General features: G+C 58.0%; 4 protein-coding genes and 1 long non-coding RNA gene across 6 annotated transcripts; 1 reads left to right on the top strand and 4 right to left on the bottom strand.

The window, feature by feature from the left end:
* Window positions 1-324: 324 nt before the first annotated feature.
* Window positions 325-2,692, bottom strand: LOC133055676 (uncharacterized). The gene is made up of 3 exons (XR_009692684.1): window positions 1,551-2,692; window positions 1,168-1,313; window positions 325-958 (listed from the first exon to the last, which is right to left on the bottom strand). It is a non-coding gene; the product is annotated as an uncharacterized LOC133055676 (long non-coding RNA).
* A 108-nt stretch (window positions 2,693-2,800) lies between these two features.
* RAB36 (RAB36, member RAS oncogene family) lies at window positions 2,801-14,297 on the bottom strand. Of its 2 annotated transcripts, XM_061140807.1 has the most exons (11): window positions 14,124-14,297; window positions 13,373-13,454; window positions 9,424-9,515; window positions 8,860-8,925; window positions 8,330-8,431; window positions 7,665-7,729; window positions 6,288-6,343; window positions 5,631-5,708; window positions 5,308-5,398; window positions 3,727-3,846; window positions 3,309-3,491 (listed from the first exon to the last, which is right to left on the bottom strand). In XM_061140807.1, exons 2-11 carry the CDS (start codon window positions 13,439-13,441, stop codon window positions 3,427-3,429), a joined length of 804 nt encoding a protein of 267 aa, XP_060996790.1. In that variant the 5' UTR covers window positions 13,442-13,454; window positions 14,124-14,297; the 3' UTR covers window positions 3,309-3,426. The 2 variants fall into 2 exon arrangements, with proteins under 2 accessions (XP_060996789.1, XP_060996790.1); XM_061140806.1 differs by lacking the exon at window positions 14,124-14,297 and having other exon boundaries at window positions 2,801-3,491; window positions 3,727-3,886; window positions 9,424-10,155; window positions 13,373-13,457.
* Window positions 14,298-19,016: 4,719 nt separating this feature from the next.
* Window positions 19,017-66,113, top strand: RSPH14 (radial spoke head 14 homolog). The gene is made up of 6 exons (XM_061141402.1): window positions 19,017-19,215; window positions 20,469-20,571; window positions 23,071-23,189; window positions 64,104-64,329; window positions 64,558-64,694; window positions 65,834-66,113. The coding sequence occupies exons 1-6, from the start codon at window positions 19,017-19,019 to the stop codon at window positions 66,070-66,072; spliced, it is 1,023 nt and encodes a 340-aa protein (XP_060997385.1). The 3' UTR covers window positions 66,073-66,113.
* GNAZ (G protein subunit alpha z) lies at window positions 28,336-44,360 on the bottom strand. The gene is made up of 2 exons (XM_061141401.1): window positions 43,546-44,360; window positions 28,336-29,926 (listed from the first exon to the last, which is right to left on the bottom strand). The coding sequence occupies exons 1-2, from the start codon at window positions 44,266-44,268 to the stop codon at window positions 29,582-29,584; spliced, it is 1,068 nt and encodes a 355-aa protein (XP_060997384.1). The 5' UTR covers window positions 44,269-44,360; the 3' UTR covers window positions 28,336-29,581.
* Window positions 66,114-70,483: 4,370 nt separating the features above from the next.
* LOC133057976 (sodium/glucose cotransporter 1-like) lies at window positions 70,484-117,264 on the bottom strand. The gene is made up of 17 exons (XM_061145081.1): window positions 117,148-117,264; window positions 112,632-112,703; window positions 109,545-109,649; window positions 107,608-107,667; window positions 102,110-102,214; window positions 100,514-100,619; window positions 99,383-99,463; window positions 93,824-94,044; window positions 88,011-88,146; window positions 85,505-85,612; window positions 84,197-84,347; window positions 77,364-77,532; window positions 74,894-75,109; window positions 72,570-72,863; window positions 71,510-71,624; window positions 71,286-71,444; window positions 70,484-71,037 (listed from the first exon to the last, which is right to left on the bottom strand). Exons 1-17 carry the CDS (start codon window positions 117,262-117,264, stop codon window positions 70,484-70,486), a joined length of 2,769 nt encoding a protein of 922 aa, XP_061001064.1.
* Between the last annotated feature and the right edge of the window lie 4,632 nt (window positions 117,265-121,896).

The raw sequence follows: 121,896 nt of genomic DNA, 5'->3' as shown, positions 1-121,896 counted from the left end.
GCCGTCCCTGGGATTTTCCAGGCAAGAGTACTGGAGTGGGTTGCCATTGCCTTCTCCCCGCAAAGGCTACCTGATCCCTTTGCAACAGTGAACCACTGGGACCCAACAGCCCCCTCTGCTGGACAGAACGCAGAACTTCCGATGCCTCAGACCCCGATGATGGAAACCATCCCATCAGTCAAGGGAATATGACGCTGGAATATTATTTGACCATCAAAGAAAATGCAGTACCAGTGCATGCTGAATATCCACGAACCTTGAAAGCATTATGTCAAGTGAAAGAAACCAGGCAAAACAGACCACATATTGTATGACTCCGTTTACGTGAAATGTCCAGAACAGACCAAATCTATGGAAACAGAAAGTAGGCTGGTGGCCGCCTGGGGACGGGGGCTGGGCGGCGTGGGGAGTGACTGCTGATGGCCTCACACAGCAGTGAGGGGCTGTGTTTTGCTGCTTCTCTGCTCTGTGCGCGCCCGCATCCCCCCAGCTTTGGGGGCCAGAGGAGGGCTCCCTTCAGGCGGGGATGTGGCCACATGACCCCCCAGCTGTCATCCATCATCTTTCAGCCCAGGGAGCTGCAGGCAAGATTGGAAAGCGGGGGCGATCGATACAACCGTCCTGTAGCCCTGCCCGTGGTGCTGTGCTGGGGGGCGCCTGGCGGGGCGCCTCCTGCAGGCCCCCAGCCCTGGCCCACAGTGGGGGGGGGGCGGTCTCTGCAGGGTTTCGCTGGCCCGGGCTCCGCCTGAGTGAGCCGTGGATCTTTCCTTCCCTCTTGGCTGGAACTCCCCTGCCTTCTGCAGAATCAATTATTGATGAGGCCCTGCAGTGGGGGTGGGAGTGCAGATCCCTCTGAGCGCCTCAGCTGCGTTTCCAGCCTCACAGAGAGTGCAGGGGCCCGGACAAGACGGGCTGGTTCCTGAGGCCCGGCCGGCGACACGGTGCGGGCGATGGCTTCCTGTGGTCAGAGACCCAGGGCACCCTCAGGCGCGGGTGGAGGGGTGCCACCCTTCTGCTGGGGACCAGAGGGCGGCGGGAGGGGCCTGTGAACAGCAGCCTGTGGACGGGAGGCCCCGCCTTGCTCCCTCCTGGGGGTGCAGGCTCAGACAGGTGGCCGGGGGGTCCCAGAATGCCTGAGAGGGAGTGTCTGGATGAGGGGATAGAGACCTGGAAGGAGGCCGCGGGACCACACGCTACTCCCCGTCGCCCTGACGCCCGAGGAGTGATGGGGAGGCCACGGCAGATGTCAGAGGAGCGCGGGGCTGCTGGGCAGGTGACGTGTCATCTCGGGGCCCCCAGCTCCCCTGCCCTGTCTCCGGGAAAACAGAAGACTCAGAGGATGAGGGTCCTCTCTGACCTGCGGCTGCTTCTGAAAGCTCCCGCGCCCCACACCCGCTCGTGTCTCTGCCCCGGGCCTCCTGGGTCCCGAGCACCCTCTGCAGCTCACAGGCCAGGAACGCCTGTTCCCCCGCCTCCCCCGGCCCTGCTCAGGTTCTATATGTGTGGCTGTGAGCAGAGCGGGCCCCCCGCCCATCACCACGTCCCCTTACCTCCATCTCAGGCGACCTCAGGCATCCAGCTCACGTGGCCAAGGCCCTCAGGAGCGTGCGATTCTTCAGGAGGGGCCCATGTCCCATCGCCAGGCTGAAGGGGGCTCTGGAGGCGTCAGAGGCCCGTTTCCTCAAGATGCCTCTGAAGTGCTCGCACGCACACGGGGGCCACAGGAAGGGAGTTTCCCAGTGGGCCGCTTAGAGGGCTGGGCACACACGAGATGGTGGTCCTGGCTCAGGGGCCAGTGACAGCCGGACACGGTCCCCAGAGGCGGGGGAGGGAGCCGGGAGGGCGCCAGCCCACCTGAGCACACTCACCCATCCTGACACTGTCTCTCATGTGCCCCAAACCCGGGCCTGGCACAGCCCCAAGGTTGGGTCTGGTGGGCCAGCCCGCGGGAGGCCCAGCGAGGTCCCTGTGGGGAATCCCGAGCGGGGAATCCCGAGCGTGGAAAGCTGCCGCTGTGAGGGCCAACACCTCAGTGAAAAGAAGCGAAAAGCCGACTGTCCCAGGGCCAGGCGGCATGAACAGACTCATGGCTGACTTCTGCAGCCCTGAAGGGACACAGGCTCGCCCAGCCTGGGAGGAAGAAGGCCACCTGGTGGGTGGGCCAGGGAGAGGGCGCGCTGGTTTCACAGCAGACGAGGAGCAGGAGGCCTGCGCTGCTTACGTCGGGCCTCGGGGGCGCCTCCCTGGAGGCTGAGCCCTGTACTGCCCCATCTCACAATGGCACGTTTGCGGTTCCTGCCGAGTGCTTTATGCAAAGGAGGACCCTCCATCTACTAAAAGGAGAGCTGAAGACATGGAGAAGGCGGAGCGGACAGGAGACGCGGTGTCCCGGGGCCACTGACCATTGGCTGCCCAGGAAACGCTCACAGTCCACGAGGACGGCGGCCACACGTGCCACCTGCCTGTGGCCGTGAGGTGGGGGGCTCAGTAGGCCCTGTGGAGGAGCCCCACGAGGGCCTGGAGCGGGCCGGGCACTCTGGGCGGGAGCTGGGGAGGGGAGGCCGGGGGCGCCCGCCTGTTCTGGGGATCAGGAGGGCCGTGGAGATGGGGAGCCTGCCTGCAGGGGCTGGAGCGCCTCCGCTGTGCTGCCGACACCTGCAGCCATCACCAGGGTCCTCGGGGACCTGCACGCGGCACCGTCTCGTCCCCAGGCAAGTGGGAGAGAGGGGCTGGGGGTGGGCGGGGGTGGGCACCGGCCCAGCAGAGTCTGGGTGACAGCTGCCAGTGTGTGTGTGGGGTGGGGGGGCAGTGCCATGAGCAGCGGATGCCGCGGCGAGTCACGGGGTGGGGGCGGGGCACAGCCGGGCCGGGAGTGTGCGTGGCCCATCCTGCCCATCTTGGCCCCTGACCCGGGGCGCAGGAGGCCATGGGTCACGGCAGAGCCAGAGGGGGCCCCTCGGCGGCCAGAGAGGGGACCCGCAAGTCCGTGGCGGAGGGACAGTGGACCGCAGGGCCGGGGCTCCGAGGCCCAGCCCTGCTGACAGAAGAGTCAGGGCCAGGAGAGAAAGTCCCACTCGCCGGGGCCCCTGAGATGAGGGCGACTCCGGGGCCGACCAGGAAGGCTGGGGAGGGGCCCGGGGAGCCCCGACTGTGCCCGGGGTCTGGGACCCCGGCTGTGCCTGCGGTCCTGAGCCTCTGCGGCCGGGGCTGACGGGCAAAACAGTAGGTGTGACTGGCCTTCCAGCCGGGGGTCCCGGGCGGCAGTGGGGGCCTCCCCTGGCTCCCGCCTCGCTACGGAGAGGAGGCAGCTGGGGGAGGGGGGTCCCTGGGGCTCAGCGTGGTGGGCACCCCGCATCCCCCTCCATGTCGCGGACACACCACCGGCACGCCTCGTGGAGGGCGGGGAGGCCTCTGCTGCAGGCCTGGCTAACAGCAACTCGGGCTGGAGGGCCTCCTGCTGTCCGGGGTCTCGGGTGGACGTCCCTCCATCCCTGCAGCAAGGGGAGAAGTCACCTGGCATCCAGCGGGCACCTGAGCTCACGGGGGAGGGTGTCTGAGCTGGCCAGCAGGTGGCCGGTTGGTGGGGGGGGGGGGGCATTGCAGCCGGAGGTCAGCAGGATGGGAGAGGGGCCCAGACAAGCTGGGCGGACAGTCGAGTCCCGGCAGAGGGTGGTGGACGCAGATGTCGGGCGCGAGCCCCTCCCCGGCCCAGGGCCCTGCACGTACGGATGAGGTCCCCGCCGCCGACCTGCAGCGGGGCGCTGCTCCTCCGCTCCAAGTCCTGCAGTACTGAGCGCTCGAAGGCCAGGGCGGCCACACGGCTGAAAAACGCCTTCACGTTCTCCCCTGCGGGCACGGACAGTCATGACCCCCGCCTGCAGGCGCCCTGTCGGGGGCAGGGGAGTCGGCGGGGCAGGAGGCAGGATGCTCCCCTCTCTGGGCAGGGGACAGACTCCCGGCCCGGCCATTAGCCCTGGCCACTCCTGACAACCTCTGAGCCTTGGTTTCCACGTGGCGCTAGTGGTAAAGGACACGCCTGCCAGTGCAGAGACTTGAGCCACAGGTTCAATCCCTGGGTCGGGAAGATCCCCTGGAGGAGGGGCATGGCAACATACTCTAGTATTCTTGTCTGGAGAATCCCATGGACAGAGGAGCCTGGCGGGCTGCAGTCCATGGGGTCGCAAAGCGTCAGCCATGCCTGAAGCGACTTAGCATGCACTGTTTCAATCAATCGCAGCTGAGCGCCTGCAGGCCAGGCCTGCTGTCTTGTCACCGTTTTGCATCTGCCCAGTGGGCAGCCAAGAGGATTAGAGCCCCTGGCCCCCACGTGGAGCCTTTTGTGCCCCCCTCCTCCAGGAGGACAAGGCCACCCATTGGAGCAGAGGGCCAGGTGCAGCCCCCGACACGCACACTGCATTTGTGCAGTTAACAACCTATACAACCGCACAAGGTGGTCCTGCTTGCTCCATAAGGGGCTCTCTGGGAATGGGCTGTTACTCCAATAAGAGGGTGGGTTCTCACAGGCTTGGGGGTGCCCTCAGGAAGGGGCAGAGAGAACTGGGCACGACCACCACTTTGTGCCGGGCCGGAGGAGGTGGTGCTTCCACCTGCACCCCGGGCAGCGTCCACAGTGGCCCCTCTCCTGGGGTAAGGACTCCGAGGTATAATCCCTGAGTCCCCACAGCCTTGGCACCTGCGGTGTTGTTTCATTCCATCCCAACAACCTGTTTGCAAAGTCTGTTCTTTGCTTCTGTGCGTTCGCTCGTTTTTCCTCAGTGCATCCTATGTCTTTTATCATAAAAAGCGTGTTTTGCATTAAAAATACAAGACTGACGGCATCACCCCACTTCCCGGGTGAGGATGCTGAGGCTCAGAGATGTTGAAGGCTGCGGTAAGCGGTGCCGTGGGTGGGATCAGCTCCTTCCGGGGAACCAGTGAGGCCCGGGCAGAAACCGGGAGGGGTGTGGGTGAGAGCTGGGGGTGGGGGGTGGGGGCGTGGCCCAATCATCTGTCCCTCGGCAGCGCCGGGCCTGCAGGCGCTCAGCGGCAATTGGTTGAGACAGTGCGTGCTACGCCTTCGGGCGGGGCCTCCCGCAAGCATCGGGTAGGGGCGGGACAACGCTGTGGTTCCAGGTGAGGCTGCCCCTGCTTCCCTGAGATGCCGGGCCGGGACCCCGCAGGGACCTGCCCCCACGAGCAGGAGTAGGGGTCTCACTGGAGAACACGGGTGTGCCACTCCGCCCATCCACCGGCCGGGACCCCCACCCCTGATCGCCACGCCTCCGCGGCAGCCCCGCGCCCACTCACCAGTCTTGGCTGACACGGACCAGTACTCAGCCTGCATCTCGTTGGCTAGGCGCACGGCCTCCGCCTCCGCCTGCTCGCACGCGGCCCCTGACTGGGGGAAGCGGCCCTGCTGATCCAGCCCCGCCCCACCACCCCCACCCCGGCCTCCCGCGGTGACGCCCAGGCTGGGCACCTGCCTGGATGTGAGCCCCGTGGTTCCGGGCAGGTCTGAGCTCTAGCGTCCCTCCCCTACTGGACGGGGACTGGGGACCCGAGAGCTGCCGCCTAGGCCCTGGGGGTCACCCTCTGCTCCGAGTCCCCCGAGGCTGCCTGGCTCCGCTCACCAGCAGGTCCTTCTTGGTCCCCACGAGGAACAGGAAGCAGGCGCCCGGCTCGTTCTCCCTCAGTGCGTCCTCCAGCCACTGCCTGGAAGGCGGGCGACAGGCTGGGATGGACCCACCCCACGCTGAGCAGACGAGGGAGCCCGGGGCCCCCCAGGGCCGGGGGGGAGGGGAGGTGCCAGGAGGGGACGTGGACTGCGCCACCCGAGGGTGGGGAGGCAGGAGCAGCGGGGTGTCAGGGAGCCCCGCGGCGTCCCGCACCCTGGGTCCGTCCCGCGCTGCCACCCACAGGAGTGACCAGCCGGCTCCCCTCACAGGGCTGCAGACGCAGCTGTGAACGCCCCAAAGTCAGGGGCTGGGGGCTCTGGCCCTTCAGCCAACGACCCTTGGCTCTCGCCCAGATCTCTGCCCAGGTGTGTCCCCCGCCTGGGGCCCAGAAGCGGTGAGGACGCCAGGCCCTTCCCCCCCAAACTGGGAAGGCTCTCAAGCTGAGCCCTGCAGTCAACGCGGGCCGCTCTGTGCTGGCCAAGGGGCTGGCCGGCCCTGCCTTCTGCAGTGACTGCGTATCTTGAGGGATAGAACAGCAGCCACACCATCGCTGGCCCATGGGCAGCTCGTGGCCCAGGTTTGGGGAGCCCACAGGGGCTACCGAGCCCGGACTTGCCTGGCGTGCTCCAGGGTCTGCACGTCGGTGAGGTCAAAGGCCGTGATGATCACTGCGCACACGGGGGAAGCCAGGGGAAGCCGGTGAGTGACGGGGAGGCAAAGACGGCGTGACAAGGGGGCTCCCTCCCACAGAACTGTCTCAGGGGGCCCCTCGGGCACGCAGCCCTGGACCCGTGCCATGGGGACCAGCAGCCCGGCCACAGTGGGGTCCAGGGAGGCAAGGTGAGCCCCCTGCCCCAGATTTTCTCTGCCTCTGATGGGTGTGCGGCGCGCGGGGGAAGCCTGGACCGCGGAGAGGTCAAGCCGCCTCTGCGGCCGTGACCCAGTGGGGACCGGCCACTGCCACCTCCGGCGCTCAGGGTGGCCCAGGGGATTAAGCTGGAGCAGCGGTGGGAAAGCTCTTGGACCAACCTCCCACCATTGGCAGCTGGGGCCGAACGGCCGATGAGCAACAAGCAGCATCAGGGGCCTGTTGCGGAGAGGCAGGCTCGGGGCCGGGGAGACACCTGGTGATGAGCTCCCCGCCCCTCGGCTCCTCTGTCACCGCCCTGCCTGCTCCCACGTGCCCTGGGTGGCCGCACACGGAGATCGTTCCAGAAGGGCAGGACGCGGGCCGTGGTGGTAGTGACCGAGGCCGGGCGGCTGCCTGCCGGGCTTCTTCCCAGGGGGCGGGGGGTGCACACCAGCCCCCGACCCCGAGAAGAGGCCACAGTGGACGTGGCAGGGCTGTTATTCCAACGCACGGTTCCCTGGTTTCGCTCTTCTCAGCCTCAGTGAAAACGTGACTTCCAACAGCAGCACTGCGTGGACGCAGCTGTGCCTCATCGCCTGAGCCTGGACGGGACGCCTGCGACCCCGGGCCCACCTCCCACGGGAACCCCTCTCCCTCGTCTTCCTGGTCTCGGGACGGGGCTATGCTGCCACCGCCTGCTGCCCGGGAGGCCTGTCCATGCTGGGGTGCCCTCAGCGTGGAGGCAGCGGACAAGGAGCCCCGCTAGCCTCCACAGGGTGTGGGGGAGTGCGGCACCTCCTCTTCTCCCCTCCGGCCAAGCCTCGGCCCCTGCTCTTGAGCCGACTCCACTCTTGTGGGGTTCAGACTCTCTGTGGGGTCTCTGCCCAAACACTCCTCACCCTGAGCATCTTTCTGAGCTGAAACTGGGGCTGAGACCTTCAGGGAGCACGCGCCACCCCAGGGTCCCCTAGAGCGTATGGCGGGTGAGGCCCGCCCAGGCCCGGCTGGAAGGCCAGGACCACCCCCGCCCCGTGCTTCCTCAGCGGCTCTCGGAGGACCTGGCTTCTCACAGCGAGCCCGGCGGGGAATTCACGGGGATCCCCCAGCTGGACGTGGTTGAGGCCCTGCTGGCCACTCACCCTGGGCACCCCGGTAGTAGGCAGATGCGATGCACTTGAACTTCTCCTGCCCTGCTGTGTCCCAGCTGTGCCATGGCCAAAAGAGGCAGGGAGACCGAGAGGCGGCAGGTTTAGCTATGCTCGTGGGGTCTCAGCCAGCAGGCTCGTGCGGACCCCCGGTGGGAGACACAGAGCCCTTCCCAGCGGCACGGGCATTGGGAAGTGCCTGTTGCCAGCCCCCACCTCCTCTTGATCCCTTCCTAGGGTGCGCCTCCCGTGGGGCAGGGAGAAGACAGACAGACAGACAGAGGCAGGGGGAGGCAAGCAAGGGCAGGGGTGTGGGGATGTCCAGCCCCAGGAAGGCCTGGGGGCTACATGACCTCCGCTAGAGCCTCGCAGGCAGGGACCAGTTTTGGCCCCGTTTTCCAGGCATGAACAGCGGCTCAGAGGCCTGAAGTTACTTGCCAGAAGCCATGCCTGGCCTGGTGCGCGGGATCACAGAGGGACACAGGGTGCGTGGGGTAGGGTGTATGGGTGTGCCTGGGGCCTGGTTCTGTAGAAGCAGGGAACCCAGCCTCACACAGCTGGCCAAGGCCTCCCGCTCCCTTGCTGGGGCCTTCCCTGGGGTCTCCACGAAGCCCACCCACAACCATCGGGAGACGCGCAGGCGGCCGCCAGTGACTTACATCTGGAGGCTGAAGGGGGTCCCAGCGACCTCAAAGCGCTCGATCTCGAAGTCCACCCCAATGGTGGCCTTGTAGTCATGGTTGAAGACATTCTTGCAGAACCTGTGGGACCCAGGAAGCTGTCAGAGGCCACGTGTGGAGGCGGCAGGCCACGGGAAGTCCGCCCGCACGGGGAGACCAGGTGGCGATGGCCACAGAAACGGGCCATGGGGACAGGCCACAGGCAGATGGAGCCGCCAGCGAGAGCTCCATGGGCAGAGGCTGCCACAGGTGGAGGCCACAATTGGGGTCGGGATGGGGAGAGGCCCCGTGCCCGCCGGCAGGGAGGGCGGTGGGGTTGTGGCGCACGGGGCCCCGAGGGCCGCCTGACCATCGCCAGGCTCCCGGGAGGCCGCGCTCTCTGCACGCCTGCCATCTCCCCAGTTTCCTGCATCCCCTCCCAGCGGCCACGTGGTCTCCGCTGTGACCTGGGACTGGGCCTCCCAGGCAGGCCCAACAGCGGTGCTGAGGGGGGGTGGCCGGCCGCGCACCTGTGGATGAGGCAGGTCTTGCCCACGTAGAGATCGCCGACCACCACCACCTTGGAGAGTCTGAGCCTGAGGGGCATGGCGTGGTCTCACAGGCGTGGTAACGAGGGCATCCTCACACACACGGGCCCCTCCTCCCCTGCGGTCCTCACTCGAGACAGGGACAGGCCACCCGTGAGACACTCTGCGGCGTGTGCCCCCCTCGCTGGCCCAGGGGAGGGGCGGAGGGCCTGCCTTTGTTCTGGGGCCTCCCTACCCCTGATCCCACCGGGCCCACGTCCCTGTTGTGAGAATCAGAAATGTGCACCACGGGAGGCTGAGGGGCAGGCGTGGTGGGGACTCAGAGGTGGCCCCGGGGCCCCGACACTAAGGCTGAAGCCCGAGGCACCGGCCTCCCCAAGGGCAGAGATGTTCCTGCAGCAGGTGAGGCGGGATGACCGGCCCGATGGTCCCCGGGCTGGACAGGGTCGCACCCATGCGGTCTGCTGTCCGAGGCCCGCGTCTGCCTCCACACACTCAGGCGTGCGCTGGGCCCTCCCCTGCCTCCCCCGCGGAGACAGCGCTCACCCTACGGTCCCCGTGTTCCCGCGCTGGCAGGCGGCGCTGACCTGCCCGTGGAAGTGCTCCCGGAGCTGCAGGCAGGCGGCGGGCGTGTACCACTGCAGACAGACAGATGGACAGGCGGGCATGTCCCCCCGCGGAGCTCCCGGGCAGGAGCTGGTGGCTTACTTCCCAGGGTCCCCTCTGTCCCCTTCCAAGCCTCCGTCACGCCGTCCTTGTCAGCACCTCACGAGGCTCCAGGGCTCTGACATGCCAGGGAGCCCAGGCCGGGACCCAGAGAGCTGGATCTTGCCAGGGGAGGGGAGCTGTGCCATTGCTGTGGGCATGTCACACCTCTGTCCCCTCCGGTGAGACGAGGGGTGGGCTGTAAGGATCCTTTTAGCACCAAGACCCTCCTACACTTTCTACTACGAATCTCTGATGCTGTTTTCGTTTTTTAAAAAAAATGCATATTCGTGCATGGAACATATCCTTAAAAGCACTTGGGTCATCCACGTTTTTCAGAAGGCAAGACCAAATAGTGGCCCAGGAGCACGGACCCTCAGGTGCTGTGTGACCCTGGGCAGTTGGCTCACGTCTCTGAACTTCAATTTCTGCATCTGGAAACCCTCCGAGACTTGGGGGCGTGAATGAGGTCGTGTTTGTAAAGCCGCCAGCGCAGAGCTGGCCTGGCACATGCATACTGGGTGCTCAGCAAAGACGCCCTGACACTCGGGGAATGCACGTTTGTTCTATAGGCTGAAAAAAAAAAAATCATATTAAACAAACGGAAAGTGAAACAAAGTGAAAGTCGCTCAGTCGTCTCGGACCCTTTGCTAACCCCATGGACTGTTGAGTCCCCCAGGCGCCTCTGTCCGTGGAATTCTCCAAGCAAGAATAGCCATTCCCTTCCTCCAGGAGATCTTCCCGACCCAGGAGTCGAAGCCGGGTCTCCCGCATTGCAGGCGGATTGTTTACCCGCTGAGCCCCAAGCGAAGCCCAAACGTGACCATTCGGTTTTGCGGTCAGATTGGCCGAGGCTGAGTGTGAGGCGTGACCGGGGCCTGGGCGGAGCCTCGCTGCAGACGGCGGCTGTGCTTTGCGGTCCGATTGGCCGAGGCTGCGTGTGGGGCGTGGCCGGGACGTGGGCGGAGTCTCGACGCGCTCCGCAGCTGTGCTCCGCTGCGTCCCTAGCCACCTCCGTGGGCCGTGGCCCTCGGCTCTCTGCCCTGGCCCACCTGCCCTCTCGGCCCCGCGTGGCCGCACCAGGGCAGCGGGGAGAGTGAAGGAGCTTTGCAGAGGTTGGATGCGGGGCTTCATGGAGCCCATGTCCTCACCTGTGAGGTGGGGGCACTCTCTCACAGCGCGTCTTGGTCTGCGGGCTGCAGAGCAAGAGAGCAGCTCAGGCAAGCGCTCAGCCCAGGGCCACGGCCACGCGGAGGTGGGTGGGCCCTCTTCTCCTTAAGGCTGGCTGCTTTTCTGTCCGCTTCTCTCCGTGTCGGCATCAAGTCGCGGGGGGAGCGGGGGGAGCGGGGTGGGGAGCTGGTGCAGCGCGACCAAGACACGGCGGTCAGGGGAGGGGGCCCGCCACTAATCCAAAAGCAATAAGGAATCTGGCCGTGCTGTGCGGCAGCAAGAAAGGCAGCCAAAACCCGACACAAAAAGTGTAGTTCAGCCGGTGATGGTAATAAGCCAATGGAAGGACACAGCCTGGTGCCGGCCAAGAAAAGGAAAATGGTAGAAATGTTGGGGACAGAAAGAAGAGGGGGAAAGAACAAAATAAGAACGATGCAGTGGATCCCAGATTCCTCCTAAGAGAAAAACTTTTTCAAATGTACTTTTCATGTTGTCCTGAGTAAAAGCTAGGAATTTCTTCTTTTCAAGAAAACGTACAGCTGAAAAATCACTTTCAGGTTTTTTTTTTTTAACAGTGGTAAAACTTTCTGATAGGCAATATTAATTCTATATCCCATTGATATATAGTAGGTTAATGCATAATATGGGCTTCCTAGATGGCTCAGTGCTAAAAAATACACCTGCCCAGGCAGGAGATGAAGGTTTGATCCCTGGATCGGAAAGATCCTCTGGAATAGGAAATGGCAACCCACTCCAGTATTCTTGCCTGGAAAATCACATGGATGGAGGAGCCTGGCAGACTACAGTCCATGGGCCCGCATAAAGTTAGACACGACTGAGCGACTGAGCACACACTTGGGATACAGATTAAAGAAGTGTGCTAAAGGCGGCTGGTGGGGCCTGCACGCAGGGAGACGGGACATGTGGGATGAAGGAAGGACTGGCCCGCCTGACTGCACACTGCTCAGGCCTGAAGTGCTGTGGCCCCTGGGGTGCAGGATAAACCCGGCCACAAGCAGATGGCAGAGAATCTCACCTTCTGTGGGAACAGGGGTGCCCCAGGCTGCCTCCCAGGGCGGGGGACAGTCGGAGCTTGGAGTCAGCCACGGTCAGGTACAGTCTGGGCTCCCCCACGCACAGCCGTGTGACCTCAGGCAGGCGGCCCTCCCTACCTCTCAGCCTTGCTGTCACGCTCCGTAACTGAGGTCCTGCATCCCATGAGACCTGTGCCAGTCACCCCTCCCTTCCTTCAGCTCTTCAGCCCCTTCATCCCCAGTCCCGACTGACAAGGGAAGCAGCTGCTGGGCCTCTGATGAGATGGAAAAGTCCTGCGGGGACCGTCCACCAGTCAGAGGCACCGAGGCTTTCTCTGTGCGAGCTGGAGAGAGCTCGGAAGGGAGGAGGCAGGAGAGGGGGAGGCAGACACTGCAGACCCCCAACACCCAGTCTACCCTCCTTCCCCCACTGGCCTGAGCACAGATTTCAAGACTCAAAAGGGAGGATTTCTCCCACACACAGGGCGGTGACCTGCAGGATCTCAAGCATGCTTCCAGGTACTCTGCATGTAGAAGCAAACACGAGCGTCTCTTCTCTTCCCTGCCTTTTCTCAAATCTGGTGCTCAAGCACTTACTTTGGCCCTCATCATCACACATCAGCCAGAGAGGTGCTCGTTTCTCCTGCGCCTGTGTCAGGAAGCAGCTAAGTGGCCCCCTCTCGAGGACATCATGTTGTGTCTGACCTTCTGTGTTACAAATTGCTGCAGAACCTGGCCCTGAGCGGCGGGCGAGCAGAGGGCAGGTGGAGCCTCTGCAGGGCTGGGAGACACTGGTCCTCCCACCCACTTCAGGTTGTATGGATTTGTGTCCCCTGCTGTGATTAAGGGTGGATTTTAAGATAGCTGTGAGTTTTCAGTAGGGACAGAAGGCAGAAGGGTAAGGGGTGAGAACCTTCGATTTAATCTCAGGAAACTGGAGGTACTGTTCAATAATGTAATAATAATTTTAAAATATTGATTGATCTTTGGCTGGGTTGGGTCTCAGTGGCAGGCAGGATCATTGTGGCTCCACTGGGCTTAGTTGCCCCAAGGCATGTGGGATCTTAGTTCCTGGAGCAGGGATCAAACCTGTGTCCCCTGCATTGGAAGGTGAATTCTTAACTACTGGACCACCTGGGAAGCCCTGATAATGTAATAACTATACTGAGAAAAGCAGCAACCACAACCTGGGCGAGGGCGCTCCCGTTGACCATGAACCAGGCATCCAACGTGAGCAGACCTGTCCTCGTGGACCAGCAGGTCTGAGAGGTTGAGTAAATTGCCCAGGGTCACACAGCTTAATGACACGCAGGGCTCACACCACTGTCTGACTGCAAAGTCTGTGCCCTTTACCTCCACGCCACACTGCCTTCTAGGGTCACCCTTCATCTGCCGGCCCAGCTTGGGCAAGTCAATGCCAAGCTTCTCAAGAAGTCTGCTGCGTCCCTGGGGTCTATCAGCGAGGGACTGACCTCCCCGATTGACCTGCCTTGTTTCTGGCGGTGAGCGAGGTGGGGAAAGTTGGGTGCGGGCATGCTGTCCCTGGAGCAGTGCACACATCAAGGGCTGGCCTAAGGCCTCCCTACCTTAGGGAAGCTGGTGATGACGCGGTCCCGGCTCACAGAGGGCCCCAAAGGTGTCAGGGAGGACCTCATCCTTCCAGGAATCCTGTGCCCCCAACAGGGGGAAAAGAGGGTTAGGGAGTCCCTGGGGATTCCCCAGAGTTGATGCTGAACATGGCTATAGCTTTGAAAACAGTCCAAGCCTCCTTCTCTGTTAGGAACGTCAGGGGCCATCTCCCCAATCTGCAGGCAGTGTGTGCTGGGGGCAGGGGATACAGGCCTGCGGCCCGGCGTGGGAGAGCTGGAGACCTGGGTGTCGCGCCAGGTGTCCCGCCAGGAGTGGCCCCTCCCTGAGCTCAGCGCGGGGCTCTGAGTGACGGCGGCAGAGCAGGGACCCACAGTCCTGGCAGAGGAGGTACAGTGGGGAGGGGGCCCCCGCTCCTGGCCTCTAAGGGATGAAGGCTCTGGGTGCACCGAGCCGTAGCATTCAGCCCACAACCCTCTCCCAGGAGCACCCAACCCGGCGCTGGGCCCCTCCCGCCGATATCCACGGCCCGGGTCTCCTCCTCCCGGTCCGCGCCCTCCCAACTGAGTGTCCTCGACCGAGGCCTGCAGCCCTCCGCATCGGAACTTCCGTCTCCAGACCAGCTCTTGGGGTCCGGGGTGGGCGGTCAGGAAATGAGGAGGCCCGGGGGCCCTGGCCGAGTTCAGATCGTGCGGTGGGAGGGTATCACGCGGGCTGGCGAGGGTGACACCCAAGGGGAGTCTGACTGACCTGCGGCCGCTGACACAGCTCCCGGCGCTGCCGAGTCCCGGAGGGTCGGGAGGCCGCGATCACCATGGCAACGAGCACCACGCCGGACCCGCCCGCTTCTGACGAATCCCGGACGCTGGGGGCGGGGCTCACAGCCAAAAGAGTCCCGCCAGCGCCCTGCGCCGCGATCTCCATAGCAACCAAAGCCTCGCGGGAGACTCCGGGACGCCGATCCAGAGCGGCGCTCATCAAGGCAACGAGGGCGGGGCGGGGGGGGGGGGGTGCTGATGGGAGGGGTCAGGGCGGCCAGGGGTGGGCCTGGGCGGGGCTGACCGTGGAGAGACTTGCGCACCTGACTTCCTGACGTCACTGTGGTAGGGGAGGAGATCAAGTGTTTATTTTCTTAATATGTCAAATATGACTTTATTCTGGTTATCTAAATATTTGTGTGTTTTGCTTTATATCTGGTATGAGATCCCTCGACTCCTTCCCGTTACATCTCATGTTTGATCTATCAGTAAATCCTGTAGGTTCTATCCTGAAAAATTGACCAGTATCTTCTCTCTCCGTCTCACTTTCACTGAGGTCACGATGGTCCCAACCATCATCGTCTTCCTCCCCTTAACTGACCTCCCCACCTTCCATCCTTGTTCCTACCCTCTTCCCAGTTCAGCAGTCCCCAGGGACCCCTCGTTAAGACTCAGATCAGATCATGTCAGTCCTCGGCTGCAAACCCTCCAATGCCTCCTCGTCGTCCTCCGAATAATAAAGTCTTTCCAGTAGCCCAAGAGGCCCCACGTGATTTGCCCCATTTCTTCTCTTAGCTCGCCCCCTACTGCTTCCCGCCTCCCCACCCCCACCCCCCACACACCCCATTGGCCTCCTTGCTGTTCCTCCAACACGCCAGGCACCGGGGATGCTTGCTCTGCCTGTCTCCTAGGCCTGGAATGCCCTGTCCCCAGACAGCCACGTTGCTCAGATGTCACCTCTAGATGAGACACCCTATTTACAAAAGCTACATCCTTCCAGCCCCTTCTTCTGCTCTATTTCTCCCAGGCACTTCCTGTTTTCTAACAGATGACGTAACGTGCGGTGCGTGCGGACTGTCTGTCTCCCTCCACTGACCGCAGTGAGAGCAGGGGTTCAGCCCCTCAGCTGACTGCTTCGGCAAAATGCCTGCACGTAAGCAGCGTGGAGTGAATGTTACGTCAGTGAACTAAATATTGCACTTTAGAAAGGAACGTGGAGAACACTGTTTGAAGTGTGCTGCCATTACATCAAAAGGCAGATAAACTGTATTTCCTTCTATCAGTTTAGTGGGTCGCTGGAAAGACTCCAGTGGGTCGTACAAATGGGGACAATCCATTGGCTGGGGACCAAGGAGGGAAGGAGACGTACTCTCATACTTCTGGGATTTTACTTTATGTGCACATATAATCTATTTGGTAAATAACTCAGATGAAGAGAAACATTTGGAACTCAGAGAGTACAATAGCAGCCTCCATCTGGGCCCTTCTGGGTCAGCCCTGGATTTCAGGGTGCCTCGTGCCTTTCCCAGACACCTCCTCCTCGCTGTAATCACGGCTAAGACAGGACTCTCGCTGTAGGACTGCATCTGATTGCCCTGCAGTGGCGAGGGATGGACGCCACCTCCCACTTCCTGACCTTCATCTGCATAGTTCTGAACCTAATGACGCCTGAATATCATAGGCCGGCTTCTAGGGCTCATGCTACAAAGTTAATTTCCATAATTAATGGCTGTGTAAAGGCTGACCTGAGTCACGGAGCTTCTGTGAGCTAGTTTCTGTTTGCAGAGAGGCAGGCGGGGCTCGATGGCCTCCAGAGGCATTTGTGAGATGCTAATCACAGAAATGAGAAGGTAGCTTCAGAGGGAAGGACAAAGAAGGGAATGAGGGCACTGATGATGTTCTCATGGTGAATTCACAGGCACTTATTATATTTTTTGTCTCACAAGTGAACATATATGATACATAGAATGTCATGTGTATGTTTACAAAGATAAGAAAAAGGAGATTGAAAGACAGAAAATGGAAGGATGGTTTTTACAAAAAGCCTCTGTAACCAAGCCCTGAGAGATGTAGAGTTCCCAGCTTTGAGAACCTACTTGATTCAGCTCCCTGATTTCACAGGGAGACAAAGGCTCACATGTTCCAAAGATTTGCCTAGAGAGTCAGAATTAGACCTGGAACCCAGATCTCCCAACTCCCAGCCTAGGGCTCTCCACATCACCTTCATAAAGAAGCTTGGATGCTCTGGGTTAGAGACCTTCACGACTTGGTCCTTGGAAAGACAGCAGTAGGGGTGGGTCTCCACGGCACACAGATCGAGGCCAATTACCTTCATTTCAGAGCTAAATGCGCTGGAGGTGGACGCTTGCTGCCTTTGTCAGTGGGTTTCACTGCTAAGGGCCCAGGCCTTGGGTGAACTTCCCTGAGTTGCTTAGCTTTCCCCTGCATCTCGGTTTACCCCACTGTAAAATGGACTATAATACTTCAAGGGTTTTTTGTGAGGATCACACAAGATGGTGGAAGTACTCTGATTATGAAGCTTGACTCAAACCCATTAGCCATGCCCTTCTACACTTATTGAAACCTCCTGATATATTCCTGGAACTGGCGAGGCTGGGGGCCGGATGGGGGTTGTGCTGTGGAGCAGGGGGATGGAACCTGGCCCGATGTGGGCTCCAGCCTCAGGGAAGTCTGCTGGGGGAAACAAGTAAGCAGAGAATCAGAAGAGGGAAGCACGCACTGGGGTAACTGAACTCTAGGATCACTTGCTAATTTGGAGTTGGGCAGACGCTGGGCTTCCTAGAGGAAGAGTACGCTAAGCTGTGCCCTGAAGGACCAAGAGGTGGCTGGTGTCACAAGCAGCCCAGCTGCAGGAAAGATTTAGCATTTGGGGGAGTAAGACTCCAGCATGGTTGGAGGAGGCCATCACCCAGGGCCTCCAGTGGCAGGCTAGGAGTCTGGACTCTGTCCTGAGACCAGCGGGGAGCCCTGGGAGGGCTTGGTGGAGGTGACGGCTCAGTCTGGCTTGCTTTCAAGAATAACTGCTCCGGCCAGCAGTGCGTTGAGCCCACTGCAGGGTCCGACCTGCGTCCTCAGGAGCCAGTCAGCTTGCCGAGGAAGGAGCCGAGGCTAGGGCTAAGCAGTCCTGGGATCAGGACTTTGTGATTCGGGGAAAGCTACTGAACCTCTTTGAGATGCTTGTCTGTAAAATAAGAGAATGCAACACCTCCCAGGCTTACGCTGAGAATTAAAGGCGTGCCAAGTGCCCAGTACAGAGAAAGGCGCACACAATCTCTTGCCTTCCCTTCTGCACTACGAGCAAAGCTGAGCCCGCCACTGCTCCCTGCCCAGTAACCCCTGAAAACAACACCAACCCGACTGAACAGCCGGCCCTGGCCTGGGGCTGTTCGCGCCTGCGCGGTGGGCGCCCGGCTGTGCGGAAAGCTGCCTGGCGGACGCCGCCCTGGGTCGCCTGGCAACCGGGTTGCCTGGCAACGGGCGAGTGCTACAGAAACTCACGCGCTGAGGCAGGTGAGCCGGCGGCCGCAGATTGGGGGCCCCGGGGACAGGGGCTCCCCCAGACTCACTCCCCCAGGCCCGATCAACAGGGCCCGTGCCCCTTAGAAGGCGGCAGGCGCCCAGCGTTTCCTGCCCGGGGAGCCCCGATCCCAAATGGCCCGGTCCCACCTCCTCTTCCATCCCCACCTCCTCGCCTCCTTCCCTAATTACCTGCTGCCCGGAATCGAGAGTCCAGTTCACGACCTCTCTTAGTGGAGTGGATTCGCACAGGGTTAGGGTTAGGCTGGGGCTTATCACTGCCAACAAACGCAGTCACCACCGCCATCAGCATAATAGTAAGGGCAGCCAGAGTATCCCGCGCCCTGGTGAGCTGTGCTGCATTCTCGGGGAGTGTGCCAGCTCTGGCCGGGGGGGTGGTGGTGGGGTTGGGATGGGGGACATTATCGTCTCCCTTTCGAGCTGCTTGTTAAGGGCCATCCATTGGCTTGGGTCTGGAGCCCATTTTTAACTACTCAGCCACACTGCTTACAGTTGTTCCAAGTGTGCGTGTAATAAAAAATAAATCACACTTTAACCTTGATTCCTTCTCTGTGGATGTGCTGGAGGCATCCGACTGTGGGTCCCTGATGGGTGAATGTCCCAGACCTGGATTAGAACACTGGCTCCTAGCCTAACTCATGACCTCCAAGGCTCCTTGTCCTGAAACCTCAATTTCCTCCCAGGTCATAGAACTCCCCGCCTCCTCCTGAGGTAGATGAGTTGCATATTAGGTATTGCTAGCACAAGATAAGCTCTAAATGGAGCTGTTCTATCAGTGTTTGCTTGTTTGGCTTAGTTTGTCTTTTTCTTTTTTTAAATTCATTTTCATTGGAGTATACTCAATTTACAACACTGTACTCATTTCTGCAAAGTGAATCGGTTATACATGTATCCACTTTTTTTAGATTCTTTTCTAATATAGGTCATTACAGAGTATTGAGTAAACTTCCCTGTGCTACACAGTGCGTCCTCATTAGTTATGTTTTATATATAGTGGTGCATATACATCAGTCCCAATCTCCCAATTTATCCACTGCCCCCCCCCCCCATCAGTTTGCTTTTTTCAATGCCTTTGTCCTGCGGCCCAGTCTATACAGTAATCGGGAGAACTCTGGCGTTGGTGGTCTGGGCTGCCAGTCACCTTCGCTGTGACCTTGAACCAACTCCTTCACTGCTCCTGGTCTCAGTTTGCTCATCTGTAAAATCGAAGTAAAAAAAATGCCAGGCCACGGTAGCAATGATGACGACGTCTGGGTTCTTTTAACCAGCGGTCCCCTCCGAGCTTCGCTCTGAAAGCTCCCGAGTCGCCCCGAGCAGGTGTGGGACGATGGCGGACGCCAGGATCTCCACGTACCCGCCCCCCAACGTCAACCCCACCCAGGCGGCCATCGCCTACGGCTGCCGCGCGCTGCCCAAGCTGAACGAGGAGCTGCAGGCGGACGACCTGCTGACGAGGCAGAAAGCCCTCATGGCCCTCTGTGACCTCATGCACGACCCCGAGCACGTCTACACGGCCATCAGGATCGGTGAGCAGGTTGCAGCCCAAGGGACCACGACTGGGGTCTGGGTGGAGACGCAGAGCAGCCGGAGGTGGGGGGTGGGGAGGGGAGCTGACCTGGCCCCTCACAGCAGCCCTCCCGACCGGTCAGTCGGTCCTCAGCTGGACGCCACCGGTGGTCAGCCCCTCTTGCCAGGACTCAGCCCAGTGGCCACACATTTTCCAACGAGGCCTGTTTATCTCTCATTCACAAGGCTGTCAGAGAAGCTAGGCGCTAGCCCTACAGAAACCACACGGAGGTGAGGACCTCTGTCCGTTTTCTCCTACGTTCCTAATTACCCATATATAGGGGGCTTCCCTGGAGGCTCAGTGGTAAAGAATCCGCCTGCCAATGCAGGAGATGTGGGTTTGATCCCTGGAGAAGGAAATAGCAACCCACTCAGTGTTCTTGCCTGGGAAATCCCATGTACAGAGGAGCCTGGTGGGCTGCAGTCCATGGGGTTGCAAAGAGCTGGACCCCACTTAGTGATGAAACAATAATTACCCACGTAAGAGCTGAGTTGACATGAGTGGCCTAGTCGCACCTACCCCAGATCAGGTCCACAGTGAGTGATCTGCTGCTTCTCCCACTGGCCTTACTTATCCGAAGGGCTAGTTTAATCCCAGAGGTGTCAGCAGTGGTCCCGACCTGGCCTCAGAGGCTGGGTGGAGCTTCGCTAATAAAGATTGCTATTTAATGAGCCCGACTCTGGGCCGGAACCACGATGAGCGCATGCATGCCTGTGTTTATCTCTGTCCTCGTGGCACTGGTCCAACGAAGGAAGGAACCTCCTCCACCCAACAGAGAAGAAACAAAGTCTCAGCAAGAAGGACTGTGAGGCCAGCGGGGCCCCACAAAAAGGCAGGATTTCTAGCTGCTCGATCTGGCGTGTCACGGTGTAAGGGTACACAACAGCTGGTGACAAGGTTGGAATTTGACTTCCGGTCTCTCCAAATAAAAGGGGTATTTTTGAACCCCGTGGAGGACCGGGAGGGGTGGTACCAGCAGGAGGCATGCACAGAAATCAGTGGGGGGGTGTGGAGACAAGGTCCCTGGGGTGAGCCTTTCTGGCACCCAGAGGCCCCAACAGTGACCCTGAAGCATCCGCCACACACGGCGTCCCCACACCCACAAACAGCGGAGCCCTGGTGCTCTTGACCCTGACATCGGCACATCTGTCGACTTCCGGGTCAGCTAGTTTCTGAGCCTGGAGGACACTCATCGGTCCCTCTGCCCCGCAGGCTGCCTGGAGAGCCTGAAAGCCTTGCTAAGGGACACCAACGACCTGGTGCGCATCAAGACCACCGAGGTGCTGTACATCATGGCCACCCACAACGTGGGCAGGTGAGCCCTCGAGCCCCGGGTCCCTGCGCAAGCTGAACCTGCCGCCCTCTCGGATCCACATGAGGCGAGCAGATGAGTGTGGGGTCCCTGGCCTCCGGTCGCCGTGGGGAGTTACAGCTTACGGAGCTGACTTACCATCAGGGAGACTTGGGGTGGGCGCCCAGGTGCTGAGAGAAGAGGCCTGGACACCTCACTCGGGGCTCAGGGAAGGGCCCGCCACGTGGGGGGCCCCCCGTGACCTCCTTCTCCCAGAACGAGGCTGACCTCAAGCAGGGCACAGCTGGGCACTTCCTGTGTGCCAGCCCCGGGCCAGGCCTCACACCGAGTTCTCTCTTGGGCCCGACCGAAGCCTGGAAGCCCTCACCAGACGTGATCGGGCCCAGCAGTTAGGCGGTTAATCAGATGGAATGGTTAAAAAGCCAGAAGGGGGAAAAAGCCAGGAAAGAGGGACTTCTTGGTGGTCCAGCGTTTCAGCCTTCACCTTCCAATGCAGTGGGCGCGGGTTTGATCCCTGGTCGGGCGGCTAAGACCCCTCATGCCTGGTGTCCAAAACACCGAGACATAAAGCATAAGTCATATCGTAACAAATCCAACCAAGATTTTAAAAATGGTCCACATCAAAAAAAGAAAGCCAGGAAAGAAACTGCATTCCCTTTAGACACTTCCTCTTCACTTCTGCCACCGTGCGACTTGTGGGGTCTCCGTTCCCTGCAGCAGTGCGTGTGAGCTCCACTGTGTCCGACTCTTTGCGACCCCATGGACGGTAGCCCACCAGGCTCCTCTGCCCCTGAGATTTCCCAGGCAAGAACACTGGGCTGGGTTGCCATTTCCTACTCCAAGGGGTCTTCCCAACCCAGGGATCGAACCTGCGTCTCCTGCGTCTCCTGGCAGGCGGGTTCTTTACTACTGAGCCATCTGGGAAGCCCAACCACCACGGATCAAACCTGTGCCCTCGGCAGTGAAAGCTCGGGGTCCCGACCACTGAACCATCAGGGAATTTCCAGACAGTTCATCTTAAGCCCAAACCCCTAAACGATTAGGCAGTTGCCAACCCCTGTGCCCACCAGACCCTGTTTCCTGTCATCTTTTCTGCTTAAACCATGCCTGGAACATCATGAATCAGTAGCTTTGCTTCTTTAAAGTTGAGCAAGAACTCAGACGTTAATGAGGTAATCTGCAGGCCAGACCCTTCTAGAATCTTTACAGTTATCTCTCTACTGTTTCAGATGCTCATTTTTAAGTCTTTCCAAAGCACTCAACTTTGTTTTCATAAGGAAATTAAAAAAAAAAAAAAACAACCACCCAGAAACTAACAACTCTTCTCTCATCGAATTGGCTTATTGCTTCAGTCGTGTCTGACTCTTTGCGACCCCATGGACTGTAGCCCACAGGCTCCTCTGTTCATGGGGATTCTCCAGGCAAGACTCCTGGAGTGGGGTGCCATGCCCTCCTCCAGGGGAATCTCCCCGTCTTCCCCACCCAGGGATCGAACCTGCGCCTCCTGTGACTCCTGCATTGCAGGTGGGTTCTGTGCCACTGAGCTGCCGGGGAAGCTCTTAAATGGGCTTACCTGATAGTTAATGAACGTGTGTCATTATAACGACAAGCACAACAGGCTTACCTGGGTTTGGAGGGACGGGCCTGCCCAGGACGGAGCACAGGTGTGTGTCCGGCAGGTGGAGAGAGGCTTGGTCAGCCCAGCCCGGTGCTCAGGGAGGTCGGCCTCTGGCTTCTGTCGCGCGGAGTCGTCCACCGCCACTCAGGCACAACCGATTCCAGGGCTCCCGCAGGCTCTGCCTCCTCCCCAGAGGCTGCACGGATGCAGTCTGTCCCAGCCGCCGGGGCTCAGGCTCCAGGGGGGTGGGGGGCGGGGCAGACCCCCTGCCTCTAGGTTCTTATTGGATCCTCTCCTGGCACAGCCTTCAGCTCAGTTCAGTTCAGTTCAGTCACTCAGTCGTGTCCGACTCAGCACGCCAGGCCTCCCCGTCCATCACCAACTCACAGAGTCCACCCAAACCCATGTCCATCGAGTCGGTGATGCCATCCAACCGCCTCATCCTCTGTCATCCCCTTCTCCTCCTGCCCTCAATCTTTCCCAGCATCAGGGTCTTTTCAAATGAGTCAGCTGTTTGCATCAGGTGGTCAAAGTACTGGAGTTTCAGCTTCATCATCAGTCCTTCCAATGAACACCCAGGGCTGATCTCCTTTAGGATGAACTGGTTGGATATCCTGCAGTCCAAGGGACTCTCAAGAGTCTTTTCCAACACCACAGTTCAAAAGCATCAATTCTTCGGTGCTCAGCTTTCTTCACAGTCCAACTCTCACATCCATACATGATCACTGGAAAAGCCATAGCCTTGACTAGCGGACCTTTGTTGGCAAAGTAATGTCTCTGTTTTTTAATAAGCTGTCTAAGTTGGTCATAACTTTTCTTCCAAGGAGCAAGCAGCTGTTAATTTCATGCCATGGTCGTGTCTAAATCTGACTTCTCTTCCCCAGAGAGGGCTTTCTGGAGCACAATGTCATCCAAGCCCTGTCCTTCCTGCTGAGCGACCCCCACTCGGCCTGCCGGGAGAACCTCTACACGGCTTTCAAGCACCTGGCCCAGGTGCCGGCAGGTAGGCTCGGCATGGGCACGCGGGCGGCCCGGGCGCCCTTCTCCCCGACGGGCACCTGCTGTGCCGACCATAGTTTAGAGCACGTCATGCTTTTATTGAGACACAACATACCCATTAAATGGAACTTCCCTGGTGGCTCAGATGGTAAAGCGTCTGCCTGCAATGTGGGAGACCCAGGTTCGATCCCTGGGTCGGGAAGATCTCCGGAGGAGGGAATGGCTGCCCACGCCAGTATCCTGGCCTGGAGTAAGTGGGCACACAGTCTGCAATATCTTGTCTCCGGCTTCTTTGTCTCTGTCGTGTGGTTGTGTATGACTGTTTTTTGCCAATTTGCACCGCCGTGTAGTAAGTACACTATACAAGGAGACTACCGTTTATTCATCCCTTCTGTTGCCCGCGTGGATTTTCATTGAGAATGTATGAATTGTTTCTGGTGTGTGGCAGCCGAGAATGCAGCGGCCGCTAACAGTCCTAGCTGTCTTTCGATGGACACGCGTATGCATTTCTTTGGGGATACACCTTGCAGAGAACTGCTGAGTACAGGACAACTGTACATCCAGCTTTAAAGGTCCTCGGAATGATTTCCAAAAAGAGCTTCGCCAATACGCGCTCCCACAGTCGTGTGAGACCCCAGGCGTTCTGCGTCGCACACACGCGGGACCTTTCAGCTGTGCTGGTGGGTGCCTGGTTGGGTCTCACTTTGGTTTTCACTTGTATCTCCCTGGTGACGAGAGCCCCGTAAACACCCTCTTCTGGGAAGCACCAGAGCACGTTTTTAAGGACGGAAGACCCCACCCCCTGGATGACCATCCCTCCAGCTGACCACTTCTGCTAATCCGATGAGAGTCCAGGGTCTCCACCACCCGCTGGCTGACCACGACTAGAGGGTGGGGATTCGTGTCAGAGTGACACTCGTCCTGTCACATGACACAGTGAGCATTTGTAAGTGAGGGGCTCGTTCCAAGAGGCAGGAGACCAGGCCTTGAAGGGAGGGGAGGGCCCTAAGCCTGACCGAGGCCTTAAGATGTCAGGCACCAGGAGTCGGACAGGCTGGGTCCATCTGCTCTCCCCTGGGGCCCCGCGCCCCGCGACAGGCTGTCTCCTCGACAGGAAGGGAGGCTGATGGGACCCGTCCCCACCTCGGATGCCTGCAGTGAGGACCGGGTGGGGCACTCCCTGAATCCGGGCCCAGAGACAAACGGCCAAGGGAACCAGTCAGTACCGAGGGGCCGGCAGAATGGAGCAGAGCCCCGGGGCTGTGGCAGGCGGGGACCACGCCCTCCCACAGCTGGGCCAGGCTGGCTGCGCCAGGCCAGATGGCACAACCCTGGGGGGTCTTTTTAAAAAGTCCGCTCTGGGATGGCCCTGGGGGTCCAGTGGTTAAGAACCCGCCGTGCAATGCAGGGGACTTTTGTTTCCGTGCCTGGCCGGGGAGCAGTGAAGCCCACGCGTGTAACTAGAGTCTGCGCGCCACAACTACCACCCAACACAGCCGAATAAACACACAAATCAAAGACCACCCTGCCCCCGACCCTGTCCCACGTCTCCCAGGGTGGGCCCTGCCTACGTCTTCCTGAAACGCCCCTTGGCTAGCTTCTCCTGGGTGGCCGTGTTCGAGGGCCTCTGGGAGATCGGGGTGTCTCCACAAGGGACCGGCTGTGGGGCTGAGCGTCACCTTTGTTCACCGTGCCGGAGCACCCCTGCTTGGGGTGTGCAGACAGGGGACTTGCCATTCTCACCCGGGACTCTTAAAATTACTGTGACCTCGGTGAGCATTTGGGGGAACAGAGAGGCGATGATAACGAACATCAGGAACCACTACCAGCTTTGCTGAATCTTAGCATTCAACCACCCTTCACATTTGCTTGAGATTTCTGCTGAAAAAAAAAAATAGTCCCCTGTGAACCACAATACCCCCCCTGCCCACCAGCCTCCTCCCTTCTGCCCTCCCTGGAACCACCAAGAGTGGGTTACTATACCTGCAACACGCGTCTCTGCATATTACCACGGGCGTAATTATATATATTGGGCTTCCTTTGTGGCTCAGCTGGTAAAGACTGTCTGCAGTGCGGGAGACATGGTTTTGATCCCTGGGTTTGGAAGATCCACTGTAGAAGGGAAAGGCTACCCACTCCAGTATTCTTGGCCTTCCCTTGTGGCTCAGCTGGTAAAGAATCCACCTGCAATGTGGGAGACCTGGCTTCAATCCCTGGGTCGGGGAAGGAAACGGCTACCCACTCCAGCATCCTGGCCTGGAGAATTCCATTAACCTTTCATGGGTTGCAAAGAGTCGGACACGACTGAGCGACTTTCACTATTATGAATTATATATAGATCTTGCCTCGCCTGTTTTAAAAGCTGTATATAGGTGGATCTACTTTAAACACCAAATGCCATGACTAAGGATGTATCTATGTGTGTCACGGGCTCTATTTCCTGATTATAACCTCCGCCTGCCCATCCCGTGTTGGAATGTACAGTTACATTCAGCAAACTCACCCCAGCCCGGCTGACCTTGCGTGTGCTGGTTTTCCCTGGGGATGGTGTTGTGGGGCTGCAGATACAATCGCTTCTCAGCGTTCCTGTCCCAGCCGGGAGGGCTGGGCGTATTGCGGGGTGCTGGCTGCGTAGCCTTAGCTGTCGCTGTCTGTGGCTCTCCCGTCCCGAGGCTGGCAGAGGGGCATCTCCTCTCCACCCAGAGCCTCTCGGGAGCCTGAGTCCATTCTGTCGAGTTGTTTGCTCCATGTCTCATCGATTCCAGGGAGTGTTTCATTTATCCCAGGTTCTACCCTTAGCTGGTCACACGCAATGCAAACACCATGTTCCAGGCGGTCTGGTAGCTTTTCACCGTTTGTTCATTTGAATAAACAGTTACTTTTTATTTAATAAAACGTCAGTTTTTCATTTCAGTGGTAGTGAGCGCCCATCAATCTTTTTCTTCGTGGCTTTTGCTGGAGGGTGCCATTTAAGACTTTGGTGCTAAGAGCTCATGGAGGCACTCTGTCACATTTTCTTCTAAAAGTTGAAAGAGTTTTGCTTTTCACACTCAGCTCGAGAAGGGACCCAGGGTGGATTTCTGTTTGTTCCGAAGCCTTCCTGTTTGGCCCTTACCAGCCCAACACTGTCTTCAATAGGCAAGCGCTCTATGGCCTCCTGCAAATTTTTCTGAAATTCCCAAGCACTAGGCCCACCCGGGGAGCAGGGAGGCCAGAGCTTCACCCTTTATCTCAGGATTTCCTGGGCGCTGCTCATCCTCTGTGACCCGCCCAGAGGAAGGCCTGGGACACTCTGGGGAGGGGTTGGCGGCAGGCAGTGGGCAGCTTGATGGAGAGAGGGAGGAGGGACATGGCACGTGGCGGGCGCCCCGGGAGGACCACCTGAGGTGCCCTGAGCGCAGAGGCTCCTGCGCCGGCCCGGGGGACCGTGTCCCGGGGTGGGTGTCCTCGCTGGGGCCAGTGGGTGGAAAGGGATCTGAGCGGCGAGAGCTGCTGTTTCTGGTACCCCCCTCCCCGCAGTGGCCGGTAGGGGGCGCCGCAGGACCGGCCGCCGCCGCGCGGGGCGGCTCCGCTTCGCCGGCCCGAGAGACCGGCCGGCCGCCCCCCTTGCGGACACAGCCCCGGAAGCGCTCCCGCCCCTCGGGCCCTCTCCTCTGATGGGGGGCCCCAAGCGCTGGGCGCCGCGGGGCTGCAGGCAGGCGCCCTCCGGGCCCAGGGGGTCGGGGCGTGGTGGCGGGCTTTCCTGGAGTCCCTCCTTGGGGCCGGACAGCGATGAGGCGCAGTGTCCAGGGGAGCGCGGGGGTGGGGTGGGCGGGCGTCCTGGGCGCGACAGCTCGGGGGCTGCACACGCCCCCCGTCCCCGGACTCAGCTGCCGCCCCAGGGGCACAGGGGACCCTCTCCCCGCTCAGGGCGGCCCTCCTTCAGCCCCAGTCCCCACACTGCTAAGTGTGGGCCTCTCGGCCCGCAGCTCAGCACGTGCCTTCCCGGAAGGAGGCGGCTCCATCCTCGCAAGCGCCCCGGCCAGCAGCCCCGGCTCCATCTGCCCCGCAGAGGGGAATTCCGAGGCCCCGGGAGGTGGTGGTGGGGGGTGGATGTTCGGCCCCTGAAGGACGGTGGGTCATGGGCCCCCTCAGCAGAGGGCTCAGCTGGTCAGAGGAGGAACTGAGCAGATAAAAGGTGGGGGGGGGGGGGGGGCCAGGGGACTGTCGCAGGGAATCCTCTCCCCTCCTTGAAGCATCAGGGCAGGAGGCAGACGCCTTCTGTTTGCCTCCAGTTGTGTGCTCTTGGTTAAAGACACTCACAGTGAGGTGGGTTACGCCTCTTATCCCAGCTGGCATGAAAGCACAGAATAAGCCTCAAAGAGTTTAACTCACAGGTTCTTCTCACGCAAAAGCCCTCCCCCAGCGGTTTCTGCTGCTGGGGGATGCGCAGGGGACCACGTGGGCAGAGCTGGGGCTGAGTGCCACGCGGCTACCTACACGCGCTGTGTCTGCGTCCCTCCCTCCGGGCTTTGGCCTGGTCCTGGCTTTGAGATGGCGCTTGGGTGGCTCCGTGCCCCCCACCCCTGGGCTCCTGCCGCGGCCGTTCGGGTGCAGAGCTGAGCGAAGACCCAGGCCTCGGGAGGCACTGGCCCCCGGTCCCCTCTCTGCTCCTCCTGGAGAGGATGGCTCCGCCGTCCCCGCCCCGACCTTGGGCACGTTCCCGTCCTCTGTCAAATGGGTCACCACTGACCCCGGAGGACCCCGCGCAGTGAGGACGAACTTCCCCGAGGAGCGTTTCCGCCCTCGGCGATGCCACGCCCCACCCTGGCGAGTCGGCAGGCGCTGGGCTGGGGACCCTGCTCCCACCACCGGCCGGCCCTGCAGGGATGACTCTGACCCCGGCCGCACTGTCTTCAGGGCACAGGGGGCCCAGGTGACTGAGCAACTTGGGCTGGAGCCCCCGTTGTCCCCAACTGCAACCACCCGGGACATGCGGGCGGGAGGGCGGCCTCCGTCTCTGTGGGCTTGTTGGTTCTTGACGTTCACCTCCAGACCGTTTTTCTAAAGGCATGCAGGAAGCGGGCAGAGAAAAGGGACCTGGGCACAGCCGCCATCCCCCCTGACCCCCCGGCCCCGCGCCGCATACAGAGCACTCGGGACGAAGCCTGGCTCATTCAGGGTGTTTTATTTTCGTAAAGGAGACGATCTCGGACTTTCACGCCATCCCCCGGCTCCTCACTCCCCTCTCAACGACGTCCCTCGGGAGTCCTCAGCTGTGACTCTGGGCACTGACCTCTGACTCAGGGTCCCGGATGACGGCCCAGAGGCGGTCTGCCCGGCGAGGGCTCTGCGGGCAGGAAGGGACCCCCTCAGGCGGCCGAGCCTTCACAGGAGGCGCGGCTGCCCCTCTGGCCTCCCGTCCCTTCACGTGCGGAGAAGCCACAGGTCGTGTACTGTTTTAAACACCGAGACGCCAAGCTACTGTTCATCCGCTCCCGCGGTGAAGGGCCTTCTGTGAACACGGCACATTTATTTTCTGAAAGAAAAATGAAGCGGAGGCCGCACCAGGGACAAGGGGACGCTGCACGGGCCTATGTACAACGCGGCCCCCAGGCTACCGCCGGGCAGACGGACAGACGCATCCGGTGACAACTCTGACACTCAGCAAGCCAAGACACGAGAAGGGCCACCCGGGAGGTGGGGGCAAGAAAAAATAGGTTTTGAAAATCTGCGTTTAAAAAAGAAGACTCAACCGCATTGGAAATTTTCTGTATCTCTGCGAAACACCACGAGATTTGGCCCAAAAAAAAAAAAAAAAAAGGATATCAGAGGAGAAAAACCAGGGTTTGGTTTTATAAAACGTCCGACTCGTGGGAGAACAGCTGGAGCCCAGCGGGGCCAGGTCCAGACAAGCCGAGCACGCGGGTCACGGTGCGGCTCTGCCGTGTGTTTCCCCAGGCGCGTTAAAAAGGGCGGCGAGTGGCCGGGGGGCTGGTCAGTGCTGTGGCTGGCCTGGTGCCCGTGGGTGCCCGGCACGGCCCTGGCTCCAGGTCTCCTCCCGGGGAGCTGGCCACCCAGCCCCGTGGCCCCCCAAGCGGAGCAGGGCCGCGTCGGGAAGGCAGAGTGACGTGGCGGGAGGGTCTGGGGGTTGGGGGGCGGACTTGGTGACAGCTCCTCAAGCCTTCACGGGGCCTCAGCCAGGCGGGGAGCCTGCCTGTCTGCAGAGAGAGAATGTGTGTGTGTGTGTGTGCACACGCAGAAGTGTCTACCTACCTAGCAACCTATCCGTATACAGTCGTGTTTGCAGAGACGAGGGGGCCGACGGGGTGGGCTGGGGACACGCTCCGGCCCCCAACCCCGTCTTCTGCCCCCCGGGCTGGGGCCCCCCGTCTCACCGCAGCCCCACTGGCCCCCTCAGCAGAGGCCGATGTACTTGAGGTTGTTCTGGATGATGACGTCGGTCACGGCGTCGAACACGAACTGGATGTTACTGGTGTCGGTCGCGCAGGTGAAGTGTGAGTAGATCTCCTTGGTCTCCTTGTTGCGGTTCAGGTCCTCAAACTGCCGCTGGATGTAGACGGCGGCCTCCTCGTAGGTGTTCTGGCCGCTGTACTCAGGGAAGCACACGGTGAGGGGGATGCGGCGGATCTTCTGAGCCAGCAGGTCCTTCTTGTTGAGGAAGAGGATGAGCGACGTGCTCACGAACCAGTTGTTGTTACAGATGGAGTCGAAGAGGCGCAGGCTCTCGGCCATCCGGCTCTGGGGGTGGAGGGGGGCAGGGGGGCGGTCAGCACAGCCGGGCCCCGGCAGGCCCCATGCCCCGCACAGCACCCCCAGGGGTCACTGACCACACGTGCCTTCAGGGCTGCCGGCCAGGGATCCCCCCCTCCCCCTGCTGCAGGCCAGCCCCCAGCTCCCACGGAGGACCGTCCTTGCCCCACCCCTCTGCAGCCAGCACGTGGTCAGCCCCGCCTGCTGGGGGTGGGCCGGCCGGGAGCTTCCATCCCGCCAGGCATCAGGCCTCACGGGAGTCCGTGACTTGCGGGGAGGCCTGTGTTCCCAAAAGCAAGGCTCCAGGGCAAAGCTGGGCCAGCCCGGCCCCTGCTGGCCAAGTGCTCACCTGGGGCCACACACAGGACCCCCCCCCCCGCTGCCCCCCAGGAGTTGAGGACGGCCCCCAGGAGGCCCCGTGACTGCAGAATGGCCCCGGTGGCCCCTTCCACCTCCCCAAGGGGACCAAGGATACACCGTGCAGCCTGCGGGCTCTCGAGGAGCCCAGGGCCCTCACCTGCTCCCCCCCGCCCCCCATGACTGGACTGATCACCTTGCTTCTAAGGGACGCCTGTGGGTGGTGAGCTGCCCTGTGTTTTAAGATGAACGAGATGAGTGTCCCAAGGGCGGGGCCAGTCTAGAGCTGAGATGTCAGATGAAGGACTGTCCTGAGCATGCAGCAATAAACAGGGAAGCTGCAGCTGCTGCTGACAGTGGGCACCCGCTCCGCCCTCGACCTTATTGTCCCCATTCTGCAGACGAAGAAACCGAGGCCCGGAGGGCCCGGAAATGTGCTCCAAGCCCCCAGGCCAGGAGCATGAGGCTCGCAGACCCTCTGGGGCAGACGCGCAGCGCTGCTGGCCCCAGGGTGGGGAGCCCGGGGGCGCCTGCGAAGCCCGCATCTCCCAGAGGCCTGGCCCTCTCAGAAGTACAGGGTTTGACGGCTTTGGGGCTGAGAAGATCCCCCCACCACCGCTGAGACACGGCCTCCAGGCCCTGGTTTCCACCTAGGAGGGCTGGTCTCCCAAACCCTTCCTGTGCCTTCGTTAGATACAGCCTGGTCTCAGGTCTTGGCAGGGGTGTGTGTTGGGGGGATGATCATGTGTGTGTATTTGGGGGGTGATTATGTGTGTTGGGGGGTGATTGTGTGTGTGTGTGTGTGTTGGGTTGATCATGTGTGTGTCTGTATGTGTGTATTGGGGGGGGTGATCATGTGTGTGTATGTGTTGGCGGGGGTAATCCTTCTGCAGACAGAAGCAGGATGCTGGCCCCCAGCCATGTCTGAGAGCAGGATGAAGTCCCACTTGCCGTAACTGGTGGTCCAGGAACACCACCTGCCGCTGGGTGGTAACGAGTGCCAATGGGTTCCTGGAAGCCGCGTGGAAAGGACCAGCGGCGGAGCTGTCATTTCACGGGAGTGATGTCTTAATCAGGGTGCTCCCGACCCCAGATTTCACACGTAAGATGAGTGACAAGACGCAGCCGTGAGCACATATTCACTAATTGTGGAGCAGGTCTCCGGTTTCAGGCAGGTGCCGGAGCCCAGAGACCAGAGACCAAGTCAAGTGGCCGGGCCGGGGCGGGGGGGGGGCGGGTCCTGCATGTGGCGGGGTTCCGGGGTTGGTGGGCCAGCGCGGGGCGGGGGACGGCAGGTGTTAGGATATCCGGGCATCTGGGCCCTGCTGGATCACTGGGCGGGGAGCCAGGCAGCTCCTGCGTCCAGCCCGGCGGCCCGTCGAAACGGCACTCGCCTGCCGAGTGGTCACGCGGGGCTCTGCCGGTCTGCCCTGCAGCGGTGGCGGGGTGGAACCCACTGGCACGAGTGCGGTCTGACCGGCCCCTGGGCAGGAGGGAAAGGGGCCCGCCCACCCCCACAGGGAGGGTACCTCCCTTATCAGCTCGCGTCGTCTCTGGCCTCTGGTGGGGTAGATAGGGGGCGACCTGGAGGAGGGCCAGGGCGTGGGGGCCCCCAGCACCTACTCCCACCCCGACAGCCCCTCCAGGGGCCCCCGGAAACCCCAGCCTGTCAGCATCTCAGCACCCTCTGCCACTTGAGCCTCACACCTCCCCTGCCTCCCCGGGCAGCCGGCACCCCACTCTGCCAGCCTCCAGCTGTGTGTCGGGCCTGCTGGCCCCCCACCGGGGAAAGGGGGCTCTGTCAGCCGTCCTCCTCCAGGGGCTGGGGGTGGAACAGGCCCCCCGTGGGAAGCTGAGAGGCCCCACGCCGGGCACCAAGGCCCATAGCAGCCAACATGTGCTGACTTAGAGACGCAAGGCCAGGTGTCCTGGGGCGGGGGGGGGGCCCTGCGAGGCCAGGACGGGGCGGCGGGCAGCCCGAGGGGACGCTGTGGCAGGGTGAGGCCCGGACGCTCACTCGGCTCCGTGGGGCCCAGAGCGCAGCCCAGCACGAGGCCTTGGTCCAGGAAGGCCCCGGTCTGCCTGCTGCAGGACCAGCCTGGGGTGTTTGTTCTCGGGAGCTGTGAATCCTGCCTCTCAGGCAGGGAGACTGGGCTGCGGGCGTGAATGAGCTCCGTTCACCACAGTGCCAGGCTCTGCGGGCGCCGAGGGTGGGGGCTGGGTGGCGGGGACGCCTGGCGGCACCTGGCTCACTGGGCCGAGTGGGGAGGGTCCATCGGGGCTGGACGCCAAGGCAGTGCCGCATAAACAAGATCCGTGGAGCCTGTGCCTGGCCGTGGGGGGCGGCCTGTGGGGTGTGAGGGCGCTGCAGGCCCGTCGGGGGGGCCAGCCTCAGTGTGGCACTGACCGCCCCCTCCTCCACAGCCGGGAAGGCAGCTGACACCCAGCCCTGTGCCCCAAGCGGGAGGAGCCCCCAGGACCTCCCTGGCCCACCCTGAGCCCAGCTGGGCGGGCCTCCTCCGCTGAGGACAGGGCGAGTGGACCCCAGCCTCACACCCCATCTGTCCCGAGGTCCCAGCAGCTGCGCAGACACGCTTGCCGCCCGAGTGGGGGCTGCGGCCTGTGGCTGAGAGAGGGCGGTGTCGTCTTCGTGCAAAGCTGCGGAAAAGTCTAGTACAGCCTGGGGATGCCAGGGGGCCCTGCTGGGAGGCTGCGGGGGGTGGGCGGCAGGCAGAGGCTGCACTTGGGGCGCCCCTGGCCCTGGGCTCCACGGGAAAGGGACCAGGCCCGGATCGCAGGCTGCCCGGGGGTATGAAGCCCCAGGGTCCGCCCTACCCATCCCCGCCCCCAGCATCCACTAAAGGTCCTCATCCTCCACCGTGCCTTTCCCTTTGGGCTCCAGCTTGTCGTGAGTCAGGGGTGGGGTGCAGGGCCGGCTTGTGGCTACAGCCCTCGGGCTGAGGGGCACAGGCAGGAGGTCCCCCTGGGGACAGGGAGGAGGTGGCTAGAGGCAGAGGCTGGAGGCCTGGGGCGGCAACTCAGACTTCTGCTCCCAGGCGGATGGTGGGGGTGGACATGGACGAGTCCCTGGGAGGGCAGGGCCCGTGAGCCTGGCTCACCCCAGCCAGCGTGCAGTCACCACCGCCTGTGCAGACACGGGGGCAGGCATGGTCCCGGCTGGACTGCCCACAGGGGGCCTGGGAACGCCCACGGCCCCTCGGGCCCTTCCCACCTCCAAGTCTCTGAACGCAGTCCTGCCGTTTCCACGGCAACTGGGGAGGCAGCCCCCGCCCACAGCGTCGCAGACCCAGACCCTCAGGCTGGGCCAGGCGGCACCACCCACTGCCAGCTACGTGCTGCAGCGGGGGAGGGCCCCTGGGGGTTCGGCAGACCTCGCGGCCCCGGCGGGGGGCATGGGGCAGGGAAGGGGGTGGTCCTTCTGGGGACCTGCTGCTGGTGGGTGGGCCTCCTGGGGGCGGGGGCGGGGCGGTGACCGCAGGGTGCCCTGTGGCCATGTCTGCCTGGATGGCCGCCCCACAGGCTCTGGGCCTCACTCCTTCCCGAGTCCCCCGTGTATACCACGTGGGCTGAGGACCCCTCGGCCCCAGGGAGAGCCTCTGATGGCCGGAGCCACCCGCGGTCCCCACCGGCCCCCACCCTAAACCCTGCTCCCAGCGGCCTTGGGAAGAGGGCAGACGGCCGGGGAAAAGAGCTGGGTGACTGGGGTCACATCCAGACCAATTGAGTCAATGATGCCCACTTCCTCCTCTCATGGGGCCGGGCGCCGGCTGCCCTGGACCCAGGACTGGGTTAGTGAGGCCGATGGGCGCGGGAGCCCCGTGCTGCCAGGGGCTGCTCTGCGGGGATGGCCTGGAGCCGCGGTCAGCACGGGGGCAGCGGGGCCGCCTGCTGCTTCTCCTGCCCTGGCCCTCGACCCCTTGCCCCCCCGGGCCGAGACGGACGGGCGCGGTCCTGCCCAGGGTCAGTGCTGTGGCCCCAGGACCCGACTCCACGACTCCATGTGCCCCCCGTCGGGGCCCTGACCTTCCCCCAGCGCCTGCCGCCCCCTGCAGACAGGCAGCCCCGGTTCGGGTCAGGGGTCAGGGGTCAGAGTGGGGATCAGTGAGCAGCACTGGGATTAACACTCAGGGGTGGGGGCTGCGTCTCACCCTCACCTCCCGTGTACTCACGGCACTCGGACCCCAGCCCCAGGGACCAGAAGGGGGCTCAGCAAAAGGCCCAGCCTCACCCCACCCCAGGGGGTGGCTCCCTGCATCCCAGGCAGGCGGGGGGGGGGGCGGGGCTGGGCCCCACAGCCCTGGGGCCATCGACAGATGGGGCTTCGTGGGGGGCGGGGGTGTTGTGTTCTGGAGGCCCGTCCCCTGCCCGCCCTGCAGGGACAATTGTGAGGCTCGTGGTAACCGCGTGGCCAGGCCTACCCCTTCAAACAGCAGCGCTGTTTAAACAAGATAACAGGCTGCAGGGAAGCTGTGCTCAGGCCCTAATGGCCTGAAAGCCACCCCAAACGTGCCAGGAGCAGTGGAAGCTCGGCCTGGGGCAGCTCGCTGGACGCCCCCGCCGCCCCGCCCAGCGCCCCCTCCCCAGGAGGTCCCCGGTCCCTCATGGGGAGGCTCGGCGAGCCATCTGCGTCAGGGCACTTAGAGGTCTGCACAAAGGCGCCCTGGTCCTCCCAGGGACCGCGGCCCGGGTCCCAGGGGCGCCTCAGGTCAGGTGTGCTCAACCCCCCATGGCCACACTGGCCTGGGGGCGCCCCGCGTCCTCAGGGGCCGGGCAAGGACAGCCGCAGCTACACGGGCAGGCTGCCACCCCGCTCTCAGGACGAATGCGGGGACCTGGCTGGGGCCCTGCCCGCCTGGCCCAGCTGTGCGCCAGGAGTTGGCATGACCAGCCGGCCCCCACGCCCCAGACACATGCATCAGTGCCCTGCTCTCACTGAACCTCAGAGACCGACGGGATCTCAGCCAGAAACGCGGCTCCTGAGCTCATGGGTGGCCGGCAGAGCCCCGGGCAGGGGGCACGGGGACAGGGGGTGGCCTGTAACTTCAGGGGCGCAGGCGGGGACTGAGTTAGGATCGACTCCCAGAGTCCCAAGGCCACGCGTGGAGCACTTGCTCTGATGGACACAGAGCCCCCGTACCCTGATCCCCGCCACACCGAGAGTCAGGCCCAGAGAGGGAGGGTGCCGGCCTCGATGGGGCCCAGGCTCTGGGCCCCCACGGGCTCCCGGCTGTCCAGCAGAGCGCCCAGCCTGCTAGGCCTGGGCGTCAGGGGAGTGCCCGGCAGCCACGCAGCCCAGCACTGCCTCCATCCCCGCCGGGGTGGCCCCTGGCCTTGGCGCCGCCATACCGAGGGGCACTTGCAGCCTGACCCTGGCAGGTCTGAGCCGGACTGCAGGGGTCGGGGGGCAGGATGGCCACCAGCAGGCTCCCTGGGTCAGCTCGGTCACGCTGGGATGGGCTGGCCTTGGCCTTGGGGGCGCTTCGTGCTACGTGGGGGCCCAGCCCACCCAAGCGTCCAGTGTGAGAGAGGAAAGGAGGCGTCCTGAGGTTCCCACAGCCTTCGCAGCCAGCAGGCCGGGCCGGGGGAGGCCGCGGCAGCCACGCAGGGTCTACACTGCACTGCCTGGCGTTGCCCTCCGTCTGAGCGCCAGCCCCAGAGCCCCGGGCCCCGCGGACACCGGGAACAGCTGACGTCAAAACTGGGTCCTGTCCCTGGAAGGCTGGACCCGCGTGTGGCCGAGGCCTGCCCTCCTGCCTCCCAGGGCCCTGTCCTCCGGCGGGTGAGCTGGAGGGGGCGGCCGCGCACGAAGCGCGGGCTGCCTGGGTCACTGTGCCCGTCTCTTCCATCCTCAGCAGCTGGTCGCTGGCCACAGGCCAGGTTTCCTGGAGCCTGAGACACAGGCCTGGAGGTCATGGCTTCTGGGGAACGCAGGGCTGGCCATGGGAGGCCTGGGCCGCCTCGGTCAGGACCGCCGCCGGGGTCCCTGGAGGGCAGCAGAGATGTGTGGGGCCACGGCCTGGGCGAGCCTCAGCGGGAACCTTGGGGCGCGAGCCCGGGACCGCTGGGTGACTGGTTTTTGTTCGTGACGTCAGAGCCAGTGCCCGAGACAAGAGGCCCCAACGGGGGAGGCGGCGGGGGGCGGGGAGGGCTGTGCTGCAGCCCAGGCCCCCGGGGCCCGCTGAGCTGAGCTCGTCTCTGGATCAGAGGACCCAAGTCCAGTGGGGAGCCAGGTGTGGGCAACGGGGCGGGGCACCTGCTCCATCAGGGGGCTCCTTCCCTGTTGCTGACCGTATTCAGATCTTAACCCAAACACTGGGCTGTCAGAGCTGGCGGGGCCTGGGGGTGTTCTGTCAGCACCAAGGCCCCCGAGCAGCCCCAGAGCTCTCAGCCTGCTCCCTGGAGCCCATTTTTGGTAAGCAGAGGAGCTGTCTTGCACGTCTCTGGTTACAGAAACCCCTTAAAACAATAATAACCTGCGTCTTAAGATCTGGGGCCGCTCTGATGAGTGTGTGTGAGAAGCAGGGCTAACGCGCTCGGGAGATTAATTACCCCGGGGCCTGGTGGCTGCAGGCTGGGAGGACCCTCTGCCCTGGGGTCCCGCTGAGCACAGATGTGCTGGGGGCGCGTATGGACAGAGCTGGGGGCTGCAGAGGCCAGGTGGCTGGACTCACCCGGGGGGGGTCCCCAAACCCCTCAGTCCTGCCTCAAGGGGCTGTCCCCAGCCACCCCGTGACCCCAGCGAGCTTGGCAAGGTGGAGCCCAGGCCAGCACCCCCAGCTTCGCCCCGAGGCCTACCCCCAGTGTCGGGGCCCTTCTGCCCGCACACTGGTCTCTGGGGCAGGACGGCCCCCAGGCTGCTGCTTGGGGCTGCCTCCCGGCCAGGCCCTGACAAAACCAGTCTCAGCCTCCAGGGGCTGCGCCATGGAGAAGGAAGGGGGTCTTGTCCTGGGGAGATCCCAGGGCCGGCCGCTAGCACGCTGATGGAAGCAGCAGCGCCCATGGCTCACGGCGGCCCCTCTGCACAGAGCATCGACTCCCCTGCCCGCGGAGAGCGTGAACCGTTCCGGCAAAGGCCCGTCCCCCAGCGGGGCAAACGTGGGCAGAAATGATGTGCGTGGCCGCAGGCCCAGAACAGGGGGGCGCCAAGGGGTTGGGGGGCGGCTCTACAAGGAGGCCAGTGGCGAGTGCCGTTGTTCACTCAAGAGTAAGCCTGCCAGGCAGGGACACGGGGTCAGCACCGCCTAGAGGCAGCTGGGGGCCCTTTAACGTCCACCTGGGGGGGGGGTGGCCGTAGCATCTGCCGATGTCCGCCGTGTCACCGCTCTCACCTGGCTGATCTCAGGCTGCTAATGTGATGTCCACCAGCCGCCGCGGGCCTCACGGGGATGGGGGTGCAGTGTGGGGGGGGGGCGGTGGCAGCCCTGCCTACAGAGCCCAAGACCTGGCAAGAGGCTGACCCTGATCTGTCTTTGAGGCGGAGGACCCCAGCCTCAGATCCGGGAACATGTGGACACCCCCCAGCAGAGTCCACCGGGTCACGCAGTGAAGGCAGAGCGACGGGGGTGGGGGGTGGGGGTGGGGTGTCCCGGCTGCCCCGCTGTGTCCACTGATGGCCTGGGAGGGCCTCCAGGGTCATGGCAGGAGGCGGCCACCACAGAGGGGCGCACCCACAAGGACCCACAGTGAGGAGTGGGGCTGTGGGAAGGTCCGTCCTTCCCTCCGGCTGACCGCTGGCGGAGGACCAACTCTGGCCAAGGGAGAAGAAGGCAGGAGCCCTGGGAGCGGCCGGTGTGACGGGGCAGGGGGCGCAGGGCCTTGTGCTCAGCGTCTGGAGGGGCAGGGCAGGGTGGGCCGCTCCAGGACTGAAATGTCAGCGGGCACGTGCCCATCGAGGGCTGCCCGCAGGCGCCAGGGAGGCTGACCTGCCAGGGGAGGGTTGCCGCGGGTGCTGCCTCTCCACCTGCCCTCCCCCGCCCCCATGCGAAGCCCAGGGCCCGCGAGGGGAGGACCGGATGACCCCCGCCGCTGAGGGGGGCTGGGACGAGGGCTGGGTGGAGGAGCAGGGGCCCCAGGCGGTGCCAGGGCCGGAGGTGCCCGGGTGGAGGCAGCCAGTGTCCACGAGCGGCGGCAGCGGCTTCGGGCCACGAGCACGCATCCGGCCCCATGGGCCTCCTTGGGAGGGGTGACGGGCCACAGAGAGACAGGGCCAGGCGGAGCGTGCCAGGGACGTCTGCAGGGAGGGACAGCGTGGCCAGCTGAGCCCTGTGCCTACTGCAGCTGGGGCGGGAGGTGCCGTCACGGCCCCACCAGGCACCCAGCCCCCTGGGGCTGCCTTCACCTCAGGCTCCCGTCCAGGGGGTCTCTGCAGTCCTCAGGTCAACGTGGTGTGCAGAGGTCAAGACTGCGTGTGGCCCCGGCACCCCGTGAAACCGGAAGGAGCTGCAGGGAGACTGCAGCTGGGAGGGAGGCGGGTGGCCTCCGAATGTGACTGCAGCTGGGTAGGGGGCAGGAGGCAGGGGGGGGCGGTGCGTGCTCTGCTGGGGCTCCCTGGGGGTCCTGCTTCTGAGCGGCGTGCTACTGGGGCAGCGCCAACCCCAGTGGCCGCTCAAGCCCCCCCAGGCCCGCGCACTGTCCACACCCTGGCTCCCAGCCCTGGGCCCACGATGGTGACCTCGGCCTTGGCCTCCCCATCCACGGAGCTGCCTGGGAAGGGCCCTGGAGGCTGTGTCAAGCCCCTTCCAATCTAAGCTGGGTGTCACCCACGCCTGCGTCTCCCCCTTCCAACCGCGCCCTCCGGCTCTGTCACCAGCAGGTGATGGCTGGTTTGCGACACTCGTGGACAGCGCCGTTTTGTGACGATGATCCTCTCACAGCACTGAAACGTGCGCCTTTTGTGGCTGAAGGACAAAGCATGGCATTCGGGCGGGGGGTCACAGGACCTGCGGGGGCTCCCTCTCAGCTGCGTCCTAGAAGCCAGGGCCCCAGCCATTGGCTCTTCCCGACCCTGGCCACGTCTGCGGCGTGCCACTGTGTGCCAGGCCCTGCCGACCGTCTGGGGATAGGGAGGGGCTCCCCAGGACCAGGAGGGGCCGCTGGGCAGGGCTGGGCACACACTGACCCCTAAAAAGCATGTCCCCGTGTCCCCACCCGAGACCTCAACACAGACGACACGGCTGACCAGCGACTGCTGGGGAGTGGCGGGAACACCAGGCTTCCTGCAACTAGCCCTGTGAGGAAGTGCAATCACCCCTGGGAGATGTGCCTGCCAGGTCCCAGAGAAGGGGCAGAGTCCCTAGGCAGCAAGAGGGTCTGCAGACATGACATTCAGCTGTGCTGGGGTGAGTGCCCCCACCTCAGCTCCTGAACCCTGGATATTCAGGCGCACCATGGCCTCTGGCCCCACCTGGGCCTCATACCCACAGAAGGTGCACAGCAGGTATACAGCAGGCACACAGCAGGCGCACAGCAGGTATACAGCAGGTGAACAGCGGGTATACAGCAGGCGCACAGCAGGTATACAGCAGGCGCATAGCAGGTATACAGCAGGTGAACAGCAGGTATACAGCAGGTATATAGCAGGCATACAGCAGGCACACGGCAGGTATACAGCAGGCGCACAGCAGGTATACAGCAGGCGCACAGCAGGTATACAGCAGGCACACAGCAGGCGCACAGCAGGTATACAGCAGGTGCACAGCAGGTATACAGCAGGCGCACAGCAGGCGCACAGCAGGTATACAGCAGGCGCACAGCAGGTATACAGCAGGTGCACAGCAGGCGCACAGCAGGCGCACAGCAGGCATACAGCAGGCGCACAGCAGGTATACAGCAGGCGCACAGCAGGTATACAGCAGGCGCACGGCAGGTATACAGCAGGCGCACAGCAGGTATACAGCAGGTATACAGCAGGCGCACAGCAGGTATACAGCAGGTATACAGCAGGCGCACAGCAGGTATACAGCAGGTATACAGCAGGCGCACAGCAGGTATACAGCAGATATACAGCAGGCGCACAGCAGGTATACAGCAGGTATACAGCAGGCGCACAGCAGGTATACAGCAGGTATACAGCAGGCGCACAGCAGGTATCAGCAGGTATACAGCAGGCGCACAGCAGGCATACAGCAGGCGCACAGCAGGCATACAGCAGGCACACAGCAGGCGCACAGCAGGTATACAGCAGGCATACAGCAGGTGCACAGCAGGCATACAGCAGGTATACAGCAGGTGCACAGCAGGCATACAGCAGGTGCACAGCAGGCGCACAGCAGGCATACAGCAGGCGCACAGCAGGCATACAGCAGGCGCACAGCAGGTATACAGCAGGCGCACAGCAGGCGCACAGCAGGCATACAGCAGGCACACAGCAGGCCTCCTGAGCGCTCCACAGTCCACAGCACGGCCAGCCACCGAGGGTGCTCCCGTGAGAACAGACACCTCGCGGCCACCTCGGCCGCCCCTTCTGGGGGCCCCGCCGTGCAGAGGCCCCAAGTCCATCAGTGGGTCCACGGGCCAAGGCCGGAGCAGGCTGACCGCAGGGTGCTGGGGTCCCGCCCGCAGGGCGCTCAAGGGGGCACCCTGGGGGCTGTCCGGGCAGGTGGGCACCCACGGGGGCCACAGCTGAGCTCATCTTTTCCACCCAGGCAGGGGCCGGCAGCCAGGCTGCGGGGGCTCCACAGAGGGCGGGTGGGGGGGGGCGGCCAGGCTGGGCCAGTGGGCTCGGCCTCGCAGCTGTCCTCATGCCGAGACAGGGACCCAGGCACCAGCGCCAGCCCATGGCGTCCACGGGCGACCCCTGGGCTGAGCTCTGGCAGTCCCACACAGGGACAGGGAAGGCCCCCGGTGCCTGCAGGACCTCACGGGGGACAGGGACGGCCGCCTGGTGCTGCAGGACCTCACAGGGGACAGGGAAGGCCCCCAGTGCCTGCAGCCCTGCACGGGGACAGGGACGGCCGCCTGGTGCTGCAGGACCTCACAGGGGACGGGGCCCAGGCCGACTCAGGACCCGTGAAATCCTTCTGGGACGAGGGCCCGGCATCGTGACCGAGGCTGGGCACGACTTCTGCGCTCCGCGGGCTGCCATGGTCCACGGACACCCCGGAATCCACTCCTGCCCAGGGGCTGCCCTGCACACGCCCCGAGCCCAGCAGTCTTGACGTCACCCTTGGCAACACGCTGACGCAAAAGCCGGCGGGCGGGAGCGGGTCCTGGCGGGGGGAGACGAGGCTGCAGACGCCAAGCGGGGGGCGGGAGGAGCTCTGCGGGGCCACGTCTGGAGCCTGGCACTGGGTCCCGGGCCCCTCTGGTTTCTCAGGGCCACCCAGCCTCCACCAGGGCCCTTGGAGACGAAGGCGGCCAGCCCCCCTTGTGGCCAGCGGTGGCGGGACTCACAGGCGGCATTGTCTCCACCCGGCAGTGTTTGTTTTCCAGAGATACTGCTGGTGGAGCATGAAAGGTCAGAACCACTTGGAATCCAGTGAATTTCCAGCCCTGCGTGAGTTTCTCATTGAGAATCTCCTTTTCTGGCGAACAGTCACCTCCCCAGGCCTGCCGCGCCCAGGCGGGGGCAGGCTGGGGGGGCTCTCACTCCAGGAAACACTGCAATGGCCCCAGAGCCTCTGGGATGACCCACGGGCCTCAGAGAAGCCGCCTGTCCACCTGACTGTCCACTGGGCTCAGCCTGGCTGCCACCTGTCCACACGTGACGGGGCCCTGGTGTACGGAGTGGCAACGTGTGGGCGCCTGCCGGGCGGGGGTGACGCTGGAGCTGAGACCTGCTGGACAGGGTGGTGTGCAGGGGACAGGGCGGCCGCGTTCCTCTGTGGAACACAGGACGCCCCGGGGCCCGGACCCCCACGCCCCTCTTGACCCAGCACTCCTGCGGGCGCAAGCTCCATGGCAGGACATGCCGGCCGACAGCCTGGGCACCCCGCCCGGCACCGAGGGAATTCACCCCGCCTGGCCTCCCGTCCTGGAGACGACACAGGAGGCGGCCCGGAGATCGGGCCTCCAGAAGGCCTTAGGGCCCAGGGCCACCACCAGCCAGCCCGGGGGGAGCAGAAACAAGCCGGTGCCAGAGAGCCGGGGGGCGGAGCCCGGGTGGGCACACACCCGTCCGGGCAGCCCCACACCCTCAGCCGTGCTCGGCAAGGCCCCACCCCGCCGCTGCCCAGGATCACACGCAGGACCCAGCAGCGGGGGCGGGCAGAGGCGGGCACAGCTTTGGGAGGGAGATGGGCTGGCCCCGGGGGCTGCGGGCTGGCCGGGCCCCCCACGCTAAAATCGGAAACCTCTTCAGGGCCGACTCCAGGTCTCTGCTCAGGGCTCCTGCCTGACTCAGACCCTCCAGGGGTCCTGCCTGTTTCAGATCCGATGCTGGGGGGCAGCCCAGCCACACCACCCTTGCAGCTGAGCGGCCTCCAGCACTGTGGCTCCCGGCGCCGGGGCCGCCTGCCTAGCTGGGCCTGTTGGCCACTGCCCAGCCTCCTTGCCGGAGGCCTGCCTCCCAGCCTGCCTAGCAGCTACCGTCAAGCCCCAGAGTCAAGTGTCAAGCCTCCCGAGCCCAGCTGTCCCTCGGCAACCTCCAATACTGGCCCACATGGCTCAAGGCTGAGCCCCCAGCCCACAGGGTGGTCCTCAGCCTGACAGGAGGGCCTGAAAGAATTCCCAGCCCGTCCCCGACCCCGGGGACGAAACCTCAGAGGAGGTTCTTCACCCCGCGGCTGACGGATGCTCAGGAGGTCAGGTCGTGGGGCCCAGGTTCCCAGGGCCAAGCCCGGTGCTCGGCTGGGGGGAGCCGCTGTGCTCACAGAACCGCCGCACGGACCCGCGACTGGCCGCCCGCGCCCCCGGTCCTGCCGAGCAGCCAGTCTCCGCCCCGCCGCCAGGTCCCCTCCCCACACACCTGCAGCGAAGCCTCTCGGGGTGTCAGCCCCCCTTCCTCCCCGCCCCGGGAGGTCCACGGGCTCTGAGGGTGCCGTGGCCTGGGGCGGTCTCCCTGCCTGGGGCTGCGGGTACGGTGGTTACTTCGTCAGAGTGGGCCGGCGGTCCTGGACTGGAGCGGCGACCAAGAGCTGCGCTCTGGGCGTACGTCCTGGCGGCAGGCGCGACCCTGAGGTCCTCGCTGGGGCCAGCAGCCGCCCAGGCTCCCCTGAATGACGGCGGCGGCTGCCACCTCGCCCCAGGGGCCTCACCGTCCCGGGGGCCGGAGGAGCCCGCCACACACTCACCGTCTGGTTGTCCTCGTAGAGCTTCAGGTCGTAGCCGCTGAGCTCCACGCAGAAGATGATGGCGGTGACGCCCTCGAAGCAGTGGATCCACTTTTTGCGCTCCGACCGCTGGCCGCCCACGTCCACCATCTTGAAGGTGAGCTCCTTGAAAGTGAACTTGTTCTCCACGATGCCCGTGGTCATGTCCCGGGAGCGCAGGATGTCCTCCACGGTGGGCACGTAGTCGGGGGCGGCGATGCGCTCCAGGTCGTTCAGGTAGTAGGCTGCGTTGTCCTCCAGGTGGTACTCGCTGGAGCGGCCGAAGCAGGCTTGCGCGCCGGGGTCGGCCCACAGCCGCCGCATGACGCCCAGCAGCTCGGGCGTGATCTCGCCCTTGCTCTCGGCCGGGCCCGTGAGCGCGAACAGCTGCACGGCGTCGTAGGCGCGGTCGGGGTTGTGGAAGTCGATCTTGAGCGCGGCCAGGGCGCGCACGATGCGCGTGAGCGAGTCGATGGCGTTGTAGACGATGAGCGGCTTGTACTCGCGGCAGGCCTCCAGGTTGAAGCCGCCGCTGTGCAGGATCTTCATCTGCTTCACCACGGTGCTTTTGCCCGAGTTGCTGGTGCCCAGCAGGAGCAGCTTGATCTCGCGCCGCTGCCGCTGGCTCTCCGAGCGCAGGTGGCGGTCGATGCGCCGCGACCGCCGGGCCGCCTCTTTCTCCTCTGAGCTTTGCCGGCATCCCATGGTCCGGCCGGGCAGCACCAGGGGCCCACCAGCCGCGGGGGGAGCTCGGATGACGACGACGAACGACGACGCCGAGACTAGAGGCTCGGGCCGGGCGCACGCACGCGTGCGCGCGCCCCGGCGGAAGGAGCCGGTGCCCGCGCGCCCCGGCGGAGGGAGCCGGTGCCGGGCGGCGGCGCTCAGCGTGCCTGGGGGCGCGAGGCCGTGGCCCGCTGCAGCCCCTGCCCTGGCGCCCCCGCTCCAGCTGGCATGGCGCTTCCGCCGCGGGAGGCGGCCCAGCCCCTCCTCAGGGACACTCCGCCGCCCCCCCGGCCCACGGGGCCACCACGGTCATTCCCTGTCCTCCGGGTGGCGGGAGGCCGGCGCGGCTGCTGCTGGCTGGGGCGCGGCTCCCAGGTGCGCGACCGCAGGGCGGCGTGGGCTCCCAGGTGCGCTGACGTCCAGGGCTCTCCCTGCAGCGCCGGAGGCCTCGGTCATCCGCCCTTCACCTGCCAACGAGAGAACAGCGTGAGCCTCCTCCCACCACAGGTCAGCGGGGCGGGGAGCCCTGGACGGGCCTGGGAGGGGGGGATGAGGAACCAGAGCCCTCCCCTCCCTGGAGCTCACCCCGCAGACCGCGGCGCACCCGGAGACGCCCCAGAGACGCCTCTGCTGAGGGCAGTGGACTGAACCACGGGCCAGTCAGCGCCGTGGCCCCAGCGAGGCTGGCCATTTGGCTTAGAACAGAGACTCCAGATTGATCCCCGCCAGGCACGCAGCGGGCCGCGCAGGGCGAGTGCTGAGGTCAATGTGTACACGATGCGGGCAGCAACCACATGCGTGTGCCCGCAGCACACACATGTGCATGCACATGTGAGCAAGGGGTCTGTGAAGTCACTCTGAGCAGCAGTGAGCTCTAGGTTGTGACAGTTCAAGGGACTTGTGCCTTTCACCAGGCTTCCTCCACTCCCGTCCACAAGCTGAGTCCTAAGAAAGGTCTACAGACTAGAGTCCCGGCCTGGAACTTGGCGGGGGCCGGGTGGGTGTGTGGGGCGGGGGCCCAGTGCCTGACCCCGCCAGGCCTTTGGCCAGCAGCTCTGCATGTCTGGCTCCAGCCAAGCAGCCGCCCAGGGCTCACGGGGGCCCAGCCTCCTGAAGGTAATGCCAGCCACACTCGGGGTGCCTGGTGTTGCCAGTTCTGATTGTCTCAATTTTGGGCCATAAAGTCTCACATGCAGGCCCAAGTGACCAACTCCCTCAGCTGGTCGGCGACAGGGACAAAGGTTACCCAGGAGAGCAGGTCCCTCCCGCTGTCCGGGGCCACCAGAGGCAAGCAGACCCCCGAGGTGAACCGCACACCCCTTGGGACACAGGCCAGCCCAGGCAGGGGACGCGGCCCAGGGTCCAGCGGGCCGTGCCCTCTCTGCGTGCAGGGCGGCGTCCGGATAGACGGCACCGATGCTGAGTCCGCACGGTGATGCGCACAGCGCCTCCCCGGGGGGCCCACCTGCAACCCACCTGCTCCCTCATGGGCCCCCTCAGGCCCCCGTGCGCCCGCAGTGGGCTCCCCCCACCACCACGCCCGCCCCTTCTCAGGTCTCTCCTTCCAGGTTGAGACCCCTACCAAACCCCACATACAAAAATTAACTTAAAAAAGACCAAAGACCTAAAACTATAGAACTCTCAGCAAAAAGCACAGCAAAAGCTGCCTGACACTGGGCCTGGCATCCATTTCTGGGACATAACACCAAACGTACAGGCAACAGAAGAACAAACTGGATTTCATCAAAATTTAAAGTTTGTGCATCAAAAGACGGCATCAGCAGGTCAAGAAGCAAGCCACAGAATGGCAGAAAACATCCACAAACTTCGTACCTACTAAGGACTCAGCATTGAGAACATACACAGAACTCCTAAAATTCGACGACAGAACACAAGCCGATTCAAAACTGGGCAAAGGACTCGCGTGGACATTTATCTAAAGATATGTGAATGGCCGAAAGCGCGTGAAAAGATGCTCAGAATCGCTAATTATCAGAGAAACATAAGCCAAAACCACACTAAGATACCCCCTCACAAGCTGTAAGCAGAGTTACTACGTGAACAAAGTGAAATCCTTGTGGACTGCTGCTGGGAAAGTCAACTGGTGCGGCTGCCGTGGGAAACAGCCCGGAGGGGCCTTGAGAGACTAAAAACAGATCTACTCCACGAGCTGGTGAGTCCACTTCTGGGTGTAGACCCAAAAGGACGGGTCTCAGCGAGATACTTGTTCACCCGTGTTCACAACAGTGTTATCCATCAACAGCCAAGAGGCGGAAGCAGCCCAGCGGCCACTGACAGGACGGAGGGGCACACGGGCCGGGGAATGTGATTCAGCCTCAGAAGAGCAGACGCCCGTGACGCGGCCACGACACGGGTGAGCCGTGGGGACACGACGCCCGTGACGCAGCCATGACATGGATGGACCGTGGGGACACGACGCCCGTGATGCGGCCACGACACGGACGGACCGCGGGGATACGAAGCCCATGACGCGGCCACGACACGGACGGACCGCGGGGACACAGCCGTGAGAGGGACGCTTCCCCTCGGAGCCTCCCTGTCCGGACCTCCAGCCCCTGCCCTGGCCCCTTCCCAAGACACGGCCCTCCCAGGCCCCAAGTCACAGAGCACGGTGCCAGCCTGGGGCCAGGGCGGGGGTCTCGGGCTCAGTGGGGCCCTGCACGTCTGCTGCGCTGCACCCTGGACGCTCCCCGGGGCCTGGCCCGGGCCTCCAGCCCCGAGACTCCCGGGTCTGCTGCCGCCCTCCCCGCGGCCGCGTCAAGAGCTGGAGCACAGCTTGGGACCGCAGCCCCCAACTGCGTGCCCAGCTGCCCCCCGCAGTCGCCACCCCTGGCGCCGGCAGGGAGCCCAGGGCCAAGGTCATCCAGGGTGTCGTGCCCAAGCCGGCCTAAGCCAGAGGGTCTCTGGGACAGAAGATGGCTTATCGGCTTAGGGGCCGAGGAGCCCTGGACCCAGCGGGCGGGGCAGCCTCGTCCAGCCCCTGCTTCCTCGGAGGGAGGCAGAGATGAGACAGGGCAGGCCCTCCCCCAGGAAAGCCCGCTCCACGCTGAGCCCTGGGATCCCAGGCAGGGCTGAGCTAGAGGCGGAGTGTGGGGTCCGAGCAGAGGTCGCTCGTGTTGGCCAGCCGTGCGGGGCGTCAGGGGAGGACCCCAGGGTGGAGGGCAGCCCAAACCCCAGGGCCGGCGTGGTCAGGCAAGACCACCCCAGCGCCGGGCCGCCAGCCTGACGCCCTAGCCGGCGTGCACCTGGCCCCCAGGGTCAGGACCCCTGGGGGAGCGTGGTGGGGGCTGCTCCCCCCAGCCCCCTGCAGCTGCGCCTGGGCCAGCAGCCTGAGCCCCAGCGCCCGGGGCCTGGCCACACACCTCTGCCACTTGCCTCTGGGCCGGATCGTCTCTCAGACGGGGGCCCCCGGCCCCAACCTCCTTGGACATCGTCCCTGCTCACCCCCCCCCCCACCCCAGGAAGGACGGTCTCCGCCCGCCCGTGCAGGCAGTCAGCTGCGGTCCCGCATCCCGCACCAGGCGGACACTTGTGCCTGAGCACCGGGTCCCCGTGCGTCCTTGCTGGGTCTGTCGGAGCTTGGCCTGGACCCGTCCACGGCCCCCAACAGGCCTGTGCCCTCTGCCTGTGGTTCTGACCGCCCCCCCTCCCACCACCGGGGGCCCCACCTCCACCCGCTGAGCGCAAGCTGTGGCCCCAGGACGGGGCTTTGGCCTCAGGGCTCACGGCCCCGCCTGGCCGGCCCAGGCCCGCAGACACGTGGGGTGGTCTGCTCGCGTCCTCCAACTCAGGGCAGCTGTGGGATGGGCCTCGGGGACGCTGTGTCCCCGGGAAGCCAGCACGCTGGGGTCCGAGGGAGGGCCTGGCTGCACCCTCGGTGTCTGGGGCCCGCAGGGCACGGCCTTCACCGCCGTCCCGCAAGCACGGCTCCCGTGTCAGCCTCATGGGGTGCCCGGAGCTGGGCACGGCACCCCAGGTGTAGGACTCAGGTCTGGGGAACGGGCAACACCCCTGGGGCTGCCTGTGGGGTGGGGGCCCTCAGACCCCCCAGAAGCCCGGGCGCTGGCACAGCTGGTGGTCACCTGTTCTCATTGTATGCAACCCCGTTTTCTCTAAGCTGACTGCCTTCTCACTGAGACATTTCTGCTGTAAAACTGGCCTCTTGTTGTTCCTGCTTCTAACAGAAAGCCTACATCGCAGCTCCGGCAGAAGGAATGAGACCAGTGGGGTTGTAGCTGCCAGCCTGGGACTGCCGGGAGGCCACGGGCCCACTCCCGCTGGACAGTGGAGTCAGCAAGGCCGGGGAGGGAGCGACGGGCTCCAAATGGGGGCTTCCCCTCAAAGGAAAGGACAGAGGAGGGAGGCAGCCGACCCGGGTGGAGGGTACTGCTCGCAGCCTGGGGTCTCAGGCCCCCTCCGTGGTCCAGCGGCCACCCAGCCCCCAGCATGCAGAAGGGTACACCCAGGCTGAGCCCCTCCCTGCTGGGACGAGGAGGGGGCGGCGGTCAGTGCTGCTCCCTTGGCCTTGTTCAGCACGGACGCTGTCTCAAGAGAACTGCTCCGCCCTGACCCCCTCAGCCCGCTTCATCAGACCACAGCCTGAGGCCCTCCCGATGGGCGACCATCCCCACCCGGGCTTGTCTGACCATTGTGGTGCCATCGGGGGCTTGAGCTGGGTGTCAGGCTCGGCTCTGGGCTCGGGGACATGGGGGTGAGTCTGTGAACCTGGGGGCTTGTGTTCTGGTGGGGGAACCAAGGAAGAGCACTGGGAGCTTGTGTTCTGGTGGGGGAACCAGGGAAGAGCACCCAGGGGCTTGTATTCTGGTAGGGGAGCTGGGGAAGAGCACCCGGTGGCTTGTGTTCTGGTGGGGGTACCAGGGAAGAGCAACCAGGGGCTTGTATTCTGGTAGGGGAACTGGGGAAGAGCACCTGGGAGCTTGTGTTCTGGTGGGAGTACCAGGGAAGAGCACCTGGGGGCTTGTGTTCTGGCGAGGGAACCAGGGAAGAGCACCTGGGGGCTCGTATTCTGGTGAGGGTACCGGGGAAGAGCACCCGGCGGCTTGTATTCTGGTAGGGAAACCGGGGAGGAGCACCTGGGGGTTTGTGTCCTGGTGGGGGTACCAGGGGAGGGCAGCGCTGCAGAGATGGGAGTAGGGTGTGTGTCGGGGAGCTGCCCCAGGGGTGTGGTGGGGTGGGCCAGGGAGCTGACCCTGGAGGAGACAGGCCACCTCACAGGGGTGGGGGAGGCCGGGTGGGGACACCCCGGCTGACACTGCCCAAGAGACGGCTCGGCGGGGTAGCGGGGACCTGCTGGGCCCGGTTAAGGGCAGGCCCACCCCAGCAGCGTCCCTCCCACGGTTCCCCAGGGGGTGGCTCAGCGTGGGCTCCCTGGCAGGGACCCCCAGGGGCCAGAGGGCAGAGAGTGCACGCCTCCCCCCCGGAGACACCCACCCTCCCAGGGAGGGGCCGCTTGTGCCGAAGGCAGGGACGTGCTGGCCACGGGGCTTCCCTGGAAGGGCCCTCAGGGTGAGGGCAGGCCTCGGCTCCCTCCTGCCCCGGCTCCAGCTGGGGGTGGGAGCCTGGCAGACATCACTGCAGCAGAACCAGACTCTCTGCTGCTTCCAGACACGACAGCACCTTCTGAGATGACCCCTGCGTGCCCAGACGCCAGGAACCCTGGACAGGACGGGGACAGGCCACCCTCCCGGCACGTGCCCCCGGGCAAAGCCAGCCTCCCTCAGCGTCCCCCCAACTGCCCACAGCACCCTGCCCACGCCCCCCACCCTGCCCACACCCCCCCACCCTGCCCACACACCCCCTACTGCCCACACCACACCCCCCACCCTGCCCACAGCACCCTGCCCGTGCCCCACCAGGGCCAGGAGACTCTGCCCCCGAGCGCACAGCCGCAGCAGTGCCTTTGAGACCTAACACCTTTCCCGGGGACTCTGAGCCAAGGCCTCCCCCAGGACGGCCCTTCCTCGGCCCTGCCCGACCCCGCGCCCCCACCCCGGGCACCAGCTCCACGTCCCTCTGAGCAGACGGAGCTCCGGGCACCCAGTTCGGGGCCGACCCTCAGGTGACCTCGCCCAGGGGCCCAGGGCGGGGGGTCCCCTGCACTGACCAGTCCCAACACCCCACACCCCAGGCTTCTGGGACCTCTGCCCTCCCTGAAGGCCCAGGGCACCCCCCAAACAGCAGGTGGAGCCCCCAGGCCGCCAGGCTCAGCGAGGACTCTCGGGGGGCCCTGTCACCCCCAGCGCCCCGCTCTGGAGGAAAGGGTACTCTCGAGCCCCCCTCCTGCCTGCCTCGCCCTCTCCCAGCCAGCTTCTGTGTGCCCGCCGTCACGACCACTTCACCTCCCGCTGAAAGCGAGACGGAGCCTGGGGGCGGGCAGTGTGGGCCCCACACCCCCAGTCCCCCGAGGGCCCGGTCGGCCCCCTGTCCCCCGCACGCTGCAACTCTCCCCAGACGGCCCGAGAAGGGGCTTCTTCCCACCCCTCCTTGACCTAAGGCTGAAAACCCAACCCCGCGGCTTACGTACTTGGGATCCGCCCGGGACCCAGGGTGGCCATCCACCACGGGCCCTCCAGCCGGGGGGCGGGGGGGGGGGGTTGGAAGTGACCTAGAGCAGCGAGTCATTAGGAAACACCCGCCAAAAACGCGCTCTCTCGCCAAGGCTGGGGCACCTGGCCTCCCGGGAGCGGGCGCTGTCCCTGCCGGCGCCGTGTGCGGCCCTGGGCCCGGGTCCCTGGCCCGCGTGGTCCTGCCCCTGCTGACCGCAGCTTCCCCAGGCTTTCCAGGGCGTGGACTCCCCACGGCAGCCCCTGCCATCCGGCCCCGTCCACGTTCCTGACGCTCGAGGCCGCCCTCACAGAGACCAGGCCAGTGGGCGTGCCCTCGGCCCTGGGACAGGGCGGGCACTGGCGGCCCGCGGTCCAGGGCGCTCGACCTGCGGGGGACGGGGTGTGGGGGGGATACTGAGGTCAGGAAAGATGTGTAAATGACCCTCACTTCCTTATTCACAACAGCGTTCGCGAACTGGGGGAGAAGGGGGACTCGTGTGCGGGAGACTCCACCGGCTCAGGGCCTGGGGACCCCCGACTCTCATGCGTCTCCGCAGCTAACCCCCCAGCCCACCACAGCCTGGGCCCCGTGCCCCAGCCTGCCCACTGGATCCTCCGCGAGTGCCCCCCTCGGAAGCAGCTCCCCGCCGTCTGCCTCCCCCCACTCTCTGCCTCTCCTGGAGCCGGCTGCAGCAGGGATGACGGGGCCTGGGGGGCAGCGTCCCCAGCAGTGGGCGGCCCCTCAGCCTCGGGATGGCTAAAGACGACCGGGGGTAGGGGGGTCCTTTCCTCGGTCCGCAGCCGCCACGGCGACCAGACGCAACATGACAGCATCTCCCGAGGAACACGGAGACCAGGCTGGAGGTTTCTCCAGGCCGGGGGTAAAGGCAGGCTCCACGCCCGCGGGGAGGGAGGTGCCGGCCCCAAGAGCCTGGGGGGCAGCGGCCATCTCTCCGGCCTGGGTGAGGGCGGGCTGAGGACGGACCCCTGAGCCCTGACTCCGCTGAGGACGGACCCCTAAGCCCTGACTCCGCTGAGGACGGACCCCTGAGCCCTGACTCCGCTGAGGACGGACCCCCTGAGCCCTGACTCCGCTGAGGACGGACCCCCTGAGCCCTGACTCCGCTGAGGACGGACCCCTAAGCCCTGACTCCGCTGAGGACGGACCCCCTGAGCCCTGACTCCGCTGAGGACGGACCCCCTGAGCCCTGACTCCGCTGAGGACGGACCCCTAAGCCCTGACTCCGCTGAGGACGGACCCCCTGAGCCCTGACTCCGCTGAGGACGGACCCCCTGAGCCCTGACTCCGCTGAGGACGGACCCCTAAGCCCTGACTCCGCTGAGGACGGACCCCCTGAGCCCTGACTCTGCTGAGGACGGACCCCTAAGCCCTGACTCCGCTGAGGACGGACCCCCTGAGCCCTGACTCCGCTGAGGACGGACCCCCTGAGCCCTGACTCCGCTGAGGACGGACCCCTAAGCCCTGACTCCGCTGAGGACGGACCCCTAAGCCCTGACTCCGCTGAGGACGGACCCCTAAGCCCTGACTCCGCTGAGGACGGACCCCTAAGCCCTGACTCCGCTGAGGACGGACCCCTAAGCCCTGACTCCGCTGAGGACGGACCCCCTGAGCCCTGACTCCGCTGAGGACGGACCCCTAAGCCCTGACTCCGCTGAGGACGGACCCCTGAGCCCTGACTCCGCTGAGGACGGACCCCCTGAGCCCTGACTCCGCTGCGCGTGGCCCCAGCCCCGGCCTGCCCGCCCCCAGGCGCTGTCTCTCCTCCCTTCTTCCCACCTGGGAGTGGCGCACGGCTGGCCCCCCTTTCCCTCCCACTGCCCACCTTCCCAGCCCCCGGGATGCACATAGGCGGCAGGGTCTGCGTCTCCAGAAAGTCAGGGGCCCCGCCCACCCCAGGGCCCGGATGTGCACGCCGTGCAGCCCCGGGGTCCTCCCAAGGCAGACGGCCGCCCCAGGGGGCTCTCAGCAGCTGGCACCGCTCCTCCTGCTGAGATGGGCCACCCCCAGGGAGTGCCTAAGCCTGCGGCTGCCTTGACCCCTGATAGACAGGGTTCTGGAGAGGCAGGGGCTGACGCGGGACCTTGCGGGCGTGGGACCCGAGGTCAGGGGGCGAGTTGGGGATGGCGGGAGGCTGGGCGGGGGCGCTGGGCCAAGGCGTGGATCCGGCCGCGGCCCGTTCCCAGCACTGACCCTTGGAGGCCTCCAGATGGGGAGCGGGGTCAGCGCGCTGTCACCTGCAGGGAACGCGGTTCTCTGGCTGGGGGGTGAGCTGACAGCTGTAAGGGGCAAAGGGAAGGGGACCTGGGGGCACTGGCCGGGGCGTGCCCGCCCCCTGCCCCTGACCTCCTGCAGCCCGAGGCCCCAGCCTCTGCTCTGGACTGCCCCCGACGACCCCTCGGGCCCTGGCTCCCTGCTCCCTGGGTTCACACGAGGCAGAGTCGCTGTGTTCAGCACAGCCCCGGTGTTACTTACAACACCCCTCCACACACACAACACCGTGGCTTCCTAACCTGCTGCGTGGCTGGACCAGCGCGTGCGGCGGGTTCCCTCGCACTTACGGGATGCTGGCTCCGTGGGGCGGGGCGGAGGCTGTGGGCAGGTTCTGTCACTAAGGTGTCCCATGGCCCACAGGTACCCGGCAGGAAGCAGATGCCAGATGAACGCACCCCGCCCTTTGTACCGAGCGAGGGAGGGGCCCGCTCCAGGCAGGGAGCGGCTGGCGGGGACTTCCTCGAAGCCTTCCAGCAGGGCCGGGGGCTGTCTCCCCCCCATGATGGACACGGTGGGTGCCCGGCCACACCCTGACCGGGCTGGCCCTCCGGCTGGGAAGCCTGCAGGCCCCACGCCCCCCACCCCACCCTGAGGCCCCTCGCAGGCCCCAGCCGCCCACCCCCGGCACCCAGCCAGGGGGCTGTGGGTTCCATCCCTGGCCAGGGGAACAAAGACCCCCGTGTCTGCGCAGCATGGCCAAAAGCAGGCCAACGTACCCGGAGAGCGTGCCGCGTGGGGCAGGGCCCAGCCTGGGGCGTGGTGCCTTCCTGGAGGCGGCGGGCGATGCTGGGAAACCAGGGCGGCCCACCTGGACCCTCCTCCTGGCCGCCGCCACCCACCAGGCAAGGCCGGGGATGTGCACGCGTGCCTGGTGTTATCACAGAGGAAATCGATGCCTGGCACCGGCCCAGTGTTTCAGGGAAATGAACAGATTCTGGCCGAGGACAAAGAGAGTTTGATTAATCAGAAATTGGATAATGGAGGCAACACTCTAATTATTTTTTTCTTCCCGGCGTTTTCTGGAGAAATATGTTTGCACAGCGCGTCAGAGGTAACAGAGAGGGTGAAGGGGCGGCCACGCTGGGGGACAGCCACCGCACCCACACACGCCAACCAGGGCTGGAGGGTGGGCTGGGTCCTGGGGGTCACTCCGAGGGGCCCCAGGAAGCAAGAGGGGCAGGTGGGCAGGCCAGAGGCATGCACACACCTCGGGACAGCTGGGCCCTGACCAGGAGGTCAGGCCACCGCAAAACCAGGAGAGGCGGGGGCTGGAGGAGCCGGGGAGGGCGCGGATGGGTCAGCGGCTGCCGGACCACAGGCGGGGCCTGACGGTCTGTGACCCCCACCCCCCACCCCGGCACGGAGGACTCTAACAGGCTCACTCCTTAGCACTTTCACGGATCCTCCAGGGACTTCTCTGCAAGAGAGCGCTGCCTCAATTTAGAAGCAAATAACTCCAAACTCTACGACGTGCAGGTTCCTTTGGAAAAGGGACGAACTCAGAGAAGCCAGTGTGTGAGGCTGCTCGCCACACGCACCCGCTCCTGCCAGCAGGCTGCCCAGGCCGCTGCCATCTGGCCGCGCCTCCTGCCTGAGGGCCGGGCCCCATGAACAGCGCAGGAGAAGCCCTGCGTGCGGGAGGCCAGGAGGCAGCCCCCGCGGCCCCCGGTGCTGGCTCCGGCCCAGCCGCCCACGGGCCGGGGGTGGGGGGCAAGGGAAGGACAGGGTGGGCGCTGGCCCGGGGCACCGTCCCAGCACGACGGGCCTTGCTGGGCACGCACACAGGGCCCCCCGGCCTGATGCTCTGCCATCACGGTCCTCACAGACGCTTAATGGTGCGTAATGCGGGCCCCGCAGACGGTGCAGCTGGTTCTGCTCGCAGTGCTGAGTCCCCGCAGGGGACCCCACCCCTCCTGCCAACACGCTCCTCCAGGCCCCCCCGTGTCCCAGCTCCTGGTCCTACCCATCCTCAACCCCCGAGGAGCCTCACCAACCCCCTGCCCCGGCTCCTGGTGTGCGGACTGCAGGGCTCCCGCGCCCGCTGGCTCTCCCCTCGGACCACCACGCGCGCCTGGGTCCACCCGCGTCGCTCCTGGCTCCCTGCATCTCACGCAGCCTCTGCGGCCTCCTCCTTGCCGAGGCCGGCCCTGTCCTTCCAGAGCCGTCCTGCCTCTTCCCCATCGGCGGGTCCTCTTTCAGCTGATCCCCGCGTCCGACCCCTTCTCAGTGCCTGCCCCCACCCTGGGTCAGCAGCCCCTCACCACAAACGCTGCGGTGGCCCCCACGCCGACTGCCAGGTGGGTCTATTTTAAAAGGGCGATCCCACCCGCCCGGCCCCCCAGGGCAGCCCCCTGACCCCCGGGCCTTTGCAGCGGCAACCCTTCCCCTGGCGCTCTTCCCTGGGGGGCGCAGAGCTCGACCGGAGCCTCCCCAAGGCGCTGCGTCAACGGCCCCGCCACAGAGACGCCCCCTCCCACCCGCCGCACTGGTTCCCGTCACGGCATCTGTCCTGCCTGACACCGGTCGTGGGGTGTCTGTCAGCCCTCAGGGCCTGGATGTGCGCCATGTGCCTGCCCTTGCGCTGGGCAGAGCCCCAGCCCTCACGTACAGATCAGCCAAAGGAACCTGCGGCTAAGCCGGGCAAGCGGGTGAGGCTCCGTTTCCCCGGGAGCAAGCCCAGGTGGTCCCGGCGGGTGGTCCCTGTTAGTTAGCTCCCTCCCAGGAAGTGCCGCCACTGCCAGCGTGGACGCCGGGGAGGGCCACTCGGGGTCGGGCAGGGCCCTCCTGGATCTGCGCGCGATGGGGACAAGGACAGGCTGGGCAGGGGGTGGGGAGACCTGTGGCCGCCCTGAGGCTCGCCGTGCTCCCCAAGGCTGCACAAGCGGCTCAGGGCTCCCGCCTCGGTGGCCGCCCCAACGTCTGTGTCCGCTTGCCGGGGCCGCCTCCCTGCCAGCCCACAGAACCAGCCCTGGAGCTCGGCCGCCCTGGGCTTCCTTCCTGGGGGTGCGGGGTGGCTAATCTGCCTCCTCCAGGGTTCCTGACAGGCCAGCCTCGGCTGGCAGCCAGGCGCATGCCACACAGAATCCAGGTTCTTCGAGGGCCGGCACAGGGCGGTCCGGGAGGCCGTGTCCTCACAGACGGGCAGGAAGGCGCGGCACGCGGTGGGGTCCAGGCCGGCGGGGCCACGCCCCGAGTCTGAGGCCAGCCTTCCCCGCCACTCACTCTGCGTCCCCCCAGCCCCGGCCTCCTGCAGGGGCCCTGGGCAGCCTGGCCATGTGCCCCTGTTTACCCAGAAGTTCCTGGGATCGCCGGAGAAGCTCCAGACAATCAGGCCAAGAACCTGTCCTCCCGGGACTGGAGGAGACAGAAGAGCTGAGAAGGGGGTGGTGGGGGGTGGGGCAGGGCAGACAATTCATTCCCGGCGTCCCGTCCCCCGGGTGGCAGGTCCCTGGAGAGGGATCGGGGGAGGGTGCACAGGCGAGCAGCTCTGGCCCCCGAGCACAGGCCACGCCCCACGAGGGCAGGCAGGCAGCCCCGCTCCCCCTGCAGCGAGCTGGGCCTCAGCCAAGAGCTGGTGTGTGTCTGGGGGGGGGGGGGGGGAAGGAGGGGGCGCACCGCACAGAGAAGGAGCACACGGCCCCTTCAGGAGGAGGGTGGGGACCCCTCGGCAGCGGGCAGAAGGTCACACCGGTGCTCACCTCCTGTCTGAGAAAGTCAGCGTCTGTACAACACACGCGCTTTACCCCAGACGCCAGCATCTCATCCTTGAAGCGCGAGGCACGCTGAGGGCACAGCACTGCCTAACCCAGGCCCTCCCGGGCCATCAGCCCCTCCCCGGAGACCCCCACGTCTCCACGGTTACAGCTCAGGAAGGTCCGCACCCCGGAGGAACAGAGCCACCAGCTCAACACCATCACCCTCCGTGCTGGCCAGGAAGGGGGGAGCCGGGGGCTGGCTACCCAGGAGCCCAGCCCTGCTTGGAAGGGCCGGCCAAGGCCACCAGCACCTGGGGTCTTCCGAGCTCTTCCCTGGTCCGCTGGGCTCTGGGCTACGCCGCGGCTCCTTGCTCGGGTGAGGACACTGCAAGCCTCCCCGGAAGCAGCCACTGCTGACGGGCGCAGGGGGTCGGCTGTTCCTCCCGAGTTCCAGCCCCAGGCGGCCTCCGCCCTTTCGCGCCTGACCTCTGGTGCCCCTGCCAGACCCAGCCGCCTGAGTGCCCCCCCGTCTGCGCCTCCATCCACGTTCTGCCCTGTGCCCGCCAGGCCCACCCCAGCCGCGCCTGTGTCCTTCAAGCTCCAGTTCAAATGTCACTTTGCCCACGGGGCCCGGCTAAGTCCGGTCCCACCCAGGGGCCCCCAACGACACCCACCCTCAGGGCTGAGTTCTCCGAGCAGCAGACACTTGTCCCTCCTGGGGCGGTGAGTCAGTCCCAGGAGGGCAGGGCCAGTCCACTCCCACCCCAGCACCGGGGCCTAGGGGAGCAAAAGCTCAGTAAACATTTGCTTAATTGAATTTGGCCAAGGAGCCTCCTCCAGCCAGGAGCAGAGGGACTCGATCCCCGGTTGGGGGCGGGGGGGGGGGGGGGGGGGGAGCAGGCAGACCAGCAACCCTCCTAGCAGGTGGCCCCTGCGTCCCCAGACAGACACAGGGCTCCCGGCCTGGGTGCCGCCTTCCCATCCCCTTTCTCTGCTCACAGAGAACCCCGATTCTCGGCCTAGGCGGATTTCTGCCACCGACGCCCAGGGAGGCTCAGCTGCCACCCTGAGGCCAGACGCACCCTTGGGTCCCCGGCAGCAGGACACGGAGCCCCGGCCCAAGGCCCTCCCCTCTCCTCCTCCCCGCACCCCAGGGCCCCCACCGCCTTTTAAGGGAAAAAAAAAATATCGAGCCGGGAACATATTGCAATCGCAGCGGGTCGATATTCGCCTCTCGCTCTAAATGCCTCCGAGGAAACTGCTAGGCTGCGAGAGCGATGACCGCGAGTCGTGCGACCCCCGGGGGCCCAAGCCTCTGGGGCCCTCGCCTTCCGCTTCAGCCCCGGCCACGCGCCGGCCCCTCACCATCACCATCACCGCCCCGGGAGGGAGACCCCGCCGCTCCCGCAGTTCGCCGGCCCGCGCCGCGCGCCGGCGGCCGCTCGGGGGGCCCCCGGCCCGCCCCACCCCTGGGCGCGGGCACCCCTCCCCGCACCTGCCGGCCCGCGGCGCCCCTACCCGGCGCGCAGGCACCCGCGGCGCGCCGCCCCGCACCCGGCCCCCGCATCCCGGCGCCCCCCACCCCGGCCCGGGCGGGGCCCCCCTCCGCACAGAAGGCCCGGGCGGGGTCCGGGGGCCGCGCGCCCCGACCGCGGGGCCGCCCGCTCACCTCAGGGCCGCGGCCGAGCTGCTCCGGCGGCGCGGGGCGGCGGCGCCCGCGCGGGGACGTGACCGGGCCGCGGGCGGCGCACACGCTCCGCCGGCCGGGCTCCCTCCGCCCGCTCTCCCGCGCCGCCGCCGCCGCCGCCGCCCGCGGGTCCGCCCGCCCGCCCCGCGCCGCGCCGCGCCGCCGGCAGGAGGCGGAGCCGCCAGCGCGCAGTGTTGCCGGGCCAACCGCGGGCGGAGGCCCCCGCGCGCGCCGGCCCGCCGCCCATTGGGCGGGAGCGGCTGACGGACAGGCCCGCGGCCCAGCGAGGGCGGGCCGAGGGGGCGGTGCCGGGGCTCCGTGCGCTCCGCGGCCCCGCACGCGCGCGCCGCCAGCTCGGCCGGCACCCGGAGGGGCCCTGCGGTCTCACTGCGTCGAGGCCGGGTGCCCACCTTGCTCCCTGCCGCCGCCCCCGAGAGGCCGAGAGCGCGAGCGGTGCATGGCCCCGGCCGCGTCCGCTGTCCCCGGTCCAGATCCCAACCTAGTCTGAGCTCCGCGACCTTGGACACCCTGTTGACCTCTGTGAGGCCTGTTTGCAAAGTGGGGCTAGCGGCACCTGCTGCCCTGAGTTGTCGCGACGGTCGCCTAGGACGTGGGAAAGGGCCGTGCGGACCCTGGAGGTTTACGCCGGCGACGTTTTGCAGCGGTGGAAGGGGGCCTTCGCTGTCTTTGCTGCTCGGGCCAGCAGGGTTAGGGCTCATCAGGGTCCCTGACAACCCTGCCACAGAAGGTTTGCCTTGGAAGGGAGGGCAGGAGAGTGGGAGGGGCCCAGGAGCGGCGCCTCCAGACCAGAGAGGCGGGAGGGAGCCAGCTCTGTTGAGGCCAGGGCCCATCGGCGCCATTGGGAAGCTCACAGACTGCTCGGATGCTCAGCAAAATGCAGCGAAGGGCAGTGTGCCAGCTTCCGCTTTCAGTTTCAGGGGGAGCCCATCTGCGGGCCTCGGAGCCAGGAGCCCCTCGCCCCTGTGCTTAAAAAGACTCAGGCCAGAACCAAGATGTCCGTGCTCCCCCGTCCCCTGCGCTCCGTGAGTCTCGGGGCACCCAGGTAAATGCAGCTGCTCCTGCAGATGCTCCTCGCTGACCCTTCTTTATCCCCCTCCACCTCCTTGTATGGTCACAGAACGTTGGCTGAAGGAGATGGGGTGGTGGGCTAAGCCCAGGCCTCTGAATGTGCCACCTAGACACCGTCAGAGACTGGACAGATGTCGGTGATGGACATCCCGAGGTGGATGACTCACCGAGGCCTAGACTAGACCTGACGTGCTGGCTGCAGGTGGCCCCTGAGGACCGGCGGGAAGTGGCCGACCATCGCTGGCTCCTCTGTGTGCACGCCCTCCCGAACCGCCAGGCCGGGTCAGGATGGGCTTCTGCCCAGAGGGCCACTCGGAGCCCAGTGGCCATGACAGCAGATGACAGACCATGCTCGAGGGTGGAGCAGAGGCCGCTGGGGGTGAAGCACAGCCCCTGTACACCCTTGACGACTTACTTCTCCCGGATGAGCCTCAGCTGCTGCTCCTATCACAGGGGACACCGGCAGGTGGTCCCGAGAGGGTGATTCCCACGGGAGATGCGTGTTGCCACGTGTTCAGAGAGGGGCGGGGGCAACTGGGGGACCAGGGGTCTGAATTCAGCTGTTGGCAGAGGCACAGGTAGCTGCAAGCATGGGGAGACCAGCAGGGCAGTCCAGGTATGAGACGAGGGGCCGGACGAGCCTGGCTGCTGCCCGGCCGCCCCCAGCCCCCTGACTGTGGAAGTGAGCACTTCCCCCACCTCGAGCAGTGACCGTCATCCTCCTTTCAGCAAACACTCACTCCTCTGCGCTCAGGATGGAGGGGGCCCGTGAGCTGGGGCAGACCTGGAAGCACGTCCTGCGGGGGGGCAGACCGCCGGGCGTGAGCAGCGTGCGGCCGGGAGGAAGCCAGAGGACCAGCGCAGCTGGAGCCCGGAGGACGCCACCCGCCCAGGCTGGGGAGGGTCAGGGGACTGCAGCAGCTGCTGGCTGCCCTTGGGCAGGACTGGGGAGCTTGGCCTAAGAATCACGGGAGAGTTTTGGGTCTTAAAATTCAAGGAGGAGGATGGCAAGGCTCATCTACATTTCTTTTTACCGTCTTCACATTTATTTACAGTACGCCTGGTCCCACAAAGTAGAATCAGGTAAAAAAAAAAAACATCAGCGAGTCAGCCCAGGGACAGGAAGAAACCAGAGTCAGTCCGTGAGGCTCAGGCCAGGCCAGGAGATGATGGGTGACCTGGCAAGTCTGGAATGGCCGAGTGGAGGCTGGGGCCGAGATGAGCCAGTTGGGGGCAGATGCCGGAGGCAGGGGAGGCACTTGTGAAGCCCTCGGAGGAACCGCTGGAGAGGAGCAAGCAGCAAGGGGCCATCCCAGGGCCGTGGGGTGGGGGTGGGGGATCTTGGGAGGAAGACGTGGTCAGCGGGTCAGGCGCTCTTGGGGGGCCGAGGAAGCTGAGGACAGAGCCGGGTCCCCATGAGCCAGGGCGGGCGCAAGGCTGGAGCGGGGGCCACACGAGGCTGAGAAGCCAGACAGGCAGGTGGGCGTGAGGCCTGGTGAGGTCTGGGCGCCAGGGCGGCTGCCAGGCCCGGGGGCCTGGTCCTCACTGCCGGGGAGAGCACAGCGCAGGCTCCATGGGAGAAAGGGGGACAGGGCCCCCTGCTGACTGCACCCACCCAGCACCCGGCCACCAGCAAGGACAGCTGGCCCAGAAGCTGCCCGCCTTGAGGCAGCCCTCAGGAAGTGGCCGAACCTCCACCACAGCGGCTCCACACCCGGGGATCACAGCCCTCGGCTCCAGCCATTCCTGGCCCAGCAGCCTCACCGGACCCCGGCCTCCCCAGGCACATGCAGGCGTCACGCTGTTGCCCCACGAGGCTCAACTACCCCCGGGCCTCCAGGGCCCCTAGGACCTGGAATTCCCGGCTACACGGGTCAGCCCCAGGTGGTGATGACCATCCAGCTGACTTTCCCACCCGCCTCCCCACTGCCCTAGGGCGCCCCCTTCTGGCCAGCTCGTCTCTGAGCCCCACGCCCCCATCCCACTCACCCCAACCCTGCCGCTGGGTCTTGGGCTGTGGGGGCGGGGGCGGTGCCTGGTGGGTTTTCTGATGGGTTTCTTTGGGGTCTGTGCACCACCACTGCCCCCCCCCCCAACTAGAACAAGCCAGATCTGGGTTAGTTATAAATAGCCAGGCCTGCGACTCTCCTTTTAGCTGAAAAGCAGCAAAGTGAGCAAGCAGAGAGGCGCACCCGGCACGCGTTTTATTTTTAAATCTCCCCTGTTTCCAAGTGAGCCAGGTCCCAGTGCTCAGCATCTCAAGGACCAGAAATGCTGGGAAGGAAAGCCCCGGGCAGCTGAAGGCCTTGCCTCTCCGTCCTGCTGTGTGTCCCGGGCACTCAGGCTGCCCTTCCGGGCTTCGGCTTCCTCCCCAGTGGTGTGGGGCAGTGATCACCTCCAGCTAGCTTCCTGCCGTGACTCCGGCCACTCACCCGCCCCCAGCCTGTGGCTGCCCCGGTGCGCCCACAGCAGCACCGTCCCCCGGGCTGGCCTGGGTGCACTGAGACCCCATCCAGCCCTGGTGGATGGTGCAGCCCCCAGGCAGGAACCGTACCCCTCCGGCGGCCAGCACCGTCCTTCTCGGAGGGTCAGGCTGTCACCTCCGCACTGTGGGCTGGGGAGCGGCCGTCCAGGCTGTGGCTGAGCGGGACTGGGGGCCGGAGAGCAGGGCTGAGGGGGAGAGAGCGCTCAGACCCCCAGGAGAGGCGGGCGGGGGCCACCGAGAGCTGGTCCCGCAGGGCAGGAACTGTGCGGCTTTTGTCTGAATGCCCCCCTCACCCCTCACCCGCACCCACAGGCCCTGGCCCACGGCTGGAACTCCGTGGGCTGAGACCCTTGCTGTGCCAGGCCCAGTGTCTGGGCACGGGGGGTGCTAGCCCCGTACACCGGCCCCTCCCACCCCCTCTTCTGACCCGCTGCCCGCTACCAGGTGGGCTTGTGCAGTAACCATGCCGCCAGGTCCGCGAGGGCGAGCGGCTTGTCTGAGCTCACACAGCCGGAGTCCACCTGAGCCGCCTTCTGCCTTTAACCTGTGTGTATCACACCACGGGACGCCCCTGGCGGTGCGGAGGTTAAGCATCTGCTTTGCAGTGCAGGGGACGTGGGTTCGAGCCATACTCAGGGAACGGAGACCCCGCGTGCCGCGGGGCGGGTCCCGAGCCCGTGAGCCACAACGCAGACCTAGCATGGCCAAGAGTAAATATTAAAAAAAAAAAAACGCACAACTTAAAAACCCCAGTACTCTTGAGGCAACAGGAAACCGCTTCTCCTGTGTTGTGAGTGCCCTGAGAATAAACGGACGGTGCTAGTGGCTCCATCTGACGCCCCAGGAACAAGCCAGCTGGGGGCAACTGGGGGCCCTGGACACACTGCCCTGCCTCTCCGCAGGCACCTGCCCCCTGATGCTCTCGAGGACCGAGGGCAGAAGGCTGGGCGATGTCTTCAAAGAGGAAATCCCTGGGTGCTAATTGGCACTCAGAGACCTGTAGGCTAATTAACCTGTTTATTTGTCTCTCTGGAGTAAATTAGAGGGTTGAGCCAGGGAGGCGGGAGACAGAGGTGTCTGCCAGTGGCAGCTCCGGCGGGGGACTGTGGACGGCTTCGCGGTGGGCGGCCCGGGCTGCTGGGGAGGCCGCGGCGCGGCTGGGCTGCCGGGCACCCTCCTTGGGGCCCACTCCCTGCCCTGTGGGGGCTGCTCTGCCAGCAGTTCTGAGCACTCACGAGCACCCTTGGGGTGCTGCCTGGCCATCTCTGGGGTCTCCTCTGGGCAGCCAGCTGTGTGCTGACTCCCCGGGGCGGGGGCGGCTGGGAGGAGTGAGGCAGAAGCTTTCACCGGGGTCAGGGAGGCGGCTCCAGGTGGCCCCCTCCCTGCTGGGCACTGGGCCCCTTTAGACCCCTCGGCCGGAATCTGTGGACTGCCCACCAGCTGTGGTTGGGGGGCGCAGCCCGTTTCATGTGAGACACTGTGCTGTTCACTCTAAACCTTCCTGTAACCCCCTGGCCAGCTTTCTCTCCCATCCCCGGGGCTGGCCGGGTGTCACAGAGACGTCGCGTTGCGGGTGGAAGGAGGGACGGATGCCCCCCGCCCCTCGCCCCCATCCCAGGCTTCCCTCTGGTGCGTGGTGGTTGGGGGAGGGGGAAGGCCCCCCGTGTGCCCGGGTCCCTCAGGGGCAGCTGCTCCTTCTCGGGCCACTGTTCCAGGCAGGTGGAACAGTGGCCTGTTCTAGGCCCCCAATCCCAGGTGGCCAAAGGCTGGAACTTTTGGGGCCCACCGTGACCTCACGGTTCCCACCCCAGCTTGTCAGCCGTGGCTTCAGGCCCCTGCTTGGCAGCGGGGGTGGGTGGGATTTGTAATTTATCTGGTCAAACACTGCAGCCCCCTCTCCAGTCCTCCGGCTTCCATCACACGTGACAGGTGGGGGGTGGCCACGGGCCCGTGCTCAGGGCCCGCTCCCGTCCCGCAGGGGCCCTGGGCATCGTCAACAGCGGCCTGATCCCCTCGCTGGTGTGGAAGCTGCAGCGGGAGGAGGAAGAAATCCAGGCGCTCCTGCTGGACACGCTGGCCGCCTGCCTCATGGAGGACGCCACCGAGGCGCTGGCCAGCCGCGTGGTGCCCTTCCTGAAGGAGAAGCTCCTGAGCACCAACAGCAACATCCGCAGCAAAGCCGCCCACACGCTCATCGCCGTCAGGTGAGGCCCCGGCTGGCCGTGCCGCTCCTGCCTGGGCCCTGCGGGAGTGGGACCCCTCTAGCAGGGCGGCCCTGACAGTTCTGTGCCCCAGGAGGCCCCCAGTCCCGCCCCCTCCCGGGAGGAAGGGGGGCCCAGGAGACGCCATCTGCGCAGTCAGGACAGGGAGCCCAGGGCGTCGAGGCACTCGTGACCCGGGGTCACCGTGCTCAGAGTCTGTGTCCGGCCCAGCATCCCCCTGGAGGGCAAGATCCAGGTGTGGCAGCATGACGTCATCCCCATCCTGGTGCATCTGCTGAAGGACAAGGAGGAGGAGGTGCAGGCCAACGCGGCGGGGGCACTCATGAACGCCACGGTGACCACCGAAGGTGAGGCGCCCGGGCGGGGTCTGCCGCGTGCATGGGGGTCGCCGGGCCCCAACTGGCCGGGCAGTCCTGGGCTCTGCCCTCTTCTTCCGGGCCCCTCCCTGTCATCCTCTCGGTTCCCTGGTCTTGGAATTCCTGCCTCTGACCCAGGCCTTTGTGAACCAAAATTCTGGGACTGACTCGCTTGCCACACCCGGGAGCCAGTCCTCCTGAGGTCCCGGCGGACGATGGAGCCCAGTGCTGCCGGCTTCAGTGTGGTGGGGCGGGCGGCGGGGGGGAGCAAAGAGGAACTGAGGTTACCCCCCCACCCCGACTCCCACACTCAAGTCAGCACCCTGGGTGTTCAGAGGGGCCCGGACTGGCTCCCCGCCTGGAGGCCGGGTCCCTGCAGCACCTTCCGCCGCCTGCACCACCCGGGTCCCCCGAGTTTCCTTGCTGTCCCCCCGGCTGCCTGGGCCTCTGATCCTCAGTCGGCAGCAGACCCCCCAGCGCTGGGAGTCCCGCCGATGCCCATTTGCCCTGAGGAGCACCCCGCAGCCCCCCGGCCACCCCCCACCCCGCCCGCTGTGGGCCACGCGCAGTGTTTCCGCCCGGGCGTCCTGGGTGGGCGCCTGGAGGGCTGGGGGCTCTCAGGGGACCCCAGCGACGCGGAAGTTTGGGGATGTGAGGCCACTTCCCCTGAGCTGGCGTGCCCGTGAGGAACCCTGAGCCCCTGCAGCAGGCCAGGCCCCGGGAGGGGGCGGGGGGCGGTGGAGACGCGGATGCCTCAGCCTCTGAGGTCTGCGGCTTTGCGACCTGGGGGCAGGACGCACAGCAGAGGGGCGGGGCGTCCTGGGGGCGGCGGGTGTGGGGTGGACCCACAGGATGAGGAGGGCCGCCTGGGCCAAGGGGGCTGGCCAGTCTGACAGCAGCGGGAAGTGTTTGACGCACGAGGCTGGGAGCAAGCGTGGCATTTCGGCGGGCAGGGCCCAGGGGGCAGCGAGTGGAGTTTAATTTTCAAAAGATCCTTCACGCTGCCTGGTGAGGCCTGGCTGCCACACCTGGTGGTTGGGGCCCAGGTGTGGGCGGGCACGGCCGGGGGGCCTGGGAGCTGGGCAGGGCTCCCCCCTACCCCAGGAACACCTGGCGTTGGGGGCCGGCAGGGAAGTATGCGGCGCTGGACGTGGAGGCCACCGGCCCGCTGCTGCAGCTGCTGGGCGCGTCTCTGAGCAAGGCGCGCCTGAACGCCATCAAGGCCCTCACCATGTTGGCCGAGGCGCCCGAGGGCCGCAAGCTCCTGCAGTCACACGTGGCCACCTTCCGGGTGCTGGAGGAGGACTTCAGCCCGGCCGTGCAGCGGGCCGCCCAGGTCGCCCTCAAAGTCATCGAGTGGAAGCCCTGAGTCTCCTGCTGGCGCCCCCGGCCCCGCGACTCCACGCCCAATAAACGCACCAAGTCTCTTTATCTTGGTCCGGATGGTGGCACCTGATGGCTCTGGAGTGGGTCACGTGTCTCCTCTCCCTTGCCAAAGGGGAAACGCCCGGCTTGGGAGGACCGGGTCACAGGCTGACTCAGGGCCCGGGGACGGGTGGGAGGCCTCCCTGCACCCCCCGCTGCAGTCGAGGCCCCTGGGAGGGCAGAGAGCAGGGACGAGGCGGAGGAGGAGGCTGGACACTCCGGTGAACGGGCCCTGGGGGTGCGGCTCTGCTCCCCGGGTCGGCCAGCTTCCCACGTGGGGTGGCAGGAAGGAGGGTCACAGGTGCCACCCCTGTGGGCGCTTGCTGGGGGAGGGTGCGTTGTAAGAAGGCCCCCACCTACACCCAGGGATGAGTGCTCAGCAAAGGGTAGCCCCTTCAGGTCTCCCCCTCCAACAGCTGAGCTCCCCAAAGCCAAGTCCCCTGGTTGAGCCTGGGCCAGCCTCCCCCGGCTCTCCCGCTGCTGTCTGCAGGCTGGAGCATCTGCGGGGATGGGAGGTGACATCGCGGGGAGGAGAAGCAGGCTGCTGGGATGGGCTTGGGGGGGCAGGGAGGGCCGGTGGCCTGGCTCCGTTTCAGGGCTGGACTCGTTTGCCTGGGCTGAGCCGGGGCCTTGCTCTCCAGGACCCACACCAGCTTTTTTCCCTCGTTCCATCCGCAGACAGAAGCTGTGCTTTCTGTGGGAAAGAACCTCCCACAGAACTAGTATCCCCGGGGAGTGAGTGCCTTCGCGAGTCCTTCCGGGGACTGGGGGCTTCGCTTACCTAGAAGGGACGCCGGGATGCCTGCCCCCCTGGGGCTCCCAGGGATGAGCCCCAAGCAGGCCCTCTTGGTCCGGGAGGGGCTGGCTGCCGGGCCCAGGGGGGCTTTCAGGTTAAGTCTCATTCTCAGGAAAGGTCCCGTAAGAGGGACGCTCTCCTCCTTTAGGGAAAGAGGTGCTTGAGGGGCCCCACGTCGGCCTGCCCCGTCACCCCTCTGCCACCGCAGGCTGGCTCCAGCTCACCACCTCCCCGGGGGGCGCCGGCCGCCCTGCTCCGTGCACGGGCCCCTCCCTGCCTGTGGCGGCTGTCCTGGCCCTCCGCCCAGGGCCCCGGTTGCGCCCCCCGGTCTCCTCTGTAGAAAGACCCCCTTTCCCAACCTGACCACTCTCCCGCTCTCCCGCACCATCTCGCCTGCCTGGAGGGCATCCTCTCCCAGGTTCCCTTCTCAGCTGGGGCAGCCTACTGTCTTCTCTCCCTGCAGTTTGAGTCGCTAGCGCCAGCTTCTCTCCCGGGTTCCGGACCCCTCCAACTTAATACCAACCCTAAAATGTCTCTAGGCAAGAATTAATGCCAACCCTTCACCAACTGCTTTTAAAAAAGAGAATAGGCAGGGACACTTCCCAACTCATTCCATGAGGCTAATATCACCCCCATCCCCAAACCAGGCAAAGACCTCACGAGGAAAGAAAACTATAGGCCAATATCCTTTACGCAAATAGATACAAGAACGCAACCAAATATTAGCAAACCAAATCCCGCCACGTGAAAAAAGCCTTGTGTACCACGACCAATGGGCATTTCTCCCAGTGATGCGAGACGGGTTCAACGCGTGACGACGAACCAATGTTAACAACAAAGAGAATAAAGAACAGAAATCACACAGTCAACTTCACAGGTGCAGGAAAAAGCATTTGACAGAATCCACCACCCATTTCATTAAAAAAGGAAAAAACCTTAAAACAAAATCAAAAACTCTCAGTAAAAATGTCCCTGGTGCCCCAGGGGTCAAGAACCCGCCTGCCAGTGCAGGGGACATGGGTCCCAGCCCCAGGCTGAGGACAGTCTCCTGCCACAGGGCAAATGAAGAGCCCGCGTTCCGAGGGCCCGAGCCCTCCCGCCGCAGGAACTGAAGCCCGCGTTCGGAGACCCTGAGCTCTGCACAGGGGGGGCCACCCCAGCGAGAAGCCCATGCAGAGCGCCTCGAGCGTGGCCCCCACTCACTGCAGCTAGAGAGAGCCCGAGCACAGCCGTGAGGGCCCGGCACAGCCAAAAACAAAAGAAACACGTAAATAAAGCTTTAAAAACCCAGCAACATAGGCACAGAGTGGAATTTCCTCAACATGGTAACATCTGCAAGAACTCACTGCTAACATCACGCTCGACCGTGAGACGCTCGATGGTTTTCCTCCAAGATTGAGGGCAAGACAAGGGTGTCCACTCTCACTACTTCAAACTTGACAGTGTACTGGAGGTTCTAGCTGGGGCAGTTTAGGCAAGAGAGTGAAATAAAAGGCATCCGGGTTGGAAAGAAGTTGTCTGTACTTGCAGATTACATGATTTTATATGTGAAACAATTCCAAGGAATACACTCTAAAAATATAAGAATAAACAAGTTCCACAAAGTTACAGGTTCCAAGATCAAGAAACAATTTTTGTTTTTCTTTACCTGAGCAATGACCCATCTGAAAATGCAATTAAAGGGTAGGGGACTAACAGAAACTATTGTGTATAAAATAAATAAGCTGCAAGGACACACCGCACAACACAGGAAGTAAAACCAACCTTTTAATAATAACATAAACGCAGGGTGACCTTTAAAAATTATGAATCACTAGGTTGCATGCCTGTAACTTTCGTAATATTGTACATCAACTATATCTCAGCTTTTAAAAGAGCCTCATTTACAGTACCATCAGAAAGAATAAAATACCCAGGAATCAGCTTAGACATGTAAAACTTTGAGTGCTGAAGACAAACACTGCTGGAAGAAATGAGAGAGGACCTAAATGAACATCCCACGTTCATCAATCAGAGAGACCGAACGTGGTCAAGATGGCAAACAGCGTCTTCAAGCCGCTCGAAGTCCACGTGTCCCAAACGGTGCTCCGCCTGCGTCCCGCCCCCGCCCCCTCCCTGCGCGGCCCGGCTTTGGAACTGGGGCGCCCTCTGCCCGTGTGCTCAAGCTGGAGAGCCATTTCTGGGCCCTCCTTCCAGAAGCCCGGTGACCCGAGTCCTGTGACTCCTGCTTGCTGGCTTCTCTTGGTGCTAATCGGGCCCCTTGTCTTTTCTTCTCTGCTGCTAACTTGCCTGGCTTCCTCTAACAGCCTCCTGGTGGGCGTTCTCACCTCCCTTTCGCCTTCCCAGCAGCAGTCAGCAGACCTGGTCCTATTCCTTCATGGCTGAAGCTCCCAGCGACTCAGGATCCCAGACACCTGAGGCCTGCGGGTCGGGCCCCTCCCAGCTCTGCGCCCAGGCCTGCTCACACCCTTGCCTCGCCCTGTCCTCCCGCACGCCGTCACTCTCCCCCCGCTGGCTCGCTGACCTCCTCTTCCTGGGGCGCTCCCGCCGCTGTGAGTGTGTGCAGAGGGCCCCGGGTACTGGGCTTCCTGACCGCTCAGTCTCCTCCTCCGTGAAGTGTGGCTGATCCTGGTCCTGCCACTGGGGTGGTTCCTTGGCCTGAAGGCGATGGTGACCCCGGGCAGGGAACCAGAGGCCACCACCACTGCTGCAGTCTGCTTCCCGAGACCGTGAGTTCCGTCCACGGTGGTTTTCCAGCAGTCCTGGCACACAGCAGGACTCAGACATGTCGGCTGAAGGCCTCAACAGGGGGAAGACGGGCCGGTTCTGACCGCACCTTCAGGGGGTGATTTTTGCAATGCTGGTGGGCCTCCCCCAAATCCCTTTGACGTATCTGAGACTTTTTCTAAAGACTGGAATCATTTATTCTGGTCTGAGAGGAAGAAAGAGGAAGGGGTGGCTGAGGGCGCCCCTGCAGAAACACAGCCCAAGAGTGGCCTCTACCTGACTGCTGAGGGGATCCAGCCCAGGGCTCGACTCCCAGTAGCAGGCAGCCTGGGAGGGACGTTTCCTCTCCGTCTGTCCCCGAGGGGTGCAGCCAGACAGAAGCTGCAGGGAGGCCCAGTCCTCGGGCAGGGACCAGCTCAGCCCACCACCGTCCAGGCAGGTGCCAGCGTCTCTGTCCACGGAAGCCCTGGCGCCCGCTGGCCTGTGTGACCTTCGGCAGTGGGCTCAGCCCGTGGGTGGGCATCTTTGCCAGCAGCTGTACCTTTCCAGAGGAGGAGAAAACACTGCCAGTGAAGGTGGGCACAGGAAGGAAACGGTGACAGCAAACACAGGCAAGGCCCCCAAAGATATCAAGAGATAAAAAGCCAGAGTTAACGTGAAAGCCAGCGTCTGCGCGGTGGAGCCGTCTGTAGGGGCGGCTCAGTGAGCGGAGGACGGGCGTGCTCGCCCGCGACCCCTGCCCTCGCCGCCTGCCGGCAGTGCTCAGCGGCGTGACCCGGGCCGCTGGGCCGTGGGCCGCCCCGGGACGGGCTCCCTCCCCGCCGCGTGGCCGCTAGTAGAAGTAGATGTGGAAGAGCACCATGAGCGACACCAGCACGATCCCGCAGAGGCCGAGCGCTTTGTTCCAGATGGGCTGCTTCTGCGGCGCCTCCCTCTCCTCTGTCCCCTCCATGTCACCGCGCGCCGTCCCTCCAGGCATGTCATCCTGCTCCGTCTCGGGCACGACCACCTCTTCCGGGGCCAGCTTGGGGCTGGGCAGCAACTCCAGGCCACAGAACACATCCCAGGCCTTCCAGAGGCAGCCCTTGGCCTCTATGAACACGTCTGGAACCGAGGGGACGGGCACGGTCAGGAGGCCGGCACACAGGAGGGGTCTTCCTAGGGTCTTGCGTCTCGTGGGGAACCCTGAAGGGAGCCCAGGGGACCGGCTCCCGATGCGGACAGCAAGCCTCAGCCCTGGCTGCGGAGCGCCTCCCACCAGCCTCGGGGGCACAGAGAGCAGGGCTGGGGGGTCACGCTCGCCTAGCATCAGCAGAGACTTCAGCCAGCCCAGAGCCCGGCTGGCACGGGGCAGGCCTCCCCTGCGGACCCACACAGAGCCCCGCTCTGCAGGTCCGGGGCAAGAGGCTGCTCCTCGGGGGACAGAAGAGCCCGCTGCCCTGCTCTCTCTGCTCAGCAGCCCTGGGAGTGTGTTCTCTGGGCACCACCAGCCTCACGGCCTGACCCAGGGGCCTTCTAGGTCCTCGGAAGGGGAACTGGTGTTTTCTCCAGGAGCGGGGGAGGCCCAAGAATAGGCAAATGTCCATCCATATCTCTGGGCCAAATCAGTGAAACGCCTCCCTCTGGGGCTTAACCATCCCTCCGGCGTCTGGCCGCTGCAGGCCCGCCCAGGCTCGGGTCAGCACCAGGGCCAGCTCCGCGCACAGGCGGGCGGGGAATGGCGCCCTCCCTGATGAACACGAGCACGTCTCGGTCCAGCACTGCGCGCGGTGACCCGTTCTGCGTCTTATTCCCTTGGGCAGCAGCAGCACCAGATGCGTCCCGAGGCTGAGGCAGCACCAGGGATCGCGGAACTCACCAGCCAGTGCTGCAGGGGCCTGTGTCCCGAGGGAGGGGCTGCCGCCGGGGACCCCAGAGACAAAGAGCTGCCGCGGTAGTGGGAGGCCCGGCCTCTCAGATGCCGCCGTCACCGCCTGGCCCAAAGGGGCTGGCCCATCATGTGACCACAACCCAAGGGCTGTATGAACGGAGGCGGGACAGGCCAGTGGCCAAGAGCGTGCGCTCTGGAGTCAGCCTGCCTGTGCCCGCCCTGCCCAGCCCCACCGCTGCTGGGCTGTGTAGGGAGCTGGGGCAGACACTTCCTGGGTGGGCCTCCATCTCCCCATCTCTGGACTGGGGGTAACAATGGCCCCTGTCACACACAGCACCCGGCACATCCCACGTGCACGGCAAGTGTGCGCCACCGTCATCACAGGAGCTGGGAGGGGCCCCAAGGACACGCTCTGCACATGAGGCCCTGAAGGGCAGTTTCCCCCGTCCCCCAGGGAGAGCACTCCTAGAGCCTGGCACCCTCCAGAGACCCGGGGCAGCCTGGCTGTAGGTGTCAGGAGCCAGTCCCTGGCAGGGCTGTAGGCGGGGCCCCAGGAGGATGGCCCCCAGACATGCCTGCCACAGCGCCCCCTCCGCCCCCACCCCCCACCCTGGGCCCTTGCTGCAGACTCAGCGCTAATCCCGTTAGGCTTTATCCCACTTGCGTCAGTGCTTCAGGAGGTGCAGGCGCCCTCCCCGTGGCCCCACATGCGTCTCTGACCCCACTGCTGAGCGCTTTCCCCTGGGCCTCCTGGAGACCCCGACCCAAGCCTCTCCTGGACACTCTTCCTGCTGGGACTGAAACTCAGATGTCCACAGCAGTGTCCCTGGAGCCCTCGAGGGGGCAGCTGCCTGCTGCTCCTTGCAGACAATGCCCGCCCGCTCCCAGGAGCCTCTGGCTTGAACCGCTGTGAGAGGTGCCATGACCCACTGTCCCTCCCCCTCTCCCCCATCCTGAGACACGGTAATCCGTGAGGCTCCGTGCATCCCTCCCGCCCCATCACAGACACTTCTAGGTCGCCAGACACTTCTGTTTCTCCACCCCTCACTTTGTACCAGACCCTCCCCTCCTCCCCCTGCACCTGCTGACACCTCCCACCTCCACATTCCGGGCCCAGAACCCCAGAGAGAGGTCTCAGAGGCATCACGGGGGCCTCCGCCTGGAGCCACTTCTGGGGTGGAGCCCGCGGGCTGGGTGGCGGGAGCAGGCCCCTCCTGTCCTGGCTTCCGGCCTCCTTCTCACCTGGCGGTGCCTGGGGCTCAGGGATCTTCACCTCTGCGTCCTCGTCCAGGTCCACCCTTTCCTCCCGGCTGTTCCGCAAACTCCAACAGAGGCGGTGGAGCTGAGGGGGGAGAAGGGGCCTGTCACCACCAGGGCCCTATCGTCCGGGCGTATGGTGTCACCGCTGGGCACCAGGGCCTCCAGGGACTGAAGAGAGGTGTGGTCATTAGTTCCAACAAGGGAGGAAGGAAGGGGTGGGGTGGGGAAAGTGTGGTGCTCGGGAACTCCGGGTTTCAGTTCTGGCCTCGCAAAGGGCGAGCTCAGTGTCCTGGGCTGGACACTGGGGCTACGAGGCACACGTTCAGCGTGCCTTCTGGTGACTGAGGTCCAGGAAGCTGTGCCCTCCAGGCTGGGAGAAGCGGCCCCTCACCCCTGGTCTGCTGCTCCTGGGTCACCCACAGGGCGGACCCAGGGGCTGATTTCCTGCCAGAAGAACCTCCTGGCTGTCAGAGACAAGCGCTCACACGCAGCCCAGGGGAGGCTTGACCTGCCTCATCTTGGGTACCCCATGGTCTGGCCCCAGCAGGACTCAGCTGCTCACAGTCAACAGGTGTCTGCGGGTGCAGAAAGGCAGGACCCCCCTCTTCCGGTCTGTTACTCTGTTATCTTCCTGAAAACACAGGTGGAAACTTTGGGAAGTAACAAAATCCAGGCTTTTTTTTTTTTAAGGGTTGGGGTCAGTACTAAGTGAACATGTCCATCAAGTCTGTCCTGAAATAGGTTGTTATCTATTATACTGACCTCGGTACATTTGAATCTCAGCACCACCCGCACCCCACTCACCCAATCACGGCAGGGATGGGACTGAAGCCACCTGCCATCTTGGACTAAGACAGGACTCAGAGACGCCTGTCATTCACCCTGAGTGGCTTCCTGACGATGCTGTCCATCCGCATTTGCCTTTTCAACCATGCACTGAGCACTGTGGCCCAGGCCCCGGGGCAGAGAGAGCCTGGGCATGAGTGCGTCCCGCCTCTCCCAGAAGCACCCAGACAGACGCTGGCCTGGAAGCACGGCTCCCCCTTCCCCTCCCCGCCGTCCCGAGCGCCTGCACTGCTGGGCTGGACAGCACTCAGGTGTGCGGCTGCCCGAGCAACAGGCCAGACCAGACAGGCGCGGATACGGGAGCAGCAGCGAAGAGTCACACAAGCTGCCGTCAAGACCCTGTGCGACCGGCCGGAGCGCGGGCCAGCACCTGAGCTTCTCCACGTGCCGGGAGCAAGGCAGGGGCACGGCGGGGGGCGGGCGGGGGGCAAGCTGTCCTGGGCTTGCGGGCCATCCTCTCCACCTGCTCCGCCCCAGTCCCCGGGGCTCTGGGCGCGAGAGAGGAACGGAGCAAGCGGAACTGCTGCGCCGCGCAGAGTCGGCCAGAGCAGAGGCATCTTCCCGGTCCCCTGCTCTCATCCAGGCCCCCCTCCCTCCGAGCGCCTCCTTCCCCTCTCTCATCCTGGACACCCAGGGCCCTCCCTGCTGCCCTCCAACTCCCCCAGCCCCTGGGGAGTCCTGCTAGGCCCACTGGCCACGCCCAGGCAGGTGACACACGGCAGTCTGCTCAGGCCCAGCAGGGCCGCTGGCTAGTTTTGGAGTCATGGACAAGTGACCGCACTCCTCTGAGCCCAGGCGTTTTATATTCCAAATAGAGTGGCGAACACCTCCTCCTGGGTAAGGCAAGTGGCCGGACAAGGAGAATGGGGCATGCAGGCCGCTGGCCATAGCTCTGTGGGCATTACTTCCCCGCCCCCCCCACCTGCACCCCCACTCGCCAGGCGGGCGGCAGCCGAGATGACCCTGATTATATTAACTCACACTGGAGTGAGCGACCTCAGCACTTCACAGAAAATTTGTATTTTAAAAGGCAAACATCTCACTCTCGATAAATACTTCATTGGAGGATTGTCGGAAAGCCTTTTAGGTCAGCTCTGCATTTAAGGCAAGGAGTTACTTGCCTGTTTCTGGCCCATCCATCACCCCGACCCCCAGCCCTCCCGCTTCTAAAAACCATGCAGGACCTTCAGCCGCTTCTCTCCCAAGCTGCTCCCAGGACGCGGGGGCTGCAGGCTGACCCCGGAGCTCGCCCATAGCGGCACTCACGTGTTTGTCTGGAATCGGCACGGTGAACATGGAGATGCCCAGGACGGTGACGAGACTGATGGCGAAGAGGATCATGGCAAAGTAGAGGTAGTGCACGCCGCAGATGATCCGGGGGCACTTCCTGTTCACGGAGCAGGTCCAGGGCCCGTAGGCAAACTCGGACACCATGCGACAGGAACCGATCACAAGGCCGCTGGCCAGCCCCCAGAAGGCACCCTGACAGAGGGGGAGCCCGAGTCACCAGGAGCACGGCGGCGCCAAGACGAGTCGTCCGGCTCTGAAGCTAACCCGGCACAACGAGGGCTTCACGCACCCCGCAGAGCCGTTGCAGCACCGGGGACAACACCTCCCAGGGCTGAACAAAGACCGAGAGGCGCCCACACTCTTATCAAGTCTGTCGGAGAACCCAGGGAATACTGCGAATACTGGAGACACTTCTAAGTCAGACGACGAAGACGCAGCTCAGACACAGCGTCCACGAAGACCTCAGTCCTCCCTGCTGCGGGAGGGGCACCTCCATCTCCCCAGCTACTCAGGCACAGACCCCAGGAGACATCCCTGGCGCTCCTTCTCCTTCCAGCCTGCCCTACCACCGATCCATCAGCAAGTGATGCTGCCGTTCCTATGGAGACCACCTCCGCCGCGATCCTCCGCCGCCTCTCACACGGGGGGACTCCCTTCCTGGTCTCTGCTTGCCCGCAGTCCGAGGAGCCCGAGTGAGCTCTTCGAAGCGTGGGTCAGGGAGTGCCCTGCCTCTGCCGAAGCCCTTGTGGCTTCTCCTGGCCGCCCTGAGGAGCAAGGCGCACCTGCTCGGCTGACCTCACGGGCTCCGCCCCCTGACGGCGCACTGCGGGAACCACGCCTGCCCTCCGCCTGCTGCCGGGCCTTCGCACGTGCCCTTCTTCCTGCTTCGGTCTCTCCCCAGAGCTAGGTGGTTCTGGCTCAACCTTCAGGACTCAGGTTCTGCGTCACTTTCTTAGGAGAAATCTTCTCCCACTAGCGTGGCTAACGTCTTGGTGCCCCACGCCCTGTCGCCAGCATCTGCCCTGCTCACCTCCATGATACTCCTTTACTTTCCCCCCTTCTTTACTTTTAAGCAGCACTACTCCACTCTCAGAAATCTTATCTGCTCACTGGGCGTCATCTGTCTCCTCCCCCTTACCCTTGGGCTTGGAGCCAGTCTCAGGGACGGCTGGATGTCGGGGGAGGCAGAGGATTCAGTGTGTGGGAAGAGTCTTGGAGAAAGAACTGAAGCCAAAGGCCAGGTGGGTGGTCCACAGGACCCATTTATTGAAGGAGACGTGTGGAAAAGGGAAGATCGGGGAACAGATGAGGGTGAGGGAGAGGGCCTGGAGAAGTTCTCCAGGCCAAGGAAGGGGCCCATAATATTCTGTAACCTTGCACCAGGGTAGCCGGAGAGCCACTGACAAGCTCCCCAGGTCCCCTCGGTGCCAGGCCCCAACACCCCGAGGGACTCAGAGGCGCGAGGCAGATCGTCCTGGCCACCTGCTCCTCTTGCCCACGCCCCTCCCAAGCGACCACAGGGAGGAGCCTTTCCAGAACCCAGATGCCCCCTCACCCTATTCTTGGTGCTAAACTGAGTCCTGGTGAGCTGAGCCATGGTTTGGTGGTAAAGAATCCACCTGCCAACGCACGAAACTCAGGTCTCATGTGGGTTTAATCCTTGGGTCGGGAAGATCTCCTGGAGTAGGAAATGGCAACCCACTGCAGTATTCTTGTCTGGAAGATCCCATGGACAGAGGAGCCTGGTGGGCTACAGTCCATGGGGGTCACAAAGAATGAGACACAGCTGAGCGACTGAGCGTGCACCCACGAGGTGAGCAGAGCAGGAAGCACTAGCCAACTGGCTGGAGGCCTGAACACCTGGCGTGAGCCTGCAAGAAGCAGCAGCCAGACGCAGGTGGACAAAGACACTCACGGCAAAGTAAAGAGTCCGTGGGGAAGGAGAGGGGCCACGAAGGGCAGGGGACAGGCAGTCAGCACCGCACGTGACCAGCAGTGGCCGGGCCCGGGGGCTGCATACGGAGAGGCCAGGGCCAGTGGGCAGGCAGGAGCCAGGTCTCAGAGGCGCTGTGCTCAGAACTCGTGTAAGTCAGATGTGACTCAACTAACAGCTGAAAATGTTCCAGTCTTACAGGTGAAATGACTGAACCATTAGTTGGGATCTTTATCTGGTTTTACATGTGATGGAAGAGATGGTCTTCGTGCAGGGAAGGTGGCAGGAGCCCGGGACTGAACATCCCCCTGAGCGTCTGACATCTCTGAGCAGGAAAGCCTCCTCACGCAGAGGCAACGGCAGAGGGCCCTCCTGTGGCTAGACAAGCGTGCCGGAGGGTCCCACATGCTCTGCCCCGTGCGTGGCACGGCTGGGGGCGGATGGCCTTGGAAGCGCAGGGAACAGGTCAGAGCCTGCCTCCCGCCAGCCCACCCCCGCGTGTGGGCCACCTACCTGCTCAGTGACCCTCTTGCAGAATACGGCCAGCAGGAACAGGGCAGCCACGGGGGGCGTCAGGTAGCTCAGAACCGTCTGCATGTGTTCAAAGAGCAGCTCCCTGTGGGCCACTTGCAGGGCAGGGACCCAGGCAATGGAGACAGCAAGTAGGACGATGACGAAAAACCTGTGGGGTCAACCGCAAGTCAACGGCAATTTCATGAGTGTTTGTTGTTGCCGTTGTTTAACCTGCCAATAAAGTATCTGCCAGCCATAAACTACGAGCTAGTTCTAATTACTCCTTAGGCTAAACTCGGATGCCCGTTCCTCAAGTGTGGCGGAGGAGACAGCCATACCCCTAAACACGAACAGGACCCGAAGGTTCTTAAAACCCCTTCGACTTCTGGACTGGATCGTGGGTAGATTTTCATCACATTTGGAGGGTGTGTCTTGAGGTGGTCATGCTTAAAATATACAATACATGGAAAATGCTAATTTCTTGAGGGATAACACATTTCTAAAAATTTCAAATGGAACAGTAATGCACCTGATTTTAAAGATTGGTATAGGCGTCCCTTAAGCCCTTGGTTGCTCATGCAGGGCAAAACTACCCAATAGTCCATAACGAGCAAGTGGTGGAAGACAGAAAAGGCTGAGCAAAGGTTTCATTGCCTGCAGAGGTAACCGCCGAGGGCTCTTCATTGAAAGCCCTGAAGAGCCATGCCTTGGAAGCCGAGAGCACGTCCCAGGACTAAGAACTGGCTGCACAACTACAGAAAACTGAAGCAGAGTCCCACTAACCAAGCACAGAAGCCAGGCCCCCTCTGCATCAACCTGGGCAGGATGGGGAGGGAGGTGGGAGGGAGGGGAGATATGGATACCCACGGCCGATTCACACTGAGGTTTGACAGAAAACAGCAAAATTGTGTAAAGCAGTTATCCTTCAATGAAAAATAAATTAATTAAAAAATAGGCCTCCATAAGTTTAAGGGGATCAGCTAGGAATTTACCTGCATACTTGAACAAAAGCCAATATTCTTCAGAGGAACAATATTCTTCAGAATTTCTACTATTACCTACAATGTTAGGTATATAATAAACCTTTCTAGGCATGGGGAGAAGTAAGAGAATGTAACCTATAGTCAAGGAAAACAGAGGTCAATAGAAATCAACCCCAAGATGGCTCAGGTATTAAAATGAGCAGACAAGGACTTCAAAGCAACTACTATAGTTATCTTAAAGGATTTAGAGGAAATTATAGTTACGAGTGAACAGATGGGAAATCAAGACAGAACATGGCATACTAGAAAAAAATTTAAAAGGAAACAAACAGATACTCCAGAACTAGAATTCCAGTTGAAAATATGAAATGAAAAATTCACAGATTGGCCTTAACAGTAGATTGGAAACGGCAGAAGAAAGGGCCAATATCCTCAAGGGAGACTCAAGAAAATCAAAACTGAAGAACAGAGAAAAAAATGTTTAAAAATAAACAGTGCCTCAGTGATCTCTGGGACAGTGTCAAAAGGGCTAATGTGCGCAAGCAGAAGCCGGGCAGAGCGGACAAACATGCAGAGAGATGATGGCCAACAATCTCCCAGATCTGGTGAAAGCCGTTAATTTACAGATTAAGAATGTCAGCAAAACCCAACCAGCACATCCATGACAAAACTGCTGAAAACCAAAAATGAAGAGAAAATTGTGGAAGCCCAGCAAAGAAGACGCGTTACATACACAGAGCAGTACTATGAATCACAGACGACTTCTGATCAGAAGGAAGAGGGACTCAGAGAGCTTTAACAGCACTAAAAATAGAACTAAAAACGGACAAACGACCTGATAAACACTTTTCCAAAGAAGATATTCAAATGGCCAACAGGTACATGAAAAGGTGCTCAACATCACTAATCAGGGAAAGGCAAAAAACTACAATGAGATATCATCTCATAGCTGTTAGAAGGGCTGTTATCAAAAAGACAAGAGATGACAAGTGCTGGTAAGGATGTGGAGAAAAGGGAACACTCGTGGACTGCTGGTGGGAGCGTAAGTTGGTGCAGCCACTATGGAAAACAGGATAGAGGTTCCTCAAGAAACTGAAAACACAACTACAGTTCAGGTTAGTTCAATTAGCCGCTCAGTCGTGTCTGACTCTTTGAGACCCCATGGACTGCAGCACGCCAGGCCTCCCTGTCCATCACCAACTCTCAGAGCTTACTCACACTCGTGTCCATCGAGTTGGTGATGCCATTCAACCATCTCATCCTCTGTCGTCTCCTTCTCCTCCCACCTTCAATTTTTCGCAGCATCAGGATCTTTTCCGAATCAGTTCTTCACATCAGGTGGACAAAGTATTGGAGTTTCAGCTTCAGCATCAGTCCTTCCAATGAATATTCAGGACTGATTTCCTTTAGGACTGACCGGTTTGATCTCCTTGCAGTCCAAGAGACTCTCAAGAGTCTTCTCCAGCACCACAGTTCAAAAGCATCCATTCTTCATCACTCAGCTTTCTTTCTAGTCCAACTCTCACATCCACACATGACTCCTGGAAAAACCATAGCCTTGACTAGATGGACCTTTGTCAGCAAACTAATGTCTCTGATTTTTAATATGCTGTCTAGGTTGGTCATAGCTTTTCTTCCAAGGAGCAAGTGTTTTTTAATTTCATGGCTGAAGTCACCATCTGTAGTGATTTTGGAGCCCAGAAAAATAAACTCTCTCACTGTTTCCACTGTTTCCCCATCTATTTGCCATGAAGTGACGGGACCGGATGCCATGATCTTAGTTTTCTGAATGTTGAGTTTTAAGTCAGCTTTTTCACTCTCTTCTTTCACTTTCATGAAGAGGCTCTTCTTCACTTTCTGCCATAAGGTTGGTGTCATCTGCATATCTGAGGTGATTGATATTTCTCCTGGCAATCTTGATTCCAGCTTGTGCTTCATCCAGCCTGGCATTTCACATGATGTGCTCTGCATCTAAGTTAAATAAGCAGGGTGACAATATAGAGCCTTGATGTACTCCTTTCCTGATCGGGGAACCAGTCTGTTGTTCCATGTCCAGTTTTAACTGTTGCTTCTTGACCTTCATACAGATTTCTCAGGAGGCAGGTAAGGTGGTCTAATATTCTCATCTCTTTCAGAATTTTCCACAGTTTATTGTGACCCACACAGTCAAAGGCTTTGGCATAGTCAATAAAGCAGGAGGAGATGCTTTTCTGGAACTCTCTTGCTTTTTCAACGACCCAGCGGATATTGACAACCTGATCTCTGGTTCCTCTGCCTTGTCTATATCCCACTTACACATCTGGAAGTTCATGGTTCATATACTGTTGAAGCCTGGCTTGGAGAATATTGAGCATTACTTCGCTAGTGTGTGAGATGAGTGCAAATGTGTGGTAGTTTGAACATTCTTTGGCACTGCCCTTCTTTGGGACTGGAATGAAAACTGACCTTTTCCAGTCCCGTGGCCACTGCTGAGTTTTTTAAAATTTGCTGGCACATTGACTGCAGCACTTTCACAGCATCATCTTTCAGGATTTGAAATAGCTCAACTGGAATTTCATCGCCTCCACTAGCTTTGTTCATAGTGATGCTTCCTAAGGCCCACTTGACTTCACATTCCAGGATGTCTGGCTCTGGGTGAGTGATCAGACAATTGTAGTTATCTGGATCATTGAGATCTTTTTTACATAGTTCCTCTGAGTATTCTTGCCACCTCTTCTTAATATCGTTTGCTTCTGTTAGATCCATACCATTTCTGTCCTTTATTGTGCCCATCTTTGCATGAAATACCACATGACCTGGCAATTCCACTTCTGGGTATATATCGAAAGGAAACACGGATCACTACCTTGAAGACATCACTGTACACTTTACACTGTTTATAATAGCCAAGTCACAGAAAAAGCCTAAATGTTTATCAACAAATGAATGAATAAAGAATATGTGGTACATGTACACAGCCTATTTTTTTTCTTTTCTTTTTTCCTCCCACAGCTCAAGGCATGTGAGATCTCAGTTCCCTGGCCAGGGATTCAACCTGAGCCCCCTGCATTGGAAGCAGAGTCTTAACCACTGGACCACCAGGGAAGTCACTCTATTATTTGTTTTCTGTTCAACCTACCTTTCACTTAATTTTTACTCTTCTGACTTCTTTTGGGCTAATCAAATATTTTATTGGCTAGTTCATATTTTACTAACTTGTTACACGTCCTTGAACTGTCCTTATATTGTTCAATCTAGAGGCCACACACGCACCCTTGACATGTCTCAGTCTGGTACCAGAGAACTTGAGACTATTTACACTCCATGGTGTGTGTTCTGCTCCCCTGTGTTGCTGTTCCCACAGACGTTTTCCCTTACCGACGTCAGCACTGGCTCTCTTCCGTTCCCCATATGCTTACCCTTTATGGCGCTCTCCAGCCTTCTCTGAAGGCCAGTTCTTCCGTCCAGGTTATTTTCCTGCAGCCTGAGACTCCCCTTCGGTATTTCTTATCATGAAATTCCAATGTAACACATTCCCTCAGCTTGCATTTATCAGAAAACATGTTTGTTTCACTCTCACTCCGGAGGCTATTTTGACGGGTATTGAATTTCAGGTGGGCAGTCTCTTCCTAGCACTTGCGAATGTCATTCCACTGTCTCCTGGCTTCCACGGTTTCTGTTGAAAATTCCACTGTCAGTCTTTGTCGCTCTTCTGAAGGTAATGTGATTCACGTCCCCCTGGCTGCTCTGAAGGTCTTCTGTCTCCATCTGCAGCAGTGCCACTACCCTGTCGTCTGGGAATGGTCTCCTTTGCATTTATCCTGCCTGAGATTTGTGGAATTTCCTGCATCTCTGGATAGTTGTCCAGATATTTGGAACATTCTTGGTTGTTATATTTTCAAAATTGCTTCTACAGTTACACATATATAATTCCAATGACATAATATATTATATTCATCTGTGTTCCACCTGTATCTTCTTTTTTTTCCTGCATGCTTTATTCTGGATATTGTTGACTGATCGATTTTTAAGCCACTTACTGTGTCTTCTGCTTCAGCCAATCACTTGTTAACCCACGAGTTTTTTTTTTTTAATTCATTTGTTTGGCTGCGTCAGGTTTTAGCTGCAGCACTCAGGATCTCTGCGTAACGCAGGACCTTTCATGGCACATGGGCTGAGTTACCCTGAAGCATGTGGGATCTCAGTTCCCTGACCAGGGATCAAACCTGCCTCCCCTGCATTGCGAGGGGGATTCTTAACCACTGGATGAGCAGGGAAGTCCCCACCACCGAGTTCCTAATTTCAGACACTTATTTTTCAATTCTAGACCTTCTCATTTTTACAAATTATAATTCTTTGGAAAAATTCCCAATTCTTTTCATCTATTTTGTACATCTTTCCATCTATTTTCTTGTACATATTAATCATGGTTATTTCAAAGTCTTTGCTAGCTTCACCTGTAGGCCTACTTTTATTTATATTTGACTTTACACATATGCTAGTATAAATACAGTGGTAAGGAGGGACATTCTTTCCTAGTTTCTTTCTAGCTCCATTAGACATGACTTGATTTTTAGGATGATACAGACATATTTTACTGGGTTGAAAGGTACCTATTTTATGAAATACTTTTTCATCATCTGAATATATATGATTTTTCTCTTTTGATCTATTAATATGGTGAGTTATATTACCACATTTTCTAATATTGAACCACTCTTGCACTCCTGAGAAATAATCACAGTTGGCAATGAGATGTCATTCGTAGTATTTTGTTGGATTTGTGTCCACTATTTTACTATTTTTGCATTGGTATTTAACAGTGAGATGAGGCTTTAGTTTTAATTTCTTCTGTGCTGTACTTGTTAGGTTTTGACATCAATATCTTGAGCTTTATAAAATGAATATGTCTTCTCTTTCTCCCCATGTTCTATAACAATTTACATAAAACTTGTATCTGTTTCTTAAAGTTTCTCACAAAAGTGCTTTTTAAAGAGTGAAATGCTAATCAAAATGTCACAGCAAACTCAATTTGCAGGGGTCACACAGGTAAGACGGTGAGCAAGAGGCGCAGAATGAAGAGAGCATTTGAGGTTCAACGCAGGCCAAGTTCAGTGTGCGGGGGCTGGAGGTGGGTCACGCTATGCAAGGGTGACAAGGCCCAGGTCTACACGTTCGTACCCCGGTCTTATGCCCAGCATTTGTGGCCTCCTGGTTGATGGTGTAGCCCTGAGATGGGTAAGTTCTGCTTACCACGTGGTCAGGCAGACCAGCTCCCTTTTCTGAGCCACTACCCCCAATTTGTATAGTAAGAACAAGAACTAAAATTTACCTTTAAAGGCTGTCCTGAGGACTGAAAGAGATACTGGAATAATGAACACACACTCGTTCATAAGGACTACTTTGGGGGTATGTTAATAAACTATGCTCATTATCACTGTGCTCGCCACTTAATTTTCTCCCAAGTGGAAACAATTTCCTTTGTGATTATAAAAACAATACATCTTCATTGCAAAACTGTAACAAAAACCAAACAGCACCATACCATATGTAAAAACGGTAACTCTATACACAGTTCAGTTCAGTCGCTCAGTCGTGTCCGACTCTTTGCGACCCCATGGACTGCAGCACACCAGGCCTCCCTGCCCATCACCAACTCCCGGAGTTTACCCAAACTCATGTCCATCGAGTCGGTGATGCCATCCAGCCATCTCATCCTCCGTCGTCCCCTTCTCCTGCCCTCAATCTTTCCCAGCATCAGGGCCTTTTCTATTGAGTCAGTTCTGAGAGCCTAAATGCGCCACGTAATGACTTATTGGGGGCATCATTTCACTGACGGCAGAAACTCGTGAGATGAGAGGAATACCTCACCTTCCTGTTATCATGAGTTCCTTTTTAGTGGCCGTCGGCCGGATACGGGGGTAGATGTCCATGGTGAACACGGCACTGGCACTGCTGTAAACAGCGGTCAGGGAGGACATGAGAGAGGCCCAGAGGGCAGACACCACCAAGCCTCGAACGCCTGCAAGAGAGGAACGCGTCCTGGCCTCCAGCGCCCCCGGCCGCCCAGGAGGTGCCTAGGGCCTGCTGAGGAGCATTCCCACGCACTGAATTTTGCTCAGGGTGGCAGTCCATCTAAGGCGGATCAGTGCATGACGTCTGTCCTTGCTCTGTGACAAGCCTCGCAGTCTCCTGCTAAGTCCCTGTATAATAACCAGAGTGGTCACTTTGGACATTGGCCTGACGACCCCTCTGCAGCCCTGTGGAAAGGAAACCACTGCTGTCCCCCTTTAACAGATGAGACCCAGAGGACCAGACCATTAAGCAAGTGATGCAGCTCCTGGGCCTCACCGTTCCCATCTGCAAGGTGGGTTTAAAAGTACCTCCCACACAGGGCTGTTGTGAAGGTGAAGACAATGCCCAACTCCGGGCAAGCACTCGACAAACGCTAGCTATCAACATGACAAGCTCAGCTTTTGACCTGAAAGGCTGCTCAGTGGCAGGGACTTTGGTGAGTGAGTGCCTCGTGCAGTCAGGAGAGGCTGGGGGTGGGGGGGTAACAGGGGCCGTGCAACAGCCCCCCCCACCCCCGCCGATTCATCGGGGACGTGGGCCAGGCCATGCAGCCCTCCCGGTGCCCCGTGGCCCAGGCCGCAGCCCCGGTGCGCGGACAAAGGCTCAGTTGGAGAAGCCAGGTGACCTGCTTCCTGAGCCGTGGGGCGGCTGGTGCTTCCTTCAGTGGGAGTCCGTCTACATGGTATTTTAGGGGAATCAACGTCTCCCTGTGGTTGGCCTGCTGGTACACAAAGCTAATGGGGAATTTAAGAAGCCTGTACTCTTGGCTCAGCTCCTCTGGAGGTGGGGAAGAAGGTGAGAGGAAAGCCACCCCTCTGCCGTCCCACTGGCCCGAGCTCCCTGCGAGCAGGATGCCGCCTTGCTCCCCTCTGTGTCTCCACGAACCATCTGCAGTGGCGGGGTGGGGAGGGTACAGGCTCAGCGGGGAAGGCCCCCACCCAGAGGGCCACCCCCTACTCTGTGCAAATGCCGGTGAGACCGGAGAGTTCAAGTGAGGAAGCAAGAGGAGGCCCCGAGGCTCCAGCGACGCGGAGGGCCTCTGCCACAGCCTCCGCCTCACTCCGGGCCGTCCGCTCCCGGCCCGGGCGCAGCTCCAATGCTTACCGCTGGGCAGCAGCTCTGCCACCAGCAGGGGGTAGGCGATGGCGGTGCAACTGGTGCGGATGCCACAGTACTTCTTACACTCCGCAGGCACAACACACGCCACCTTATCTGCAAAGAGACACAGTCGCACCAGCACGGGGGCCCGGGCTCACCAGGAGCTTGGGGTGCAGGTCGGGGAGTCGGGGCCTCTGCCAGTTCACTGCTGAACTCAACCCCAACAGGCCTTCTGGTGACCCAGTCGGGCGTTGGAAAAGCAAACAATGATTCAGCCTCACACTGACTGAAGGGCCACTCTTGACCTGACTCCCTTCATCTCGCAGGGACTGTTATTTCAGAGGGTTTGGGGAGAGATGTGGACAAAAGCAAGCAAATGGGGGAAAGTGATAGGCCATCGAGAGCTTAAATGAGGGATAAAACGCTACCACTTGGGAGAAAAGCAGGAACAAGGGGTCAGCGTGGACTAGGACGAGGCAGGCAGGCCTGGGTTTACTCAGAGAGCAAGCAGTTTCACAGGGAGGTCGGGAGAGAATGTGAAAACCAAGGGGCAGCTTGTCCTCTGCCCAGCCCCCGCCCCCCGGGGCGAGCAGGCCCCCAGCCCCCCTCGGTGTGGTCCGAGAAGGGCCCCCAGGACCCTGGCCATTCTGGACACTCCTTCCCCCACAGGGACCAGTCCCTGCCGCTCAAGTGGGCTTGCTGAGATTCCCCTGGCATTTATGCCCAGGCGCAGAAAGGAAGCATTCTTCCTGGGGCTTTCTGGGCTGGAGGGTGGAAGCCTGGCGCCACTGGTAGTCAACTCACAACAGAGAGACTTCGAGAACACCAGCTTGAAGGAGCTAAAATGCACATCATTTCCAATCTAGAGCCCTAGCTAACACGGGACCACCACAGCAGACCAGACTGACGAACCGGCACGTGGGGGTGTGCAAGCCCCGGCTCTGGCCGCCTGAGACCCAGAGTCCAGGCCAGAGGCCTTCGCGTTACTGGAAAGCCACCCTCTCCCAGGAAGTGGGCGGAGGCCCAGCTTTTGTGCTGAGCGCCTCTCTGGCTTTATTCAAATCCCAGGCGTGTGGATGCCATCACGAGGTCTGGCTCTTTCTAGGACTGAGGACAAGTGGTCCCGACCCCTCGCCTCCCCACCCCGGTGCAGGCCCCAGGGCAATCCACAACTCTACTCACCTGGTGGGGAGGAGAGGTGGGGGGCAGGTGGGGGCGGGCGGCTCTTCTTGCGTCCTGCCGCCCTCCACCACCACCCCAGCCACCTCTAGGGTTCAGGAGTCGCGGGACTTTGCCCAGTCTCCCTCCTCAGTGGGTGGGGTGGTCTGCGCCATGCAGGGGGGCTGCGGAGGCAGGGCCGCCAAGCCCAGGGCACTCTGGGGGCCTGGGGAGCACGCGGGAGGGGACTATTTTCTTTTTTTTATATAGTCTACAGACTTTTTTTTTTTTAATGCGGATCATTTTTTTAAGTCTTTACTGAATGTGTTATGATATTGCTTCGGTTTTATGTTTTGGTTTTCTGGCTGAGAGGCACCGGGGATCTCGGCTCCCTGACCAGGGACCGAACCCACGCTGGAGGGCAGAGTCTTAGCCACTGGGCCACCAGGCAAGTCCCATGGGGCCTGTTTCCTAACCTCTGAGGAGGCACCGCCCGTGAGGCTCCAGAAAGAGCCAACTCACAGCCAGAGCGCAGAGCTGGGATGCTGAGACGGAGCACGCCTCTCTGCTGGGACTGGAAGGGGTCAGCAGTCAGAGCAGCACGTCTCCGGGCAGAAGACTCCACGGGAGCGGCCCGCTCTGCCCCAGGGGCCGCGCCATCAGAGCACGTGTGCCATGGAGGTGTAGAACCTGTTCGTCGCTCAGTCGTGTCCGACTCTTTGCTACCCCACGGACTGTAGCCCACCAGGCTCCTCTGTCCATGGGATTCTCCAGGCAGAATACTGGAGTGGGCTGCCCTGCCCTTCTACCCGTAAAGGCTGAAGGGATAAACAAATCTAGCGCCGAGAGGCAGTAGAGCCAGTAAAACGGAGCTGAAACGGGGGTGACGGACATCACAAAATTACGACGGCTCGCTCAAGGAAGCGGGGACGTTTTTGTAGTGCTGAATGGAAAGAATGGGCTGTTTTGGAGGTTCCACACACATGTGGCCCCTGGGCTGTGAGGGGGTGACGGCACCCGGCACCCGGGAGGGCTCGCACAGTGATGCCCGCGGTGACCTCCCCGAGGCCTGGGCCTCAGCCCCACACAGAGATGCAGCAGCGGCCGCAGGGAGGGTCAGCCTCTTCCTCCCTGCTGATCTGCCCCTCTGCGATTTCTCTCTTGTCACCTACCTCCACGGTCCCTGCCAGATTTCTGCTCAGCCACGTCCCTCATCTAAACCCATCGGCCCCCAAGAAAGCAACATGGGGCATCCTGACACCAGCAGGCCGCGGGAGACCTGACAAGCCCAGGCCCTCCCAAGGCCAAAGAGCCAGGAAGTCGCTCAGCCTGAGCCAGGCGGAGCAGGAGGCACCTGTGTACAGGACGCGGCTGATCATTCCCGGCATGACGATGCTGAACATGGGCAACAGCTTCAGGAACCCGCACAGGACGCAGCCACCTTTCACTTGGGACAAGCTCTTCCCTGCCAGGCAGCCCTGGACAAAAATCTGCAGAGGAGACACAGGTGGGGGCGGGGGGCTTTCTCAGAGTGTGTGAGCCTGGGCTGCCTCTGCAGGGCCAGGACGGCTGGGGCCTGCAGCAGCAGGGGTGCCCTGGGGCGGGAGGGGCGTGCCGACCGCTCACCCCGCTCCCCTGGCGCCCCCCGGCACGCAGGGCCTCAGGAGACACGTGTGACGGGGCAGCACGTCCTGCTCGGCGCGGCTGCCCAAGCGGACGGGGGCGGCCTGCCCTTGGCCTCATTGCTAGAGCCGCACGCCCAGCACAGCGGTGCGGCGCTTTACCAGCTGCCCTCGGCAAGGACGAGACTCCCTCCCAGAGGACACAGAGCGCCTCTGCCTGCGACATCAATCCCAGCACAGGCGTGTCCCTCACAACAAATGGGCATTCAGAGCTAAGGCCAACCTCAGCAGAAACCAACCAGTGTACGCCCTGACACGCGAAATCTCCTGGGGGCACGTCACGGCACTCTAAGAGGCGGTGTGCACTCAGCCTGAGCAGGAGCACACGTGGGCAGATGGAGAAGCACGTGAGAAAGAACACGCAGACGTGGCCCACTGCATGGAGGCAGTATTCTGTAGGCACTGAAATGACGTGCTCAAGGCATATTGAAATGATGGGAAAAGATGCTCGGAGCGAGATGCTGACTGAGAGGCGCAGAGTGCAGCAGCGGCACTGACCCCGTGCCTCTGCTCAGAAAGGGCCCACAGGACGAGACCGGCGGGACGGCAGGGGCCAGTCCTGACGGGCAGGGCGCTCCTGTCTCTGATGCTTTCTTGCTTTCCCAAACGCATTACTTTATTAACAGCAGGAAGAACCCCAGAGTGGTCCTGCCTCATGCCACAGGCACTGCTTCCCAGGGGGCCAGGCAGCATCCCCCCGGGGCCCTGGGGGTCTCTGCTGAGCAGGCGGGCGGCACTTCCTGTCTCTGCTTAGCCATGTGCAGAGAGGAGACGGGCTCTCAGGGAGGGGAGGGAGTGGGGCTGGGGCCGAAGCCGACCCCCATTCTGAGGACAGGACAGTCGTGGGGCATGAAGTCGTTGCATGCAGAAAGCCCTCAGCACTTGCGTAGGTGGTCATGTATCACTAAGTAGGGTGATGGACGAATTCTTGTTTAAAACGATGGTCATTGTTCTTCAGTCAGTAAGCTGTGTCTGACTTTGCAACCCCATGGACTGCAGCACACCAGGCTTCCCTGTCCTTCACCATCTCCTGGAGTTTGCTCAAAATCATGTCCATTGAGTCAATGATGCCCTTCAACCATCTCATCCTCTGTCATCCCCTTCTCCTCTTGCCCTCAACCTTTCCCAGCATCAGGGTCTTTTCCAATGAGTCAGTTCTTCACATCAGGTGGTCAAAGTATTGGAGCTTCAGCTTTAGCATCAGTCCTTCCAATGAATATTCAGGGTTGACTTCCTTTAGGATTGACTGGTTTGATTTCCTTCCTGTCCAAAGGACTCTCCAGAGTCTTCTCCAGCACCACAGTTCGAAAGCATCAATTCTTTGGCGTTCTGCCTTCGTTAGGATTCAACTCTCACATCTGTACATGATTACTGGAAAGACCATACCCTTGACTATACAGATCTTCGCTGGCAAAGTGATGTCTCTGCTTTTTAACATACTGTCTAGGTTTGTCATAGCTTTCCTTCCAAGAAACAAGAGTCTTCTGATTTCTTGGCTACAGTCACCATCCACAGTGGTAGGCAAAGGAAAATAGTTTTCCTTCTGTCAGTTTATTTGCCTCTTTTTTCAATAAAATTTTTTCTTAAATCATTTTCTTTACTAGTTTGGAAGTTAGAGATTCTACTTTAAAGCTTTTAATAATTACCCTTAACATTTTAACATGGATACAACTTCAGATCTAAAGAAAACCAGTATTTGCACACCCCTCAATTTCAGGTGCACAGACAGATTTGACTCCAACTGTGGTCTCGTATTTCAGCTCTGCTCTGCGTTTTACTTCCCGTGTGCATGATCACAATGACTTTCAGGCACTGCTTCAGATCTGTGCATGTGCTGGCCAGCATCTATAACCATCCCTCCTGCTCTCCAGGACCTCCTTTTACTTTATGCACCTCGTTCAGTATCTAGGGAAGGTTATGCCTTTACTTTTATTATCTTTAATATATTTATTCACTTATTTGGCTGTGCCGGGTCTTAGTTGCAGCATGAGGGATCTAGTTCCCAGACCACGGATTGAATCTGGGCTCCCTGCATTGGGAGAGTGGCGTCTCAGCCACTGGAACACCAGGGTAGTCCTGGTTACGACTTTATTTTGCCCTCACTTCTGAGTAATACTTAGCGGGGCACCTGATGGAAAGTGGGTATCTTCCTCAGTACTTGGAAAGCTCTCTTCCTCTCCCTCAGGTTATGCTGCTTCTACGTCTGTTGGGGGTACCTGTCTTCCTCCACAAGTGATCTTTTACCTCAGGGGCTCTCAGTCTCCTCGTCTTTCACGTTCTGAAACTTCACCAAGAGGTGACTCTGTGCAGATTTGCACAGGAGTCACTGTGACTCCTGAATCTAAAGAGTCCTGCTCTTTCAACGACTGTAAAAATTCTGTTATTTTCTCTTCAAATATTGCTTCTCCTCTTTTCTCCTGGAATCCAAGGAAGTATTTCAATTCTGTTATCCATGTCACATAGTCTCTCTTTCAAACTTTTTTGTGCTGTTAGGGCAATTTCTTCAGTTCTCTCTTCTAGGTTGCTAATTCTTTCCTTCAGATATGTTTAATCTGTTATTTTAACAGATACTGAATTTTACACTTCAACAAGGATATTTTGCATTTCCAGAAGTTTGAGCTTTAAATCTAACTGGTCATTTTTGACGGAACTGTGTTCATGTTTTCAGGTCCACTTTTACTTCCTTATACGCGTATTTTGTGTTTGGTATCTTAACACCTCAGTTTTCTGAAGTGCGGGGGTTTCTTGCTTGTGGTGGCTAGGTTCCAGCCTGTTTTCTAATTTTACAGAAGGATTTTTCTTGTCTTCGCGGCAAGGCAGCATAACAAGACACGTGACCAGCACAAAGCGGGGAATACAAGCAACAAGGCTGCCCGCCTGACCGAGCCCGCGGGGCCCCGGCGCCCTTCCGGCCTCCGGCCCTCCTCTTCCGGCCGCCCGGCCCTCCAGTCCGCACACGTCGGAGCTCGTCAGTACTGCTCCGGGCACGGCGGCCCCGCGCCTGCTCGCAGATGCGAAGCAGGCCTCAGTGTCTGCTCCCCGCGCCGCCCGCCCGCCCGGGTCTCATCCGCCCACCTCAGTACCCGGCACGCTCGATGCTGTCAGCAAGGCCTCACCTGTGGACCCTCATGAACCTGGATGAGGATTGGGGGTGCATTCTGGGGAACGTCACTGCTTGGTCCCAGAGCACAGCATACTAGACTTGATTCAACACTCAGTCTCCAGAGCAGGCTAGCCCGGTCCGCACTCTCACCAGAACCGCACGAGGATCCCTACGCGTCCATGTGCTCCCCAGTGCTTGGCATCATCAAGCTTCCTGACTTTTGCCAGTCTCATTGTGGTTTTAAATTGCACTCCCCTGATAATACTGGGCTATATTTCATTTTCTACAAATTGCCTGTCATTGTCTTTTGCCCCCGTGTCTGTTGGAGTGCCTTTTTCTTGTGCGTTTGCTATTAGTCTCCTGCTCATTGCAAATATTTCTAATGGTCTCCTCTAGCCCATCATCCATCAACTCTGTCTAAGCATCTTTGTTAAAAATGCCCGCCGAGCAATGTGGTCAAATCGCTATGACTTACACTCCCCACAACTAAGAAAGTATTCACCAGCGTTACCTTCCCTTATTAGAGTATGGGTTTCCCTTTCACAGTTAAGTCTTTAATTCACCCAAAGTCTCCCCTGTTGATTGGTGCAGCCTCCAGAACATACATTAAATCCCTACAAGTATGTGAGTCTGTCTTTGAGCTCTTTACTCTGCTCCATTGGTCTGTATATCTATTCCTGGGAATTTCAAACTGCTTGCGTTACTGCAATTCTGTCGATGTTTAAATATCTCCCACTTTGTTCTTCATTTTCAACCTCAGGTTAGCTATCTGTGACATCTCCCTTCATAAAAGGCTTAAGCCCTTTTTATTGTGATATAACACATGGACGTATGCTGTAGCACATTACGGAGCGCTGTAGTTCCATTACCATGGAACCACCACCCAATTCAAGAGGTGCAACTCTGCGGAACCCCTGAAGCCTCTCTCCATGATCGTTTTTTTAAATATCAAGGTAAAATTCACATAACATATAACTATCCGTTTATCTTTTACTTTTTGGCCATGCTGTGTAGCACGTGGGATCTTAGTTTCCCAACCAGGGATCAACCTTGTGCCCTGCGTTGGAAATGAGAAGTCTCAGCCACTGGCCTGTCAGGGAAACCTCTGTAATGAGTCATTTTAAAGTGAACAATTCAGTAGTGTTTAGTGCATCCCCAATGTTGCACAATCTCCACCTCTTTCCAATGTCAAAACCTTTTCATGACCCAGAAGAGCACCCAGGAACACAAAAGGAGTCACTCTCCATTCCTCCTCCACTTCTCCCCTGGGAAGCACTAACTGGATTTTTGTCTCCATGGATTTGCCTGTTCTGAATATTTCATATAAAAGGAATCATACAACAGGTGAACTGCTGAGCATGGCTTTTTTCACTGAGCCTAATGTTCTTAGATTCGTCAAACATGTAGCATGTAACAGAATTTCATTTCTTTTTATGGCTGAACATATTCCGACACACAGATACACGCTGTGCTCACTCCTCCTTGGGGGATTTCTGGGTCATTTCCACTTTTTAATGATTGTCGATAACGCAGTTACGTGTGCTTCTTTCTAACCTCAGCTCTTCCCCTTGCTTCAGAAATGACTGCTTTAATGACCATTTTATTTCCTCCTTGCTTTTCTTTATAATTTTCTGCTACTTAATTGTGTGGACTGAACGTAACTTGGCGTTGCCTGTGCCACACAGCACCTAGCCTTGTGTGTCTGGCTTCTTTTATTTGGCATCACACTCTAAAGGTTCCTTCATGTCATGGTGTGCAGCTGTACCTCCTTTTCTTTATTGCCTTTCCACTGTATGACTATTTCACAATTTAGTGATCGACCACTGATAGAACCATGTCATCTTTAGAATAAGCTTTGAGTCCTGAAAAAAAAATCCAACTGAAATACTGATTAGCAGCATTTAATTTTTAGACTTGGTTTTGGAGAACTGACATTTTTCATGAGCAAAAAACTGTGCTTTGCAGATAATGAGAGGGAAGAAGAAATGAAAACAGGTGCTGTGCTGCAGATGGGACTGTGGGGGAGACCCCTTTTTTAAAATTTATTATTATTTTTTAAACATGCAACATTTTAAAAAGTTTTTTCGCCATACCTCACAGCATGTGGGATCTTAGTTCCCCAACCAGGGATGGAACCCATGTCTCCTACATTGGAAGGCAGAGTCTCAACCAATGGACCACCAGGAAGTACCCCCCTACCACCTTTTTTTAAAAAATGCCACATCAAACTTTTTTTCTAAACTTTAGAGGCCTCTTTTAGACAGCATGGTGCTGCGGCATCTGGGCGCCGCACAAGGCTGGGAGGGAAGCCCGCCTGTGCCTGCAGAGGCCTCGAGACCCCTGCCCCCAGCACAGACCAGTCAGCGCTGCGGGTCGCGTTACCTGGTCGGCGCACCAGTAGTACAAGGAGATGGTGGAGAGGCCAAAGACGATCCCAGGCCAGGGGATGTCTCCAGTGACGGGGTCTCGGAAGATATGGAAGGCGTCCACGCGTGGTGTGAGGCACTCCATCGGGGCAGTCCAGTTCCCTTCCCAGGTGAGGGTTGGCTTGGCCTCCGGGTACCTGCTCTGCAGCTCCTGGTATCCGCCTATCTCATGAAAGGCTTGAAAACACCACACAGTCGGTCAGTACCTTCAGCTGCACAGGAGCCAAGACAGCAACGTGAGACACGACAGGATGTCAGACAGCCGACACTGTGCGTGCTGGCAGAGAGGCCCTCTCCTCCAACGCCAGCGCAGAGAGCAGAGTGCATGTGCCCGGCCCCCCGTCCTCCTGCTTCTGGGGGCAGACCCCTCTCTCCAGCTGCACTCCACCCCACATGGCCCAGGCGGGCCTTGTCTAACCGTCCACCGGGCATCCTGCAATCCCAGCAAAATGTTTGTGAGACTTCATGTTTGGAATTTTCCTCAGTGCTCAAAGCATTTCTTCCTCAGTGTCCTAACCTGTGTAAAACCTTATTATTAAAGAAAAATGTTTTTAAAAGGCACTAAAACACACATAATTCCACCTACATAACTAAAAAACACCTTGTGAAAGTGAAAGTTACTTAGTCGGGTCTGACTCTTTGCGACCCCATGGATTAGAGTCCACAGGATTCTCCAGGCCAGAATACTGGAGTGGGTAGCCTTTCCCTTCTCCAGAGGACCTTCCTAACCCAGGGCTTTGGCATAATAAACCAAGTTCCTTTGAATTTTAAAATGGATCCAGAATCATTTGGAGTCAAGGTGAGTCAGTGAAAGATACGGAGTGACTATATAATGAGTAAGACCCCTCATGGCATTTCTAAAAGCAATTTCCATGTGGATTTGTAAAAGGTGAACTACAAAGCCACAAAGATAAATATTAGAAGAAAACAAGAAAGTATCTTTATGAACTTGGGTGAGGAAGCAGAACATTCTTAAAGCACGGAAAGAAAGAAAAGAGAGGTTGATAAATGTGACGTTAAATTTTCAAACTCATATGACGGAAACCAAACAAAAAATGTGTTAGACTGAAAGAAGAGATTTGCACCATGTATGAAGGATTCACACATCAACAGCCAAGGAAAACTATTGGAAAGAAATACGGTGGTGAATGTGAAATTCACAGAGCAAGAAATACAGATGGCCGTTAAGTGTGTGAAAGGATGCTCAACCTCACTAGTGTCCGGAGAATTCAAATTAAAACAATAATCAGATACTTCCACCCCCCTTCACCTATTAGGCCTATTTTTATTATTTTTTAAATTTTATTTATTTCTTTGGCTGTACTGGGTCTTAGTTGCGGCATGCGTGGTCTTTCTAGTTGCTGCATGTGGGATCTAGTTCCCTGGCCGGGGATGGAGCCCAAGCCCCCTGCATTGAAAGTGGAGAGTCTTAGCCCAGGGAAGTCCCTGGGCATATTTTTAAAAAGTCTTAAGCCATCAGGTGTTACAGGGGAGGTTAGGAAACACACATTCTCATACATTTCTGAGAATGTAGTTAAAACTGCCACTTGGGAGAGGAAACTGAGGGATTTCTTGACAAATCCAGGAATGCAAGGTTAACATGCAAAACCAAGTTAATGTAATGTGCTATGTTAACAGAAAAAGGAAAAAAATAATCTGATCACCTAAGCAGATGTGGAAAAAACATTTGATACAGTTCAAAACCTGCTCATGATCATCTTAGCAAGCTAGGAACAGAAGGGAACTTTGTTAGTATGACAAAAAGTATCTACCAAAAAAGTGACAGCAAATATTTAACGGTCCTATTTAACATTTGATGGAATAGCCAGAGCTCTACCGCTAAGCCAGAAAAGAGACAGGGAGGCCTGGTGTCTTCCTTGCACTATGTATGTCCTCGCCAGTGTAAAGAGGCAAGAAAAAGACACAAAAGGCATAACGTCTGAAAAAGGAAACAAAAGGCCCACTCTCTTCTTGGGTGCTGGATGCAGCGTGTTCACTTTGTGGCACTTTATCTCACTACCTGCTTGGATCTGTGCCCTTTTCAGTAAGAAGTTAAGAACACACACAAACACAGAAAAGACGCAATAGATCTCTATTCACTGATATAAAAGTCTGCCTAGGACACAGTTCCAGGGGTGAAAAACAGATGCAAAACGTCCTCATTCTATCTAGACGCATATCTCACAGACGTACGTTTGTACAGGCACACACCTCATTTTGTGTTTTGCTTCACTGCACTTTGTAGATATTGTGTTGCTTTTGTTTGCCTGTGTTTTGCAAACGGAAGGTCTGGGCTACCCTGCAACGAGCGGGTCTATCACTGCCATTTTTCTAACAGTGTTATTTTTAAAAAAGGCATGTACCTTGTTTTTAGATATACTAATATTGTACACTTAATACAGTACTCTGCTACACAATAAACATAACTCTCATATGTACTTGGAAACCAAAAAACTTGTGTGACTTGCTTTGCGGTGGTATCCGCTTCATTGCTGTAATCTGGAGCCAAGCCACACTCTATCCAAGGTCTGCCTGTACACTATCTCTGGAAGGATGTACACAAAACTTAGGATACTGGTTGGTTCTGGGGAGTCAAACCAAGAAAATGAGAGTGATAAATATTTCACCTGGTACCCTTTTGTTTTGTTTACCTTGTGTATGCACGCATACATGCATGCTAAATTGCTTCAGTCGCATCCAACTCTTTGCGACCCTATGGACGTAACCCGCAAGGCTCCTCTGTCCATGGGATTCTCTAGGCAAGAACACTGGGGTGGGTTGCCATGCCCTCCTCCAGGGGATCTTTCCGACTCAGGGATTGAACCGGCATCTCTTATGTCTCCTACATTGGCAAGCAGATTCTTTACCACTAGTGCCACCCAGGAAGCCCACCTTGTGTATATACTAATTAAAAGTTAAAAATAAAAAAAGCTGTATGTGCATCAGTTCCCACAGTGACTGGTTTGAAGACAACATTTCTAACTACAAATTTTTGTGTATTTTAAAAAGAAAACAAACCCCCACAACAGTTTGCTTATCAAAAGAACTAGCATGGATACCCCAATAAAAAAAACCCCGTTACAGAAAATGTCAGAGTCTGTTGGGGCTGCTGTAACACCAGATAGTGGGCGGCTTACTTCCCACAGTTCTGGAGGCTGGGACTCCAAGCTCAAGGTGCTGGCCGACTGAGTGTTGGCCATGTCCTCATGTGGCAGAAAGGATGAGGGAGCTCTCTGGGGTCTCTTTCATAAGAGTACTAAAGCTGTTCATACAGGTCTTCCCTCAAGAACTAACCACCTCCCAATACCATCACGCTGGAGGTTAGGATTTCAACTTACAAATGTTGGGGGGATAGAAAAATTCAGCCTGTAACAGTAAATGATACATAATTATTTAGAGATATAACTGCTAACATTAAATGCCCCCAAAGTTTAACTGGATATCATCCTCAAGCATTGGGATGGTCCTGGCAGATTTTAATAAAGTTGATATTTAATACTAGCACATGAATAAACACAGTGACTTAAAGAGTATTTCATAGTTTATAATTTTGTCACTCAAATCGGTCATTGCTTCCCAGATCCTTTATAAATTCCCTGGACCATGCCTGAAATGTGTTTTGTGTGCCAGAAGCACGGTGCTGAGTAAACCTCAAGGAGCACTAAGGCTTCCTGAATGGTGAGACTGAGGTTTGTGATCCTGTGGGCCTACATGTTCTCCATCCATGGAGCTCAATAATCTGCTCTATGGAACCATGATCCTTCAACTCAACTTGAATATCATTTGAATAATTTTCCAATACTCGAGCCCAGAGCTTTTCCTTCTAAGTTTCTGCAAGACAAACCTATGACCCAGCGCCAAGCTCAGCAAGGCCCCCCCTAGCTAGCGGGTACAGGTACCGTGAGAGGGTCCCCCTAGCTAGCGGGTACAGGTACCGTGAGAGGCTCCCCTAGCTAGCGGGTACAGGCACCGTGAGAGGCTCCCCTAGCTAGCGGGTACAGGTACCGTGAGAGGCTCCCCCAGCTAGCGGGTACAGGTACCGTGAGAGGCTCCCCTAGCTAGCGGGTACAGGCACCGTGAGAGGCTCCCCCTAGCTAGCGGGTACAGGTACCGTGAGAGGCTCCCCCAGCTAGCGGGTACAGGCACCGTGAGAGGCTCCCCCAGCTAGCGGGTACAGGCACCGTGAGAGGCTCCCCCAGCTAGCGGGTACAGGTACCGTGAGAGGCTCCCCCAGCTAGCGGGTACAGGCACCGTGAGAGGCTCCCCCAGCTAGCGGGTACAGGTACCGTGAGAGGCTCCCCTAGCTAGCGGGTACAGGCACCGTGAGAGGCTCCCCCAGCTAGCGGGTACAGGCACCGTGAGAGGCTCCCCTAGCTAGCGGGTACAGGTACCGTGAGAGGCTCCCCCAAGCTAGCGGGTACAGGTACCGTGAGAGGCTCCCCTAGCTAGCGGGTACAGGCACCGTGAGAGGCTCCCCCAGCTAGCGGGTACAGGTACCGTGAGAGGCTCCCCTAGCTAGCGGGTACAGGCACCGTGAGAGGCTCCCCCAGCTAGCGGGTACAGGCACCGTGAGAGGCTCCCCCAGCTAGCGGGTACAGGTACCGTGAGAGGCTCCCCCTAGCTAGCGGGTACAGGTACCGTGAGAGGCTCCCCTAGCTAGCGGGTACAGGCACCGTGAGAGGCTATTTGCGTGTCAGGGGCTTTCATGCTTGAGGGACACAGCTCGGAGTTCTGCTCTTGGTGTGTTTCGCCAGCAAGTTGTTAGACTGAGTAACTCGGCTTCCTCGTCAGTCAATTAAGGAAAATAGAAGCAGCGACGACCTGCTCATGGTGACCGTGACGGTTAAGTGAGACGGTACAAACCCCTGCCTCGCACCTGATTCTCAGTCTGTGTCAGCTGTTGTTCTCCTTCGTGTTACTCACTAAGCACCTGCTGTGTGCATCAGGCTACACATCGTGTGAAGGGTATGATGGCTCTGGTTCTCAAGAAGCTCTGGATCTCGGGGTATGACTTATTTATGTAATACAATGAATGATCAAGGTTAAGTACCAACAAAAAAACGTCATGTTGGAAAAAAACAAGTGTCATGTTGCGCTGGTAGTGATGCAAGTCCAGAGAACAAGGATGCAGAGGTGTGGCAATCATGGAGTCACAGGTTTGGGGGCGGGTTTTCTGCTGATCCTGACAGATGGATTTAACTCAATGGACAGAAGGAGAAGGGCTTCTGATGGAGAGGAAGGGCATGGCTCAGAGCAGGGCCAAGCCTGGCAGGCCGCTCCCAACAGCTGCTCAAAGCCCTGGAGTCTGTCGTCACCCCCTGCTGCTCGACCCCTCTTTCTCCACGAGCAGAAGTTCCCACCCTAGGTGGTCAGCACAACCTCAGACAGTGCTCACTCACGGGTCCTGAGGGCCTCGGGCCCGTGTCTGAGAGAGGGCAGTGCTGAAGCGGCCCCAGGCAGCAGTCAGAGCCCCCCAACCCCACCATGGTGCCTAGCAGTCTCTAGATTTACTTACCATAGCCCATTAACAAGACAGAGCCCAGAACCACGAAGCTAGCGTGTAAGATATCTGTGTAAACCACGGCTGCAAAACCACCTGAATGGGCGAGAGGGGGAGAGGGAAGCCCTGCCTGACCGAGGGGAGTCACTGTGCGCCTAGCGCACACTCGTGCCCCCGTCTCCACACCCACACCTCCATCCTCACTTCACTGGGCCTGACAACTGCCCATGCTGTGCCCAGGTGCACGCTGCTTTCTCCCTTGAACAGCCTCTGTGATCTGCTGTTGGACTCTTACTCTGCCTATCTGTATCCCAATTTCCTTTTACTCCCATTTTCTGGATGAAAATCTGGTAGTTTTCCTAAGCAAAAAAGTATACAGATCTTCCCTGACTTAGATGGGGTTACATCATGAGAAACTCATTGTTAAGTTGAAGGGATCACTAGGTTGAAGACGCATTTTCTGTATCTCACCCCCTGAACATCACAGCTTAGCCTCGCCTGCCTTAAATGTGCTCAGAACACACACACTAGCCTACAGCTGGGCAAAATCATTAACAGAACCTATTTGATAACGACATGCTGATCATCTCGGGTAATTTACTGAAGACCATCCTGAAGGCTGTCTGGGCAGAGGATGGTGGTTCACCCCATGGTCTTGTGGTTGATAGGGAGTGGCTGCCACCCAGGACTATGACCGTATCATGTCACGTGTTGTTAACCCAAGATGGAATCAAATTAAGAACTGAAGCATCCCCCTAAAAGGTCTCATCTGATGGCCTGCCCAGGTCACCAGGCAACCAGGACGACCTGAAGCAGGCGCGTCCCTTCTCCCCTGTCTGCGCCCCCACCCGGTCATCCCACAGCCAGCTGCATCAGGCCCACCCCACCCCAAACACAACCACTGCTAGCCCTGCCGAGATCCCTGGAAAGCCCCCGCCGGTCTGATGAGATTTCCAGGAGCAGGGCACCACTCGGGCACCCCTGCCTCATTTGTTTTCAGTATTCGGCTCTTTCAGGCCTCAGCAATGTGACTGACAGTCTCAGGGAAAATGCAAAAGCTGGACCCATCTCAATGTCTTCAGGTCTCCACTAAGAAGCAGAGCTTTTGTGGCAACACAAATACCTGTGGGGTTAGAGTGACCTCACCTGTGATGGAATATATGCCGGTAACAGACAGCAAGATCACGGTGGCCAGGTAAACATCCAGCCCCAGAACCAACCTCATAAACACGGCGCCTGTGCAGATCTCCACCTGAAATGAATACAAAGGTGGTGGGCTGCACTTCCGTTTCCCAGAAAGACCCTGAACTAGAGGCCATCTTCAGTCAGCAGGTCCACTCCATCCCCAGTGGACACTAGGGGAGGTCTCTCCACGTCCTGCTGGGCAACATGGCTGGTGGCCATAAGTTCAGCCAAGGTCAGCACTTTAAGGCTTAGGTTAATCCAGTTAATGCAACTTAGCCTCTTCCTACTTGGAGCCTCAGAGTGAGGAGTGTGCTCAGAGAGCTGGCTTTTTCCGCAGTCTCACCAGCGAGGCAGGCAGAGGGGACAGCTTACTAGGACTGGCAAGCTTTTTCTGTAAAGGGACGGTGCTGAACGCTGTGGGCTTTGCAAGACATGGACTGTTTCTGGTTTTTATGACCCTTTGAATGGTAAAGACCATTTTTAGTTCAAGTGCTGTACCAAGCAGACCTCTAGGCTGACGGCCTGCAGACTGGCTCTGTTGCTCGTGGGCTGTGCTGACGCCGACTCTGCAGTGTGTGCGCTTAACTCCCTAGCTAGCCTCCTGCCTTGCTCATCTGGTCAGCACACCCAGAGACATGGTCAGTAGAGGTCTTCCCAACGAATCCACTCACACACTGATTGTTTGCCAAGTACCAACCACACGATAGACACTCGGCAGGGTTCAGAGGGCCCGGGGTTACCAAAACTCAGTCAGTCTTCAAGGAGGACTCCTTCCTTATGCTTAAGGAGGGAGGCAGACCACCAGACAGGCAATTTTCATGCAGTGTGATAAGTGACACTCATTCAGTCATTCAAAGAACACTTCTCTCAGTGTTTCTGTGCTAACCATGCTCTCAGCAAGCTTCCGGCCCCAGAGCTGGCTGGGAAGGCAGGGAGCAAGCCAGGCAACGCCTGGGAGCTCAAGAAGCTCATCCTGGAGTGAAGAACGATAGTAAGGAAGGAAACAGATCAATCTTCGCACATGGTGGCGTGTATCAGGAAACAGAAACAGTAGTGGAGAATAAATGGGTGCATCCAAGGAAGGCCTCTCCTAGGAGGCGATATTTGAAAGACCTGGGGGAAGAACATCCCAGACATAGTACAGAGCAGGCGTCAAGGGCTTCAGGTGGGAATAAGCTCGTAGGATCTGGGAAACAGTACGGGAAGGAGACCATGTCAGAGGCAGGGTCCGAACTGGAAGGCCTCACAGGTCATAGCTGGGGGTCCCGGTCTCTGTGAGGGTGGTAGGACGTGAGGGGAGGGGAGGGGAGGGGTGCTTCCTGATGACATGACAGGAATAAGCCCAAGGTTCTCTGGGAACACAGGCTCAGGAGGCAAAGAAGGTGCTCTGCCGTTTAGCTTGTGTATTACTCAGCTACTTTTTCTCTGCTTTAGTTTAGACAATGGAGGCCAACACGTAGCTTAGGGAGCCCCAGAGTAAACTCCTGGGGCACATCTAGTCCTGCCTATCGATTTTTCTGTGTTTCCCTTCCATGGACTCGCCTTTACACCACTCACCGAGATCTTACTGAAGATATAGATGAGTAAGTACAGAATAGCCAGGAGGAACTGGATCCGGTAGCCACCAAATCTCTTCCTCAAGTATCTGGGCAGCGTCACTACCTGAAGAACAGTAAGAGAAGCCCCATGAGGCAGAGGGCTCACGGAGTGCTGGCTGGCACGGAGACACAACCCAGGAGTCTCAGCTGCTCTACATGAACACTGCTAAGACAAGGGGAATCAGGGAGAGGCGATACCGCTGTCTTCAAGAAGCTTGGAATCTAGCTCCTGTCCAGTCTTTGGAAAGCGGAAGTAATGACGTCCATGATAACAAATGACTTTCGTGAAATAATCACACAGCAAAATCAAATGCTTTATCAGATACCACAAGCATACCGCGTTGTTGAGGGACACACGTCCTGACGCCACAGCTCTCCCGGTCCTCCGTGCTCACGCTCCTGGTGTGCGTGGGGGTGCCCGAGCCGTCCTGCCCCTCTCTGCCTCCACCATCTCACGCTGTGCGTGCCCAGGGGCAGGAGCACCCCCCTCGCTCAGCGGACGCCTGGCCCCCAGCACAGGGGCTCACGGAGGTGACGGCGCCCCCGGTAACTGAGAGTGCTTCTGTGCGCTCACCGCCCTGCCTCGCACGTGCGAGTCCCGGCTGCGGACGCGACACCCGCAGCTTCTCCTCGCTCCCCCTCCGCCTGGTCCTTGGTCACGCCTGACTCACCCCGCTGACTCGCTCGGTCAGCCCCGAGCCGCCTCACACCCAGGGCTGCCGTCAGAAGGTACGCTGCAGCAGCTCACCTGGTAGACGCATGTTGTCTCGCAGCTCTGGGCCAGAAGTGTGCAGTGTCAGGGGCCAGTTTCCTTGGGCCGCGAGGAAGGGTGAGCCAGGCCCCTCTCCTTGTCTGGCGGACGCCGTCTCCCCCGTGTCTGCTCATCCTCCCCTCTGTACGTGTCTGTGTCCAATGTTCTCTTCTCATAAAGTCATGCTGAATTACGACCCACCCTCACGACCTCATTTTAACTCAATTACTTCTTTAAAGACCTTATCTCAAAAGACATCACAATCTAGGGTGATTTTCCTGAGATTACGGCTTCATAATTGCAAGCATTAGACCGCAAGGCAAACCAAGCCTTCCACAATTTTAATGCCCTCTCCACAAGTATTTTAAATGTTTAAGTCTTATGAAGCATGGTTTACACACTGTAAAATGATCCCATTTTAAAATCTGAGGAGTTTGGGTAAATGTACACAGTTGTGTGGTCACCACCACACTCAAGATGTAAGGCATCTCCAATGCCCCTCAAAGCCCCCGAGGGTGTGGGTCTGGGACCTTCTCCACCCCTGATCCTCGGATGTCCAGCTCACCTTCCCTGGAGCTCAAACCCTGTCCAGCTCCTTTCACCTGCCGCCACGCCCTGTAGGTCATCCACGCCGGCACTTGACTCCTTAGGGCTACCGAGTACCATGCTGCGGGCTGTCTGTCCATCCCCCACACAGTTCAGGTTATAGGTTCAGACGTTATGCCTAGAACTTCCCGTACCGTCTGTGTGTGTACATGCACCTTCATGTCTCTGGGGTGGGGGGGGGGGGAGTGCCACACCCAGGACCAGAGCAGCTGGGTCCTAAGGCATGACTGGGCAAGAGACTGCCAACCTATTTCTGGAGTTCTCTCTGGAAAGGCAGGGGGTCCCTGAAGCACCACAACCTCTCCTGCTCTTGACACATCAGCCCTCTTTATCTCAGCGGTTCAGCGTGTCTGCGTGGGATCCTAAGTAGCATTTCCCTAACAATCAGTGACAGCGAACATCCTTTCACGTCATTATCTGTCATTTGTAAGGTGAAATGTATGGGGAAGTGCTATCTTGTTATAAATTATAAGAGTTTTTTAAAAAATGTGTATATTCAGGATATAAGTATTTCATTATGAATGTGTTCTACAAATAATCCTCCACAGTCTCTAGCTTGACTTCTCATTTTCTTAAAAATCTCTTTCAAAGAGTTAAAGTTTAAAGTTATACTTTGAAGTCCAATATATCAATTTCTCCCTTTATGGTTTGTATAAGAAATCTACACCTTACCAATAACCTTCATTTTTTTCTTTGCAACGGTTCTTTTTTAAATTGATGGATAAATGACATATAACCTTATATTGGTTTCAAGTGTACAACATAATATTTCAATATTTGTATATATTTCATCTTCATTTTTTTTTGACCACACAACTTGCAGGATTTAAGTTCCCCCAGACTAGGGATTGAACCTGGACCCTGGGCAGGGAAAGCATAGAGTCCCAACCACTGAGTCGCCAGGGAATTTGCTCATCTTCATTTAAAAAATACTTCTGCTGGGCATAGAATTTTTGGTTGACAGCTTTTTCTTCCTTTCAGCATCTGACTGCATCATTCTGATGTTTTCTGGCCTCCACTGTTCCAAGCAGAAGGCATCTATTAAGTATATCATTGTTCCCCTGCATGTGATGTGTGACTTTTCTTTCACCATTTTCAAACCTTCCCCTCTATCTTCGCTTTTAGCACTCTGACCATGATGCGAGCCTATGTGTACTTTCCTTTGTGTTTACGCTATTTGGTGTTGGTTAAGCTTGCTGAATCTGTAAATTAACATTTTCACCAGAGGAGATATTTCCAGTTATTATTTCTTCAAATAATGTTTGGGGTTAAAATTTAGGGAGCACCTATGAGCTTCATGATCTTGGAGTGTCAAACCTTTGCTTAGATCTGGGAAGTTCTCAATCATTACGTAACCTTTCTGCCTGCTTCTCCCTCTTCTCCTGGGACTCCAGGAATGTGTTGACTGTTTCTTTTAATGGTGTCCCGTCGTCCACACGGACTTTCTTCACTGCTTCTCGTTCCTTTTCCTTTGTTCTCCTTTGACTGTGTGTGTGTGCTCAGTCGCCAAGTTGCGTCTGACTCTTTGCAACACCATGGGCTGTAGTCTTGCCAGGCTCCTCCGTCTATGGGATTTCCCAGGCAAGAACACTGGAGTGGGTTGCTATCTCCCCCTCCAGGGGATTTTCCTGACCCAGGGATGGAACCCACATCTCCTGTGTCTCTGGCACTGGCAGGCAGATTCTTTACCACTAAGCCACTGGGAAGCTGCTTCTCCTTAACTGGGTAATTTCAAATGACCTGTCACTGAGTTCACAGAATCTTTCTTCTGCTTTGCTAAGTCTGCTGTAGATGCTTTCAACTGCAGTTTTCACTTCATTCACTGTAATCTTCAGTCCAGAATGTCTATTTGGTTATTTTTATGATTTTTCTCTCTTGTTAAACTCATTTCCATTATGTACTGTTTTCTTTATTCTGTTGAACTGTCCTTCTGTGTTTTCTTGTAGGTCACTGAGTTTCCTTCAGACAGCTATCTTGAGCTCTTTATCAGGTGGATCTTTGGGGCTCGTCAATGGTAAACTATCGTGCTCCTCTGGTGGTGTCCCATCTTCTTGATTGTTCATGTTTCTCGTAGTCTTGTGCTGCTGTCTGTGCACTGAGGTGGCGGTCACCAGCTCTTTCCCCTGATTGCTTCTGGAGAGAGACACTTTCCGTCAGTCCTGCAAGGGGCTCTGAGACCCTCAGACCTTGTCCATGGACGCTCTGGCTCCCCACGCCCTCCTTGATCCCACAGAGCCAGGCTGTGTGCTGGCAGCCTTCCCGGGGGTGGGCTGAGTGCTCATCTGGGGCTTTCCCAGTTCCATAGGTCAGGCTGGTTTTCTGCATGTGCCACTAGCTTTCTGCCGGGGCTCAGCACACCGCCACTGGGGAAAGGCAAAGCGAGCTGGCTGACGAGGGGAGGCATACATGGGTGATGCATGCAGCACGGCAGGGATGTCTGTGGGCAGCTGGGGAGATCTGCAGGTGAGGCGCCCCCAGCAGCTTGCTGGCATCTTCCTGACAAAGAGCCTGTGAGGGGCCTTTGTGTTTCTGGTGCGTCTGAGCGCCCCGGGAGCAGCTCTCGAAGTCACCCTGCCCCCTGGTCACACGGCACACTTCAGCATTCTGGAGGCAGGGAGAGCCAAGCAGGTCCTTCTGGCAGCAGACTGCACGGCCAGTGCAGCTGAGCGCCATCACACGCTCACTGCCCTCACGGAAGGAACCTCAGGCTGAGACGCCCCCTCTCGGCAAGAGCTGTGCCACCTTGGGGGTTGGTGACGTGGGTAAAGTGGACCTGCCCCCTCACCCTCCTCAGTGCATCCAGTCTTTTTTTTTTTTCCAAAAGCATGACTCCTGTACTTCCAAAAAGGCCCCCCTGTCTGTGGTTACTGTCTAAAGCGGAATTCTCTGACAGAAAGCTCTACCTACCAAGCTGGTGACATCACTCGAGGCATCCCTGTGGACATTAGTCCTGGCCCTCTCTTCTCTGTCCCCTCAGCCAGGCACTGACACGGCTTTGTCCCCTGATCTCTTGTGTACACTTTAGAATCTGCCTGTCATTTCCTCACACATCCTCTTTGGGATTTAGGGAGAACTAACATCATGGCATCTGTTCCCATCACTTCATGGGAAATAGATGGGGAGACAGTGGAAACAGTGTCAGACTTTATTTTTTGGGGCTCCAAAATTACTGCAGATGGTGATTGCAGCCATGAAATTAAAAGATGCTTACTCCTTGGAAGGAAAGTTATGACCAACCTAGACAGCATATTAAAAAGCAGAGACATTACTTTGCCAACAGAGGTCCGTCTAGTCAAGGCTATGGTTTTTCCAGTGGTCATGTATGGATGTGAGAGTTGGACTGTGAAGAAAGCTGAGCACCGAAAAATTGATGCTTTTGAACTGTGGTGTTGGAGAAGACTCTTGAGAGTCCCTTGGACTGCAAGGAGATCCAACCAGTCCATCCTGAAGGAGATCAGTCCTGGGTGTTCATTGGAAGGACTGATGCTGAAGCTGAAACTCCAATACTTTGGCCACCTCATGCGAAGAGTTGACTCATTGGAAAAGTCCCTGATGCTGGGAGGGATTGGGGACAGGAGGAGAAGGGGATGACAGAGGATGAGATGGCTGAATGGCATCACCGACTCGATGGACATGAGTTTGAGTAAACTCCAGGAGTTGGTGATGGACAGGGAGGCCTCGCGTGCTGCGATTCATGGGGTAGCAAAGAGTCAGACATGACTGAGCAACTAAACTGAACTGAACTGAACATTGTTAGTTCTAATCACATTGTTAGGCTGTTGTCTTCCAATTGTTAACAGAGTTGTTCCCTTCATTAATTTAGGTCTTATTTTTTAACAAAGTTTTAAAATGCTTTCTATAGAAGCCTTCAGAGGGGAACCCTTGAATAAGGTGCAGAATGAAACACTGGCAGTTACTGGCTCCTGTTTATCCATGTCAGCTGATATTATTTCAGGCATTTCTTAGGATTTAGGGATGTCAGTACAAGGATCAGAAGACTGAGAAGTTTAACTTGTCCTCTAAAATGTTTTTATGTACAGCTATAATATTTGTAAGAAAAAATACTGCAGAGACTGGACTAACTGATCATGGATACTCACCCCAGACTTAATGTAAATAGGAGAAAACACCCAACCAAGAACACAGAGGATAAATGCAGCCTGAAACCAAGAAGAGAAGAGCAATTACATCAGGGTCCCATCTCAACCAGGCTCTTAAAGGAGATGCAAACTCAGTTACTACCTGTTTTGAGCCCAATAAATGCATCACCACTGGGAACCTTGCAAGCAACAGCCCAAGAATAAGCCCTCTAGGGGAACAAAATTAACTTATAGGCACTTGATCTTTGCCTATAAAGGTGCATTCTTAATTTTTTCGGGGGGGGGGGCGTGCTTATCTGAGCCAATATTCAAGGTATTTATTAAAATTTATGTTTGCTTAGCTCCAGATAGGATCAAAGATAACTGATCATTAAACAAAGAAAGACAGGTTGAAAAAAATCAGAAACCATTCAGAGAAACAGTAGAGAAACTATACCAAAATTTATACAGGTTATTGAAATTAAGTAATACACTTCACTTCAACTTTCTTTACAAAGAAGAGGTAAGCTGAATATAAGGAGATGCTAGTAAATTCTAAGAGGTAAACTGTGGTAAAGACCAGGGCTCCTTATTAGGTTTGGAGCTGACTGTTAGAAGTGTTATTTCTTTTTGTAATCTACCAGGAGAAAGATGAGACCCAGAAAGAGGGAGCTTTCTGATTTATAAAAAAGGTCAGGTGATTTATATAGATATAGGTTAATTAACCCAAAACTTATAAATTCACTTAAATTTCGGTGAACAAACTCTACATCCTACAACAAATATATCCCACAGATTAAAAATAAATAACCCATTTTATAAGTTTTATAATTGAAACAGGTATTCATAGATCAATTAGAGGTTTTATAGTAATCACTTAAATATCTCAAAGAACTCTGCTGACCCTATTCTCAATGTACAGTTGACCCTTGACCGACTCCCATACAGTAAAAAATATGCATAATGCTAAATCTGTCTCAAAAACAAACTGAAAAATGACTCACCCAAGGGTGAAGCTGAAAGAGTTTGGACAGAATCAGGACTCAAACCCTAGTTCTTTTGATTCCACATACAGTGAACTCTAACCAAACAGAAACTTCACCCCATTTAAGTCTACGTAAAGATCTGTGAAATGAAAATACAGGTCCTGTATTTACAGAAAGAGTCTGTGTGTACGTGGACCTGCACAGTTTAAACGTGTGCTATTCAAGGGTCACCTGTATACTGGAAATGTATATACACAGATAAAGACACACACATATATACACATGTATACACATATATACAGATGTATACTGGAAATGTATACATGCAGATAAAGACAGACACATATATATACACATGTATACACATATACACAGATGTATACTGGAAATGTATATACACAGATAAAGACACACATATATACACATGTATACACATATACACAGATGTATACTGGAAATGTATACATGCAGATAAAGACACAGACATATATACACATGTATACACATATATACAGATGTATACTGGAAATGTATATACACAGATAAAGACACACACATATATACAGATGTATACACATATACACAGATGTATACTGGAAATGTATATACACAGATAAAGACACACACATATATACACATGTATATACATATACACAGATGTATACTGGAAATGTATACATGCAGATAAAGACACACACATATATACACATGTATCTGTAGGTACATATACACAAATGTTTACGTTTGTATCTATTAGTTACTATGATCCTATCTGACCAGTCTCCTAACTGTATTCCTATGGTCCCTGGAATAAAAACATTCTCTGTCTCACAATCTTTTTGAGAAACGAAACACTTGGTTCCTTTCTTCCATGACTTCCCAAGGAGTCTTTCACATTTACTTAGGCCTTTCTGAATTTCATTTGGACACTGATAGAAGTGGAGGTTCGCTGCCACCAAAGGCACTACTCACGTTCCACTCGAAGGCCCCAACAGCAATCCCTGAAGACGCCCCTTTTCCAGCCAGACCCATAAAGTGGCCAGTGCCAATATTTGAGGCAAAAAGAAAAGCACCTATCTGAAAATCAAAAGACAATTACAGATCAGAACTCTTATCCAACTCCAAAAACTAATTTTCACAAATGTAACCTCAAACTGAATTTCACATTTCCTCAAAAGAGATTACACTTTGGGCAGAATTCCTATTTGTATTTTTTCTATACAAAAGCCTCACCATAAATTAGAAGCCAAGTAAAAACAGGGATGAAGTGAAAAAAGCAGCGCCACTGTTCCTGTGCTGCCCTAACTCCCCACCCCCCCGCCCGACTGACTTGCAACTGCAGAAATATTAGCAGGAGTGTAATTTCATCACTGTTTGAGGTTATTTAGAAATACTTAACAACTGAGCTGATTATAAGAGAATGGTGAAAATACTAAGGTAGTGAATATGATGAAATACAATGTACCCTATAGAAAGAATAAAGGATCTCTATCAAGTGATGAAAATAAGGTAAACAACATTTATAATTTAATCTTATTAAAATTTATTGTGTGCATGTAAACTTGTGCACATTTGTGTTTATATACAGATGGGTGTGATTCTGGTAGTACATATATAAAAATACTTCTGGGGACTGGAAAATCTGTTATAGAAATAGAATAGGGAGAAAATTTCAAGTTCTATAATTGGATTGTAACTTTGTGTTTTTTGTTTTTTTTTTTTACAACCAGCATCTGCTACTTTCAAAATAAAAAATCCCAGAGGCATTTAAAATGAATAAAATCCCTCCTAACCCAATAATAGCTTTTTAGTTGCGTAGAGATAGCCATCAAAATCCAAACCCAAATACTGTGCTGTATTTGACACAAGATCACTTAAAACCAAATTATTAAGAGAGGCTGAAAATAGCAAGGCCTTTTAGGTAAAAACAAAAAAACAAAGCACTGACAAAATTAACATAAGATAAAGTAGCATTCAATACCAAGAGCATTAAATATGACAGAGGTTTGTTTGTTTTTTTAAACCATGAAATGTAAAATGCACTAGTTAAGACACAATTGAGAATATATAGGCACCATACATCTTAGCAGCAATGAATATAAGGCAAACAACCCTTAGGAGAGACACATAATAATTAGGTAGTTATTTTTTTACTTGCTACCTTTATCATAATAATGAAAAACTATATACAGTTTAAATTGCCCAAAAATATGGTACATAAATAGCGGACTGTCCATATGATGTATCACTAGGCAACTGTGTATAAAAGTCTATCTATCTACCAACGTTTATACAGACTTAGGGAGACCTTAGTACATTATTAAATGAAAGCGTTAGTCACACAGTCATGTCCAACTCTTTGTGACCCCATGGACTGAAGCCTGCCAGGCTCCTTTGTCCATGGGATTCTCCAGGCAAGAATACTGGAGTGGGATGGGATGCCATTCCCTTCTCCAATTAAATGAAAAGGTAGACTAAAAAGTCATCAGTTATTAATTAACTATAAATAAATGTCCACTGCGAACTATGTGCCAGACAGCATTGCAAGTAACTAGACATTAGTGAGTAAAACAGATCCTTGCCCTCACAAAGCTAACATTCTATTAGGAACAAGAGTATAAACAAAATAACTTAGGGGACTGTTTTGGAGCACAGTAGCCAGGGGTAAGCAGTAAGTTCCTACAGAGGAGGAGAAGGCAGGAAAGCAGACAGGAAGTGCTGAGCTGTAGGGTGAGGCAGGGCTGACCTTCCTGAGGAGGGGCGAGGCAGCCCAGGGTGCCTGGGAGAGTGGAGGGCCTCCAGGCCCAGGGAGCGGCAGTCAAAGTCCCTGAGGCAGGAGCACAGCTAAACCTCTCAAGGTCAGAGAGGTAAGGAGGTGCAGGCCATCCATCTGTGGCCTGAGAGAGACTGGCTTTCATTCTGGGGGACACAGGAGCCCCCAGAGGGCTGAAAGCAGTTAAGGCGGCTTGTCCTAACCCTTGGCTGTCTTGTCGAGGCTGGTATGTGGAGGCGAGCAGGTGGAAGAAGGGGAGTCCAGAGAGAAGCTGTTACAATGAATCTGCATGAAGGAGGATGAGAAGGGGTCAGATTTCAAATCTGTTTTCTAAATGAGTTGCAGGACTTCCTGATGGACTAGAAGATGGGGCGAGAGAGAATGAAGAGTTTGACGCGACTCCCCATGTGTCAGCCTGAGCAGCTAGAGGCTGAAGCTGCCGTTCAGGGACAAGAGACGGCAGGGGGAGCAACCGTGCAGAGGACATGTCGGGTGCAATAGCTGACAGGCCTTTCAAGTGAAGGGTCAGGTGGGCGGAGGGACACACAGGACTGGAGAGAGCTGGGGCTTGCCAGCATTCCAGCAAGGGGTCTTGAATGCCAAGTCGCCAGGTGTGGGAGTGTAACTGAAGTGTTAAGAAGCCAGGGAGAGAGGGAGGAAGCAGCCAGGGGGCCTCGAATGAATGGCTGGTGAAGCAGCAGTAAAGGTGGGAAGCCCAGAGGCAACACCGGGCAGGAGGGGCACCAAGTTTCAGTCTCACCACCATGGAGCCAGGAAAGAGGAGACCTGAGCACCAAGCCAGGAATAAGCCCCATGGAAGCCCTGGTGAGCGCAACTCACACCCACTGCACAGTCACTGACTAAGCAGAAGTAGAGAAGAAAGCAAGCTGGTGTGGCAAAACTATTCTTGTATTTCAATTCCTTTTAATAATACCATACCACAGTTTACTCATTAAGCAGTGATTCTAAGAATGACAACAGAAGTCACATCCAACTCCCACTCTGCACTGCGCACTTCAGGGAGCAGGACGCACTACACCCGGTCCGGGGCCCAGGGCCCAGAGCGAGGCTCTGTACCCACCAGGCACCTGGTGATGGCTGCTGGACTAAGCTGAGCTGAAGGGAACACTTATGTAAGAAACTACTTGAGAGCTAAGGGAACTACTAATGAGATGACTTTCCTGATTTAGCAACTTTAAATTATGTGGGGTAAAAAAGCATCTACATGAAAGCAATAAACAGATCCACACACAGTTCCACAGTGGACCACACGGGGGCATGCTCACCTGCCACCACACTAGGTTTCGTCCAGCCAGGAAGAAGTCTTCTACTGTCCCACGACTGCTTGACACGATAACCTTAAAATGGGGTGAGGGGAATCCAAGTGATGACCTTCATTTACAGGTAACTGTCCTTTGCAGAGATCCCATTCCCCTCTTCGTTTTTTTTTTGTTGTTTGTTTGTTTTTTAGGAACAGAAGTCTTTGCCCACTGCGTTAAAGGAGGCCCCACAGTGCCTCCCAGCTGTGAGACTGCATGGGCTTATCCATTTCTTTACACTCCTGTGAAAACAATACTGTTTTATTTCCTTCCCCACCCCCAAATGGTTAACCAGTGCCGTGGTTCCCAGCAGAGTCTGGGAGACGAGTGGTTTGCAAATGCCTTAATCGACTGGGAATGGTGAAGGTGAACACAGCCCAGCTTCTTCTAGGAGGGCAGTCACGTTGCCGAGATTATGGTGTCCTCCCCACGCACCCAGAGGCTCTCTTCTCCGGGACGCAGCTCTGATCCTCAGACTCCAATATGGTCAAGGGACAATCCCGGGGTTTCCTGGATTGCCTAAACAGCAGGACCCAAGGATGAGCGCTGGTTGACAAAAATGCGTTTCTGTGTAAGGAGTGAACTCATGACAGCCATCGGAGTACCCGCATTATAACCAAGTCCCCTCACGTCACCAAAGAAAAGCTCTCCAAGTCAGGCACTTGAAGCCAGTCTCATTCGTCCATCCACTAAGTGCTCATCAACAGCCTACGATGCTCAGCGCTGGCCTTTCCTAAGAAAGGCATCAGCAGGGTGTAGGGACTTGTGCATTAGAACTTTCAGAAGGAATTTACAAAATGTTCTAAGATTAATAAAATCACTCTCTTTCCATTAAAGAAAGAACCAGAGAGGGAGAAAGGCGGTCTGGGAAGAAAGTGGTTACACACGTCTTGCCTCTTTCTTCCTCTCTGCTCTCCTTCTAGAATGATCCACCAACCACGGCCCCTTCCTTCCTCCCTGCTGTCCTTCTAGAATGATCCACCAGCCACTGCCCCTTCCTTCCTCCCTGCTCTCCTTCTAGAATGATCCACTGACCATGGCAGGCAGGCTGCTGGGGCAGAAGATGCAGTCACCACTTTCTCAAAGATCTCAGGCTGAGACTGATAACAGAGACAAACAAACAAATATGTAAGTTTTTTCCCCTTAAGCATCCTAAAGCATCCAAGACACCAGCAACAAAGACAAGTTTTCCCTGTGGGGCTTCATGGACAGAAGTTGACGAATGATTTCAGAAAGGAGCAAATGCGGGCAATTCCTATCAGTGAGTAAAGGGTGGTTTGCTTAATAACCAGAAGAAAATAAAGCTCGATTCTTCCATCACATTATATACAAAAGCAAATTCCAGATGTTCAAGAGATTTAAATACTTGTAAAAATCCATAAAATATTAGAAGAAATTCAGAATAATATTTGTACATCCTTGGAGTGGGGAAAGCTTTCCTAAGCAAGCCAGGAATGAAATCTAGATGTAAAAGAAAGGAGAGATATTTGATTTATTAAGTGTCAGAAAGATGCCAGTAACAGTCTAGACCAAGGGTTCTTAACCCCACCCTCCAGGGCACACCTGGCATTGTCTGAAGATATTTCTGGCTGTTAAGGGGTAGGGCTTGGGGTGCTTCTAAGCATCCTATGATATGCAGGAAAGACCCCCACAACAAGGAATTATCTGGTCCCACACATCAGTAGTCCTGAGGCTGAGAACCACTGGCCTAAAAAATGATAGTTTGGGAAAAACAAGTTAGCAACTCAAACAACAGACAAGCTGATAAATGCAAGGTTGAACAATCCAATTCAAAAATGGGCACATAACCTGGCTATTCACAGAAGAAGAAAATCAGTGGACAACAAGCTCGTGAGGAGATGGTCAGCTTCACAGGAGGCTGAGTCTAGAAAGTGCAAATCAAAGCTGCGGTGACTTATCACTATTCACTCATCAGCCTGCCCCCACCTCCTTCCCAAAATTAAATGAGAAGTAACACAGCAGGTCAGTCAGAGCTTGGGGAAAGGGTGTGCTCAGATGCTACGTAGCAATTTCAATTTCAGGAATCGATGTTACACAGATTAAAAGCACAACACATTAAAAACAACAACCTGGCAATAATCTCAGTGTCAGTAAGTAGGGAAGAGCTGAATCACACACATTTGTCTGACTACAGTGCAACTGATAAAAACACGAGCTAGATCTCTACTTATAGCCCAGAAGGATTTCACGTCATGTAGTAAGGGGGAGAAGCAAGCTGCAGAGTAATGTGTATGATATGATCACATTTTTTGCAAAAACAAAATGCAAAAACTCTACCTCTGTGTCTGAGTTGTTGTTTAGTCGCTAAGTCACATCCAGCTCTTTGTGACACCATGGACTGCAGCCCGCCAGGCTCCTCTGTCCAGAGGGTTCTCCAGACAATACTAGAGTGGGTTCCCACTTCCCTTTCAGGGGTATGTCTCTGTAAGCACTGAGAAAGGGGAGGAGGGACACATGGCTCCTGGGGATCTCAGGGGCTGGGAAAGGATAAGGAAAGAACAGTAACTGCTTTTGACAGTTAATGCATCTTTTTACTTCTTACAATTAACATGTGATTAAAAACAATATATGATTTTTTAAGAAGACCAAAGGAAAAATAACAATACAAAGAAGGAAAAAGATCAAAGCAGTCTGGACATCAGTGCATGTTTTTTGGCTCCTAGAACAACAAAAGGAACAGCAGCTTCCTTTGGAAGCATCCAGATGGTTTACACATCCTCTGACCTTGGCCAGACCTAGGCCCCAATGGGGCCCAGAAGAAAACTGGGTGGGGGCTTCCTAATTAAGGGAAGTTGGGGGAAGGGTCCCAAAACAAGTGCCCACTACTTACAGCCCAGCCTAGGCTACCTAGAAGGATGTTTCTTCTGTGCGTGTGTGCTCAGTTATGTCCGACTCTTTGTGACCCCATGAACTGTAGCCCACCAGGCTCCTCTGTCCATGGGAGTTTCCCAGGCAAGAATACTGGAGTGGATTGCCATTTCCTACTCCAGGGGATCTTCCCGACCCAGGGATTGAACCCTCATCTCTTGCATCTCCTGCACTGGCAAGGCAGATTCTTTACCACTGTGTCACCTGGAATGTTTCTCATAATGGAAGCCAATTTGGGGAAAAAAAAAAAAAAAAAGTCATTAATTTGAATGATCTAGATAAATCTCAGACTTCTTTCCACTTGGAAGAGATTAAAAAAAAATTATCTTAAGAAGATGGAGACCATATTTCCATTACTCTATCTGCCCACTCACACTGCATGGTGAGCCCTCAAGAGCCTGTCCAAACACTGGAAGGGCCAGATTCTGCACACTAAGGTCCTGCTCGTAACCTCACGAAGCACTACGATTAAAGGTCACAGGGGCAGGAATGCTCCGGCTGGGCGGGAGCGGCCCAGAATGAAATCTCCCCCAGTCAGCAAACAGTGACATTGTCACCAGGTAATCCTGCTTATAAAGCAGGCCAGGGAGAGGCTTCTGATAGTTAACAGCTTAACCGAGGGGCCACACCATAACCAAGGCCAAAGTCTTCTGCCCTCTGACCTTCTGCTATCTGGCTCTGAGGGTGTATCTTTGGGACATCTCTCTGAGTGCTTACAAGTTAAGCGAAGAGCCAGAGCCAACTCACTGGAAAAGACTTTGACGCCGGGAAAGGCTGAAGGCAAAAGGAGAAGGGGACAGCAGGGGATGAGATGGTTAGACAGCAACACTGACTAAACGGACATAAACTGGAGCAAATTCCTAGGGAGAGGAGCTTGGCATGCTGTAGTCCACAGCGTCACAAACAGTCAGATACGACTTAGTGACTGAACAACAGGCGAAGCATTAGCAGGCAGATGGCAGCACCGGACACCTGGTATACAACCTATTAAGAGAACTTTACACTAGAGAGTATATAAGTGCTCAATTCAAATTCAGTGGAACACTTAGGGCCCTGAAATACATGTGACCTTTGAGGTTTTGCCAGCTAGGGCCTCTGAGTGGTTACCCTCATGCCTCAGGAAGGGGCAGCTCTAGGTTCAAAGCCGCACTCCATCATTCCCTGTGGTCACTCAGCCTCTTCCAATCTGTTTCTCCTCATCTGTGATCCACAGCCTGGCTATGAGGGTATGCCACACTTAAAGCCCTCAATACCCACCCCGGCCCTGTAGGGGCCTGTGGTCACTATTCGGCAGGGGTCACTACTGCGACCATCACAACAGCAACTCCGTACTACACACAGCGTGGGTCCCAGGCGGCGGGCACTGGTCCCTCTGACCTGTTTATTTGGGTGGGTGGGTAGGGAAGTTGGGCTTGGACTTGTCCTTCCTCTCGGTGGGGAGTAGGCTGCACAGGGATGGAGAGTTCCCGGCAAAGGGCTGCGCAGGAGCAGGGACAAGAGGGAGGCGAGGTGGGGACCAGGTGACAGGCAGATGAGGGTCGGGAATCGGCCTGGTGTTCATTCCTCCCCTCCCCCCACTTCAAGCCCCACTTACCCACAGCGCAATGCCCAGAACCAACACGAAGTACAAAACTATCACCAGGACGTCCAGGGTACTGCTGGAGCTAAAGAGTTGAGCCGTCCAGCCGAAGCTCTGCCCAGCGGATGTCATGGTGGTGCGTCCCAGCGACTGAGCACCACCGGCTGACTGAGGGTTGCAACGGCCTCAGTGGGACTCTGGCGACTTGGCCGTGGGGCACGCTGGGAAGGGCCGCGGGGCACGCTGGGAAGGGCCGCGGGGCATGCTGGGAAGAGCCGCGGGGCAGTCTGGGCATTGCAGCAGGCCCCGCGCGGCCTGATTCCTGCCTTCTGGAGGCCGCTCTTCGAGGGCAGCCCATTGACTACCAGTCCAGGCACAGCGCCGTCTGTCTAGTGGCCAGAATCGCTCTGCCCTGGACCGAGAGCTGGTCGTGGGGTGGGGCTGGCTCAAGGCTACCGAGCCACATGGAGCCTGGGGTGGTGGAAACCAGCAATAACCCTCCTGTCAAAATTTACCATTTTGATCTTCTGTTCCTTGTGGGTTTGGGTTTGGGACTTTGATTTGGCTTTATTAAAATATTGCATTTGAACATTATGTATCCAGAGTCCTGAGTTTTCTTGGTTCCCCCCTCCTCTTAAATTCTGCTTCAAGGAAACTGCCTTGCTCGCCTCCCCCAAATCATGGCCCTGAGTGGACCAGCTGATCACAGAGGGTCCTCAGCTCTCTGCAGCTTGATCTTTTATGGGTGATATGCAAATTCTCAAGCTTGGCCAAGCCTCACTGTCCTTGGTGTGCTTCTCTGCTGAGTTGAAGTTCTAGAAATCTTGGTCAATAATACAAATAACAGTAACAATAATAAGAGCTAACACATAGACTTACTTTTATGCACTTTATATGTATTAACCCGTTTGTATGCAAGCTAAGTCGCTTCAGTCCTGTCTGATTCTTTGCGACCCCATGGACTCTAGCCAGCCAGGGTCCTCTGTCCATGGGACTTTGCAGGCAAGAATACTGGAGTGGGTTGCCATGCCCTACCCCAGGGGATCTTCCCCACCCAGGGATGGAACTGCATCTCTTAAGTCTCTTGCATTGGCAGGCAGGTTCTTTACCGCTAGCTGCCACCTGGGAAGCCCATTAACCCATTTGATTCTCCCCCAAAACCAGTCAGTTTGTGTCTAGGACTACAGGGCATGAGGCTTGCAGCTGGTCAGAAGTCTATGGCCTCAGCTTCTTGCGCAGAACTCTGTGTCCTAGCTTAGATCAGCACTATTCAAAAGATATATAACCTTGAAGGACATGGGTTTGGGTGGACTCCAGGAGTTGGTGACGGATAGGGAGGCCTGGTGTGTTGCGGTTCATGGGGTCACAAGGGAGTCAGGCACGACCGAACCACTGAACTGAACTGTGACGCACGGATCTTCATTTTTTCCAGCTTGATTGAGGTATGATTGACAAAAGTTGTATATTTAAGATGTATGATACAATGTTTGGTATAAGTATACATTGTGAGATAATTACTATGATCAAGCTAATATAAATCACCTCAGTTGCCATTTTTCCTGTGTGTAGTGCAAACGCTTGAGATCCTTCTTAGAAAATTTCAGATATACAATATGTTATTAACAGCAGAGTAATCTCTGTGCTGTACTACAGGTCTCTAGAATTTATTCATCTTATAACTGAAGGTTTGTATCCTTTGATCCATGTCTCCCTTTTGCTCCTAGTCAAAGTGAAGTCGCTCAGTCATGTCCAACTCTTTGCAACCCTGTGGACTGTAGCCTACCAGGCTCCTCCGTCCATGGGATTCTCCAGGCAAGGATACTGGAGTGGGTTGCCATTTCCTTCTCCATGCTCAACCATCCTTCTATTCTCTGTTACTATGAAGGTTTTGTTTGTCTTGTTTACGATTTCACATGTAAAATCAGGCAATATTTGTCTTACTGTATCTGGTTTATTTCACTTAGCATAATGTCCTCCAAGTGCCTCTCCATCATTGCAAATGGCAGGATTTCGAATTTCTTCATCCATTCATCTGTTCATGAAATAGTTAGCTTTTTCCATATCTTGGCTGCTGTAAATAATGCTGTAGTGAACAAAGGAGTATAGATATCACTCTGAGATAGTGATTTTATTTTCTTTGGACATATACCCAGAAGTATGATTATTAGATCATAGGATATTTCCATTTTTAATATTTTGAGGAAACTCCATGCTGTTTTACATAGTGGCTGTACCAGTTTATATTCCAATCAGCAGTATACTGGTATTCCCCTTTTTCCAGTACTTGCTGATACTTGTTATATTTTGACTTTTTTGTTAGAAGCCATCCAAACAGGCGAGAGGTGATATCTCACTGTGACTTAGGAGCTTAGCTCAGATTTTAATTGGATTGTTGTTGTTCTTTTCTTGCTATTGATTGTATGAGTTCCTTATACATTTTGGATATTAACCCCTTATTGGATATATTGTTTGCAAGTATTTTCTCCCGTTCTTTAGGTTGTTTTTTCACTTTGTGTATTGTTTCCTTTGCTGTAAAAATTAAAATTTTCCAGTAGCTACATTTAAAAAGTAAGCAGGTGAAAATAATCTAAATAATAAAGTTATTTTAGTTAAGCCAATATGTCCAATAAGCCAAAATATTAACATTTCAATATACAGTCAATCTAAAAATTGTTGGACTATTTTATAAGTATATATTTCCACATTAAGTCTTTGAAATCTGGTGTATATTTTACACTTACAGCACACCTCAATTTGCATGGTACCTTTTCATCAGAAATACTTGATCTGTCTTTAGATTTAACAAAATTCACAGTTGAAAAAAATAAGTTCACTTATTAAGTTGTTCTAAATATACTTGAAACTTTTCCAGTAGCTGAATATAGTACCAAAATTTCATTTTCCCTTGTTGATGACAAAAAGAGTTCATCTTTTTAGATGAATTGATTTGACTTTGATGCAAAAGCCCATCAGTTTCAAAATTATGTCTTTCCAAATTAAGTACTTCACTAACTCTTGTTGATTGAATATCATTAACATTGAATTCAGAGGCATGATATAATTTGAAAAGTATCTCTAAATTGATCAATATCACAAAGCATTCTTCATTCGAATTTTTCTTGGATTTTTTGTTACCAATTACATAACACAGCCAGTTAAAATTAAAATCTTTAACATATTGACTTGTGTCAGAAGAGTGTGTAAAATAATTATTATTGATTGTATTATGAAGCTTCCCAAGTACAAATTCATATACCCGCTAGCTTATGGGCTTCCCCGGTGGCTCAGATGGTGAAAAATCCACCCGCAATGCAGGAGACCCAGGGTTTCATCCCTGGGTTGGGAAGACCCCCGAGAGGAGAGCATGGCAACCCACTCCAGTATTCTTACCTGGAGAACCCCATGGACAGAGAGCCTGGTGAGCTACAGTCCAAGGGGTTGCAAAGAGTCGGACATGACTGAGAGACACAGCAAGGCTAGCTTACAAATAAGCTTTTCCTGTTTTCGGCTATTCAAATTTATCTCACTCATATACAGTATGTATTAGTGAGTATAAGTATGTATAAACACAGACTGCCATTTTTGGACCTTTGCTTATTGAATATTCAACAAACATTCCTTTCATTTCTAGAAAATCTTGAAATTGACATTACAGTAATTCTTTATAAAATTTCCAAGATTCGGCCAATGAGCATTGGCAAAAGCACATCAACAAATTCATAGCCTTCTATTTCTCTCAACAGTTCTATAAAACAGTGATGATTTGTATCAGTTGCACATATACACTGAGTGATTTAAACAATTGTACCTATCTATGATGCTTTTCATAAAGTCTGCTATAAAAACTAAGCACAAAGTTTTAAAATATATATCACAAATTTTAATAAAAGTTTATCTTTTGTATTTTATAATCCCATTAAATCTGGAGTTTTAACCTGAACACTGGTAGAACAGTGTCTGTCATGATAAAAACAAACAAACAATACAGCAACTATTTTCCCTTCAGATTTAGCTGAAATTCTTCTTTGACAATGTCAGAGGTTTAAAAGATCCAAGCTACAAATTCAATCTTTTTTTTTTTTTTTGCTCTGCAGCTTGTGGGATCTTAGTTCCCCAAACAAGGATCAAACCCAGGTCTCCTGGCAGTGGAAGCAGGGAGACCTAACCACTGGACCAGCAGGGAATTCCCAAAGTTCAATCTTCTAGGTCATCGATTGGCAACATTTCTTCAGAGGTCTGGATGTCCTTTGAGACAAAAGGTATTCAAAATATTAACTGGGCAGGGTCTCATGTCACATGACTCAACTAAAACTACAGAGAAATACTTGCAAATTTTAAAATTTCGAATCCATTTTTGGTGTTATTGGAAAGACCTTGTATTCCATGGGCAATTGTTTTGAGGCTTTAATTGAAAAATCTCTCACTTTTTGTAAAATATCCTTTGAATAGTATTTTCCTCATAATTTCCTAACAAATTTCCACAACTGAAACAATTCCCTTTGTCATCTTTCCATCTAAATTGTTTTTGTTGTTAGTGCAAGATTCCAAGCTATTTTAAATCTGGCCAAAGTTACAAACTCAAATTCTGTTAAAAATCATCACAATGTGTTTTGGACATTTGTTTTTTATTCCAGGCAACTAACTTTATATATATATATATTTACCACAGAGCAAACATTAAAAAAAAATCAAATCCACTATGTAGTTGTTAAAATTTTATATTACTGTTCACTGTATTATCTTTATTTTTCACACACCCAACAA

Source organism: Dama dama, chromosome 5, assembly GCF_033118175.1.
Source record: "Dama dama isolate Ldn47 chromosome 5, ASM3311817v1, whole genome shotgun sequence".
Lineage (NCBI taxonomy): Eukaryota > Metazoa > Chordata > Mammalia > Artiodactyla > Cervidae > Dama > Dama dama.
The sequence above is the reverse complement of the archived record's forward strand: the minus strand, read 5'-3'. Positions and strand labels throughout refer to the sequence as shown.

Excerpts from the sequence above, each read along its gene's own strand:
- LOC133057976 (XM_061145081.1), bottom strand. The coding sequence starts at position 117,264 with ATGACATCCGCTGGGCAGAGCTTCGGCTGGACGGCTCAACTCTTTAGC. Across the intron at positions 99,464-100,513 it reads CGGCATATATTCCATCACAG|GTGGTTTTGCAGCCGTGGTT; the intron begins GTGAGGTCACTC and ends TCGCCCATTCAG. Across the intron at positions 72,864-74,893 it reads TGCCGATTCCAGACAAACAC|CTCCACCGCCTCTGTTGGAG; the intron begins GTGAGTGCCGCT and ends CTCCCCCCTCAG.
- RAB36 (XM_061140806.1), bottom strand. The coding sequence starts at position 9,545 with ATGCCCGCCTGTCCATCTGTCTGTCTGCAGTGGTACACGCCCGCCGCC. Across the intron at positions 7,730-8,329 it reads ACCCCCTTCAGCCTCCAGAT|CTGGGACACAGCAGGGCAGG; the intron begins GTAAGTCACTGG and ends GCCATGGCACAG. Across the intron at positions 5,399-5,630 it reads GGACCAAGAAGGACCTGCTG|TCAGGGGCCGCGTGCGAGCA; the intron begins GTGAGCGGAGCC and ends CGCTTCCCCCAG.
- GNAZ (XM_061141401.1), bottom strand. The coding sequence starts at position 44,268 with ATGGGATGCCGGCAAAGCTCAGAGGAGAAAGAGGCGGCCCGGCGGTCG. Across the intron at positions 29,927-43,545 it reads TCTACGAGGACAACCAGACG|AGCCGGATGGCCGAGAGCCT; the intron begins GTGAGTGTGTGG and ends CTCCACCCCCAG.
- RSPH14 (XM_061141402.1), top strand. The coding sequence starts at position 19,017 with ATGGCGGACGCCAGGATCTCCACGTACCCGCCCCCCAACGTCAACCCC. Across the intron at positions 19,216-20,468 it reads CTACACGGCCATCAGGATCG|GCTGCCTGGAGAGCCTGAAA; the intron begins GTGAGCAGGTTG and ends TCTGCCCCGCAG. Across the intron at positions 64,695-65,833 it reads CGCCACGGTGACCACCGAAG|GGAAGTATGCGGCGCTGGAC; the intron begins GTGAGGCGCCCG and ends GGGGGCCGGCAG.